We start from the raw sequence: 127,373 nt of genomic DNA, 5'->3' as shown, positions 1-127,373 counted from the left end.
GCCTGTTGAAAAAAGAAATCTGACGGTAACCTGAAGGATATGTATGTTTACTTACGGACTAACTATTGTTGATATCAGAGGAACAATATTATTTTTTTCAAGCTTTACATTTTCTTATTTTCATCTTGTCTATCAAAAACTCTTTTCATATATAAACAAGATTTGTAATCAGCAAGTAATCATATGAATGTAATCTTAAAGTTATCTAAAAGTAATCATGATTACACCTCTTTTTTGCAATGTAATTGATTACAATACGATTACTTGTAATCAGAAATGGCATGATTACTGATTACATAGGATTACACTGCAAATTATAATCGATTACAGCTGATTACGATTACTGATTACGATTACCCCATGCCTGCTTACAATTTCTTTTAACTTAAAATAAAACTGGAATATTAACATACATATTTCTGTTTAAAAAGATATTCCTGTCATAAAGTGAGGAACATCTTACAACTAAATTAAGTTCTTGATGGGTAATTGTAACAGAAAATATAACTTTTTTGACAAACGTGTTTCAATCAATACAACTTCATTTGGGTTTAAACTCCTATATGGCGGACAATTACATAATAGCTAAAATAAGAAAAAGATGCAAAGCTGATAATGTTACTTATTTGTTCAATTGATAACAGTTTGATAACTAAGCTCTTCTACATAAAATATCTAATAAAATTCTAAAAAATTAAATATTGCAAAAGCTTACCTTTACAGTCTAAAAACAAAAATGATATGTTACAAATTAATTTTTAGTATAGTATTCAAACATAATATTACAAAACTACATGTGTATACCTTTACCATAATCACATGTTTAACAAGACAATACCTCTACATATACTGGAATTTCACCTTTCATATAGTAAATAAACAAATGAGAATCTTTCGAAAATTAATTTCGAAGCCTCATTTATATAAAAACGTATATTCATATTCCATTGAATTCCTCTAAACTTTTAGGATCTTCATTGATTCACAAAATAAGATAGTTAGGAAGATAAATTCGTAATACATTATGCTAGTGATCCCGTATATATCTAATTAGGTCACATGCGCATTCTGTAACTTATATTATTCTACCTCCTTTACATTTGTAGGAATATCATGTGTTAAAGCGAACATATGGAGAAAGTGTATATTTAAACTTATGTTAGCGGTTGTGTTATATTTTGATACACGGTTAGTGTCAGTGTTGCTTTCCTTTATTAAAAAGTAGGTTCCTAATAATGAAGATTCGATTACTTTAATAACCAGATATTGCAATGAAAGTGAAATACAATTCACAGAAAGTGTGTTTGTGATCAGTATGCTAAAACTGCATTTTAAGACTGATTCATAGTTGATATATAATTTCAAATCAAGCAACAATTACATAATCTTATAACTAATATTACCTTTAATACGATATGTGACTTTAAATTTCCCAGAACATTTTTTTCTAACTATAAAGTCATTCTTCCTCTTTCTTAATCTGTAATCTTTCTTTTTACATGAACCTTCCAAAAGCTTTACTCTTACAACTCTCTTAAGATCTGATGCTTCAACTTTACAAGATTTCCACTTTTTCGTTTCAGCTGTACAGTCAACTGTTACGTCTTTTTTGCAAGATGCAGGAAGAGCTGTAAATTATCAAATGACAGCTCATTCAGCACAATGTATGAAAACATCTTGCATCTATTAAAAGAGGGACGAAAGATACCAAAGGGACAGTCAAACTCATAAATCTAAAACAAACTGACAACGCCATGGCTAAAAATGAAAAAGACAAACAGAAAAACAATAGTACACATGACACAACATAGAAAACTAAAGAAATAAACAACACGAACCCCACCAAAAACTAGGGGTGAAATCAGGTGCTCCGGAAGGGTAAGCAGATCCTGCTCCACATGCGGCACCCGTCGTGTTGCTTATGTGATTACAAATCCGGTAAATAGTCTAATTCGGTAGGTCAAATTCATGAAAGGGAAGGGGATTGTAGTTACGACGTGAGGAACATATCCGATATCATTTGTGAAATGGTTATTCCATAACGGTCAACCAACTCGTGATGGCGTCCGTAAAATTTACGAAGGTATGATTTCAACTTCACCATTTGGAACTCTTGATTTAATAGCTTCCTTGTGAGCAGTAAACCTCTATCAAGAAAATCATGATAGGAAATGCAAGCACGGGAATATCGTATCAATTGAGAGATATATACCCCGTATGCAGGTGCTGCTGGAATGTTGCTACTTAGAAATGGAAAGTTCACAATTGGACGTTTTTTCATGGTTTTCTACGGTTTAAAATGGAATTAAGAATTAAATTATAAGAAATAACTGTAATATTTTTTCTGTCTATTCGAAATAACATAAAAAAAAATGTGGTGCACACTGTTAAATAACCCGCTACGCGCGTTATTCAGTGTGCAACATTGTGTGGACAATTAAAGTTATAATTTACAAATTGTTTTGTCTATTTTCATGGTAGTTATCCAATCATATTTGTATGAGTATGTCAAATGGTTTAGTAAAACGAGTAAAACTCTTATAAATACTATTATATTAAACCCTGCATATGATAGAAATATATACATACTTTGTTCCTCTTCTTTTGGTGGTGGTGTTTTAGGTTCAATTTCAGGTTCAGGTTCTGTAAATGTTTAAATATTTATATTACTGTACATGTAGGTCAAATTTATAACGAGACAAAAATGAACGTAACCATCAACATTATTGTTAACTACGACTCCTAACAATTATTTAAGGAATGACTGTAATATTTTTTCTGTGTATGAAGAAATAACATAAAAATATGTTGCACACTGAATAACGCGCGTAGCGGGTTATTTAACAGTGTGCACCACATTTTTTTTTTATGTTATTTCGAATAGACAGAAAAAATATTACAGTTATTTCTTATAATTTAATTCTTAATTCCATTTTAAACCGTAGAAAACCATGAAAAAACGTTGATGACGTCACGGTCACATGACTAAATTATGTATATGGGCTGATAACAAAATAACGACAGCCAATCAGAAGACGCGTTACATTCAAAATTGAATTATAAGTTAACATCAGACAAAAAACTATTCGGAGTTTAGAAAAAATCAATGCTACAAAAGATGTGAATTTTTTCTTTAAGCTCGATGTCGTGGAAACCCAATAAATATTTTCGCAATTAATTTACAGTGATCTTTATGTGCAAGCTGCTTTAGTAGTACGCAACAAGGTACACATTTTAAAAAACCGTGTGTTTAGTTGCAAAAATGAATGAATGATACTTGATAAGTAGGTCACAATAAAAAAATCAAAACAGGATGGGAATGTTAACTTTACAACTATTTAAGGCAACATATTGTGTTATTTAAGAATTAAATGCTTTAAGTCGATTGGCTTGGAGTGTAAAAGCGTTGACCAAAGTACATTGTCTAAAATGGGTGCCTGGTCAATGCTTTTACATCCCTATAAATGACTAAAAGATGCATTCAATACTTATAATTACATTGTTTGATAGGATCATGAAACACAATTTGTATCAAGATTTTTTCTTTTATTTACTAAAATACTTCATTGTGGAAAGTCGTGTCATCACGTTTGTTACATTTCATTTTGAAATGAAGATTAATGTCAGAGTTACGCAAAATTGCTGTTATCCAACTGAAATATTGTCTGGTGATAGAACATACATGTAATGTACCTATAGAGTATAAATATTATTTGCAATTTAAATTGCATTGTAATTACTATGAAACTGGCATATTTACATACATATTTCCTGTTTAAAAAGATACACCTATCTGACAAAAAAGTGCACAATTGCTAAAATCTAAATGAAATCCGAAACTGATAATGTTATAATGCAGGACTTATAAAATCCATTGACAACATGTTGATTACTACTTCCTTCTCTATAAGGTCTCTTATTAAGTTCGAACAAAATCAAAAAGTGTTAAATTTATAGCTTACCTTCACAGTCTGCAAACAAAAAAGATAAGACACATGATAATTGATAAGACAAAAGTTAACCGATAAGACACATGTTAACTGATAAGAGACATGTTAACTTATAAAACACATGTTAAGACGTAGATATTATTCGAAGAAAAATGGAAGAATGTTCTGAATATTTGAGACGTGATGCCTTATATAATCGTGCCATCAGTTTAAATTCATTATGTAAAGGTATATATACGTTTACGTATAATGATCAATATAACGACATTTTAAAAATATTTATATATTATATACAACGAATAAATCCACCAATATTGATAGTCGGAAAGATTAACACGCTATAGAGTAGTCTTGTGTGAACGTTTATATCTTATAAGGTCACTGACACACTGTGTAACAAATATTATCCTACATATCATACATTTCTAAAAAATATCATCGGTAAATAGTGAACATATGGTGACAGTGTACATTAAATACTGATTTAGCTTGGCTAACACATTTTAACAGCAGAGCTGCTTTCCTTTATCAATACAAAATAAATGATTAAAAGCTAACAAGCTCTTGTTGTTGACCTTTGTTTTCAATAGACCAATGGAAGAAGTTCTTATTAGTCTCAATCCAACATGTTAAGATAGTCGGAAAAAGAGATTCGTTATACAGAGTGATAATGAACTTGTAAGATATGTAGTTTGAAAACATTAAGCTTAAGGTTTTTATAGTTCATGTGATTTGTTTTTATATCAAGCAACTTACTATTGACATTTAAAGACTTTAAACTAAACAATCTATATTTTAGTTAAACAGATTTGAATTACCGGTTATTTTTTTTAAATCAAGCAACATTTATATCATCTCATAACTAATAGTTACCTTTAACACGATATATGACTTTAAATTTTCCAGAACAGAATAGAAGCATTGCGGGCGTATAGTGCACAAAATGATGTTTCACAAATGATATCGGATATGTTCCTTACGTCGTAACTACAATCCCCTTCCCTTTCATGAATGTGACCTACCGAATTAGACTATTTACCGGATTTGTTATCACATAAGCAACATGACGGGTGCCACATGTGGAGCAGGATTTTCTTACCTTTCCAGAGCACCTGAGATCACCCCCAATTTTTGGTGGGGTTCTTGTTGCTGAAGATTAGTTTTCTATTTTGTTTCTTGTGTGCTATTATTTGTCTGTTTTTCTTTTTCGTTTTCAGCCAAGGCGTTGTCAGTTTATTTTCGATTTATGAGTTTTATCCTTCCTCTGGTATCTTTCGTCCCTCTTTTTGAGTTGAACAGATTTGAATTCAATGACGTTTTTTTTTAATTGTACCCCATACATGTGAAATAAAATCTATTATTATAGAGAAATACTAGAACGCACCAGTGATAATATCAAAATCCTAAATACACCGTTTGGTGGTGCTCCTGACAGATGCGGAACGTACAGATAAAGAAATAGGTAACAGGATAAATATACTATTGGTATTGGTATCGGATTTGACCCGGAACTTGTTAATTATTGGCAATATTAATTATGTGGAAAACAAAAGGGTCTGGAGTGGTGTAATTTTTACACCATTGTCCTATATTAGCTATATATAAAGTTGAATTATTCGATTTGTCGTTTTTACCCCATGACGGCTGACAAATTGGACCCCGTTATTTTAGTATTATAGATATCCACAGACAGATAGTTCATGGCTGCAGTGATAAAATGTTCTAAACTATGTGAATATATGACATGTATAAATATCAGTCTTTTTCTGTATTTTAAAAAGGTCTCTATCTGTGTCTCAAATCAAATCCTCCTAGATAAAACTTCACTGAGAATGTAAGATTGCTTTCATTTTAATGAAAACAAACGTGAAAGAACAAATCGAAAAGTTTACTTTGTTATTTAAATAAACATGTAATGCGAGTTTAAAAACTCAACCTAATCAAGTTTTTTTTGTATCAGCTTCGAATATACTTCAATCGGAACAGGAGGTTGCTTGATTAAACAAAACCCAAATAATAGGAAATTTGGATTTGTGGTTAATAAGTGTCTAGATTTGATACATGCATAAACATAATCTTAAAACTAATATTTACCTTTAATACTATACGTGACTTTGAATTTTCCAGAACATTTATTTTTAACTATAACGGCATTCTTCTTTTTTCTTAATTTGTATTCTTTATTATTACATGAACTCTCTAAAGGCTCAATGTCTGTAACTCTCTGAAGATCTGATGCTACGACTTTACAAGACTTCAATTTTCTCGTCTTAGCTGTGCATTCAACAATTATGTCTTTTTTGCAAGATGCAGAAACAGCTGTAAATAAAGGCGAGTATTGTTTACTAATGTTCAATAAACGCTATTCGCAAAAAAGAGAAACATCAAAGTCGCAACTAAAACACGAGTTAATGAGAGAAGCAGTGTACTTCTACACCATATATACCATCTAGATCTAATACAAAGATCATTTGAAAAAATACGGAGTCTTAAATTCAGATCAAGTCAAATATTTCGTATACACAAGTGTTTTATATAGTTGATTCATACTTAGCATGTACAGAAATATATACATACTGGGTTCCTCTTCATTTGGCAGTGTAAATTCCTCCTCTTGCTTTGGTTTTTCTGTAAAAGTTGAAATAGTTATAAAGCGTAAGGTAAATTATAACGAGACAAAAACAATTAATTATGCAATTTACTGTCAATTGGAAGAAAGATATTTTTTCTTCATAAAATCAGTTTTCATATTAAAACAAAATTGTTTATAAAAAAACAAAGATACCAGATACATAATTTGTATTTTGTTAAAAAGTCTCAGAATAAATTAAATATTCTTTAAAATATGGAACGCAAAACACAAATGCAGCATCGATGCAAGAATAATAAGGCAGATTTATTGTAATAAAATTGAGAATGGAAATGGGGAATGTGTCAAAGAAACAACAACCCGCCCAAATAAAAAACAACAGCAGAGGGTCACCAACAGGTCTTCAATGTAGCGAGAAATTCCTGCACCCGGAGACGTTCTTTAGCTGGCCCCTAAACAAATATATACTAGTCCAGTGATAATGAACGCCATACTAATTTCCAAATTGTACACAAGAAACTAAAATTAAAATAATACAAGACTAACAAAGGCCAGAGGCTCCTGACTTGGGACAGGCGCAAAAATGCGGCGGGGTTAAACATGTTTGTGAGATCTCAACCCTCCCCCTATACCTCTAACCAATGTAGTAAAGTAAACGCATAACAATACGCACATTAAAATTCAGTTCAAGAGAAATCCGAGTCTGATGTCAGAAGATGTAACCAAAGAAAATAAACAAAATGACAATAATACATAAATAACAACAGACTACTAGCAGTTAACTGACATGCCAGCTCCAGACTTCAACTAAACTGACTGAAAGATTATGATTTCATCATATGAACATCAGGCACAATCCTTCCCGTTAGGGGTTTAGTATCATACCATCATAACATATATGAGAAGAACATAACCCGTGTCATGCCAACAACTGTTTTTAGAATAATTGTGTTTAGTTCCGATGCAAAGACCTTATCAGTGACTCAATATTAACGCCAAAATATGCAATCTTTAATGACTTGACAACAGTATCGTAATTATATCCCTTCTTAATAAGTCTATTCAAAGGTTTTGTAAGTTTCTGAGGTGAATACTGACACCTTTGTGCTTTATAAAGAATATTACCATAAAAAATTGGATGTGAAATACCTGAACGTATTAGAAGTCTGCATGTTGAGCTATATTTACGAATGATGTCTTTATACCGATGATAAAATTTAGTAAATGTTTTGACTAGTTTGTGATATCGAAAACCCTGGTGTAATAATTTTTCAGTAATACATAAATTTCTCTCGTTAAAATCTAAAACATTGTTACATACACGAGCGAATCGTACAAGTTGAGATATATAAACACCGTAAGATGGTGACAAGGGAACGTCACCATCTAAAAACGGATAATTAACGATAGGAAATGAAAAATCATCCTTTTTTTCATAAATTTTAGTATTCAGCTTTCCATTAGTGATATAGATATCAAGATCGAGAAAAGGGCAGTGGTCATTGTTAGTATTAGCTTTATTTAAAGTAAGTTCAACAGGATACATTTCATTAATATACATACTGAAGTCGTCATTATTGAGAGCCAAAATATCATCCAAATATCTAAAAGTATTATTACATTTGTTTATCAGATGTTGTTTCGATGGGTCTTTGCTTATTTTTGTCATAAATTGTAACTCATAACAATACAAAAATAGGTCCGCAATAAGTGGTGCACAGTTAGTCCCCATTGGAATCCTGATAATCTGACGATATACGGAATCCCCAAAGCGAACAAAAATGTTATCTAGTAAAAATTCAAGGGCATATATAGTATCAAAGCATGTCCAATTAACATAGTTTTTTTGTTTATTGCTACTAAAAAATGACCTAAAAGAGTTTGAACATATATATTCACATTCTGATTTTTTGAAAGCCCATTTAATTAGGTGTGTGAATTTTTTCTTAATGAGAATGTGAGGTAATGTGGTATACAGGGTAGAAAAATCAAAACTTTGAACAGATTCAAAATCACCAATATAAGCATGCAATTTATCAAGTACTTCCAACGAGTTCTTGACACTCCAAAAGTAATTTATTCCACTATTTTCGAAGGCCTTATTTGAACAATTTATTATCAGGTTTTTAATTGTACCAAGTGTGATGGTAAGAAGAATAGACAATTTAGTAGTTGAACAATGGCTTGAAGACGAAATAAATCTATATTTGTAAGGGGTTTTGTGTAGCTTCGGAAGCCAATACATAGTTGGGACTTTCATTGTATTTGGCTCTGCTTGTAAAGCGGTGCCTAAAAGTTTATGTTTGTTACAGATTTCGTTTTCTGAAAATGGAGTAAGTTGGAATGTTTGTGAATTGGTGATTTCCTTTTTCAGAACCTCAATGTAAAATTTACGTCAAACAATAATAATATTATTAGCAGCTTTATCTGCCGGGACAAAAACAAATTCCTTGGCTAGTTCTTTTAGTTTATGTTTGATACGAGAAATAGGTTTATTGTTGTTATTGTTTATAGTAAAATGTTCTTTAAAATGTTGAATACGTATATCAACTATCTTCATTACTGAATTAAAAAAAGAGTCCAAAGATTTTTTGTCAGCTTTTTCCCGTTTTATCCATTTCATACAGTAAGTATGGAGTGAGTCGTGGATGATATTACGACACTCATTCCAATCAATAATTGACGGGGACGATATTTAGGTCCTTTACTGAGGAATGATTTTAACTCTCGGTCTTGAACGATGTTAAGATCTCCTGTTATAACATGGGAAATGGGTCCATAAATATATTCGGAATTACTGCAATTACATGAAGTAGGTGTATTTTCACTGATATTAACATCTTTACACAATTGACTATAATTAAACACAAATTTCCGGGTAGATTTCTTGTAAATATAACAAATAAGAGGTAGCTCAGTATTGTCAAAATATCCAGGAATTTGTTCTTTAACAGAATGGTCGTTAAATATACCGGCAATATTTACAAAATCAAAGCCTTTATTGACATACTTAATTTTAATAAAATGTTTTTTATGATCTTCAGGGCGATCAATTTTGGGAAATAATTTAGAATAACAAAATGCCATAATAATTTGAACAATTTCATACTTAGGACTGCTATATGAAATTGTGTTGCAATCCTCCAAAATTTTATTTAACTTATTAACCGGTAACGAACAGAGTTTTGTTAACAGATAATGTCTGCCGTTGTTTTTTGAAATAGAAATTAGGTCCGAAATATTGGTATGATTGGCCCGAAATTTTCTTTGATTGCGATTTGTTCTACGACCGTTAGAACGTTTTTTACGAACAGTTTTAGAAACTATATCCAAAATGTTAACGGAATTGGTTCTAGATATATTACCAATTCCCATGATATTATCATTTAGACCGAGAGGGTAAACTGTCTGTAATTTTTTAATCCAATTTAATTCAATTATTTTCCGTGATCGTACAAACTTTGAATGCGATTCACCAGGCTGCTTATTTACTACTTCTAAAGTTTGAACTGCTAAATATTTAAAAGGATGGTTGTGCTTCTTAAGGTGTTGGTAAATGATACTTTTGAATTTATTGGGTCTTTTAAAACGATACAGATGTTCTTGAGTGCGTTTAGATAAATATCGTCTGTTATCTTTAATGGTAAAATAGCAGTACACAATCAGTCTTGTTCTTCGATTAATTCTGCAAATTTTTAGACAAATTTGCAAATAATATGATAGACTAAAATAAAACTGAGAATTGCAAATAAAATGTGTGAAAAGATGACATCCCGACCAAATAGTAATTAACAGTCCTATGCAACCAATGGGTCTTCAACGAGAAAATTAAACACCCAGAGGCGTGCCTCATTTTGCCCTTAAACTAAATGTGTATTAGTTCAGCGAATGGACTCTTTAGAATGAAATTCAAAACAGTGTGGCTGTGGCCATTGATTGACACATTAAATTCATCCATTGACTGGGACAATTTATGTGAACATTTGTCTGTATCGACCACTGTTCACGACGTACCTACGATAGACATTTAAACTGTGGGGTCACTAAAGGTTTCTTAACGCCTTTAATTATAAAATAATTTGAAAATTTAAGCAGGAATAACCTTTATGTTTTGATTTATATAATTGATATAAATCAAAACCTCGTGTTATTTCTGATTAATTTTTCGAATTACTTTATTAAGGTGTTGAGAACCTTTGGTGACCCCATAGTTTAAGTGTCTTTAAAAAGTACATAGTGAGCAGTGGTCGTTACATACAAACGTTCACCTAAAGTGTCCCAGTCAATGGAAGAATTTAATGTGTCAATCAACGGCCACAGCCACACTGTTTTGAATTTCATTCTATTTTAGAAAAAAAAGAACTAAATATTGACAATGACTCCCTTTTTCTGCTTACAAACAGTGTTGTTGGCATACAACTTGAAATTGTTATGCTGTCTGTAAGACACAAATGATAACCCGTCTGACCATAGGAATTTATAAATTTTACACTCAGTATGATGATCTATGTTTTATTCTGATGTTTGCAGACTGAAAATCTAGCCAAAAGGTTTCTACTTTAACTCAATACTTGCGGCTACAACCTTTTCTTAAAGATATTACAAATTTGACAATACTAAAAACTCAAATTTTTGGCATACGAGACATTAATCTTTAGTAGAATGCTGACTAATTATATTGCAAATGAAGGCAACCAACTTACGGTTTTCATGACTGTCTTATATATATACTTTTTGGACTAACGAATGAACGGACGGACGAATGGACAAAAAACCCCGAAATGACAGACAGACAACAGGGGAAAAGTGATATGCCTCCACATTATGTCGCAGGAGCATAAAAATATGAGATGAGATGTATCGCATTGCCTACAAAAATAAGGAGATTATTTTTATCTGATTTCTAAATTAGTCTGTTTTAAGAAACAATTACTACTTGGTTGTGTTCGATTTTAATGCTCTACTAAGCTTTATAAGGAGAAAATGTATCTTTACAGATGATAGCACTACCGACATTAATATTAAACTATATTTTAACTTGTCGTTTTGTTGTAGATAAGTTTAAAAAACAAGTTTTCTAATATTAGGAACGCATAAAACGTCAGATGAAAAAGTGGTCTAAATTACACAACTTTTAAAACGTACCTATACATTTGGAAGAATCATCAATATCTTGTTCAAATCCTTCAACACACATGCATTTCCTAGTTCCGCCTTCAATTCTACACTCTTGTTTTTCCCCAGTGCATTTAACATCAGTTTTTTCGATAAGAGCTTGTTTGCCATCTTTATCAACACATTGCTTAAAATTACCACATTCGGATTGATATGGATATGTATCACCAACCTGTAACAACGAAGTAGCAATGCAGTGATTTACATTTAATTAATCATGCTCAATATTCTTTATCTTGAGAGGTATCACTGTTTGTTTTTTTGCAGCTGTTACATTAATTCTAGCAAGACAATTCTGGCTTGCTAGCTTTGTTTGTATCAATGTTTGCCATGCCAACAAAGCAAGCAAGCCAAACAAAGATTTGTCTTGCTAACATTAATGTAAAAGCTGTAAATTCAGAGATCTTAATCTTTCAATGATTTTGGAGATCTTTAACTGGATGATACGAGATAAGTTTGTGATTGGTATTGTTGGTTTGATAACCAAACCAGAGCATTTGATACCTATCGATTGGTTGGTTTTGAAGGCTGGTCGGTTGAATGAAGGATGAGAAACCCTTTGAAGAGAAAACACCGTTGACGACACGGAATATGAAGGAAGCATATATGACTTTTGTCTTTTATTTTTGTTTATATTTTACATTTAGACTGATTTAACACTTACAAACACATTATAATTGCGTGTGTCTATATCCAAGGAACAAGCCCTACATTCAGCTATATCTACACAGATGTTATCTTTTTCAACTTTTCCAGACTCGCATGTGCACCCTCTGTACGGAGCTGTGGCACATTCGGAACTTTTATCTGCCTCAGTATCCATACAATTCGGAATACAGGTAACTTTGTCAGATTCCACAAATGTTTTATCACATTTCAAAGCTGAAAAAAACATTGAATAATAATCTTGATAAATCAATCTACAATTTTTGTTTTCATTTTTTTTTAATACGATTTGTAATAATTCATCTTTATAAAAATATATCGGATCAAACGTTCTATGGAAATTCACATTCTGTACAATTGCACGATTAATAAAGGCATGTACGGTTATATGACTTGCTTTACGATTATATTGGAGTTCATGCATTTATTCTAAAACGTTTATAGTTGTTAAGTGTATTGTTTCTTTCTAATCGATCAGATATCATACTTTTTTATCACATGTAAGAGCTAAAAAAAAACATTTAGACAAAATGTAAGTGCTATTTTATTCTATAATATCATATATACGTTTGGCGCCGAGTTTTAGAGTTTGACATTTAACAAAATATTATTTTTCTATAACTATATTTATTAAAGCGTTTTACTAGTGAAATTAACATCCCGTATAAAAGTGACATCCTACATTTCTGTGCATTATAAGCTATGCATAACAACAATATTTAAAACCTTATCTGTTTGAGGATTGATTTATCAAGCTTTTGCTCAGTTTTACTTTCATGTATTCTAGCCACTTTCTTTGCAATAAATATTCTATAGAGATTCACTTAACTTGTATCACTAACAAGTCTACCCATTTTGTATATTATCATATTTATCAAATAAAACTACTTCCCTTAAAACGGTTGTGCACACAGTTGACCATCATCATTCAGCAGTTTTTAAGAATAAATCATATTAGAATGAAATTCAAAACAGTGTGGCTGTGGCCATTGATTGACACATTAGATTCATCCATTGACTGGGACAATTTAGGTGAACGTTTGTATGTAAAGACCACTGCTCACTATGTACTTTTTAAAGACACTTAAACTATGGGGTCACCAAAGGTTCTCAACACCTTAATAAAGTAATTCGAAAAATTAATCAGAAATAACACGATGTTTTTTGATTTATATCAATTATATAAATCAAAACATAACGGTTATTCCTGATTAATTTTTCGAATTATTTTATAATTAAAGGCGTTAAGAAACCTTTGGTGGCCCCACAGTTTAAATGTCTATCGTAGGTACGTCGTGAACAGTGGTCGTTACAGACAAACGTTCACGTAAATTGTCCCAGTCAATGTATGAATTTAATGTGTTAATCAATGGCCACAGCCACACTGTTTTGAATTTCATTCTATGTTAAAAATTATTCTCTAAAAGAATCAGTAATAAAAAATGCCCTGTTTGAAGTAATATACTGTTTGTTCTAGAAAAAATACTTATTTTTTTCAATAAAAAAGACCAGAATAAACAGTCAATAACAAATAAACACTTTATAAAATATTAGGCATACACTATTTGTGTTTACCTCCATAAAGAATGCTCAAAACAAATACTTAAATTTAAAACCTCAATGAAAGTATATACTACAGGAACAAATTGACAAAAAAACCGTTACTCACCGTATTGAATAATTTGTTATAATAAGTATTGCATAGATTTTCTGTTTGCCTTGGAGTTTATATTTTTTTTATTTTCCTTTTATGTAATATTCTCATAAAGGATGTTTCTTGGAAGTTATTTTTTAAATTAACTTTGCTAGATATGACAATGAGTGTTTAATAGCCATCCAGAAATATAGATCAGAATTTACAGAAATTAAAGACAAAAATGTCCATAAAACAAAGTTAAGAATAATGCAGTTAAAATCAAACTTACGACAATTTGTAACAATTCTCCACTCCGTCAGATCAATTCTTATTTCAGACTGGCTAGCAGTTTTTACAGCATACTCAAGCATTTGACAGTGTAAATTTAAGTTGAGATTTTCACAGACATCAAATACACAGCTTGCATAATATTCCGACAGGTCAAAACCTTCGACAAAAGCTTCTTTGAATAGACCATTTTTAGAATTGAGCAGTCCACACTTATTCATTTTTCCAGCTTCTTTTGTTGCTTTGTCAGAACACGTAGCCAGGGGTTGTTCATCTTGACAACTTAAAAAACATAGTTTTCACTTATATTTTGTTTAATGAATACTTTTGAATATTTTTCCTTGATTTATTTATATAAATCAATATCCATTGCAATGCGAAACAAATTAAAACTAGCAGTGTCTTAGTTATTTATTTGAGTAATTGATGTTAAAATATTCCAAAAAAAGGTCTTACAAATTCAAAAAACAACCATCCCCAATTGACCTTCATTGGTATAAAATTAAATAAAAAAGCATTTTTTTAAGCGTATTTGAGTTTGAACTCCAATTTCATTGAACATAGACAGTTGTCGCATTGGCACTCACACCACATATTCCTATATCTAATGATAGTGCAAGTTTGTCATTCATGGTCTATTGACACATTCTTGTTTGTAAATAAAAGAGAAATTTCCTGTTACTACCATGGCTTTTTTACCCTTCTAACAATGAAGTTTGGATGCTTATTTGCTAATCTTTTTAGTCTATAATGTACAGTTTCAGAAAACAAAACTCATAAAGAATGGGATGAGGCGTGAACTCAGTTTTTAACCTACACATTTCATATGTTGACTACTTTGTAGATGTTGTGAAGCTAGTCCATTTTTTGTAAAAATGTCATACTAACTAAATTGTATTGTCTCGCATATTATTATTATACTAGAAGTTCTTGAATATAATGTTTAGAGTGTTTATTGAGCAAGAAGCTAAATGAGTGCGTTCACAAAAAAAAATCAAGATATGGAGTACTTGGATAGAATTGCGATTGGAAAATCCCTTTACCTTATCCTGTTATTAAGAAATGACATGCAAATGAAAAATTTCGGAAGAAGGTTTTTAAAAAGATTTATGGCTGCTTTTTTCAAAATATTTTTTGAAATTCAGGAACTGAAAATATATAAACCTTAGATGATTTCTTAACATTTTTCGATCTCTTTTTCTGTTTTGTTTCTGTTTAATTTTAGGAAGTTAAAAGGGTCCGTACGTTTTTTTTAATCATCGAAACTAAATAGTTTTTTTTAAACTGAAACATCTTTTCACCTTTACCTTCCTTGGATCAACAAACACTCATACAAGTCTTTTTAACACATTGCGATTGATTTTGCCATGTAAAGATCAGTTGTAAATGTGATGTACCGTTTTTGATGGAACAAAAATGTATGAAAAGAGGAAACAAATATAAAACTTTACATGTCTAGTCAACACCTGAAACTGATCATAGGAGTTCTTATTCTTTCATTTTTTATTGGGATATTGTTTTTTTACCAGATGTTGATCCGAACTGTACAGTATGATGGTTGGTGTTAGAACTAAAGCAGACGTGTATAAGTGAAGATATAAGATATGAACATCGGTAAACTAATGTTGCCTATAGATTATAAACCTAAATACACATTTTTTACATTTCGTTGCGTGAAAGCTTCATTGTCATTTGAAGTACTAGTTTTTCATTTCTCTAATTTTTGAAATATGTGAAAAACTTACCTTTCACCTGGAGATTTCCATTTTTGCCCTAATCGATAGTGCAGTGCACGAGGTTTAGCAAGATTCCCGTCACCGTCCATATAGTCATCTTCTTTATCTCTGTTGCAATTTCCACACATTCCAGTAACACGACCACTGTATGTACTAAATGGAGCTTGAACCATTACTTTATGTCTACCATCATAACTAACATCAATTTCACATTTTGTATGACGTATCGCAATAGATCTTTCTTCCCTTGTAATGACTATATTCTCCGCATCAAGATTTTGTGGCACAGGAACAAGTTGTCCATTAATCTGTTAAATCAAGACATATTTTTTTTATTGTTTTATTTCTGTGAAAGTTATTTGTAATTTTGTTTCAACATTTTGTGTTTTACATTATCCGAAATACCCGTAAAAGGGTACATGTCCCATCTCCCTATTTTAAAAACGACACGTTTGCAAGATACGTAAAAATTGAGATGTGGTATAATTGCTAATGAGACAAATATCTACTACTTGTATCCATAATACTAAAATTACGAAGTCCAATTTGTCAGCCGTCATCGGGTAAAAACGACAAATCAAAGAATTCAACTCTATATAGTACTAATATAGGCCAATGGTGTAGATTAAAAATTACACCACTCCAGACCCTTTTGTTTTCCACATAATTAATATTGCCAATCATTAACAAGTTCCGGGTCGAATCCGATACCGATACCAATAGTATATTCACCTGTTAGCTATTACCTTATCTGTACGTTCCGCATTTGACAGGCGCACCACCAAACGGTGTATTTAGGATTTTGCTATATACACGGGTCATAATCAAAGGGCAGACACTACTATTGTAGTTTTATTCAGCAATTAGCAAGACTTTCTAAGATAACTAATATAGGACAATGCTGTTGATTAAAAAATACTCCATTCCTGGATAGCCAGGACCTTTTGTTTTCCAAATAATTAATATTACCAATAATTGATAAGTTCCAGGTCGACGGGTTCAAACAGAAAGATTTGAAAGCAAATAAAAAAACTGTGTATCTTATAATCGACATGACTTTATCAAATGACAATACCAATTACTAAAATAAGGCTTAGGCATAGTTATATACTTTAAGTCAGTCACGGACCCGCGATATCACGGGTGTGTTCTTGTAGTTCAAATGAAGTGATAGTAGGCAATTATAAGTAACTGTTTTGCCTTCATGAATGAGGAAAAGCAATATCGTATAGACTGCTATAAAACAGACAGACATGAAAAATGCAATAATTCAATTGAGGAAACGCACGACTTTAAATATCATCAAACAGTTAACGAAAATCATCTGACATACATAAACAAATGACAACCACTAAACTACAAATTCTTTACTTGCGACATGCACATTACACATATAGCAGGGTTATGTTTGTTTGTGGTCGCTCCGCTCTCCCTTTATATGGAAGAGGGGTGTTAGAGGACACAGTACTAACTACCTTTAAACAACAGTTAAAAAGATAACACTCAACAGATCGAAACAAAACTGAAAAACATCTTACACAAACACAGACCATACGTCAACGACATTTAAACATCTCTAACAAAAATAACAAAAGAACACAAGACTACTCGCAGTTACTGGTAAATAGTTCAAAGCCTATAACAAATAAAACATATATTCTTTACAAAGACGGAAAACATTATTCAAGATTGGAGTGGAAAGTTTCTCAAAATAGATTGGGATACCAATGAAACATTTAAACGCAGAAACCGAAAATTGACTAGTAATTACATTGCAAAACAAAAGTAATACCGACCAAATAAAAAAAACAGTTTTTAAAACACAATAGAAAAACTTAAGGAGACGGAGCGTCATGAACATAACAAAGAAAAAACCTAAAACAACAACGGAGTTGTGCCCGTGTGCTCCAGAAGGATAAACTAATCTAATTCACATATGAAATTTGTCATGTTGCTGATCTTAATTAATTACAATATGGTTATAAGTATTATAAGGTAGGTCATATTCGAGAAAGTACAATGGCAACGTATTAACAACAAGTGAAACATATCCGTTGTCATCTAAGAAACATAGAATTCCATTTAGAACTCATTTGCGATGGAATCTGAAAATATTTGGATGCATGTACATTGTGACAGACTTTTGACACATTCATTTATTTTTGGTTTCGACTAAAATATACAATAACCTATACACACTATATTTGCTTTACCTTTCTGCCATGCTAATTTCACCTGAATATTGATTTTAGTTGACTTACCATAACGTCACTTCCTTTCAAAATACTATAAACAACATTTCCAATTGTAAAATCTACCCTCTTGTTATAAGAGACAGGTCTTGAATTACGTTTTTCTGTTGTTGTTTCAACAGTGTAGGCACAAGGATCTTTGGTATCTTTCAGTGCAGACAAAATATATTTACAAACACCCATCACATGAAGCATGGCTCCATCTGTTGTTCGTATATGAGGATCTCCAGCAGATACACATGTACACATTTCTGAAAAAAGGTCGAACGAAAACATAGCTTTTTGGTAAATAAAATCAGCTATACCGGAATATAATTTTGTACGTAAGTAGCGCCTACAAAAGTCGCATCAGTGACGTTTGACTTAAAAATTAAAAGACCAAATAAGGAACGCAGATGAAGTTCAGTGAGAACAAACAATCATGGAAAATTTTGCGAAGTACAGCTAAGACTATGGAATTTATCTCATTTATTTACATCGATTCCAGAGTCGTTCGAACATACACATATATTTGAAAATTTATATAGCTTTAAAGCTGCCCGCTTGTTATTGGAACATTGGGGGGGGGGGGGGGGGGTCGGAGGGGTCCTGATCCCGAAATCCCGAGCTTAAGAACATGAAATCCAGAGGTCCAGAATATAAAGATATTTAGATCCCGACATCCCGAAATTAGGAAAAGAATTCCCGGATCCCGAAAGGATCAATTGCGAAATCCCGAGCTTAAAAACACCCGATTCCGGAGTCCCGATAGATGTCCTACCCCCCCTTTCAATATTGGGATAATTGCAAATAATTGTGTCCTCGGTCTGTTACAAATGTAAAAATGAATGTCGGTCAGCTGTGTCGTTCAGTCCTTAGCATTACCTTGTGTCAGTTGTTTCTTTCGGTATATATACATATATTACATAATGATTGCATAATAGAAATATTGCATTCATATAAAAGATTAATCTTTTATCTATCTATATATACCTCTTTTATTATTTGTTATGCATTCAAAAGAAAGTTACACCATTTTAAAGGTTAGTGATTGGAAGTAAAAAAATCTTTGTATTGTGCTACCTTAATGGGGAGGTAAATAGCTTAGTAGATATTGACTAACGAAATAATGTCTTCATGTGCTGTAATTAACGTAGCTGTATCAAATCTTCAAGAACTAAACCGATAAATATAAGGGGAACAAATAAATACTTGATTTTTCGTCATCATCTGTTTGCTTTCAGTTTTATAAAAACCGGTAATTTCAAAATGGTATTAGTTGGACACATTAAGTTTTTAAAGTGGTCTTTTTCATTTTGTTTACCTTTGTTTTCACATGTCAACGTAAAATTGTATATCGCATTACATGTAGTATACCATGAATACTATCAACCACAAAATATTTTACTTGTATATTTGTTTCATTTTTAAGTCAGTTGTTTTGTATGTGTGCTATGTATTTTTACACAATTGTGGTTACTGGATTGCCACTTAATCACGTTAAACAATTATGAATGTTTGGGGTTATATAGATAAAAGAAGATGTGATATGAGTGTCAATGAGACAACTCTTCATCAAGTAACAATTTATAAAAGTAAACCATCAAAGTTCAAAGTACCTTTTTTGTTGACATGACGCCACTATAAACAACTGTCATCAAGGTGAAAGGTGAAGCCAATTATAAAACAAGTTTTAACTCTCAATTTTTGTCAGAAAATTCTTACTACAAGTCAGGATTATCACAGTTGTTTTTCTTTTATTTCGTACGCTGGTAGAACTGAACAGCAATTACATATCTCATGTTGTTGTCTATTTCGTTAAATGTAATATTTGACTGCACACACTTTTCTAATAATGGTTCATTGATTCATGATACTGACATCAGAATATAATTACATTGTATACCATGCCTCAATTGTGCATAACTTATGTGTATGTGTCTCATGAATTATACATCGTAACTGTTTCCGGAATATTTATGTAAAAGGATAAAACTGCTATAAATTTACGTACTTGAGCATTTTTTCTTTGGATCTCCTGTATGGCCTTTTGGACATCTACATTTTCCTTTTCTGAGAACGGCATTTTCCCCGCAATCATTTTCACAGTTTCCGGCTACAAGAAATATATATGTTTATAATGATAAGAAGAGTATGTTTAAGTAAACTATCAGTACAAGAAAGTAAAAGAACACATTGCATACATTATTACTATGTACTTAAAACTAAAAACGGTAATGATACAACAGACAAGTCATAATTTTGACTAAAGTGTGTTCAATTTAAAAATTTTGCAAAGCGTTGCCAAGAGTTTTCAAAACGAATACAAAATCGCATTGTGCTTAGCAAAGAGAAAACGTGTAGCTGCAGATGTAAAATCCAATGAAATATTTCTTTCGAAAATGAAAAAAAATCCTTATACAAAAAGTAGATTAGTTTATCTCCGTTTGACAAGGATACCCTGTATAATTATTGCAATCAACTTCTTATATGTATTTACAATGGTAAACACGATTATTAACTCCTACCTCTTGATAAATATGTGACTTGAAATATTGCTCTTCTACAGTTTCCTCTGGTTAAAAACTTGTTGCTTCTTAATTTGCCGACAACTCTACATTTGTTACGGCGATTTCTTCTTCTTCTTCTCTGCTTTGCTCTTTTGCTTTTTTTACTTTCTTTTTTGTTTTTCTTTCCTTTTCCTTTCTTGTTTCTTTTATTTGCCTTTTTCTTTCTACTTTTTACAGATGAAATTACTTCGACATTCATAATTTTTTCAGCACTCCTAATTGTACATACTAAAACCCTTTTGTTCTTTCTATGACGTTTACAGCGCCTTGATCTAGGATTAACTTTCTCATTCTTTACACACGCAGCTGGGATTTCTATAAAATGTAAGAACACGTTATTATTAAGTTTTAAACTATTTTAGCAAGTCAAACATTAAACTTTGACATTAACGCCTTTTTGGTTTCCAAAAATAATCCATAATCTGAAATTTCATCAATCAACTATTAATGACAGAAGTCGATGAAAAAATTTATTAAACAATAACTATTTAGGCTAGTTAAATTCTTTAGTTAATTTTTAGACAAAACTACTGCTGTCAATAACGGACACTTAGTTTCCAGGCATTATGATAAAGGCAAAAGTCGTATAAAGCTGTTTAATAATCATTAATCGGTTAAGACAAAACAAATCCGGGCTACAAAATTAAAACCAAAGGAAACACATCAACTTTAAGAGGAAAACAACAGAGAAACAGAAACACCGAACTGCAACAAAATCAAACGCCAACATACAACATACAAAGAAACGGACTGCTTGAAAACAACTGCTACATTCCTGAAACTTTGGTACGGGTAACTAAAGGCAACAGTAGTATACCGCTGTTCAAAACTCGTCAATCCATGGACAAAAAACAAAATCGGGGTAACAAACTAAAACTGTGGGAAACGCATTAAATATAAGAGGAGAACAACAACATTAAAATGTTACACACACAAAAACGGACTTAGCATTAGACAAAATCCGATGAGAATAACAAACATAACATCAAAACCAAATACATGAATTTGGGATAGAAAGGTACAGTGACACGTCTTATAGTAATGTGAATTCACACTCAAATATAAGAGAAAACAAACGACACAACGGAAACACAACGTTAAAATGTAACACACACATAAACGGACTATAGTATAACAATGGCAATATTCCTGACTTGGTACAGGACATTTTTTAAGAAACAAAATGGTGGGTTGAACCTGGTTTTGTGGCATGCCAAATCTCGCACTTTAATGGCAATGTTAAATATAATATTTAAATGACACCATAATGTTACAGGACTACAATACAAATTAATAGGAAAACATATTAGACAAAGAAACAAATAAATAATAGCTAACAAAAGGCATCAGGTTTAAAATTCAATACGCCAGAAACGCGCCTTGGCCACACAAGACTCACCAGTGACGCCCAGATATAAAAGTTCGAAAGTCAAAACAAGTACAAAGTTGTACAGCACTGACGATCAAAAGTTCAAAACGGTTGTGCCAAATACGGCTAGGATTTTCTGCTTAGGATAAGAACATCATTATTATTTAGAACAATTTATGCTATTTGAAACAGTTAATTTTATCAAATGAATATAAAAGAGGGACAAAAGATACCAAAGGGACAGTCAAACTCATAAATCTGAAACAAACTGACAACGCCATGGCTAAAAATGAAAAAGACAAACAAACAACAGCACACACGACACAATATAGAAAACTAAAGAATAAACAACATGACCCCACCAAAAAACTAGGGGTGATCTATAAAAGATATACATAATAAAACTGAAGTATTAGCTAATTACAGAAAACAAAACCCGGATACATTACATAGACGAACACAAAAAATAGACACCTCCAATTTAGTCAAGGCCTCAACGCAAAGAGTGAAAAAAAGTGACGTCACATACGTATACGAAGTGGTGAAAAGACACAAAATTACGTCACATTTGAAATTCTGAAACAGCACAAACAAGAATGTGTCCCCAGTACACGAATGCCCCACTCGCACTATCATTTTCTATGTTCAGTGGACCGTGAAATTGGGGTAAACCCTCTAATTTGGCATTAAAATTAAAAAGATCATACCATAGGGAACAGTTTTACAAAGTTTGAAGTCGATTGGACTTCAACTTCATCAAAAACTACCTTGACCAAAAACTTTAACCTGAAGCGGGACAGACGGACGAACGAACGGACGGTACAACGAACGAACGGACGAACAGACGAACGGACGCACAGACCAGAAAACATAATGCCCCTCTACTATCGTAGGTGGGGCATAAAAATGACGTCATATTTGAATGACTAAAACTATATCTCAAAAATAAGATAGAATTAGGATTGATTTAAGATTATATTTGAACTTAATACTGATATTACATTTAATAACAATGCACATTGCAATACTTATCAATAGAAAATTGAGGTAGCAATTAACTATATTAAAAAGCTATGTCCGGTTTGTTTTGACTCTAACTTCAAACGTAAAGCATCGTACAGATTACGTTGAACAAAATCAAGTCTTATAAATGAAGGCGGTGATTAATTTTCTTTACCATAACACATGAATATAATAGAAAAAATGTTAACACATTTGACAAAATCAGATTAGAATTACAAATATAACATAGATAAGTCATTTTACCAGAAAGTTATACAAACATTTTATATTAGATTGAGAGGAAATCAACAATGATCAAACTTGCTTTTGTGCACAAAAAAAAACCCCAAAATATTATTATATTAGTTCATCCAGAAAACATTTATAAATAATATGCACATGACATTTTTCTTTAAAAGGATCAGGTATCACAGAAGTAGCAAGTTGAGAAATTCAAAAAAAGTGAAACAAGGATGAAAAATCCACTCGTTTTGTGGATTTAACTTATTGTTTTTATACTTTTGTTTTCAGATGACAACTAATCTTTACTGCTGCGTTCTTTCAAAGAAGCACATCAAAAAGGCAGTTTATAATTTTCACAACTACAAGGAGTTGCAACCTGTTTACCGAAACATGTTAAAACTTTAGCGTTTTCTGAAAAAGATCCTCGTATTTGCAGACTAAATTTGTTTTTAAAGCGACTCCTAAAAGAATAGTGTATTTTAAATTTTGTAATGATATTAAATTTCAATACATTTTTTCTTTAGAATAATTAGTTGGTTTTAAACATTAGGTATCTGATGTAGTGTCAAAATAAGAAGATCAGATATGCATGTTCTTCTCATATTCACTTTCATAAATTAAATTATTATATATAATTATGTATAAATATACTAAATAAATAAATGATTTGGAAAATACGTTGAAGGTATAAAAAGTCATGAGAATTCCGAATGCAATAAGGTTTTATCCGGGCACTCTGGTTCTAAACCTTGGTTCCATCTGGGTTGTTTTGTTCTGAACCTTGATTCTATCCGGGTTTTTTGGTTCAAAACTATGGTAACTGGTTCAACATCCGGGTTGTTTGGTTATAGCAACCCGACTTCTTGGTTCCATCTGGGTTCTATTCTAGATTATTCTAATGTTCCCGTTGAACTTGGAGAAGATAACCACAAGTATCCGAATAAAAAGATAAAGTAGGTCAAAGACGCTAAAATTGTTTTATAACATTGAACATTTCAGGATCGACGGTAAAAGAAGCTGTAAGGTATTTATCTTCTCATTCTAATAATTTTGATTAGGAAACTAGATAAAAATAAAGCGTCGTATAGATTTTAAAAATAAAACGAAATATACATGATATCGAACATCAATTTATTTTATTCAGTCGTTCTGTTTTAATTTATTTTCATTTACTCATTCCTTATTTCCGTTATTATTTCTAGAATTTTTAAAGCAACATATTTAGGACCCGGCGGTCAGTTGGTCAACGATATCTGCATCTAGCCACTTAATTGACCAGCTGACGACTTGCATATATATATTTGATTGCACATTTATTTTCAAGTTCGACTGAATTTTATTTAATAGGTTTTGTAATAATGTCAGATTTGATAGAAATACGTGTGAAGTATATGTAACAAATCGTTTTGTTCACAACGGAATGCTAAAAGATATATAGAAAGTGATGATCAATTGAAGTTTTTTAGCTTTATTTAATTGAAAAATAAGTTATCAAATATTACAAATATGTATATGTACAATGAACTTGTCAAATTTGATACTCCTTGTGATCGGCATGCATATAATCATTAGGCCCAAAATAATCAAATCAAAATTAAGATTGAATATTTTTATAATACAATTGTGTATGTGTTAATGACAGTGCTAGTGGGATGAGTATCACCAGCACAATAGTCAGAACTTCTGTGTTGGTGCCATAGTAAAGAGGCATAGTGAAGGTTCATCCGTCCCGAACGTCCAAAAAAAGGGTTCCGTTCTCTTAACTTTAGTTGCCTTAACCAAATACTACAAAACGTTTACACAAAATAAAAAGGAAAATGTGACATGAGCGCCAGTGAGAACTCTCCACAAAAGACTAGATGACACAGAAATTAACAGCTAAACGTTACCCTACGGCCTTCAACAATGAGCAAAGTCCATACCGGATAGTCAGCTATAAAAGGCACCGAAATGACAATGTAAAACAATTCAAACGAGAAAAGAAACAGACTAATTTATGTACCAAAAATTAACAAAAACAAATATGTAACACATAAACAAACGACAATTAATGAATTACAGTCTCCTGACTTGGGACAGGAACATACATACAGAATGAGGCGGGTTAAACATGCTAGCGAAATCCCCACCCTCCAGCTGATGTGGCATGAGTTCCGAAGAAGAACTCTCCACACGAGACCAGCTGACACAGAAATTAACAACTAAATGTCACCATACGACCTTCAACAGTGAGCAAATAGATATAGGAAGATGTGGTATGAGTGTCAATGAGACAACTCTCCGTCCAAATAGCAATTTATAAAAGTAAATTATTATAAGTCAATGTACGGCCTTCAACAATGAGTAAATGTTCTCTCTAATTTTTCACGGCAATAAAAGGATTTAGTTTTCATTTGATCAAAACATTTTTCAATTCAAAAATTGAGAATGGAAATGTGGAATGTGTAAAAGAAACAGTATCATGACAAATCAGCAAAAAGCAGTCGAAGGCCACCAATAAAATACAATGGGTCTTCATTAAAACGAGACAATTCCTCGCCCGGCGTTGGACTTCAGATGGCCCCTTAACAAAATGTGTACTAGTTCAAAACATAAAACTGAACTTGCAATTAAAAACATACAAGACTAACAAAAACCAGAGACTCCTGACTTTGCCAAGGTAATCATACCTAAAAAGCAGCCCTGCACGAATGTTCATCATGGTACACGTAACAATGGCTTATGTCATGATGCACTACACATGCCAAATACAGAATGCCAAATACATAAAACATGGTTCTGGGACAGAAACAGAAGACAGAAACAGAAGAAATACTAGTATATATATTTGTTTAGGGGCCAGCTGAAGGACGCCTCCGGGTGCATTGAAGACCTTTTGGTGACCTTTTGCTGTTGTCTGCTCTATGGTCGGATTGTTGTCTCTTTCACACATTTTCCATTTCCATTCTCAATTTTATACATAACTAAACTCAATTGAACGGTACTTTTATTGCAGGTCACTACAAATGCCTTCAGCATAGAACATAAAATCGCAACACTACAAAGTTAAAACCGTCTTTCACAAAAGTTTATGCAGATGATTCTTTGCAACGATTATCTTATCACTGTTAATTGAAAATCGGGTCTTGCAGTTTTGTCAATAAATTAAAACGGTAAAATTAGACATTAAAACACTTCAAACTAGGGCTAACCATTAATTTCTAACCTATACATGTGATAGTACTATGGTAAACTGATAGAAACACATGATGCAGTCATGAAATTGAATATTTGCAATAGTACGACCACAACAATACACGACAGAGTTGGAAACAAATGAAAGTAATTATGCATACGATTTTTTAATCACAATGCACAAATAAGGAACCGTAGTTTTCATTCAATTTATTCATCTAAATTGTACGCTCGCGTTAAACAATGGAAATTAACACTGTATATTTATATAAACGATCAATATTGTAATAAAAAGGAAAAAATAAAACATATAAGCATCATCTAAATGATATTTACCATCACACTTTTCCCGACCATCTCCACGATAATTAGCTTTGCATTCACATTCATAATTGCCCTTTTTGACAACACACCATCCATTTTCATGACACCCTTCATTTTTCCAATTTTCTTTCATCTCACCACCTGGCATACATTGCTCTTCAAGTGTGCAGTCGTTTTCACGTCTTATAGCACCAATCTACAGTACCAAAAATAGAAAAAAATTATAAACGAAAAGTTATTTTAAGATAGCACAACCCTCTTTATTCAGAATGTTTGAATCACCATTTAGAGATGAAGACAAAATTGGAGAACAAGCTGCGGGCGGAAAACTGGACCGAGCCTTAGTACTTGACACAGTAACATTTTTAAATATTAATTCTGTAGACCTGCTTCCCGTCATCTCTCCATCTTATAGAATTAATCTACGTTAACAATTTATTATTTAAAGTTCAATCATTAGTATGATCAAGTTGATTCTGATATCATTTTTTTATCAAAAATATTTCAATCGTGAAATTTTATATTCTTGATGATTAGGTTGAACTTTCAAAACTAACATTTTAGAAAATACTAAATTCTTTTTATGATGAGAACTGACATTTCATTTGATATTATCATTCAAAGTTTAATAAATGCAAGGATCCTCACGGCATTTCAAACAAATTAAAACTAATAACTATGTTAATAACAGTTGTGTTCTTGATTTAGACATGTTTAAGATGCCGTTTCAGTTTGAAAGAAATTTTTCATATATCATATGCAAATAAAATAAAAGCAGCTAAGCACATCTATGTAAACATATGTTTCTATTGCGGTAGAGATTATACACATAATATTGTAGCTATTGTAACAATACAAATGAATATCTGGAGGAATTTTCAATTGTTAAAGCTCAATACTGATATAATTTCATTACGTAAACATGATAATTTATATAGTTTGGAATACAATTACAATTATCAAATAGGATAGGCATTGCAGTCAGGATTCTACTTCGTCAAAATTATCTCCCAATTACGCCAGTTCATTTTCACAATTGTAGAAATGAAAGCCATTGTAGGGATGACGCGCTGACAATTTTGCTCTCGGAAACCGATAAATTTATCCACATTGCACCATTATGATCCTTATATGTCAGTTGCATTTTAAAAGACAAATGTATCAACTAGCTAATGAGCATCAGTTAATGATCTTGTCTGCATTGATTCAACTTTAAACTATTGTCTGATCGGTTGTCAGGTTGAGTTTTCGAAAATTCATAAACATTTAAAAAAAATTCGAATTAAATATTTCGTGGAAGGGCACACTAGATTTTTTTAGTGGTTGACGACTATAAACCCTGGTTATCACACACAAAAAAATAGACACGAAAATTACTGAACTAATAGATTGATATGTTTTCCGTCAGTGGTAAATTTGAAGAAAAAAATCGGAGGTTATGCATTTTCTACATCCAACTTGAAAGATACCCATGTCGACGACTTGGTATCTAATTGTTTTGCTCAACTATGTACTAGATAAATTGAAAACTTATGCAAATGGTGTTTTTAAAATAAAACACTTCTTAATTGAGAAGAAAATTGTAATTTTATTTGTTTCTATTAACTTTTAAATTTTTTGTCACAACAGTAAACATTAAAGTAAGCATTTATAGCCTTCTCTAACAAAGAGCTTCGATTCTTTTGTTCTATTTCAACCGGGTTTCCGACTGATTGCATCGGATAAATGTATGATTTTACATTACCATATCATAAATGTATGATTTTACATTACCATATCATGATAGGCTTTCACTTCTGAAGTACATAATTATGATCACCTCCATATTGCATATTTATGTAAATTATAAAGTAGTGGGATGCTTATCTTGGTCAAATACTTATTCGTTAAAAGGGCTCGTTTAATATATATAAAAACAAATTTCTTACGATTCGGCATATTATGAAATAAACGAGAATGTTTTACAGATAAATAGATGGTGTATTCGAGGGAAAAAATACGTTCTAGATTTGTTCCCTAATTCTGACATATGCTTAGGTTTCAACATCCTCAGGCAAAGTTGACCATATAGCTTTTCAACTGTTTCGGTTCGTAAACATTTTTGACATTCACATGTTCGGCAAATAGCGTTATTGATAAATGGGAATGCCGAAAAGTGCTTGGGACGAATGAAATTTATAATAAGTTATTTTCATTGTTTACACTCATATAAAACGTTACCGTCTGGTGAATATGAGATGTTCGTCAGATAACCATATATAACTACCTTATAGTACTCATTATCATCAGCAATACATCCACACTGACTTTCGAGGACACATTTCTTGTCATCTAGATAATAACCTTCGTCACATACGCAGCCTTCAACAGCTGGTAAATCACAATCTTCATCAGTTGGGTTTTTGTTTTCACATGTTGCTGGACACTTTGAGCTGAACTTATATGTTGAATGTTCATCACACGTCATTGCTACAAATATTCAATCATATAAAATAGATATATCAATGATAAATGGTTATTATGCATTGAATATGTTATTAAGAAAAAAATAAACAAGAAAACGGCATTATCTCAAAAAGTTCTTCAATCCTTCTGTTTGGTTTTGTGAATATTCATATCCTGCTGCACACTTGGAACTCGTCTGGACGTGTTTTGCTCATATTAGTACAGACCCAGTGATTAGTCTTATATGGTAGATCACATTCGGAGAAAAGAAGTCAACAATTGTAGTGTGAGTGCTTTAATTATCTTTATCTTTATTTTGACAAATCGTTGACAGATCCAAATATACAACCAACTAACCTAGCCATTTTGTATATCTTATACGTAGAAACTTTTGTCAACATTTACACTGTATTTTTAAAGGATTTTATTATTGAAATTATAGTAGTACTTACGACAAAAGTCTGGTTTTCGCCACTCATCATATTCAAAGTCATTTTTCCTACAATTCTGTGCCACTGCATCTATGGCAAGACAAAGTGCCTCCTTTTCATATGGACCTCCTAAGTTCATGCAAACATCTACAATGCAAGCATCAAACATCTCCTTTGCCATTTTTGCATCGCTTTTTAAACAATCAGCAAATGGTGTCACCCCTTCTTGTCGATCTGGATTTATTTTTCCACAATATGTATCACTTGCTAAAATTTTGTTCTGTTCTTCAGTACATTCTTTTACAGGCAGTGATACAGGACATCTTAAAAGTATAGAAATAGAACACGTGGTATAATTGTCAATGTAAAAACAGAGACGAAATAACATAGAAGTTTACATAGAAAGATTGCCTTAAAACTCTCATAATGCTTGAAATGACAATACTTTAACAACCAAAAAGTCATTTATAAATTGAAGACTATCTTATCCTACTACATATCTATTCTAAGTTCAATAAATAAGAAAAAGACATTTATAATAATTTTTGATAAATTGACAAGATGTTTCCTTTGAAAATTATTAAACAAATAATAATTATACTAATGAATACAAAATAAGGAACTCACTTCATATATAATAGTAACATCAATTATTGTTCATTCCTAAGATTCGAATAATTCAGTTTCACACGGAAAACTCTATTCCAAAAGAAGAGCCAAGTTTTTGTTACGTATTAATTTTCTTCGCAAGTTTCTTTGTTCCCTTCTTGCATTGTACTTTGTTTCCAACTTATCAGATATATACAGTGAGGTTTATCATGAATCACAGACCCGAATACTTTAACTAGAAGCTCTCAACTATAGAAAGTCCGGGTCGCTCATTTTTCTATATACATTGTCCATCCATCTTTTATAATTTTCAAGATGACAGGCAAAAACGCAAAATTATAAATGGCGAAAATTGTCATTAAAGGAGCAAGAATGGCAGTAAGGAGTCAACTGACGATTTTGAACAGTCAATTTATTTGTAGATCTTGTCTTAGTGATAATTTTTTTTATATTTCATGTGTTTTTTTACCAAGATGAAAAGCACTATAAAATAGATAAAAATCGTTCTTTAAAATCAATAGCTCCAATAGGGGAAATCCAACAATTTCGACAAGAATTTGTCCTGTTGATCATTTTTGCAGTTCATAACTTTCTGAACTAGTTTTTACGTGATATTAAAATGGTGGTCTGAAGACAATATCTTATTTTTCAATGCAAGATTCTCACAGAGCAAATTAATTTTTCAATCTTATAACTTTCATTTTTCGCATGTCATTTAGATAAAGTAAATGTTTAGGAGCCCATCATCAGTTGTTAAATTTAGTTCATTAAATCGATTGTTCAACTCTTAGTATTAAATGTTGGAAAGTGTAGGCACATTCTTCGACTTCTCAAAGTAAAACGGTATTGATATCAATTAAAAGTTAGCACTTTTAAACAAGGAAATGTGCTTTTAATAACAAATGGTATTTCAGACATAACACTACCAAGAAAACTAAGGAACTATAATCACTTGTCAAATGAGGAATATTTCATTCTCTTACTAGTGCAGTGACAGAAGTGTAAAAAGTCGTCTAGATCGCGAGTTTAATCTCCCCAAATAACACACGGCTAAAAATGGTCTTAACTTAAAGACAAATATGTCTTCTTTAGTTTTTGCCCTGTTGTCAGAATTTCGTACGGTCACTTTTTTCTAAAAAGTCGTTTTAATGACTGGTAGTATATTGGAGAGTTTCAACCCCCCTTTTTCAAAATGAAAAAATGTGTATGTTTGCTTACATTTAATTGAAATAGTTTTTCCTGAAGCTATTTTTATATGTCAAAATATTCCATTCAGTATCTTATTTTCTTGTAATCTATAAAATTTGCGAAGTTTAGACTATTTGAAATTGAGGTAATTTTAATTGCAAATTCAGACTCAAACTTTAGTTTCCTCTTCATAGTAGTAATAAAAATTATCCCATAATATTTTAAGCATATAATATTTAATAAAACTAATTAGTGATAAAAATTTCGGAACCAAAATATGAAAAAAACCTTAAGAAATCAATGGAAAAAGAATGGAGTAAATATCTTCAATTTCAACACGGAACTCAATCACTTGCCTTCCGTCACATTTTGTGTATTAGTCAATAATTTGCTCTCAAATGATATATGAAATTACTACCTTTTTCGCTATTATATACATGTACACATATTTTCAATTACAGTGCACTGATATATGCCACGTACTTTGTTTGTATATGTTTATATTCTATGTTTTTTCGTTATAAAATATCAAATATACTTTGTCAGAAAAGTCTTATTGTAAAATCAAAATAATTGACGGATAGTTTCAGTAAATACTCCGTGATATGTCAAGTCCTTTGCAACTTGCTCCATTAAGTTCAAAGAAAAGACAAAAGTCGTTGCATTTTATGCAGTGCATAATATGCCAAATAAAAAAACCTCGATTGAAATTTTGAGTCAATTTACCAGTTTAGGGAAGTCGATTTTTGTATCTGCATTACATAAAAGATTGGATGAGGTGAACATCAAGCTGTTTCATGCAAAAGCTGTTAATTTGAAAAACTCCGTGCAGGCAGTTATTCATCGTTCATGCTACAAAACTTGCACAAGTAAACATATTTGTTCCTCCTTTTAGAGCGAGAAAGCTTCTTGTCTAATATTTAATGACGACATACAATTATCTGACTGTTGTCCCTCAGTTTCGGGTATTTGTACACGTTCTAGAATGCAGTCGTTCAACTGGAGCGCTTGTATATTTTGTTGCAACAAAACATTTTAGAAAGTAGAAAATTACTCAAGTTTGAATCAGATGAGCGTATTAAAAATGTTTTATCCGTGTCAGATAAAGTTAAAGTTGAAATAGTTTCCCAAAACGTAAAAAAAAAAAAAATCCAAACCCGTGGAAGCAGATATCTCAAAACACGATACTGCTTTTAGTAATTTTATTTCGGCTATTGACAACGATTCCTCATCGGTCATTCCTCATGACACCGTTACTCGATAAATCTAGATCATTTCTTCCGGCTGATTCTAATTTAAAATATTCTACATGTAAAATTCAGTCTAAACTAATTTATTTCTATAGAAATTCAGTTGTCAAACAACTTCAACAAGTTCAAGGCAAATGTAACATAATATGTAATAGCAAAATAACTATTTAAGATGCCATATAAGCTTCTAGTCAATTGAAAACTGACCTTAAAATCTCAATGTCAACTGTAATAGACACACATAACGGACAGATATTTCATTCCGCTGTAAGTTTACTTAGAAAAGACATCGAAACTCTGAAGAAGACTACCCAATTTCGGATGAATTGTCTCTTCGTTCTTAATTCAGCCAATGCCTTCGTATTTATTGCAATTCATTCTATGGTTACTCAATGAAAATGCATACAGTCAAGACTATTCTCAGGAAATGGCACCAGAGAAATTGTGGAAAATGCTAAGCAATTGTTGAGGCAATCGTTTTTGTTTTACTCCTTTTCATTTAGGATTGTGTTTACAAATGTACCATGAGTTTGGTTCAAAACATCTTGTTGAAACATTGAATGCTAATGGATTTTATGCTTCTTGAAGTAAAGTGCGACGCTATCTAATGTGTTGCCAACCATGGAATTGAGAGAATTCAAGATAGTGCGTACGTCTCGTGTATAATGTTTCCCCAGCATCTTTGCAGACAAGCATATGGATGTCATCACACCTTCCTAACCCCCCTTTTAGATCTCTTTTAAAATCTTGGATGAATTGATAGGGATGGTTTGAAGCTGGTATTTTTTTAGGAACAAATGTGTTCGGACTTCCTACAATACCTTGTCTGTACTTGTAAAGAAAAACTCAAAATAAAGTGTTTGCTTTGAGCAGAACCTTTCATGTGCAGACCTGTGGCCATGAGTGAAATGTGTAGAAATATTAAAACATGTCTTGTGACGGTTGATGAAAATGAAGATGATGGAGATAACGGTTGGTTTGGTATAAAGCTTGTTGCACTGGTACACACGGTTCCAGTCCGAGGTTAGGGGAGTGTTGACGTGCCCTTAAAAAAGTTAAACTCCGCCAATATCTGTATGTGTCTGTTTCAAGTCACGAGACGGTAATGCAGTGTTTCTATATACTATATTTGTTTCTTTCTTATTTATTTTGTACATTAATTAGGTCGTTAGAGTTTTTGTTTGTTTTACATTATTCATTTCGGGAATTGAAGACTATGCAGTATGAATTTTACTCATTGTTGAAGCCCGTACGGGACCTATAATTGTTTTATGTCTCATTTGGTCTCATTTGGAGAGTTGTCTCATTTGCAATCATATCACATCTTCTTTTTTTATATGGAATACTTTTGAAGTTTGGGGTACGTTGCAAGGGATAAAAGGGGGGATATAGTTACAAAACCTATAATGTAATAGATATTAACCAGAGTTAAATACACAACAAAAGATAATACTATGGTAGCAGTAATAACCCAAAAGCAACGAGTAGTCTATAAAAAAAACTGAAGTATCCGCAAATTCAATTTGAGGTCATATTTTACTGTAGTGTTATATGGCTTTGTTTTGATTACTCACCCACTATGATAGTTTAAAAAATAATTTTAAAGTATTGTCCTGTATGACACTTGATTTTTACCTGAAATTGATATTTTTCATAAGGTTAAGGTGCTTTAAACATTTTATAGGTTGAAAACTTGATTTTTGAAGTTTTGTTTATAAAACGTCGTTTTAGGATTTTTTTTGATAAAAAAAATCTCAATGTTTAAGGTTTATGTATAAAAACAAACATTACTAAAGCCAAAACAGTATCATTTATATAAAGGTAGAGTTTAGAAATAGAAAAAAATTTCAAAATTGAAACCCTCCCAAACTTTCACAGATTTTTACATATGACCTTTGACCTCAATTTTAAAAAAATGTGACCACATCAAGTCCTGGCGACAGGCATATTATTATAGTACACGATTTCCTCTTTCCAATGATATATTATGTAGGTGTGTGTTCGGTGGGGAGATTAAATTCCAAAAAATCTGCCTTCAGTCACCGCACTATACAGGAAACACAAGCTTTACAAAATATGAATATCCTACAAAAATAGCACAACATTTGCTTACTCTTCAAGTTCTTCTCCGGAATCATCAATCACTTCCCATTCTTGTCCCCATAGAACATCTCTTTGTCTTTTAGGTACAGTTGAAATGTCAGTTCCGTTTCTTAGCATAAACCGGTTACCGTCTGTACAATCACCACATATGCCTTCTGCGTACTGTGAGTAGTTCTTAGGGACATCTAGTTCTATTCTTGACTTCCCATCCCATAAAACACGTATGTTACATTCTTCTGAATATATTTCTAGTTCTCTAGTTTCTTTTCGAATGTTTATTCCACAATTTTCGATGCTGTACGCTAATGATGAAACTTCCAAGTTATCCACCTAAATAGATTGAATTTGTAAAAATAAAAAAATCTATTACAACCTAAAGAGACATTTCATCTATATTGTAAAACAATTAATTAAAGAACACCTACTAACGTAAAACAATGATTTTTTCACAAAATATGAATAGACAAGAGAAACGAGATATTCTCTATTTGCTTTCGGGTATTATAAATATCACCAAGAAATTCTCTCTCTTTCTTAATGATGTTTGTAATAGGGAGCACAGCCACATACGATGCATAACATCATCAGTTAAAACTTTGGAAATTTAAAACATATAACACAATGTATTATCAACGTTAATATTGAAACTTTTAAAATTCAATTATTGCACTCCTGCCAACATAAGTATTGAATAGAACTTTCGCTTTTGATTGGTTACTGGTTTTATGCACGGTTTCCTTTGATCCCTTCGTCTATACAATTTATCTTAGAAACGCCATTAAAGTTTAGCCTGAGTGTACTCTTAAACCCTGATTTACATATCATTTATAAAGATTTTTTATTTTGGAAAGGACTCCTTTAAAGGCATCGTGAGATTAACATTTTCTTTATTCATGTTTTGACACAAGTTTGAATATCCTACATGAGTTTTGGTGAATGAAACTACGTGCAGTCATGCATATTAAATTTAATAAAGACAAAACAATTTAATGTTAAGACGCATCAAAATAGTTTTCTTCAAATCAGAGTTCCGGATTTCTATGAATTTATATAATGTAATTATCACTGTGTAAAATAAGTTGCTATTTGATGTAACAATGAAAACTGTTTAGGGGGTAAAATACTTTGACTTTTTTTAAGAGTTATCACTTGATTTAGTAGTTGATAAATGACTACAAAAGTAGCAATATTTAGCAATTGACGCAGAAAAAAAATAAGCTCAAGTACTTCGCTTGTGTATTATTGACTTGAAAAAGTAGTTCACTTGTGTATTATTGACTTGCAAGTCAATAAATAATTCACTTAACCAGATAAGTTGTGTATGTTCTAGGCCTGTACTGCTTTTAAAGGATAGTTAAACAATGGTGACCGATTTAGTTACTGATTCGATATACAAAAATATAATTTTTATACAATAGGATGGAATCTAGACTAAACTACTAAACTACAAACGAAATCTTCTACATTTAGGTAAAAAAATATACCAAAGCCAAAAGAAGTTATAAATTAATAAATACCAACCATGAATACACCATCTTTCATGATTCTAATTTTTTCACCACAGATTGTAACATCCGCCATTTTTGTGTAGGAAACCGAGGTTTTTGTTCCTCTTCGTTCATTTTTGACTTCAACGTTCCATTTACACTTTTCGTATGGAAATTCCTCCGTGGACCTAGAAAACGTGTATTTACATATACCTTGGATATCCGATTTGATTTTAATGAAATCGTAATAATGGACATCACCAGATCCAGTACATCGACAACCTGCAATAGAATTATGAATCACAATACAAATTCTAGCATACCGTGTAGTTGATATTATCTGACATACAATCTAATCTTATATGTTGTGTCGTGTGTACTATTGTTTTTCTGTTTGTCTTTTTTATTTTTAGCCATGGCGTTGTCAGTTTGTTTTAGATTTATGAGTTTGACTGTCCCTTTGGTATCTTTCGTCCCTCTTTTATCAAAGTCCCAATTAATTGAAAGACACACACAGCTAACAAGACAAGACAACTACAGGTGAGTCTTAAGGAAATGACAGATGTTTTGTTCAAATTAAAGTTGACAAGCTCGAAATCGTTCTAAATTTCTGAATCAAAACTGAATTTATTAAGGCTATAATGTAACAACAGATACGGGCATAACGAGCAAGCCAGAATACAAAGACCCTAAGATAAGACTAAAGGACTAACAGCGTAAAAAAAGGACAATCAATACAATTAGGGAACAAAATGGTAAAACAACAAACATACCGATCTCCATGGGAATATCAAAATAGAAAGTCCTTTCTAAAATGACAAAACCAAAAGCGCAAACACATCAAACGAACGGAAAGCAACGGTCATATTCTCGACTTGGAACAGGCATATCGCATCTTCTGTCGATAATAATAGTACAGTTATTTGTATGAAAGTGGAACAACTCTATCTTGAAAATGTAAGATATTGATGTTATATCAGATATATTTCAGGTACTTATTCCTCTGTAAAACATCTGACAGTGTCAATGATATCATAAAAAAAAGGTAGTTGTTGTTGAAAATCTCACAATTGGTGTATTCAGCTCATTATTTAGTACTTGAGTTATGTGATATATCTTCAGTTATCGTCGCTAACTATAGAAATCATTTAGGAACATTCTCATTCCAAGCTGAACAAAGACGGACTTTGCTTTGCTTTTATATCCTGTTGTAACAAATAAAAAGCTCTTCATATATTTAGGTGTTATATGTCAATTTGGTAGGTATGAGCGTTTCTGATGAGGGATAAAGGGATGAAAAGGGAATCGGACAAACAGAATATATTAAAAAAAAATATGCATAAGTTTATATATGAGCATAAGAAAAGGAAAAAAAATACCAAACTCTGAAGAAAATTCAAAACAAAAAATATATAGCCAAATTTCAAAGTCATGACAAATTTTTTCATTATTGTTTATTTTTTTTTATGTTAAACATTTTATTTACTTGTAACAATATGATAGAGAATATCTAGGATAATAACATTATAAGTTATATCATTCTGTATGTATCTTTCAACAATCGTAAGTACCCAAGTTCACCTTGAAGCAGACGATAACGAATTTATCTCCATTCTTTATCCAAAACGGTAACATTTCCTTTTTTAATTATTTATTTAAAGTTTTATATAATTTTAGAAATTAGTCATATCTTAAATGTGTGTAGGGTGTAGGGATTGAAAATAAAGTCAGTATAGTTTTATTGCTATATCTCGGCTCACTTTTTTTTCTTCTAATATATATATATCAGGTTTGATAAGTGTTTAAACATATTTATATCTGTTCTCGTACTATGCACACCAACATTATTTATTCTCTATATTTATAATGTACACCTTGCAACAAAATTATTTTAATTTATCTGTAAACTTTATTCTCTTTGGCGGTATTTTGTTTAAGGTAACCCCATTATAGTTGACTGCTTACATGTTTTAAGATCTCACAGCAGCATTCTACTGTTGCCTTTATTAGTTCAGCCCTTATTTTTAATGATTTTTGTATTTCCAATGTGTCATAGATCAAATTTGTTTTCGTTAAGTGTAATTTTTAATTAGTACTTGTGTAAATATGTCTTTGTTTGAGTAAGTCATTTCAATTGACATTTAATAGTGTGTCTTTCTATGTTGGAACCAGTCCCATTGGTATTTATATCACTTTTTTTTTTATATTAATTTAATGCTGAAGTAGAGAAACCAGAACAAATCGAGTTTGGCTCAATGTCGTGATAATTACGTTGACGTTAGAATAACGTTAACATGAGTCAGTTGCATATTTAGGTCAGTAACGGGATAGCCAAGTTATGGCTTTACTATGATTAAAGATCATTTTATAGAAAATATCGTTAGTGGATTACATATTTGAATGCACCTTATATGGATAAAGCATATGAAGTCCTATATAGTCTCTAGGGTAGAAGGTAGCAATATCCGGGTATTTGAAGACGGGTCATTCGCTAATTGAAATAAAAAACAAATTAATCCAGGCATATTTTTTTATAATTTCTAGCAATTTATATTTCATACCTGAACCACTTAATCTTCTCTTTCGATCTTTCCCGTTCTCTCCAACTAAAATATATCAATGCTTACAAAATCATGACTACGAAAAAATCGGTTTTAAAAAGAATAGGAAAATAATCATTTATTGGGAGCTCAGTTGGCAGAATGTCATTTATCTAAAATAGTTAAACAATGGATGCTGTGTTATTTGTATATTTTTTATCTTAATTAAAAAAGTGTCAAACACATCACCTAAGTTCAATAAATAAACTTCCACAAGGAAGAAAACGGTTGCCTCTGTGGAGTGTTTACAATAAAGTACCAAACATATCATTTACAGGAATGAAACCATTACCATTTCCAATGTGTAAATTCAATCATATTTTTCCAAAGAAAGGAAAGTTCTTTAAAGAGGGATTAACAAAATACAGAACTTCCAAAAAAAATTGAAAAGGGAAAAGACCATTACATCTGACAAAACCAAATGCTTAAGAAAGATTTAAAAGACAGACTTATAGATAGTCATATTATCAAAATACATTAGTATAAATACATTATTTTAATATATTTCTGTAATAATATCTACAAGACCTTAAAAAAATACTTACCACATGTATATTTGACCGCAAGATACTTAGATGTATTTGGACATGGATCACCAAAAAATGCTTTGTTTGCTTGTAGTCTACATCGTTTCTTCCCATCACACTTCTTCTGGACAATTGCCTCGGCATCTTCTTTGGAACAACCTGTTGTTTGAGCACTTCCGTCATTGCATGTATCTTTGTCAGCTCTACCATAAAATGAACTCAAGATTTTAATACGTCTTCTGCCTCTACACCTCAAAATCATCCTCTTGTTATAACAGGCAATTTTACTTTTTTCTGAAAAAAAATTGTTTGATTTTAACATAAAAGTTTTTAATAAACGTTGCCTTCCTAATATAATTACGTTAATAATAAAAGGCCTATTATCGTAGTGAAAAGTAATTAAGCATAATTTAACCAAAAACCATACAATGACTCTTATTTGCATCAACCTAACCGATATGATTGAATTAAACATTTTGTGAAACATATACATCTTCCCGGATAGGTTTTTAAACCTTGGAAATCAGATATCGACGAAACCGATGTTGGAACCATACTAAAATGAAAACTAAAAATCCACAAACACAAATTCAAGCATGTACATCCCTACGTATGCAAAGTTTACTTTAAAGGCAGCAAACGAGGTTTGACAAATGTATAATTTAATCCCTCTGGGGTTCGTGATGTTTATTTTTTAGTTTTCTATGTTGTGTCACATGTACTATTGTTTGTCTGATTGTCCTTTTCATTTTTAGCCATGGCATTGTCAGTTTATTTTCGATTTATGAGTTTGATTGTTCCTCTGGTATCTTTTGTCCCTCTTTTCTGATGAATAGCACCGTGCTTCCACTGTATTCCACAAGAAACCTTTATTTATGAATTTCAAACATCGGTATACTACTGCTGCCCTTATTTATTTGAAGTAAAGTCACACAGCACTTTTTTGATGGATAGAAGTGCATCAAAAAGTGTCTTAAAAATCAAATCACAAAAATACCGATAGTGAAAGTCCTAAATTAAATTAAAAAATCAAAATCTCAAACACATCAAACGAAACAATAACAACTGTCATATTCCTGGCTCGGTTCATGCTTTTCTTATGTAGAAAATGGTGGATTAAACCAGTCACTTTAGTGATGCTCAAGACCAACAAACTTGAAAATTCAAAGCTCATTAAAAGGACGAATACTAATGTAAAGCAGTCAACATTGTGTTATAATCTTAATCACTATAAAAACAAACAAATATTTAAGTAAATACACTAAAAGACATAAAGACAAAGCAGTTTCATATTTGGAAAGCAAGGTCAAACGTGTTGGTTATATCATGAAGCCAGATAAGATATCAACAGCTATTGTTTGAATACTGTCGTCCAAGAAAAAGATAAACAACTACTGAGAGGTTCCATGACGTATCGGCGTTAGTTTACGATATCATTCTTATATTCAATATTTCTCGAGTACTGGCATGAAAATAAGGACATTTAAACTATAATACTGAAGAAAATAACTGAAAATAATTCTAAGTAGTTAAGTAATGTATCTCCGTCCTACATAGCTTTGATTCCGTGTTCGATTTTCATTTTTTAGTTTTTGGTTTTACTAACCTTTCAACGTTTGTATAAGGTTTGATAATCAAAATATGTTGACCTCCTAATTCACTGAGACACTTTAATTTTCAAAAGCTGGTCAGTTAAACTGGTACAAAAAATATTTTAGTTTAATGCGCAAATATGTGATATCATCATTGCATTAAGTTCAATGTATATCCACGAAAAATTAAAATTAAAAGTCATATTCGACCGCCTTTGTAACTGTGTATGCATTCAAAATATTCGTATATGCAATTGATATACTGAGTTCTTTGGTATTTAGTCTAACAAGTATTTAATGAAGGCTAGTGTTTATGTAAAGAACTGAGAAGAAGTTCGACAGTGATATTTTACATGCAAAAATAGCACGAACGCAGCAAATTGAAGCAACATGTTGACATTTGTAATTCACCCGTGTTAAGTCATATTTGCATTATCGTCTTAAGATACATCTGATAACTTGCGTGCAACATATTGAGAGAAAAGATAGATATTAAAACATACATTAAGTATGTGAAAGTCCTTTTGATGGAGCATTTCTTAACTTAACAAAGGTTTATAAAGTCTATGTAAGAATACCTCTATTTTTTCTTGTTTTTTCATCTTTCTTTTTACCTGAAACAAACAATAAACATAAGCTTCATCGTTAAAGTTTGTTGTAGGCTATACTAATCTAAAGATCAATTTGCAAAATGTACCAGATATTTATAATTAAAAATCAAACGTTGATGAGATCTTGCTAGGTTTTCCTGCTAGTTTCAATGTATTTTCAAAGAGGGCCAATATTGCAAATTGTTTTTTTTTGTCAGTTTTCAGTTTGACAAAAACTAATTTATTGTGAATTATGGTCTTTTTATAATAAAAACTTAAATCTGTTTATCTTATAATGATATATGTTTGTTGAAAATAAATTAGTCAACAACTGTTGTGCCAAATGTAGTTAAATTTTCTTTAGCAGCAATTTGATACAAATTTCAATTGACTTTCAATCATTAAAACATCGATAGTAAATGTGGTATACGAAACATAACTCATCTCGATTTCAGTTTGAGAAATCATTTTGTCGAAAAGCAATGTACTCGATAAATATGATAATGCTGATACTGATCAAGGTCGTTTACTGAGTCTAGAACATAAAAGTTTGAAACATAAATAAGTGAAAGCAAACAAACAGAGTAATTTAAATAAATTTTAAATAATTCAATAAATCTGAAAAAAATAATTAAACGCACATCTCGATCAACCTTAACAAACAAATGTTAAAAACTGTTATATGCATGGCTTGGTACAGGAATTTTCTGAAGAAATTGATGTGTTCTTGCTGGTGGTTTTTGCAAGTTTAATTATTTATAACTCCGTTATATTGATAAAAGATAAAAACAGAACTTCATTTTAAGTATAACAACCTTAATCCTGACGGCTATTTTATAAGAAGCCCAATTGACATTTGCAACGACGTGACCTCTAACTGTCACCTTTTTGAAAAAGGATTTCTAAGTTACGTAATAACATTTGGTCAGTGTGAAAACATATTTTGTTTAGAAAAGTTTGGTCATGGATTAATACAAATTTCAATCTACAACGAGCTATTTGATAAAACAGATCAAATTTTGACTATTTTTATACAGCCAACAAAATCCATATATATATATATATTCAGTTGTACATCAGTTGTACATAGAGATTAATACATGACCTTTTCCATATCAGCCTGGGTATCATCCCGAGACCCCCATATCAGCCCGAGACGGAGTCGAGGTGCTAATATGGGTCAAGGGATGATACCCAGGCTGATATGGAAAAGGCCATGTATTAATCGCTTTATCATATACTTCCGACAATAGTTTTATGTAAGGCAAATAAACAAATGCAATAACTAAAACAGTCAAAAACTTTATAAAGAAGTTAAATTATGAATCAAATATACCAGTGGCGGATCCAGCAATTTTCATAAGTGGTGGCCCACTGACTGCCTAAGAGGGGGCCCGCTCCAGTCGCGCTTTAGTGATTCCCTATATAAGTAACCAATTTTTCCCCGAAAAGGGGGGGACGGGCCCTTGCCCCCCTAAATCCCTCTCTGTATACTATAATTGTCCAACAACAGCATCACTACCTTCATATATATTTATGGTAACATTTCCTATAGAGGCATTTTGAAACATTGAAAATTTGAAAGAGTTTTATGATTATTATTACTCCATGTTTGTTGTACTATAAAATGATTCATAATTGTCAATGGCATTTGTTAACAAGTACTAAACTATCCCTACAAAAGTTCCCGTAAATTTTGAGGTCGTCATAAAAAATATCTGACGTCACAATGGAAAAGTAAATTACCGATACCGGAAACACCGGAAGTAACTTGCACGAGAGGCACTATTATGGGTTTTGTGCACGAGATGCACCTGATATGGGTTATCAGCCCGGGTGGGAAATTATGGCTTGTGTACTTCCGCTCATTACACATATGCAAAAGCTATCATATCAATGCTAAGTATATGATAAATATATATATATATGTTTAGACGAGTTGTATATATATATATATATCTATATATACAACTCGTCTAAACATCAACCCAACAATGTTAGATCTGTAAATTTGCTTTCGCAAATTTTTGGTTCTTCCCTCGCCGGGATTCGAACCCATGCTATTGTGATATCGTGACACCAAATCGCCTGCACTGCAGCCGTCTCGCTAGACCACACGACCACCTGGGCTCTAATTATAAGCTCCTAATTATATATAGCAAGGATCTGAAAACAAACATGCTGTATAATTGTCAATGAGACAAATTTCTATAAATACGTATACAGTAACAGGCAATGGTAAAGTCTTTAACAGTTAACATCATATATCAATATAACGAGCACCTTTAAGATTTCTTGTCACTGAAAGCCAGAACGCAACTCACCTACAGGGAGCTATAGTTCTACATCTGTATTGAATGAAATTTGATTGGCGAATCCTTATATGGTCACTATTAAGCTAGCTGCTTTAGGAGTACGTAACGTAGTAAACATTTAAAACAAGGTTAAAACTATATGGAAGCAACAATTATGTTGCGGGGCCATACAAATGTGTGCAGTTGAACAATGACTGACTGAATCTTAATAAGAAGGTCATAATGAAAACATTCCTACAAGAAAGAAATCTTCACTTGTTGTAAAGGACCAGTTACCTTTCGTATAGAGTCATCAATTATATTTTTGTACTTGAAATTTCTTTTAACTTACTATGAAACAGACAAAGTAACATACATATCTCTGTTTATAAAGATATTCCTGTCATAAAGCAAGGTACATCTTTCAACGAAGTTAAGATAAATATGGCTTTATGTAACAGAAATTATAATTAAACTGACAAACGTGATTTAATCAATAAAACTTCAGGATATAAGACTGCTGTCAGACAAACAAGTACATAATGGTTAAAATCAAAAGGAACGAAAACTTTATACTTTTAGAATGACTTATTAATTACAATTGATAAAATTTTGATAACTGTTTCCATCAAATATCTTAGAAGGTTAAATAGGTTGAAAGAAAAAGCTTACCTTTACAACCTACAAACAAAAAATAATAAGTCACATTAAAACTTGTAGTATAGTATTGTAAACATTATATTGCAAAATTACGCTTTTATAGATTTCAACTTAATCTTTTCTCAAACAAGACAATACAAGAACATATGCCGGAATGTCCGCTTTCTTATTGTTAACATACAAATATAACCTTCGAAAATGTATTCTCTAAGTCGTTATTATATTCAAAACGTATATTTATATTAATCTGTCTTTCTATAAACTATTAGAAAGTGCATTGATTAAAACGTGCATGTGGAAACAGTGTATTGTTCATATTAAGTTAGTGAGCTTGGTTTAATATACACACACAGCATTAAGAAGAATAACGTTTCTAAAAAATAAAGACGAAATTTAAACAAACAAGAAAGAAGATGTGGTATGATTGATATGATTGCCAACACTACAAAAGTCTACAAATCTGAAAAGATCAGTTTTTGTCTTAATTTGCATGAACTTTTACTTGACATTCTCCAAAAGTATGACTTGTGTCTTAATTTTTCTTGACAAATTCTTATTTATATCAAATTTGTATGAAATTTACTTGACATATTCTCGACATTCTGAATATGGTCTTAAAATTTCTTGACATATTCTTGACATTTGAATACTGTCTTGAAATTTCTAGACATGTTCTCGACATTCTTAAATTTTCTCAGTATGGCTCGACATATTCTAAATATTTTGAATTGTGTCTTAAATTTACTTGACAGTTCTAAGTTTTACAAATCATGACAAATATTCATGATGTAACTTTAATCTTTATTTCTCTTTATATAATATACAGTTGTTTCAAGTTACACTTCAAAAGTAAAAGTTGGGCATGTAAAATAATTGTAAATTTGGGTATATAAATATCTTTACAAATGCATATATGGCTATGAAATCTAATGTATGAAATAATTTAAATGTGGGTGTGTTGATAGAAAACAATTTAAAATTGGGTTTTTAAATAATTACAAATTTTGATTCCTAAATCTTATAAATTAAATGATTAAAACCAATCATACTGTAGACATATTTCAATCTACATTCATAATATTCAATGTTTATATGGTAAATAATTATTGTACCAAAATGTGGCTTATATAAATAGCAAATTATGATGATATACAAATCATTCATTTTAAACAGAAGAAAAATTTGTGTAAATTAAATGTCATCTGTTGGAATATATATTAAGTATTACACATGGACAGGATGTTCCCCATAAAAATAAGGTATTCCACACCCCAGAGTACACGAAATGTATACTTTTGAGATAGTGTCAAGACATATTTAAGACTGTCAAGAATGTGTCGAGACATATTCAGACATTATTTAGAATGTCACAAATATGTCAAGACACATTCAGACATTATTAAGAATGTCAAGAATATGTCACGACAGATCGAGACATTATTAAGAATGTCAAGAATATGTCAAGACAGATCGAGACATTATTAAGAATGTCAAGAATATGTCAAGACAGATCGAGACAAATTTAAGACAGTCAAGAATTGGTCAAGACTAATCCAGACTCTTATCAGATGATACAGGATGTGTCGAGAAATTTTAAGACAATGTTCATACTGTCAAGACACTTGTCAAGAAAAATCAAGAACCTTATTAGACAAATTAATACAATGTCAAGAATTAAAAAAAAATATTCTGACAAATTAAGAATGTCGAGTAAAAATTAATGCAAATTCAGACAAAAACTGGTCTTTTAAGACTTTTTGACTTTTGTAGTGCAATGAGACAACTTTTCACAAGAGACCAAATGGCACAGAAATTAACAAATATAGGTCACCGTACGACCTTCAACAATGAGCAAAGCCCATACCGCGCATAGACAGATATAAAAGGCCTCGAAACGATGAAATGTGTAACAATTCAAACGAGAACAATATTACAACAACTGCTAATTCTTCATCATATAATGCATACGTTAATTCACCAAGTTAGATAGTCTTAAATATATATTCCTTGCAAATTTAAAAAAAATGACAATCTGACATTTGGATTTTTGTTTGAGAATGGAAATAGAGAATGTTTCAAAGAGACAATAACCTGACCAAAGAGCAGACAATAGCCGAAGGTCACCAATGGGTCTTCAATGCAGCGAGAAACTCCTGCAAATATTGGCGTGCTTCATACATACATACATTTACGCATTCTTATAACTAATACTTACCTTTAATACGATATGTGACTTTAAATTTTCCAGAACATTTATTTCTTACTAAAACGTCATTCTTCAATCTTCTTAATCTGTATTCTTTCTTTGCACATGAACCTTCCAAAAGCTCAACTTTTACAACTCTCTTAAGATCTGATGCTAGAACTTTACAAGATTTCCACTTTCTCGTTTCAGTTGTACATTTAACTGTTATGTCTTTTTCACAAGGATGAAGAGGAGCTGTAAATTAATGTGACTTCAGTTTACTGGTGGTCATATTTTGTTAATTGAATTAAACAGATAAAACTAAAAGGCCTATACAAAATCTAAGGGAATAACATTAACTCTGAAGGGAGAGAGAACATGTGCTTCTACATAATATATACGAACAAGATATAATGCAAAGAGCATTTCAAAGGACAAAGAGTTTTAGATTAAGGTCCTTGTTCAGTCTACCATTTTATATGAACAAGTATTTCTCACAAACAAAGGCATAAGTGGGCAAACATTTGTGATTTTAATCCTGAATACAGAATAATTCACAAAATAAGAATCTTAACAATGACGACAATATATTTAACTTATTTTATTATTGTTTGAGTGATTTGTGATCAGGGTTATAACATATTTTAGACTGAAAATAATTACAAGATACATTTGTAGTATTACATATATGTGTTTAAACAAACCAGAAGGTACTTCATTATAAAAAAAAACCTTGAATTTGAGTATTAATAGCGAACAACGGAAAATCTTACTTTATTACAAAAGCATTAAAAAAGCTGTATGACTTATTTTTATACAATATTTTCATTAAAACAATGCATTATCAAATCGTTTTAGTTTTCTAATACAGTATTCGCGGGTGTAAAAATTCGCAATTTTCATTGATTAAGGCATACGAACTATTTTGGCGGTAATTATTTTTGGGGATTCAAAAATAACTATAATGGTAGCTATCCCATTTGTTTCTATTAGTGTGTTGAATGATATAGCTAAAGGATTAGTACTCTAATAAACACATTTATATATATATATAATAAAAACGCTGCATATTCAAAATCATTCCTCGATATTCTTAATCTGTATTCTTTATTTTTACATGAGCCTTCCAAAAGCTCAATATCTGCAACGCTCTTAAGATCTGATGCTTCAACTTTACAAGATTTCCACTTTCTCGTTTCAGCTGTACAGTCAACTGTTACGTATTTTGTACAAGCTGCAGGACTAGCTGTAAATTAGGGTGACATTAGTTTACTGATGTTTAAATTTCGTTAATTTTTAAAATTAAAAGGCTTCTGGAATAACACGTATTTTGAAAGGAGAGATAACGTGTTTTTCTACATAACATATATGAAAAAGATAGAATGCAAAAGATCCTTCCAAAGGACATCTAGTCTTAAATTGAGATAATTGTCGAACATTTCATATGCACAAGTGTTTATTTAATTGAATTAGTAAACACCAAAGCAATTGATCAGCAAACATTTGTGGTTTTATATCATAACACATATCAAAAATTAAAACCTGGCCTGTGACACAGAGTACACATATAAATGCATCATAATAATTCTTGATTAATAAACAAATTTGATTATTATTGTTTGAGTGGTTTGTGACAAAAGCGGCATAACATATCAAAGGCTTAAAATGATTTTATATTACATTTCTAATATTACAAATGTGTGTTATACGAATTAAAATAAACTTTCAGCTACTTAAATTTGTAGCGGATGACGGAAAATCCAAACTTTTTGCAAAAGCATTAACAAAGTTGTTTGGTTTTTGCCAAGGTATTGACAAAGCTTATCGGATGTTTTTCATTAAAACAATGCATTACCAATGCGTTTTTGTTTCGTTTGATAAAGAAGACTTTCCCCTCCCCCCCCCAAAAAAAACACAATAAAAAAAACCTATTTTCTCAACTATATAAATATCAGAGAGTTAGATGAAAGGGATTTTTTTTTTAAATAACTATAATGGTAGCTATCCCATTTGTTTCTATTAGTGTGTTGAATGATATAGCTAAAGGATTAGTACTCTAATAAACACATTTATATATATATATAAAAAAAACCGCTGCATATTCAGAATGTAAAGAAATATATACATACGTGGTTTCATTATATCTGCTATTACATTATCAATTCCTGTAAAAGTTGGTAAAGTTATATAACAGTAAGTAACAATTATAACGAAACAAAAATGAAGTTAACCCTCAACACTAATACAGTATTCGCAGGTGTAAAATTTATCTATTTTCATTCATTAAGGTATGCGAAATATTTTGGCGGTAATTATTTTGGCGGATTCAAAACTTTCATCATTACATTTGCATGTACACTTTAAAATTGGCGAAATGACCTCGCGAAAATAACCATGTGTACGGTATACAAAAGAATTTTACCTTTTACAAAAAAATATAAGTTAAATAAGAATCAAGAAGCTCGAGCTCTTTGACATGAACAGAACACTATTATTTATAATTAACATATTTGAACAGCTCTTTTTGCATATTGTATGGACGCATCTATTATATATAAAGGTTGTAATTATCAGATTTTTATATCGCATATGGTAGTAATCCCATATTTTGTATTAAAGTGTTGAATGCTTTTTAAAGTATTATATTGAACCATGTATCTGGCCTTTGTTAATCTTGTATTATTTTAATTTTAGTTTCTTGTGTTCAATTTGGAGTTTAGTATGGCGATCATTATCACTGAACTAGTATATATTTGTTTAGGGGCCAACTGAAGGACGCCTCCGGGTGCATGAATTTCTCGCTACATTGAAGACCTGTTGGTGACCTTCTGCTGTTGTTTTTTTTATGAAGTCGGGTTGTCTCTTTGACACATTCCCCATTTGCATTCTCAATTTTATTTTCTATACCTGGTCTAAATCCTGATACAATAGGTTCAGGTACAGGCTTTGTTGAGGTTTCTGTAAAAGTTAAAAATTTAAAGAACAGTATGTAAAATGTATAACATGACAAAAATAGGTTTTCCTAACGTTATTGATCACTACTACTCACAACAATTGATGGTTACCATCAGACAAAAAAGCTAGTTTTTATCATAGAAGATGACTATCAATAAGAATCATTAAGAAGGTGTAAACTTTATCTAACAGCACAATATTTAAATAAATATCTCAGTTTTAATAGGGATTTCTATCATTCTATTTATTTCGACAAATATTCCTAAAAACATTAATTCTTTGCGGAAATGTTGATCAATTACTCCAATGTAAATGGTGGGTTTAACCTGGATTTATTGTTAGCCATACCTCCCGCTTATATTGCAATCTTACAAAATATTGCTAAACTGAATACGTAACAGGAATAAAGTACAAACATAAGCAAAAACAGTCAGTACAACAAAACTCATAAATAAATAATAGAATAATACCTCACAACATTTTAAAAGATGTTTTTAAGACAAAATGTTCATATATTAAAATAAATTTCAATCTACAATCCATATATATTTTAAGAACTGGATGCTCTTTATTAAATATGGGACGTATTTGAAAAGAGACATACGGTAAAATTGCTAATGAGACAACTATTCGCCAACAGTAGCAAGTAATGTTAAGGCCATGAAATAGTGCACAAAAATCAACCAATTTTGTGGTCTTGAACATTTTCGATATTTCTCGTATAGTAAATGAAGTATAATTTCTACTAATGAAACATGCAGTGAATAAATTTCTTACAACTGCGTTTTGAGAAAGCTTAATGGCGAATCCCAAAAGCAAAAAGTGTATGATAGCTAGTATAGGAGTACGAAACAAAGTAATGATTTTAACGAAATGGCGAACAGTTGCAAAAATGAATGGCTTAGCCTAGATAAGAAGGTCACAAAAAAGACAAATCACCAAAGGATAGGAATGTTAACTTTACAACTATTTAAGGACAAAATATTGTTGGTATTAGATTATAAATACTATCTGCAGTTGCAATTTCTTTTAAATACTATGAAACTGTCAAAGTAATATAAATTTTTCTGTTTTTATAGATACTTCTTTTGGCCTTTTAAACTTTATTGGATTCGAGCGTCACTGATGAGTCTTTTGTAGACGAAACGCGCGTCTGGGTTATATACAAAATTTAGTCCTGGTATCTATGATGAGTTTATTTATCTGACATATAGCGACTACATCTTCTAACTAAGTAAAGTTGGGCTTATTGTAACAGACCATATCCCTTATTTGAAAAATGTGTTTCAAGCAATATAACTTCATGTCATTTGGTGTAAAACTCCAATCAAACAAACACGTACAAATATCTTAAAATCCCCAAAAATTAATGCTGATACTGGTAAAATGCAGGACTTTTTAAACCAATTGAAAACACGTTGATAACTATTCCCTTCTTTGTAAGATATCTTATTAGTTTCTGTCAAAATAAAAAGGTGCAAAAGTTATAGCTTACCTCCACAGTCTGCAAACAAAAATGATGAGACACTTTTAAACTGATAAAACACATAAAAATAATATGTTGACTGATAAGACACATGCTAACTAATAACTACAAGTTAACTGATAAGACACATGTTAAATGAAAAGACACATGTTAACTGATAAGACACGTTTTAACTGATAAGACACTGTTAACTGATAAGACATATGAACAAAATCATAACCAGTATCGTTTGATAACATCGATAATTAAGTTGAAAATCCTTAAATCTTAATAGGAGGTTGCTTGATTTGAAAAAAAAAACCCAATATCTTGACAATTGAACTTTTACTTAATAAGTGACTAGAACAATCTTATAACTAATATTTACCTTTAATACGATATGTGACTCTAAATTTTCCAGAACATCCATTTCTAACTATAAAATCATTCCTCGATATTCTTAATCTGTATTCTGTATTTCTACATGAGCCTTCCAAAAGCTCAATATCTACAACGCTCTTAAGATCTGATGCTTCAACTTTACAAGATTTCCATTTTATTGTTTCAGCTGTACAGTCAACTGTTACGTCTTTTATACAAGTTGCAGGACGAGCTGTAAATTAAGGTGACATTAGTTTACTGATGTTTAAATTTCGTTAATTTTTAAATTTAAAAGGCTTCTGGAATAACACGTATTCTGAAAGGAGAGATAACGTGTTTTTCTACATAACATATATAAACAAGATAGAATGCAAAGATCATTTAAAAGGACATCTAGTCTTAAATTGAGATAATTGTCGAACATTTCATATGCACAAGTGTTTTAGTTAATTGATTTAGGAAAAACCAAAGCAATTGATTAGCAAACATTTGTGGTTTTATATCAAAACACATATCAAAAATTAAAATCTGACCAGTGACACAGGGTACACATATAAATGCATCATAATGTTTCTTGATAAATAAACAAATTTTATTATTATTGTTTGAGTGATTTGTGACAAAAGCGGCATAACATATCCATGGCTAAAAATGATTTCAAATTATATTTCTAATATAACAAATGTGTGTTATATGAATAGAAACGATCGTCAAGTTTTTGTTTAAAGCTACTTATTTTTTTGCCGGAAAATCCAAACTTATTGCGAAAGCATTAACAAAGTTTTCTGGTTTTTGCCAAGGTATTGACAAAGCTTAATGTTTATTTTCAAAAAATGTTTTTCATTAAAATAATGCATTACCGACGATGTTTTGTTTGTTTGATAAAGAAGAATTCAACCCTAAAAAACAAAATAAAATAATACAGAAATCCGAATTTCGAGCTATTTGAAAAGTAAATAAAACTATTTTCCCAACTAGATAATTATAATAAACATATCTAAAAAGCAGTTTCCGCACAATGTATGAAAAATGAAAAAAAATATCGATTATTGATGTTTTAATGATCCGATTGTTATGTCTATATTTATAGATTATCGTTGATCATCTCAAAGAGATTCGTTTTCTCGCTTGAGCCGGTATGGGCGAAAGTGAGAAAAGCAATTGAATTGAGATGACAAATGATAATCTATTTATCGCTATTTTATCTATGACGAGGTTGGGTTTTTTACATGTTAATTTCATTTACAACGGCACGTGCTTCCTTGATTTCTAGCGATAATTTTGATTTTACTCAACTCCGCTGAGAATGAAATAATCAGACAGTAAGATTTAAGGGAAATTTTGTAAAAATAACGATATTGGTAGCTATTCCATTTTGCTTCTATTAGTATGTTGAATGATATTGATAAAGGATTAGTACTCTAGTAAACTCATTTATATATATATAAAAAAAAACCGCTGCAAATTCAGAATGTTAAGATATATATACATACGTGGTTTCTTTTCATTTGGTGATAACGCAGATCCTTGTGAAATTCCTGGAAAAGTTGGTAAAGTTATATAACAGTAGGTAAAAGTTAAAACGAAACAAAAATGAAGATAACCCTCAACACTATTGTGTTTTACTGCTTATAAAAATGAACACGAGAGAAAATAACTTTTTTTTATTTCTACATGAACCTCATAAAAGCTTGATATCTGTAACTTTCTTAAGATCTAATGCTTCATCTTTACAAGATTTCCCCTTTCGCGTTTCAGCTGTACATTCAACTGGCATGTCTTTTTTCACATGATGCCAGAAGAGCCGTAAAATGGCTCGACATTGATTTTGAGATATTCAAATATCGTTGAACGAACCAAACAGAGAAAAATCAAGGCCTCAGCAAAAAACCAGAGGGAATTGCATGAATTTCGAAACGCACAATATCAAAATAAGAATATAAATGTAAAGTCCAGCTTAAATTAGATAACATCTAAAATTGTAACGAATAAATGCGGCGCGGCATGATATTTGGAAAGCAATGTAAAACATGATCATTATTTCAGGAAGCCAGCGAAGGACAAATATTGGTTGAATACTAATGCTCAGGAGAAAAAAAAAGATGAAAACATCCTAGCAGATTTCATAAAGTATCGTCCTAATAACATTAACGGTACCAATTTTCCTGCACCAGATGCGCATTTCGACAATACATGTCTCTTCAGTGATGCTCGTTGCCAAAATATTTGAAATCCAAAGCCTGTATAAAAGATGAAGAGCTATAATCCAAAAGGTCCAAAAAGTATAGCCAAATCCGTGAAAGAAATCAAATCTTTGCGTGAGGCAGATTCATTCCTTAATTTATAATAATTTCTAACATTTTGTAACAACAAATTTTAATAACACAAAAAATCCGTATTTTCATGCCAGTACCGAAGTACTGGCTACTGGGCTGGTGATACCCTCGGGGACTAACAGTCCACCAGCAGAGGCATCGACCTTGTGGTAGTAATAACATTAACGGTACCAATTTTCCTGCACCAGATGCGCATTTCGACAATACATGTCTCTTTAGTGATGCTCTTGGCCAAAATATTTGAAATCCAAAGCTTATATAAAAGATTAAAAGATGAAGAGCTATAAGTTAGATTGTAAAAGTAAAAAAAAAATCGCATCGGCAATTAACTAATCAAATGACAAACCCGAAAGCTCAAACAAATTAAACAAATAGAAAAAAAAACTATCGTACTCCTGACTTGGCACAAATATGTTCTTAAGTAGAAAACTAAATTGAACATGGTGTGATAGCTAAATAAACCTCTCACTTGCATGACAGTTGCATGCAATTCCATTACATTGACAAAAAGTGTGAACAAAACAATCACACATGAATTCGCGGTCTATGTGGTATAGCCTTTGCTCATTGTTGAAAGCAGTACGATGACCTTTGGTTTTTAATTAATGTGCCATTTGGTCACTTGTAAAGAATTGCTTTATTGAAAATCATACTACATCTTCTTTTATAAAAAAATTTCAAAATGTCAAAAAATAGGAGTACAGCAGTCAACATTGTGTTATAATCTTAATCATTATCAAAAACAACAATTATGTCAACGTGGAAAAAAATGTCATAAAGTGAGAATGCAATATAATATTTAAAACCCTCATATAAATTCTGTAATGAACTTATGGATATTTCAAATACTATTCTGAAACAAAAACTAAAGTCATTCTTAATAAAGTAATGTATCTACGTATGGCATAGCTTTTATTTCTGACCGATTTTTAGATTTTTGGTTTTGTATGTGTTATCAATTTTTTTCTTTTTTACCTTCTTCTTTTTCATCTGTTTTGCCATTTTCACATGAAAAAGTGTTACGACAGGATAATTTGTTCATTAAAAGTTTTCTGTTTATCTTTAGCAAATAGCGCACTTAACTAACAGAAGCAATCTAATATATGATATAGGATAAACTGATAATGGATGATCTTTTCCCAAAGATCTCTTTGACGGTAGGTGCTTACATTGATGATACTTATCTATAATAAGGTACACCCTTTTAAGTTGCAAGTTTTTCGGTCTTCAACATGTCATCAACATTCTTTCAATCATTAGTTTTTAGAAAATTTAGGTGTTATATGGTCAGTCATGTATTTGCAGCATCAATTTTGATCCCTATTGTCGTGTATTGGTAATTAAAGAATATTACGAAAAAAGCTTCTTTACAAAAGATGTATATTTCATATTTTTATTTTGTAAAACAAATCTAGCAAGAGAAAATATTTAATATGTAAATAATTAGTTTTCATATAAAAACAAACATGTGAAATATAAAATCACGTAAAGGAGAGGGTGAGAAAACACTCATATATCTTTGCAAAATAGCGATTATTGAAGTTAATTTCATAAATGTGAGATTGCTACGCCTTGACGAAATGCCCTACTTCAAATGGAAGTAAAAAAGCCTGCGACAAACAAGTATCAGTATTGTAAGAGATGGAATATCAATAATCAAAGGACAGACGGATGAATGAGTTGATACTATTAATATACCTCTTCCCTAAAACAGTGGTCAATTTAATATTCTGTTTGTTATAATAACTTTCCTTTTACCTGCGCAAAAAAATATCCAATCTCCAGTCGAATCAGTTGATATTCCTATATCAATTATGTCAAGTGGCTCTGATTGGTCCTTTCCTGACATTATCTCTCTCCCGTTCCCATTTGTTAATTTAATGACTCCATTAGTCCAGCTAATTCCAAAAGCAATACTTCTTCTCTGATTCAACAGTCTACCTTTATGGGAGTCTAATTCTTTACCGTTAGAAACAATACTTGATTCATCAGATCCTATTATAATTTCATAATGAGGGTCATTCTTACTCTTAGATGTCATTAACAAAATGTGTGCAACTTTCCCACTCTTTACCCCAATTTTGAGGGATGCAGATTTCAGTGATTTGATGTTCAAATCTGATAAAAACCTGATGTTATTTTCTCCTTCTGTATTGACACGAATATCTTTGCAATCTGAAATGCAAACACCAATATGATTAAGTTAAAGTAATGATGAAATATTCCTGTTTTGCTCTAAGCACATGTATCAAGATAGCCACACCTGCCTTCTACTAGACCAATTTCGTTTTAACTCTGTCATAAAACACAGCTAAAATAATGTAAATGGATTATTCAGATAACAATTAAATTTTTCAACAATTGGTATTTTACCTGATTGTAAGAACAAAAACAGCATGTAATAAACAAAATTGAAACATTTTCTTGATGGTTGTTTTTGGATTTGATAGTGTTTCTTTTTTAAAGTTGTCGGGTTTAGTGTTGGTGTGGTTTGAGAAAATGTCAGGGCTTTATCACTACTCCTAACTCCTTTGTATTATTCAAAACGTTAAATCCAAATGAGAACACAATCGTGTACAAAACTATCTATAAAGAATGGCAAATGAGCTCAGAAACTAAACATTCGACCTTCAGTCTTTTATACAATAACTGTTAAAACTAATAGTCTAAAACCTCTGAAGATATATAACAGGAAAGTATTAAAAAGATGAATTCGATATCAGAATCACAACTAAATTATAACTTAATAAAAAATTTCTAGATGGCATGTATATATTTAGCTTTATATAAACCTTTAAATCAGGTGTAACTGTCGAAAAAATTGAAACATTACCAAATCAAAATTACTATGAATACTTCAAGTACTAACATTTTCGTTTTAAGAATGTATTGTATTTTATAATTTATAATTCATAATAATTACTAAAGACACATTTAATAATAGTGTAAGTGAAAACTACAACAACGAGTCCCTTGAACTTACATGTAATATAATGCAAATTTAAACTGAGTTTGTTTGAAGCTTGTGCATTGTGTTTAAAAATGTTTCAACCTCAAAATTGAATTTCCACTGTGACAGTTACACAGCTTTGTTTGATAAAAAAAATAGCAATTTGGTCAGAATTTTGATTGAGTTGCCATATGTTGATAGCAACACTTACAATCAAGTCATAGTAAAGCGTTTTCTTTTTCCCCCTTTCTAATTATCAAATAAGATCTATTTGTTGCAAATGTACGTCGCTAGGTAAACTCAATGTGTAGCAGCAAAATCTACGTTTCACGAATTGTTTTAATATACAACTAATCTTATTTGCTAATTGAAAATTAAGCTGAATAAAATAATTTAAGACAGCAGAGAAGATAATTCTGTTTAATTGGTTATTACTAACCGACTTAATTAAAGAGTGAGCTATTTAGACTGTAAATTTATGCTGTCTCAAGTCTGGTCAAAGGATCAAAGTGTCCTACTTAATTAAACAATAAATGCTTGAAATTAGATAACATGTTTTCATGTGCAGATAAATTTCACTTATGACCAATGCATGATTGAATTTCATCTTTCTCATTGGTCAATGATCTTGCGGGTCAGCACGAGTTCACGTGTAAGTGCATTGTGGTCACTTCCTTTTATCATCGGCATTTGATGTGTTAACTTGTGATTCTTATCAAACAATTTGTAAAAAATTATTTGTTTGTATGTTATGGATAATTTTGGACTGGAGTGATTTCATATTAGCAATTTCAGGTAAAATCGAACTATACTTTTAATTTTTAAGCTATTTATGCTAATTTTTTAACAAACGTACAGTTAATTTTTTACCATTCTTCCATTCGGATAGAACTCACGATTTTGATTTATGCAAAACACTTCGTATAGAACTCACGATTTTGATTTATGCAAAACACTTCGGATAAAAATTAAGATTTTGATTTATGCCAAAAAACTTTGGATAGAACTCACGATTTGAGTTATGCAAAACATTTCGGATGGAACTCACGATTTTGATTTATGCAAAGCACTGTATTTGCTTTTTCAATTACGTTTTATGTAAATAGCCTAATAGCTATAATTGTTAGTATTATAATTGATGCAAGTGAACCTTGTCTGCTTTATGTTAACGGTATAAAAAGAATAATTCTCTTGCCTTTATCTATCGCAACTCAATGCTTATTTATTACTAACCAATTTACCTGGCTTTGCCTTTTTGGGTAATGTAGACGAAATTTTAATTTTTGCAAAGAGCGTGGTTGCTTGTTCTAATGTCCTCTGTAAATTGTTTTCTCAGAGGTCGTGGTAGCTTGGTCTATGACCTCTGTATATTTACTTTTGCAAATATGGTAGTATTTAGTGGGTATTGTTTTATGCTTCGTCATGAAACTCATGTTAATTTTTTTTGTAGAGGTCGTAGTAGCTTGGTCTATGATCTCTGTATTCTTTTACGCTTCGTCGTGAAACTCATGCTACTTTTGCAGATGTCGTAGTAGCTTGGTCTATAATCTCTGTGTATTTGTTGTTGTAAATTTAGTATGTAGTGGGTTTTGTTTTATGCTTCGTCATGAAACGCATGCTAATTTTTTGCAGAGGTCTTAGTAGCTTGGTCTATAATCTCTGTATTGTTTTATGCTTCGGCATAAAACTCATTCTAAACTACTTTTAATTATTATTTCGTCAAGGTGATTGGTTTGGAATAAATTATTTTTGTAATCATTTCTTTTGCTACATACAAAATTGCCAGTATTTTGAGTCATGGAGCTACATTTACATGTTTGTCAGTTTGTAATACATGGTTTTAATGTATTATTTTAATTATGTTTACTAGTATAATTCATGAACATGATATAGTTTGGGTTGCGATGAACGTAATTGATAATTTTTATGCCAATACTTATGCACTGTAAGGTCGTTTGCTTTTACTATATACATGTACTAGATGTATTATTAAAACTAACATTGGGCAAGACATATATATATATATATATATATATATATATATATATATATATATATATATATATATATATATCATCGTGCAATTACCGAGGAAGGATATCTGTTATCCGAAATATCTAACATATTGTTCGTTTTATTGTGTTTTTGGTGATGTTGTACCCTTTTAGACTTATTATATATTATAATATTTTGTAGTGTACTGAATCGTTTTTATGATCCATCGCCCCGTAAGATTTATCGTTGACTATTTATTCAGTCATTTAATATATATATACTGATGATATTTCAAAATTCATACTCTTCATTTAATACATGATATATAAATATTTTTTTCTGTTTAATGGTTGATTATTAAAGCAGAGCAACTATGATGATTAAATTATCCCGTTTTATTCCTTAACATGCGTTATGTTTGGGGTCCTTAAGTAAGATCAAGTTTGTGTTTTAATGGGAATTTAATTTTATCTATTATTTCATATTCTTATTTCATGCTTTAACTATGGACAAAGAGCGTTAGTCTGGTATTCATCTACGAAAGAACTTTCCCCATTGAAGGAATTGAAGAAAATGTGCAATAGAGCGTGATATCAACAACTTACATATACTTTCATTTATCAGCAGTACGCCATAGTTCCGATAATACAAACATACGAATTTGATGGGTTGCTGTTTCACTGACATTAATGACACATACCTAATTTCGAGATTAAAATATTGATCCAGACGTGCGAGTCTTATAAGCATTGACTAACTAAAGCCTAATTTAACTGTTTTATAAATACAAATTTAAAAAAAACGACTTCGATCAGCACTGGACCCTAGTTACAACGAAAGCTCAAAGCACCGATTGTTATTACACCATCTCTTTAAAGTTGACTATGTCGTTAATTGTCTTTGATTCTCGATACTTAAATACAACACTTAGTTTTAGAAGAAGGAAAATAAAACAAACAAAGACTTCGGCTGCAGTTCATGGATGGAATTGTCCTATCCGTGATTCAAGGATTGAAGTATAATGCGTTTATTGAATTTTACAGCATAAAAGAATTAATTGAGTATCAGAACTTTATACTTCAGCTAATTCGGGTCAGTATTACCTGACAAAACATTTTATGATCGTTATTTCATTCAAAAACAACTGTCTTGTTTTGGGTCAGCATTGCCTGCCAAAACGTTTTATGATCTTTCTTTCATATAATAACAACTGTCTTGTTTTGGGTCAGCATTGCCTGCCAAAACGTTTTATGATCTTTGTTTCATATAATTACAACCGTAACTTTGTTTTGGGTCAACATTGCCTGCCAAAACATTTTATGATTTTTTTTTCATACCATTACAACTGTCTTGTTTTGGGTCAGCATTGCCTGCCAAAAAGTGTTTTGATCTTTATTTCATATAATTACAACTGTCTTATATTTTTTGGGGCAGCATTGCCTGCCAAAACGTTTTATGATCTTTATTTCATATAATTACAACTGTCTTGTTTTGGTTCAGCATTGCCTGCCAAAACGTTTTATTATCTTTATTTCATATAATCACAACTGTCTTGTTTTGGGTCAGCATTGCCTGCCAAAACGTTTTACGATCTTTATTTCATATAATTACAACTGTTTTGTTTTGGGTCAGCATTGCCTGCGTAAACGTTTTATGATCTTTATTTCATAGAATTACCACCGTAACTTTGTTTTGGGTCAGCATTGCCTGCCAAAACGATTTTTAATATTTATTTTATATAATTACAACTTTCTTTTGGGGTCAACAGTGCCTGCCTTAACATTTTTTTTCCCACCTAATTTCAACCGTTTCTTGTTTTGGTCAGTATATTGCCTTCAAAACGTTTGATCTTTATTTCATTTGGTATCTTTATTGCCTGTTCTCCTTCCGATGCTGTCTTTACATATTGTTCAGACTGTCAATGCGATCATTTGATAGGCTACATTCAAATTGTTTTTTAATTTTATGGCTCGGTTTTACTTTCTGTATGTATACATGAATTGTTTGTAAATCATGTTATGGTTTTAAATAATGCCTATCTAATTCAAATTTGTAATTATTCAAATTACATATATAAAAGGACTTGATGGTTTATCCCAATGTTGTACTAAATGCTATGGTCTTAATAGGTAAATCCATCACAAACCAAAGTTTTTGTGTTTAACTAACCTGGTTATTAATTTTCAAATTTTTCTTTTCTCTTTTGATAAAATATTTAAGGTAAATACATGGTATACCGCCATCTTGGATTGTACAATCACAGTAAAGAGTCGGTCTAGTTATTTGCCTAAATCTGCAAATTTGGAGACAGATTTGCAATTTAAAGGTTAGACTGTTTAATGATTTAAAGAAAACTTGGTTATTTTTTGTATAATTAAAAATATTTAAACAAAAATCATTTTTTTTGTTTTTAGAATCAATTTTTCAAATGGGCCATTTAAGGGAAGATAACTCTTTTAGTAAAAAATTTATACTGGACTGATAGGGAATGACACCATTTTTTCAATATTTTACAAAAACTATCTTTTCACAATTTATTTCAAAATTCTATCTCATAGAATTTTTTTTATGCACACAAATGTGTTTTTCCATGAACAATCTAACCAAATTTAGGCAATTTTCAACGACATATAGCTTGAAAAATGGCACGGTGACCCATACTTTTTATTATATTTCTGAAAAGAGCATAGTAAAATCTTCATTTTGGCTAAGTATAAGAAAATTCTGTCTCAAAACATATTTACTTATGATCTACCTTAAAGTATGTGTCAAAAGCTATCAATATTTACTCGGTTAAAACTTACATCTTTTAACTTTCGTCGCAACTAAAGTACAGAAAAAATTATATGAAATATCACTTTAAGCAGGAATATTATTTCAAATGTGTTTTTCGTTTTACAACTTAATTTACGACCATACAATATGAACTTTTCAAGATGTATTGCATTAGAATAACAGTATGTTAATTAGGTTCTGTAGCATGCCAGGAAGAAATGAACTTATTTTTTGTAAGTTTTAAGTAAGTTTGGTGTATTCCCCCTTTTTTATGGTTTTATCGATATAAATTATTACTATTAATATTGAATGGTGATATCCACCAGTCTTTAAATTTCTAAAAAGCTGTAACAGTATATTAAAAATTATGACTAAAACTTATCTTTTTATCGACTCATGGGTTACGAAAAATATTTTTATATCATAAAATTGAGAATGGAAATGGGGAATGTGCCAAAGAGACAACAACCCGACCAAATAAAAAACAACAGCAGAGGGTCACCAACAGGTCTTCAATGTAGCGAGAAATTCCCGCACCCGGAGGCGTCCTTCAGCTGGCCCCTAATTAAATATATACTAGTCCAGTGATAATGAACGCCATACTAATTTCCAAATTGTACACTGTAAAATTAAAATAATACAAGACTAACAAAGGCCAGAGGCTCCTGACTTGGGACAGGCGCAAAAATGCGGCGGGGTTAAACATGTTTGTGAGATCTCAACCCTCCCCCTATACCTCTAACCAATGTAGAAAAGTAAACGCATAACAATACGCACATTAAAATTCAGTTCAAGAGAAGTCCGAGTCTGATGTCAGAAGATGTAACCAAAGAAAATAAACAAAATGACAATAATACATAAATAAAAACAGACTACTAGCAGTTAACTGATATGCCAGCTCCAGACTTCAATTAAACTGACTGAAAGATTATGATTTCATCATATGAACATCAGGCACAATCCTTCCCGTTAGGGGTTTAGTATCATACCATCATAACATATATGAGAAGAACATAACCCGTGTCATGCCAACAACTGTTTTTAGAATAAATGTGTTTAGTTCCGACGCAAAGACCTTATCAGTGACTCAATATTAACGCCAAAATATGAAATCTTTAATGACTTGACAATAGTATCGTAATTATATCCCTTCTTAATAAGTCTATTCAAAGGTTTTGTAAGTTTCTGAGGTGAATACTGACACCTTTATGCTTTATGAAGAATATTTCCATAAAAAATTGGATGTGAAATACCTGAACGTATTAGAAGTCTGCATGTTGAGCTATATTTACGAATGATGTCTTTACACCGATGATAAAATTTAGTAAATGTTTTGACTAGTTTGTGATATCGAAAACCCTGGTGTAATAATTTTTCAGTAATACATAAATTTCTCTCGTTAAAATCTAAAACATTGTTACATACACGAGCGAATCGTACAAGTTCAGATATATAAACACCGTAAGATGGTGACAAGGGAACGTCACCAACTAAAAACGGATAATTAACGATAGGAAATGAAAAATCATCCCTTTTATCATAATAAATTTTAGTATTCAGCTTTCCATTAGTGATATAGATATCAAGATCGAGAAAAGGGCAGTGGTCATTGTTAGTATTAGCTTTATTTAAAGTAAGTTCAACAGGATAAATTTCATTAATATACATACTGAAGTCGTCATTATTGAGAGCCAAAATATCATCCAAATATCTAAAAGTATTATTAAATTTGTTTTTCAGATGTTGTTTCGATGGGTCTTTTCTTATTTTTGTCATAAATTGTAACTCATAACAATACAAAAACGGGTCCGCAATAAGTGGTGCACAGTTAGTTCCCATTGGAATTGCGATAATCTGACGATATACGGAATCCCCAAAGCGAACAAAAATGTTATCTAGTAAAAATTCAAGGGCATATATAGTATCAAAGCATGTCCAATTAACATAGTTTTTTTGTTTATTGCTACTAAAAAATGACCGAAAAGAGTTTGAACATATATATTCACATTCTGATTTTTTGAATGCCCATTTAATTAGGTGTGTGAATTTTTTCTTAAGGAGAATGTGAGATCACAACAAAAATAACTGAGAGTAAGAAAGGTATACATAAGTTACTTATTTCAATCTAAAAAAGTCTTCCTTAAGGAATAATTATTCATCTATGATCTTTATACAATTTCGATCGATTGAAAAATGTCAAGTGTAGTATGAGAATCATTTGCTCATGATCCCACACAGTTATAGTCAGATGCAAAACTCTTATTTAGAAAGGATCCAGGGCTTCGTAAAAATGTATTTTGTTTTTCGTTCATTGTTTTTACGTAATTTCTGTGTCTTTTTGGTCTCTTTTGGACAGTTGTCTCATTAGCAATCATATCACATCTTCTTTTTTATATTTAGTTTTGTTTGAAGATTTAAGATTAAAGATACAGTTCGGGTAATTAATTTACTAATTGTCTGTACTAAAATATTTATGGAATTCTATAATTAATTGTCTGGATGTAAGACGAAATATGAATTCTAAAAAATACTGAACGACGAATCTATTTTAATTAAATTGCTGTGATCCTGACCGGAATAAGATCTACGAATACGAATTTTTAATATTTCTGCTAAATGTGGAAACGCTTTATATAATAAAGTGATATCTGTTTAGTGTACATGTAGGTGACTGTCATGCTTGTAAATTTTTCAAGTTATATATAAATTGTATTCACGTCGCCAGAGTCCTCGGGTGGGGTATCCTCTCTTTCAGCATAAGAGTGGTTTTGTGGCAGATTTTTCTCCCCGCCTTTGCTATTCTTTGTCATTTATTCAATTGATATGATATTAGTTGATGTAATTTCATATCAATTATGTATTATTATTTCATATTAAATATGAACTTTTATGTCAAATGTTTTATTTGCAAAATTTATTTTTTGCATTTTATGATGTTGAATAAATGATCTTTTTTCGTCAGTTTAGTTTTTATATCATATAGCAAATCAAGCTCAGACTCTGGCCTGTGTATACAAAGTATGTTTATGGTATCTAGCTGTCTGTCTTAAAACTAATTTTATTTGCTAATTGAAATTAAGCTGAATAAAATAATTTAAGACAGCAGAGAAGATTATTCTGTTTAATTGGTTATTACTAACCGACTTAATTAAAGAGTGAGCTATTTAGACTGTAAAGTAATGCTGTCTCTAGACTGGTCAAAGAGTCAAAGTGTCCTAGCTACTTAATTAAACAATAAATGTTTGAAATTAGATAACATGTTTTCACGTGCAGATAAATTTCACTTATGACCAATGCATGATTGAATTTCATCTTTCTCATTGGTCAATGATCTTGCGGGTCAGCACGAGTTCACGTGTAAGTGCATTGTGGTCACTTCCTTTTATCATCGGTATTTGATGTGTTAACTTGTGATTCTTATCAAACAATTTGTTAAAAATTCCCACCCACATATCTCCCTTAATGTTATCTTTTGAAGTATATATGTTTATTTATGGGGCAGATATTTCTCCCCACCTTTGCTATTCTTTGTCATCTATTCAATCGATATGATATTATTTGATGTAATTTCGTATTAATTATGTATTATTATTTCATATTTAATATGAACTTCTATGTCAAATGCTTTATTTGCAAAAATTTTTGTTGTTGCATTTTATGATTTTGAATACATGACCTTTTTTCGTCAGTGTAGTTTTTATATCATATAGCTAATCAAGCTCAGACTCTGGCCTGTGTATACAAAGATCTAGCTGTCTGTCTTAAGGTAGCACAATACAAAGATTTTATAACTCCAACTCCCAAGTTTTAAAATGCTGTAACTTTCTTAATAAAGCTTGAAAATTTATAAAAGTGGTAGTTTTTGATAGCTAACAGATTACTCTTTCAAACAAATGCAATGTTAGTATTATGCTTTAATTATGTAACCAATTATAATGTTAACTGTGTCTAAAATATTTTTCACCAAATTTCCACTTTCAAATGAAATTAGCTTCTGCATAGGTATCCCTAGAGGGTTGATTTTATTATATGTTTTTCCTATGGCCATTATCTACAAAAGGGTGTCTCAGATTTCAGATAGAATGTATAGAACAAATTTTATACCTCATTAATCATTATCTTCTTTTATGTGATTAGGATGTTTACACTAATTAGAGATTTGTGAGAGAATGGAATACCATAGAGACAATCTGAGACACCCTTTTGAAGCCCAAAATGTGTTGATTAAGATTTCTTTAAAATTTTCAGTATAGTTAAAGAGATGATAGAGTTAAATTCATTCAAGTGAACTTACCCAGATTTTGCCACTAATTACATAATAATGGATTACATAATGATTGCATAATAAAAATATTGCATTCATTTAAAAGATACATCTTTTATCTATCTATATATACCTCTTTTATTATTTTCTATGCATTCATAAGAAAGTTACAGCATTTCAAAGGTTAGTGATTGGAAGTAAAAAAATCTTTGTATTGTGCTACCTTAAATACAGTTATCTCTATCTTTATAAATATTTTGATATGAGCGTCACTGATGAGTCTTAGGTAGACGAAACGCACGTCTGGCGTACTTAATTATAATCCCGGTTCCTTTTATAACTATCTCCTAATTTTAAACACGAACAACACAAATTTATCATAACACTATCCTAGAAAAAAAATTATATTTCTGTTTAAAAGAAAACATTGAACAAACTATTGTTAAGTTAAAATAAAATTAGCAAGTATGTTTACTTTTATAAATTTTGACTTGGACGGAGAGTTGTTTAATTAGCACCCACTCCTCATCTCCTGATATCTACGAGAAGTACAGTCATTTATTTTCTCAGACCATATTGTCTATAAATATATATAAACGTCTCTTTCCACACATTTTAAAAAACATGTGCGAGAAAATAAATGCTAGTGTCTATATACTTTAATTCTCAAATTGTGATATTTAATATGGTAGTTTTTTTCTTTTGTTTTTACTACAATTTCAAATGGGCAGTTATCAAGTAGTTTATAAGACCATTTTTTAGTTTTTGTATCAAAGTTATAGTTATGAGGTAATGATTTAAATTACAAACTTCCTTATTTCTAAAGTATGTTATTTATTCCACTTTTATTTCTATTTTAGTAAAATAAGACAGTTTACAAATAGAAAGGTTTCCTGTTTTCTTGTATAACTTACTTCCGATTCTTAATAAATTACCAAATATTTCTATAATAATGTATGATAATCTATATTCAAGGGAGATAATTTCACATTTAGTACTTTTCATTTCTGTGTTCACTTTGTTGCTTTAAGGTAGCACAATACAAAGATTTTGTCACTCCCAATCATATAACTTTAAACTGATGTAATTCATTTCATCCTTCTTTATATTTTATAAATGAGGTACCAAAAGAAAGATTAATCTTTCAAATTGTGATAATTTCATTATGACATAATTATTACATTATTAATTATTATGTAATTAGATGCTATATTGTGATGTCCACACTTGAATGAATTTAGCTTCTTTGTTCTTCATAACATTCCAAAATATTTTATACATTCTTGTACAACACAGCTTGACCTCCAAAACTGTGTCTCAGATTTCCAAAAACATCAAAAGAACAAATTTTATACCCAATTGAATTTAGTGGTCTCTTATGAATTGATGTTGCAAACTTCATTGAAGATTTATGAGAGAATGAAATACAATAGGAAAAATCTGAGACACAGTTTTGGAGGTCAAACTGTGTTGTGCAAGAATCTATAAAATATTTTGGGATGCTATGAATAACAAAGAAGCTAAATTCATTCAAGTATAGACATCAAAATATGGCAACTTATTACATAACAATTAATGATGTAATAATTATGTCATAATGAAATTATCACAATTTGAAAGATTAATCCTTCTTCTTTCTTTTGGTACCTCATTTATAAAATTTAAGAAAGATGAGTGGAATTACATCAGTTTTAAGATGTCTGATTGGGGATGAAAAATCTTTGTATTGTGCTACCTTAATATAGAACTTTAATGCTAACTACAATGTTAAACCATGCTTCCAAATATATACATACCTTTTGGCTCATCATTTTGTGTTTGTTCTAAAGCAACATTTTTTTCTGTAAAAGTAAACATAATTATATTAGGGTCAATGAAAAATACAAAGAGACGAAATTGAATGTAACCCTTATATTACTATGTAATGTATCACAAAATAAACAAGAAAGTCAAATTTTGAGCATCAAATTCTTCTTTTTGTCTACTTTGAAAACAGTTTGAAGTGTACGAATGGTTTACACACAGTTTGACACCGTGAGTATACATATGACGTCACATTAATTAGATGATAAAGACGATGCAACAGTTTCACGAATTTGTTTAGTTAAGTCGCATTAGAATGGAGATTATTATATTGTATTTTAAGCTTGGACTTCGTAAAACTTGATGATTTTACTGTCGCAAATATCCGTTTACCTATCCACCACTACGCGTCGCTAGGTAAACTAAATATCTAACAGCAAAAAAACGTTTTACGAATGACAAATTTAATATATTTACAGTTATCTCCTAATTTTAGACACGAACAAAAATAAAATTTTCATAATAATATCGTAGAAAAAATATCATTTCTGTCTAGATGAAAATACCACTTCATTAATTTCATGCGATTTCCTGGTCGAGTAAAACAAAGTTTAAATAAACACATAGTTTGATAGACATTCCTGTTTTCTATTTATTCATACATATTTTCAAAAGCATTTATTCTTTTCACTAATTATAAAAAAGAAGATGTGTTATGATTACAAATGAGACAACTCTCTACAAGAGACCAAATGACACATAAATTAACAACTATAGGTCACCAGACGGCATTAAACAATGAGCAAAGCTCATACCGCATAGTCAGCCTTCAAATGCACCGAAATGACAAATATAAAACAATTCATACGAGAAAACTAATGGCGTAATTTATGTACAAACAATGAACAAAAAAAATTGTAACACATCAACACACGACAACCACTGAATTACATGCTACATTTATTAAAATGAATATTCTTCTGAGAAATAGTTTTTTTTAAAACCGATTAGAATTAAGAAATGACGCTGTAAAAACTTTCAAACGAAAAAGATAGCGGTCTTGTTGATGTACAAAACAATGAAAAAAAACCCCAAATGCAATATACAGAAACAAATGACGACCACTTTAAACCAACGATCTTAATGAAATATGAGAAACCTCAGTATTAAAGAAAGTAATAGCTTAACATTCACATGTTGGTTTAAAATATGCTCTTAGTAGACGAACGAACTTCACTTCTTACAACACACGTCGATGAAAAACTGAAATAACACATGTTTTATCAACCTACTCTCACGTTACAACTAAAAAACACAGTTATAACTCAAAACAATCAATATGTTAAATTAATAATGAATCATGGAAAACCTTGCTTTTAAATTCACAGCAAACACAAGGACAATAGGGTATAGTTAGACACTGTTTTTAACTTACCTACACAGTCAAAAAGTCGAAATTCAAGGATATTTTGTTGGTTATCAATTAGATAAAATAACAGACCGAATAACATGCTTTAAAATATATATCCGCCTCTAAAATAGTAGCGATAGATATCAGAGGGACTGTCAAACTCATAGATTAAAATTGACTGACAAAACTAAGGCTAAATTCTACGTCATTTCATTGGATGGCAACTCGCAATCTAAACATAAGTCCTTACATACAGAATTAAAATATAATTAGATTCCAATTTGCCGTTTTGTTTAAGAGTAGATTGAGGGACCCAGTTTAAAATATTTTTAAGTGAGGCTCATACAGTTTAAGGCAAAACATTTCTTTGATAACGTACCTTGACAATTTGAGGGATCATCAGTATCTGGTTTAAATCCATCAGCACATCCACATTTTCCAGTTCCATCTTGTATTTTACACTTTGTATTCTCTCCAGGACATTTTACATTAGTATTGTCCTGAACATTTAGTTCACCGTCACTTTCAACACATTTCTTGAAATTACCACATTCAGATCGAGCAGGGAATGTGTCCCCTACCTGTAAAAAAAAAATGTTTTGTACTATGACATTGATGAAAATCGGTAAACAGATGTACTTACATCTATTCCAAAATGATACCAGGAGTTAAAAAAAACAAGTTTCAAATGATACAACTCTTAAAAGATCATTTTTAAAAAATCAATATATTTTCCTTGATGTATTTTAATATTTGACATACTAGAACTGTGAATATTAAATTCGAAATGCTTTGTCTATAAATAAAAAAAAATCTCATCAGATCTCCATGTAAGATTTTTATTTTGTGAATAGTGTCTCAAACTTACAATCAAAAAAAAATTTAAAAAAAAAAAACAGTAATATTATTTTTTCATAAATCTTACTAAATTTCTTTTAATGGCTTGATTTCAAGGGGAAACATATATTTAGGTATTTCATATTATTCAAAATTATTAATCTTTATTATGTACAAGCCAGGCAAGGTTCAAATCAATCATATATTTTTATAAGCATAGTTTGTGTTATTGTTTCAACTACAGAATACACATAGGTATAATATGCATTCAAAATTATTTCATGATGTCAAAATTGTAGTCAAAACTTAGCTTTTGCAAACAGATATGCTAGTATGATTTGCTATATAAAAATGATTCTCTCTGTGTGCCAAAATAATATTGGTTGCCCACTATTAACGAAAACTCTTACCATAATACACAGTTCTTAGGATTTAACAAAATAATATGTGTCGATATTACACCCTAAATACTTTTCTGGTGTCAAAAATTATGATACTTAAAATCCATGACCACATATTGCGTTAAACGCATCGGTCGTTCTTCCTTAACACAAGACATGTCAGCTTTCAAGTTTGATTGAAATTGAAAATAAGAGTATTTGGATATTGAAATTTTAATTAAGCTGTACTATTGTATGGAAACTGCTTATATAATTTTTTATCATAGAAAAAAGAATTATAAATAGCGAACATTTATAAATATTGATTTTTTTTAGTAGATAATCATTCATGCAAGTCAAAGATGTATTGGTCTGTAACAAGTCATGAACATAAAGTTGTTATTCATTTTAAGATGTGTTTGAGGTTTTGATTTTGTCATTTGAAATGACACTTTTCGTTTTAAATTTTCCTATTAGAGGTCGTTTATTTTCAAATTGTTATTTCTGTTTGGGTCGTATACGTTTAGCTGACCCCCACCACCAAAATTTTCATGGAACTCAATTCATTTATTTAATCTCTTAATTATGTCAACTGTGAAGTTGACGGTAGATAGTAGCTAACGAAAATAATATGAATAAACATTTATCAGGACAAAACAAGTTTTTTCTTTCTAGTGGCTACTCATTCATGTATGCCAAAGATGTATTGGAAATTCCTTTTGCTTTATCTCACAAGGGTTAGAATAGAGCAGCAAAACACATGATACATGTATCTTTAATCATGGTATATGATAATTGTATCAGAAAATCAATATAATTTAAACAATCTATATGTTTTTATTTATATGGCCTGGGCCATTATCTTTATTGATTTTTCCCACACTAACACTGTGAATTAAAATATTTGTATAACTGTCCAAACAATTTGACAATTAACAACACATATATGGCTCAGACGAATTGAATTGAAATGGTAGTATAAACATGATGCACACCTATGTCTATTAAGGCTCACCTTGTGAAAAGAGCGACAGTCTCATTATACGGACATTTATATACAGTATGTGTTATTGATATTGTTTTCAATTTTTGGGCAATTTAAAGCATCGATTACTGTAAACCAACTTAACTTCGCGGATACTTTATTTCGCGTTTTACTTATTCTTGTTAACTTCGTGGCTATTTAATTTCGCGATATTCTTATTTTTTTGGTGGAGTTTAATAAGGAGAGATCCAAATTTTAAATATTCGCGACGATTTATATTCGCGTATTTTTTATACTCGCGAAATACGCGAAAATAAATCGCTCGCGAAAATAAGTTGGTTTACAGTATACTTTCTGTCTTTTTCCGACGTAGTCGGTATAGTTTCGCTTTGTGCCCTTTGAATTTAAGGACGCTTAACTATGGCAACAGAATACGCATGCTCGAAAATCCTTTCTGTGATTGGACAAAATGCTGTCATGGTGGGTGATTTGTGTTGTGTTTGAAAAAACGTCTCGTTAATTATATCGTGATGGAAAGCAAGTGAAAAAATATTTGACTAGATCTTACAAAGATTTATATTTTTATTAAAATAATTGTTTCTCCAATAGCTCTTTGCATCCATGACAGCTGCTTATTCGGGACAATTATATAATTTTTAATATAAACTTTGTTGTACGAACGTACATGACTTTTAGAACGCACCTCCGCATGTGAGATCTCCGAGGGGTTTTGGTGAATGTAAACAGAAAGATACGAGGACCGAGAATACTGAACACAAACAGAGAAAACGTTATTTAAATGGTATCTTTGTGCTTCTGAAGGTTATCGAAATGATAGTTTTAAACATATACCCATCTTTTTTAAAGATAGTTCTTGTTAGAAATAATTTTTCCATTTTGCAATTGTTTAGTCACTGACGAAACATTTATTGTCAAAAGGCGCATGATGTGCAGTAAAATTGGTACCGTTATTTAACCTTTTCCTTCAGTTAATCAGATAACAATCAAGTCTCCAAAATTAACTTATTAAGATGAATGATACAAATAGTATAAAAATAAAGGGCTTCCCTGTAAAATGAATCTTACTCTTGAACGGTGACTCTGACGTTTACATCATCTGAAAAAAATCTTTAGAAATATTCACTGTAGTTATTTCAGAACTCTTCTGACAATTGGCCTGTAGTGATTTAATACTGATCATTAAATGTTTGTTGTATAAACAGCACAATTTTGTTGTTCGTCTAACTTGTACAATAACAACTACAAATTAACTGGAAGAGAAGACATCCAAAACCTTCACAAGGAAGCTATTAAACCAAGAGTTCCAAATGGTGAAGTTGAAATCATCCCTTCGTAAATTTTACGGACGCCATCACGAGTTGGTTGACCGTTATGGAATAACCGTTTCACAAATGATATCGGATATGTTCCTTACGTCGTAACTACAATTCCCTTCCCTTTCATGAATGTGACCTACCGAATTAGACTATTTACCGGATTAAAATTTTGTAATCACATAATCAACACGACGGGTGCCACATGTGGAGCAGGATCTGCTTACCCTTCCGGAGCACCTGAGATCACCCCTAGTTTTTGGTGGGGTTCGTGTTGTTTATTCTTTAGTTTTCTATGTTGTGTCATGTTTACTATTGTTTTTCTGTTTGTCTTTTTCATTTTTAGCCATGGCGTTGTCAGTTTGTTTTAGATTTATGAGTTTGACTGTCCCTTTGGTATCTTTCGTCCCTCTTTTAAATGAATGATGGAACCCAAAAAGGTAAATAAAGGTTAAAACTCGTAAATCTATGGACAAAAAACAAAATGGGGTAACAAACTAAAACTGAGGGAAACGCATTAAATATAAATGGAGAACAACTACACAACAATAAAATGTAGCACACACAGAAACGGACTAAGCATTAGACAAAATCAGAATAACAAATATAACATCAAAAACAAATACATGAATTTGGGATAGAAAAGTACCGTGACACGTCTCAAATGCATAAGATATAGGAATTTTGACAGTTTTTATCATTTTTTTTCTCTCTTTTTTAATGTTATAGATTGTTCAGCACTTACATTAAAATTTATAGTATTTCCATTTGACTCCACAGCACATGTTTTTTTGTCACATTCAGCTATATCTACACAGAGATCATCTTTTTCAACCTTCCCAGATTCACATGTGCACCCTCTGTACGGAGCTTTCGTACATTCTGAACTTTTATCTGGCTCGGATATTATACAACTTGGTACACATGTAACTTCTGTCGATTCCACAAATGTTTTATCGCACTTCAGGGCTGAAATAAAGCATTACAACCGAATATTATTTGAAAATTTATATAAAAATTAATTCTTTTGTATGTGTTTTTTTTTTATTAAGATAAAACAGTTTATTATAATTTATCTTAATAAAGATATAACTGGTCGAACGTACTATTGAAGTTCACATTCTATACTGTTGCACTTTATGTTTTTTTTCCTTCATTTTACACAATATTCAGGTAACATTATTTGCCATGCACGGATTTATTAAGATACGTGACTTACAAGGTGGCTCAATAATTTAAATTTATTATTCGTTAACTGAACTGTCTTGTTCTCATCAATGTACGAGATTATAAGTTACACAGTGTACTATTGTCTTAATAAGATAATTTGATGGACCCAATAAATTCCGTATTAGGACAATTGTACACTGTGTAACAATTTTATCCTGATTTTGTTATATTACAAATTTATTTGTTCAAATTCAATTATTAGGATTATATCAACCAAATATATTTAGCTAATTAATCTAAAACTGCGAAAAATGAAAATTACTAGGACTATTAAGCATCTTAATTTTTTTTTTTTTTTTTTTTATCTCAATGGTATTAGGGAGATAATTCTAATTGACGTAATGAAAAATAAACTGAAATTTATTAGGACAATATCAGCCAATCAAATTACGAGAAAATACTCTAAATCAAGATAATTTAAAATATCGGTTATCAACTGTCGCCTATGTTTATCAGAAGTAATGATGAAAAGTTTAAAAAAAATGTCAGCATTGATTTTGCCAAATGTTTTTCAGTATTTGCAGGAATGTGTTTTGTTAAAGTGTTAATCTGCCTAAAAATCAGACATTTGTGATAATAGTTATCAAAGGTACCAGGATTATAATTTTGTACGACAGACACGCGTTTCGTCTACATCAAACTCATCAGTGACGCTTAGATCAAAATAGTTATTAAGCCAAACAAGTACAAAGTTGAAGAGCATTGACGATTCAAAATTTCAAAACGTTGTGCCAAATACGGCTAAGGTAATCTATGCCTGGGATAAGAAAATCCTAAGTTTTTTGAAAAATTCAAAGTTCTGTAAACAGGAAATTTATAACGATGACCACATTAATGATATTCATGTGAACACCGAAGTGTTGACTACTGGGTTGGTGATGCCCTCGGGGACGAAACGTCCACCAGCAGTGGCATTGGCCTAGTGGTGTAAATAGTTATCAAAGGTACCAGGATTATAATTTTGTACGCCAGACGCGCGTTTCGTTTACATAAGACTCATCAGTGACGCTCATATCATTATCATTTGATAACAACGACACACAAAAACCAACTCAAGTTGACATTAATTTATGTTCAATATGTATAATGATGCATGCATATAACATTGGGCTCCTTTTCCAATTATGGTTATTCAAGATATAATTTGGTGAAGCAACTGAGTGTCAAGGGGGTATAAAGATCGAAAACGCGGGAGAACTATAAACCAAAAAGGACATCAAATATAGTTAAATCCATCTAAGACCAACTTTGGCTGAGGGAGTTGAAAGCTTAGTTTCTGTATAATTCCAAAATTAATAAACGGACTATTTTAGATAGTTTGTTATACATCATGTCAGTACCGAAGTACTGACTACTGAGTCGATGATACCCTCGGGGACTAATGGTCCACCAGCAGAGTTATCGACTCGAAGTTGTAAAAAGTTGAAAACAACACATAACATATGTGCATGCGTCCGAAGCACCTTTCAGGATTTTCCTGTATCCAGAACACTCAAAGCCATATCTTTGAGAGCGAATGATGTATAAAGATCGAAAAAGTTGACGAGCTATAAACCAAAAGGATATAAAAATAGCAAAATCCAATCTAAGACCAACTTTGTCTGAGGTGAGTGAAACTTAGTTTCTATATATTCTAAGAATGTATAACAGGCAATTTGAGATATTTTATTTTAAATCATATCAATACCGACGTTATAAAGAGAAAAGAAAGAAAGGAATCTTAAAACAACTATTTTTCAATTGCCATTATTAACTGATATTAAACTTACGACAACTGGTTACATCTCTCCATGTCGTTAGATCAATTCTAATGCCAGACTGGCTAGCAAGATTCACAGCCTCCTCTAATATTGGACAGTGTGCGTCGGATTCGAGATTTTCGCAAGCATCAAATACACAGCTTCCATACATTTCCAATAGATTAATATCTCCTTCAAAAGCTTCTTTAAATAGGCCAGTTTTAGAATTGAGCAGTCCACACTTGTTATCTCTTTCAGCTTGTTTTGTTGCTTCAGCTGAACATGTAGCAAGAGGAGCTTCAGCTTCACAACTGAAATATACAATACGAACACCTTAACTACTTAAACATGTTTTTTTAATCTATATCTAATTCATTGGAAAATTTATTAATTGAAGGCGGTGCTAATTTATTTAAGGGTCCTTGATACAGCAGCAAGAGCAGATTATGATGCATTCAATATAAAGTGGTGAATCTAATGACATAATTGATTAGATACATGTATGAACAAAAAAGTAACATTTCCTTTGCAAAGGATTGGGTTTTTTTACTAGGAGGGGTTAATTTCTACATCACAAATCAGATCATCATGCATTCGGTAATTGTGGTAATTTTAGATTCTTTTGAGAATTTGCAACATAATCATGATAATATAAGCCATAAAAACGTAAATTCATTTAAATCAATTGTTTTCAATTAATTACGTTCTTTTATTTCATAGATATAAGAAGACGTGGGATGACCTTTTTGTTAATGAAATTGAATGTATGAAATTTAAATATTTGTAAATTACTGTTGCCATACATTCATTAAGTTGAATATGTACATCAAAATATTGTCGGGCTCATTTCGTAAAACCAACGATTGCTGATAATTTGAAATCCTTTTTTGTGCTATACTTATTGAAATATATGTTATTCTCACCTTTCACCTGGGGATTTCCATTTTTGCCCTAATCGATAGTGAAGTGCACGCTCTTTAGCAAGATTTCCATCACCGTCAAGATAGTCATCCTCTTTATCTCTGTTGCAATTTCCACACATTCCAGTAACTCGACCACTGTATGCACTAAATGGAGCTTGAACCATTACTTTATGTCTCCCATCATAACTAACATCAATTTCACATTTTGTATGACGTATCACAATAGATCTTTCTTCCCTTGTAATAACTATGTTCTCTGCATCAAGATTTTGTGGCACAGAAACTTGCTGTCCATTAATCTGTTTAATTGAAATTAATTTGTTTTTATTGCTTTACCACTTTACCTAACTATATTATTGAATTTCCTCTCAGACAATTTAAATTGGGTTAATTTATGTATATATATACAGGCAAGGAATGACGATTAACATTATAATTAATAATTAGAATTAATAATGTGAGGATTAGTAACCATTTTTATTAACCGGTAAAATACTCTTTGAGCCTTTTGATTTCAATATAGAAAATCTCCTATCAATGCAAAGTCCCTAATGTATGGAACAAATGTTAACGGCTAGATTTAGTTTGTGACCCAGATTTGTTTTCTGTCAATTGATTTATGACTTTTGAACAGCGGTATAGTACTGTGGCCTTTATTTAGAAGTCTGTTAATTATCGGAAATTTATCGGGCGTCTGAAAAGCTTTCACAAACGGCAGTGTTCCTGGCCATCAATATTTTACAGAAATTGACTCTGCTTTCAAAAGAGGCTTTGAAGAGACAAACAATCCTATGACGTACGTTTCAAAATGTTATTTTATTTCAAACTAATCCTTTTATTTACCGTAGACAATTTTGTATATTCATTATTTATACGAAACATAATTGTATTTGATTAAATCAATATAATAACATATGAAAAATAATTATACACTTTAATTTCGTTTTTAAGACAGGTCTCTGTAAATTTTATCCAATTTGTGTTATGCCGAATTGAAAAAAAAAGCAGAAGATATTAAGTTGATATTCAAACGCATATGTCGATGGCAAACCAATAAGCCAATTGTAAGTTTTACAAACAAAAACAAACATACGACACACACAACATAGAAGATATGATAAATCTTTCTTTCAGTTAATCATCACACCACATTTTGTAGATTCCCCTTTATACTTATTTCAAAAATCGTTCAATGTTAATGGAGAGACATAACAAAAATATGGACTTCAATAAGGAATAAATACATAAAAACTGACAAATCTACCGCATGAATGAACACAGCTGTTGTATTCCTGACTTGGTTCATACACCTTGATGAATATCGTAGTTTAAACCTGGTAGTATAAGTAGCTTAACCTTTAATTTGTATGTCAGTTGTATACAGTTCCGTTATAACAACATTCGATGAGCAACCAAACCAGACATAATATTTTGATGTGACATTGAGATTGTATACATACATCCCAACTGACTACAAGTTTGAATTCAAACAAAACTATATCCAGTACGCCAACAAAAACGATGTACAAGTTGATAGCAAATTCGACAAAGACGCCAACAAAAACGTTTTTGCAGGTGAAAGTCTATTTATACAAAAAGAAATGCCTGTACCAAGTCAAGAATATGACACTTATTTTTCATTCGTTTGATGTGTTTGAGCTTTTGATTTTGCCATTAGCTTAAGAACTTTCTTTTTGAAGAATTTTCCTTGGTGTTTGGTAAATTGTTATTTTACTTTTAACAAAACCGCTGATAAAAGTGTTTGAAAATGAAAGTTCATACCGTAAATAGTATACACTTTCTCGATAAGGTAAAGTAAATTATAAAAAAAAAAAAAAAAAAAAAAAAATGGAAATACAGTTTAAAAAATATTTTGCGTCACAGTCGCTCATCATAACATACCGGCAGCAAAAACGCAAAGTAAAAACAACACATACATGATAGCGGGGTGACTTAATAATATGAAAAACACGACGAAGCCACATTTGGAGCAAGATATGTTTACCCTTCTGAAGCACCTAGTTTGTGTCGGTGTTCGTGTTGCTCGGTCTTTAGTTTTCTATGTTGTGTTATATGTACTAGTGTTTGTTTATTTGTCTTTTCTTTTTAAGCCATGGCGTTGTCTGTTTATTTTCCACTTGTGAGTTTGGATATTCCCCTTCTGATATCTTTGGCACCTCTTTCAGTACAAATTATTGAAAAACAACGATCTCTGTAACGATTGAACTGAAATTAGGTTTGTGTGTTTTTTTTTAATTTTTTATGCATTTACATTGACGTCGATTATACATTCATTTGATCTAATTCACCCAAAATACACAATGGCAGGTTGTCTTCGCCTTTCTTTCGTGTTTATATTCACATGCATTGTGAATTGAGTTGTTAGATAACTTACCAAAACTTCATTTCCTTTCAAAATACTGTATACAACATTGCCTATTGTAAAATCTACCCTCTTGTTATAAGATACAGGTCTTGAATTGCGTTTTTCTGTTGTTGTTTCGACAGTGTATGCACACGGATCTGTGGTGTCTTCCAGTGCTGATAAAATGTATTTACAAATACCCATCACATGAAGCATGGCTCGATCAAATGTTCGTATATGAGGATCTCCAGCGGATATACACGTACAAAATTCTGAAACAATGATCAAAAGAAAACATATCTTAATTCGTTAATCTTAGCTTGACACAATTTCAAATGTTTTTCCCCATAATATAAAATTATTTTCAATACTCCTCGTTCCAACTGCTGTGTGAAAAACTTCAAGGACTCCCTTTTCTGGCTTTTACTGAAGTAAAACGTATAAACCCTGTATAGTGATTCTGCCCATGTTAGTAAATATGACAGTGGCTGTATTTGCGTTAACTACTTTTTTGTGAGAATTTTCTGCTATTTGCAGTTCTTTTATTTTGTAATAGTAATGTTAAACTGTTCTGTTCTCGGGATAATTTATAAAATGATTATTGAATAGGCAGCTACTGTATGTTGTTGAAGATGGTACTAGCATGTTTCACTTTATAATTGCATTAAGTAATTTTGTAGCTGGTGATTTCTTATTTAGGTTCTTTTTAAATATCTACATTGAAACATTTCATTGGAGCTAAGGCATTTATAAATAATTTTTTTTATAAAATTATGAATAGAAAACTACATATTTGGAGAATGACACCGACATCTATGTTTTGACACTTTATTTCAGTAATTGCGTAGGACGAATGAGTTGATAAAGTGTTTTATTTATACGATATTCGTTCTTTGTTAAAAAGGAGGCCTCGGTACTCGAGTAGTCAAAGTTACCCAACTACTGTATCACTAGCCTATCGGTACTGAGGTAGTGAGTTAAAATACCGCACTCATAAACGGCATATGCTTCTGGTCCTATTAATTTTTCCTCTGCTTTTGAATGATGACCTATTGCTTAATCATTTGTTTTATGGTTATATGTTAGTTTTTTTCCCAATTGCCATGGCATTGTATATTTCGTCAACTTCAAACGTGTTATCATCAAACCTTTTTTAAATCAGTTGTTTTGTAACATGCCTATTTAGACAAAATAAAATATTCAATCATGAAGCATATTTATACAAAATATGAAATCTCTAGTTTGTATCTTTTAAAAATTGTAAAGGATTAAACAAAGAGTCTATTGAAGATCATCACCTATTTGACATAGAAAACGTTTTTTATTATATAATGCAAAATTATAAACAAAAGTATGAGAACTATTTTTTTACTTCATGCCATAGTCTATCACTTGAAAATTATCTATATATCTGTTATCCTGCATGTAGCATGTACACAGAAAATGTAAATTATTTTTTTAATTAATAGGAAACACACATTGGAACATTTTACCGTTAAGATAAAAAAAAATATGAAATATAATAAATTTACGTACGTGCGCATTTCTTCTTTGGATCACCAGTATACCCTCTTGGACATCTACATTTACCATTTTTGAAAATGGCGTTTTCTCCGCAGTTATTTTCACAGCTTCCAGCTACAATAATATATATTTCTTATGTTAGCCAGGAGAGTGAGATTTATAAAACTAAAAGATAGATTGAAAACAATATTCCAATGTTCTTTAAGCGAAAGATAATCACGATACAAGAAAGACAGGTCGTGATTTTTACAAACAAAAGAATAGGGTTTTGCCAAGAAATAGAAAAACACGTATATTCCTGTCCTGTGCTTATGAAAAAGAGTGTTAAACTTTCAGCGTATTAATGAATTAACACGTTTTTAGAAGTTCCTTGCTTGGCAAAACGTGAATATGCCGATACAAATGCAGGTATCAAAACTGCATATCGAGATGTATCTTAGTGTATAAATCAAAATATGTGTTTGTCGTCTCTAACTTACAGATTAATTTAATCAGTACGGTTGTTGGGTCTTAATGCTTACATGTTGAACTAAGCCCGTTACACCTCATGTATTGTTATTGAATCTGATTGTTTTGTTTTAAAATGCCTGAACCTTATTTTCTTGAGATCACCCCCCCTCAAATAGTAATATCTTTATTCTAATCGGTACTTCAGTTTCCATTGTATCTTTAAAATAAGTTAAACATTTTTAAAATAAACTAGGTTGTAGTTGATTTAAAAACAAGATATTCGTAAATCCATGTAATTTGGACTCAGATGGATGGCTTTTTCGTTGGCTATCAATCCACATCAGTGAAAAATACAAAACAAAAAACAAAATCTTAAGAATATCTCCGCAATATTGCAGGAAATACAGATAATATTAAGAAAATAATATTTTGTTTGGTTTGTTTTTCTGGCTCTCTGACATTCCGTCAAAAATTTACTGACATTGAACAAAAGGAGTTTTATGCATTGTGTGCTTATAAAGCTTGATGTACGTTTTATATCATTCTCATAGTAATTCAACCTCTTCAAGTTGTTTTGTCTCGTTATATTGCTGATTGTTTGTTGACTACACGCATTTGAATTTATAGATATTGGACCAATAACAAACAACTATTTATTGCAATTAAGAACTTTCTTCAAACTGCATACATTTATAAGTTCTTACCTTTTGATAAATATGTGACTTTAAATATTGCTCGTCTACAGTTTCCTCTGGTGAAAAACCTGTTTCTTCTTAGTTTGCCGACAACTCTACATTTGTTTCGACGATTTCTTCTTCTTCTTCTCTGCTTTGCTTTTTTGCTTTTTTTACTTTCTTTTTTCTTTTTATTTCTCTTTCCCTTTCGTGTCCTGTTTCTTTTATTTACTTTTTTCCTTCTATTTGATGAAACTATGTCAACATTCATAAGTTTATCAGCACTTCTAATTGTACATATTACAAGCTTCCTGTTTTTTCTATGACGTTTGCATCGACTTGACTTCCCACTAACTCTCTCATTTTTCACACAGCCCGCTGGAATTTCTAAACAAAATAGTAAAAAAGGTATCAATAAAGCTCAAACAATATAAGCAAGTTAAACATTCCTAAAGTGCATATTCTACTTTACATTTCAAAAGGATATTTTTTATAATTCCAAATGTTAATTAAATTTTGATCTAAAAAAAAGAAATGAGCCAATCTCAAAACTCAATAAGGTAAATTCAATCTTTAGTTTATTTTATATATCCACATGATGTCATTAGAAAACGAATAAGACACTTTTCTAGTTGTTCGGTATCTTTTTAGAAAGTTGTCGATCTCCCATCCGTAAGGATAAAATAATTAATATTAAATCAAGTAAATTGATTTACTAGTGTATTCAATATAATAAATTCTAGTGATAAAAGATAAATGAGAGTGTGTCTTTTGGGTCCTATATGTCACCGCTTGTAAATAATTCATGAGTTAACTTTCATGTACAGATTCAGGATTTACGTAGTTAAGACCGTGTTATGATTATAAGCATTGTGTATACGTTTCATAACATATGATTGAGAGAAACTAAAGCAAGAGAATGGAGACAACCGATTTAGATATTTTTCCAATTTATAAAGAGGCATGAATCAAAAACGCTAAAAGTAACGTCAAATTATTTCACAATTGAACTGTGATTTTTGTTAATTAACGTACTTAGTGTATAAGTTTCCTAACATTCGGTAGAGGCAAACTAAAGTTAGATAAAGGAAACAAAAAATTCAGCAATTTTTTTTTAAAGGATCATAACTTATGACAATAAAAATGACACCAATCAAAGAGGGGTAGCAATTTTATTGACAACAAACTTTGAGTATAAAATACATAAAGTAAAAAAAGATGATCAAGGAAATTTGTTAGGAATTGATATGGAAATCGAAGGAAAGAGAATGACCCTAATAACCTTATATGGTCCAAACAAAGATACACCAGATTTTTATATAAAACTGAGTGGAATGATAGAAACTTTAAACAATCCATCAGTTGTTATAACTGGAGACTATAATTTAGTACAAAACCAAAGTCTTGATACATATAATTATCAAAATATTAATAACCCAAAAGCTAAGGAGAAAGTTCTAGACTTAAAAGATCTTTATAATTTAACAGACCCCTTTAGGGAAATTAATCCAGATTTAAAACAGTTCACATGGAGAAAAGCTAATCCCATAAAACAAGCAAGATTAGACTTCTTTTTAATATCCCAAGACCTTAATCAAAATGTAGTTGATGTACAAAATCACAACAGCTATAGATCAGATCACTCCCCAATAATATTAAATCTGAAGATGAATGATTTCATACTTGGAAAAGGATTATGGAAATTTAACAACTCACTTTTACATGATATTGAATACTCCAAAACTATAAAAGACACTATACTTAAAGTAAAAGACCAATATGCATCATTAGTATATAATAGAGAAACGTTAGAAGAAATTAATGATTTAGACATCCACTTTACAATAAATGACCAACTTTTTTTAGAAATATTACTTACAGAAATCAGAGGAAAAACTATTTCCTATGCATCTTATAAAAAGAAGGAAAGAGATAAAGAGGAAAAAATACTATCAGAAAAAATTCAGAAATTAGAGGAAAGCATCTTAACAGAGGAAATATTAAATGAAATTGAACACCATAAATCTGATCTAAGAATAATAAGGAAAGAAAAAATGAGGGGATACTATATCAGGTCAAAAATGCAATGGATTGAAGAAGGGGAAAAGCCATCTAGTTTTTTTTTGAATATGGAAACTAAACATTTTATAAATAAAACCATCCCCAAACTAGTTAATGAAAAAGGGGAGACAATTTGTAAACAAGATAAAATATTAGAAGAGGCCAAAAATTACTATAAAAAACTGTATACTAAAACAGAAAGCTTGAGTGAAGTAAATCTTAATAGTGAAATACCTGATTCTGATATTAAAAAATTAAATGATACTTTAAAAGAATCTTTAGAGGGGGAGATAACTTATAATGAATTGACAACAGCTATGCGTAGAATGAAAAATGAGAAAAGTCCAGGGTCAGATGGCTTTACAAATGAGTTCTTTAAATTCTTTTGGATAAATGTAGGAAAATTTGTTTTCAGATCTATAATTTATGGTTACAAAAGGGGGGAATTATCAATAACTCAAAAACAGGGTATTATTACTTGTTTACCAAAAGGTGATAAACCTAGACAGTTTATGAAAAATTGGCGACCAATAAGTCTTTTGAATACAACATATAAACTAGCATCAAGTTGTATAGCAGAGCGTATGAAATCTGTTCTACCCATTATTATTAGCAATGATCAGACAGGTTTTATTCCTGGAAGATATATTGGAGAAAACACTCGTCTCATATATGATATCTTATTTTATACAGAGGTAAATGATTTGCCAGGTCTTCTCCTTCTCATAGATTTTGAAAAAGCTTTTGATTCGGTATCATGGAAATTCATAAATGAAGTATTAGACTTTTTCAATTTTGGACCCTCTATAAAACTTTGGATAAAGACTTTTTACACAAATATAAGCTCATCAGTATCCCAAAACTGTTTTTTATCAGATTTCTTTCAGATTCAAAGAGGCTGTAGACAAGGGGATCCTTTATCACCTTATATTTTTCTTTTATGTGCTGAAATTCTAGGCATTTTAATCAGAAAAAACAAAGAAATTAAAGGAATTAAAATTGATGACACAGAATATCTTATCTCCCAATACGCAGATGACACATCAATAATACTTGACGGTACACCTGAATCTCTAGATGCATCTCTTCGCTTACTCCAAAAATATGCTGAAATGTCTGGTCTCCATATGAACTTGGACAAAACAAAGGTGGTGTGGATAGGCAAAAAAAAATATAGTCAAGACACAATGTGTGTAAAATGGGGATTGGAATGGGGTTCCAGTAGGTTTACATTACTAGGAATAAACTTTTCTGTCAATTTGCATGAAATGGAACTGTTGAATTATGGTCCAAGAATTAAAGAAATTGAAAATATAATAAAAATTTGGTCTAAACAAACATTAACACCAGTTGGAAAAATAACTATCATTAAGACACTAATTATTTCAAAATTGAACCATCTGTTTTTAACATTACAAGCACCATGCAAAAATACTTTAAAACAACTAACTGACAAAATTTATTCATTTATTTGGGAAAACAAACCTGACAAGATAAAAAGAGAAATATTATGTTCTGAACACAAATTAGGGGGGCTGAAAATGATAGATATTGACAAATATATAAAAGGATTGAAACTAACTTGGATAAGACGGTTGTTGAAAAACAACCCAAAACTAAATAAGCTATTAGAAAGTACTGAAAAAATTAGTATTGAAAACCTTATTTATTTAGGCCCAACAAAAAGATGTAAAAACCCTTTTTGGGAAGAAGTTTTTAAAGCTTGGACAGATTTACAAAATAAATTCATACCAAAAAATGAAGAGGAGTTTTTATCAGATTCGCTCTGGAATAATGAAAACATAAAAATAGGAACAACATCCATTTTCTATAAAGACTGGATAGATAAAGGGATCTTTTTGATAAATGATTTATTAAACGATGAGGGAAAACTAATGACTTTTCAACAATTCCAAAACATTTATAAAATTAAGTCAAACTTTCTTACTTATAATGGGGTCATTTCATCAATAAAATCATATAAAAAGGCTTTAAAAAACTATATATCCATAAACAATTGTTATAAAACACTAGGACCAATTATGCCAAATAATATAAGAATATTTTTTTTATCAAGAAAAGGCTCGAAAGATATGTATAATGTTTTATTTGAAAAAAGCAGTACTAAACTTAGATGTGAAGAAAAATGGTCCTTAACACTCAACAAAAATTTTGATTGGAAAACTGTGCATAATATGTCTTTTTACTCCACAAAAAGCTCAAAACTCCACTGGTTCCAATATAGAATAATACACAGAATATTGGGCACAAATAAATTTTTATTTAAGATAAAAATAAAACAAAGCGATAAATGTACTTTCTGCAGTGAAGTTACTGAAGATATTGAACACATATTTTGGAAATGCCATAAAATAGCAGATCTGTGGATAAGACTCATGGACTGGATTTATAACCAAACACAAATAATTATTCCATTTAACATGGATATAATTTTATTTGGAAATTTAGGAAAAACAGAAAATAATAAAATAAAAAACTTAATAATACTTTTATCAAAATTCTTTATCTATAGAACAAAACTGTGTGAAAATCAAGTAAATTTTGCAGGGCTGAAAAACTATCTAAAAGAAAATCTAATACTAGAAAAGAATATATTTTTTAAAACAAAGCCTCTTCAAATTGCCAACCTCTACTGGGACCCCTGGCTTCCATTATTAGAATAATTTACACTTAAGCAACTTAATTAGCATTACCCTATGTAATGTTATTGTGCATTTTATTTTAGCCTTTTCACACCATCATATATGTTTTTATTTAATATACTGTTATATGTTGTTTATTGTCTTTTGTTCTTGTTTTGTGCCTAAAATGCATATACATTCTCTAATATCTATTTTGTGTTTGTATGAATTATTTACAATGGAAAACCAACTTTGCCAAATCTATTTAATGTTGCCAAAAAAAATACTGCTGCCAAATTCCAAATTTCAAGGACTTTCTATTTTTTATTTTTATTTTTTTTTCTCTAGTTTTTATTTTTTGTTTTTTGTTTTGTATTTGTGTTTTAATTATTTATTATTTTCTCTTCTCTTCTCACATTCTCTCTTAAATAAAATTCTCACTTTATTGATCAATATTGAAATAATTGATACACAATAATATACTGTATATATATTTTGTATTTTTGAGTACTAACAATTACTAACAATTTTTCTAAATATACAATCTAATGTTTAACGAGGCCGGGATAAGGTACCGGTACTTTCTGTATCAAACTAACAAATGTGAAAGTTTTCAATAAAGTATGTATAATTTAAAAAAAAAAAAAAAAAAAAAAAAAAAAAAAAAAAATGACACCACCCAAACTTGATATGTGTTTCGTGGTTATAAGCATTTTGTATAAGTTCGTATAGGCAAAATTAAGTTAGAAAACGAAGACGAAAAAATCAGTATTTTTTATGTTTATAGAGGGGCATGATTCATGAACAGTTTACAATTTGGTTTGGGTTTTGTGGTAATGATCATTGTTTATATGTCTTTTTTTAACAATTTATCGAGGCAAACTATAGCTGACTATGCGGTATGGACTTTGTTCATTGTTAAAGGCCGTACGGTGACCTATAGTAGTTAATGATTGTGTCATTTTGGTCTTTTGTGGATAGTTGTCTCATTGGCAATCATGATACCACATCTTCTTTTTTATATAAAGTTAGACAACGGAAATCAATTTTTTCGGAACGTACAGACAAGAATGAAGAGACAATGGGAAGTGTTACTTTGCACAAAATAAAAATAAACATCACTAATATACTTATAATTTCATTTCCCACATTCGCGTTTTAATAAATCCTAACTGATCAAATTCTAACAAATTGGACAAACACGTTATTTCTGATAAAGATACCTATATGAAATGAATGTATTTTTTCCTTTATTTGTGCATTCTGTGAAGAGACATATCAAAATTTATTTTTATATCATTTCATTTAAAATTACAGACCTGCAATTAATGTTGATGCTCCATATAACTTTTCTTTTTATAGGGAAAAAGTTGGTTTTAAACCTTAAGTTTCTTAACTAATACCAATATAGAAGACTAGGATTGCTTGCTCTAAGCATGTTAACTATTCTATAAGAATGAAAAAAATGAAATGCGAAAAAAACATATAAGCATTATCCCAAATTATTTTTACCATCACACTTTTCCCGACCATCTCCACGATAATTAGCTTTGCATTCACATTCATAATTGCCCTTTTTGACAACACACCATCCATTTTCATGACAACCTTCATTTTTCCAAACTTCTTCCATCTCACCACCTGGCATGCATTTCTCTTCAAGTGTGCAGTCTTTTTCACGTCTTATAGCGCCAATCTACAGTACAAAAAATAGAAAAAGTATTATAAAAGAAAAGTTATTTTACAGTAGAATCAACTGTCTTTTTATCCAAAATGGTTGACTTACAACGTACAAATGATAATATTTTTTAAAAGAATACACAAATCACAAAATTAGTTAACAATATGCAGGAGGAAAACTGGACCAAATCTTTGTACTAATTACACCTTAACATTAAAAAATATAATCTGGTAGACTGGTTGAATGGTTATGTGCCCTGTGTTTTTATTGACTGTATAAGATGGAAGACATTGCATATTCCGAACAGTGTAATATAAAACTGCACGAAAAACACATCTGGTCAACTATTATGATGAAGAAGAAAACGATAGACCATAATGGATCACATATACTTTTGTAACTATGCTAAAATAGTAGTTGAAGTAGAAAAATCAGTGTAAGATAGTTTCCCGCAAAACCAAAACGAAAATCACAAACTACTCACGAAATAAAAAATGACTTCTTTTTTCTGTATTTGTACATTGTTACAATTTAGACATGAAATTTTTTTAATTGAATGTTTTATGAAGTCAACATGTTCAAAAAACAGGCTGGCTTGAATGAATGGCCAATGAAATTATTACAATACTTGACGGAGTAAGAAAGAGAGAAGAACAATTTTAAGGGAAATTTTTATTGATTTCATTCGAGATGCCAACAGTAAATTTTTGTCATTTCATATAACAATCTTAATCGGATTTCTAAAATTTTGCAAAATATTAAGCAAATCAATCGATGGTATAATGGACAATCGTTCAAATAAAAATAAGAGTATTCATTCAATGTTGTCAATAAATTATTAATAACTACCTTATAGTATTCCTCATCATCAGCAATACATCCACATTTACTTTCCTCGACACATTCCTTGTCATCTAGAAAATAACCTTCGTTACACACACAGCCTTCGAGAGCTGGCAAATCACAATCCTCGTCAGTAGGGCTTTTATTTTCACATGTTGCTGGACACTTTGAGCTGAACTCATAACGTGAGTTTTCTTTACATTTCATTTCTACAATATTAAAATTTACGTGAATGCGACTGGTAAATGAATTGTAAAGTTATATAACATTCTTTAGTTATGTGCAACAAGATGCTACTGATTCAAACTATAAAATATTTGTAACTACGTTAAGGATAAAACGTTAAAAAAATCATGACATTTTCAAGGTTTACACTTATTGCACTACCGACAAAAAAACGACGAAAAATCAAGACAAAAGACAAGAACAATACTAAACTGTTCTCATAAAACGCCGTTAGCTTCCAGGCGTAATTATATTTTGTTTGTAAAATGATATTATATTGTTTCGTATGAAAGTTGTTGATAATTGCATATATGTACATTGCCTGATTTAACAGTAATAGTACTTATAGAAATGTATCCAGAACAGTACACTCACGACAAAACTAGAATGCATGTCTCTATTACAGTTATACATGATAGTAGTAACATAATACTTACCACAAGAGTGTGATTTTCTCCATTCTTTATAATCATAGTTGTTCTTCCTACAATTCTGTGCCATTGCATCTACGGCCAGACATAATGCTTCTTGTTTATATGGGACATTTAGGAACATACAAACGTCTAATACACAAGCCAAATAGAGTTTCTTTGCCAGGTCGACATCCTTGTTAATACAATCAGCAAATGGTGACTCTCCTCCACCAGTTCTTTCTGGATTCAATATTCCACAGTATTCATCTGTTGCCAACAATTTCATCTGATCTGCAGTACATTCTGGTGTTGGTGCAGACGCAGGGCACCTATTAAAATACCATTGTTTTTTTATAAAGCTGGAAATTACTACTTTGAAGAACAATATAAGATGTTGGAGTGTAAATTTACTTTTTATTACCATTATGATCAAATTTTACCACAAAAAGCGTGTTCATACAATGAATTTATCATACACACTATTCTGTGTTTATAAACCGATATGCCATGTCAGTCTCTACGGATGAAAACAATTGACTACTTTATGTATTTTTTATATTGCTGTATAAGTGGTAGTTTTGGCTAGCTTTTCAACCCATCCTTCTTAAAATGTCCAGGACCAAGTCAGGAATAACGCGGTTGTTAACAAATGTTCGTTTTTATGTAAGTTTGCGTTTGTTTTGTAGCAGTTCAGTGTTTCTGTTGTTCGGTTGTTTTCCTCTGATAGTTTTTTTTAATTAATCGATCTAAGACTATTGGACAGCGGAATACTACTGTTGCCTTTATTGGAGGTTATTTTCCTCATTTAATGGCTCAAATTGATACGGTCAAATGTCTTAAGTTTGGTTGTTATCGCGAAAACTGCTGTCAACGCCGTCGATCGTGTAATTTGGCAGAAAACTCATGAATTTTATCAAGTTTGAAACATTTTCTCTAATATCAATGTTTTCTAATACATTGTACAAGAAAACTGACATGTCATGATGACTTATGACTTTGTAAATCTGCTTTAAAGCAAACCTTTCACATTGCTCTGATAGGTTTTTTAGTCGGTAGTAAAAGGTCTAAAGACATCCCAGAAAGATTCATGCTAAGTACGTTTTTGGGTCCAATCACATATACACAAAGCACAGCATTACTAATCAATTTAGACTATCAGATATTTCTTAAAGTTAACCGCGAATCTATTTCAACATTATAACGGCGATATAATTGTATGAACCTATGATTTCGGAAAATATTGTAATGAAAGTGTCAGCATGACACCATAAAAGATTAGCTAATCAACAAGAGGGGTAAAGGGTCTTTCGAAGATGGCCCCCATATTGAGCATTTCCTACCATTCACGAGTGACATATACATTTTACAGAGCAACTCCAAATTTCTGTATATAATTTCCGCCAGGGATATTGATTTATATTTTTGTTTGAGCCGTAGATAAAATGGTTAGTATAGATTTTATAAAAGAATTACATGTTCTTGCAGAAGTTGGGGTGGACACATATTACTGTTGCCAAATTTGTTCTATAACATCAACTTGTTTTTAAGAAGAATAAGGAAAAGCTGAACTTATGTCTTTTCAGGTTACTGGGAATACTCCTCTGATTATTGGAAGTAACCATGTATTGATTGACAACAGAATGCTTATAAATTTTCTGATGCTCTCATAAAAAAAATCATGGTTATTGGATACTTGTCAGTAGAGAAATAAATTTGAAAAATCTGTTAAAATGACTTGATAGCTCATAAAATATATACCTACCCTATAAGTTCTTCTTCGGTATCATCAATCACTTCCCATTCCTTCCCCCACTTTACATTCCTCTCTCCTACAGGTAAAGTAGAGATATCAGTTTCGTCACTGAGAATAAACTGGTTTCTATCAGTACAATCACCACATATGCCCTCTGCATATTGTGAATAGTTCTTAGGAACATCGACTACCAATTTTGACCTTCCGTCCCATAAAACTGTTATGTCACATTCACTCGAGTATATCTCTAGCTCACCAGTTTCTTTTTTAACTGTTATTCCACAGTTTTCGACATCATGTGATAAAGCTGATACTTCGAAGTCATCAACCTTTAATAATATAAGCGCATAAATTGTAAAATCACAACAACAACGTACAAGCATGTAACAGAGATGTAAGTGCTTTATACAACTGAAAATTATAAATAATATGAATAAAATCTCATATTTAAGGGGGTTCGCGGGTCTAAATCATTTATATAAGATTTCTCTATATTTTTCTATAAATGAATTTTATCTTATAGTTAATAGAAAAAAATAAAAAAGTGGGGTCACCGTTCATTTGCGCTCACAATCTGCCTTCGAAAGAAGCATACATGTTTAAAAAAGTGTTTTTTTTCTGTTGAAGTAATAGGAGAATCAAAGGTAATATCGAAAAAAAAGAAAGAAATTTATTACAGAAATCGCTCAAATTTTACAATAATTTAGTTTAAGTACAGCTTATATGGAAATTATATTAAAAAATATAGGTCACCGATCAGTTAAAAAAGATATTTCAATTTTAAAGCCAAAAAATGGCATTTTTCCACCAAAGGGAGATTATTTGGAACTTTTTCAATGATGTATACCTTTTAAAAGTCATCTGGGGCCAACAAGAGTTGTTTGTTTTGAATGATTTTTGTACCATATAATAAGTAACAACTACAAAAGGTAACAAATAAAATTTGAAATGAAAAACAAATGTTTATTTTTTTTCTGAAATTTTTATACCCTCGAGCCTCCTTAAATGAACGAGAAAGGATTCCAAATATATATCCCCAATTAAAATGCATTGATCGTAAAATTGGGGAGGGGGTGTTACAACTCCTGGAAACCTCTCGACTTCCTGGATCCGCCACTGCTTATTGCATGATAAAGTGAACCTGTTTTTTTTCAAATCTGATTATTTTCGAAGGGTTAATTATTTCGCGCTGGTGTCTTGCCATGGCTTTGTTTGGACTTGTTTGCTTTTTGGTCTTGAATGTGTGTCCCTAATATATAATTAACTGTGCATTTGCACTAGATATCGCATATCAAATTTATTCGTTCATAGTGTGTTAATTTACGTCGTGTTTTTTTATGTTGTGATGTTATGTGAAGTCAGGAATCTGATGTTCAGTAGTTGTCGTTTGTTTATGTTTATACGTGTTTCTCGTTTCTCGTTTTTTATATAGATTAGACCGTTGGGTTTCCCGTTTGAATGGTTTTACACTAGTAATTTTGGGGCCCTTTATAGCTTATTGTTCGGTGTGAGCAAAGGCTCCGTGTTGAAGGCCATACATTGACCTATAATGGTTTACTTTTATAAATCGTTATTTGGATGGAGAGTTGTCTCATTGGCACTCACATCACATTTCCTATATCCATATATTTAAATAGATCGGTTGCAAAACATTGTTTATTAAACAACGGATGATGTTGTTTAATGAACATTTACTTTTATGGCTTATTGAAGGTTCACAATGGGGTAAATATATATTTATCTCCATAATAAAGGTGTTAGACCATGTTAATTCTAAAACGGAAAAATTTAAGGAATCTGGGTTAAAAACTGTATGAAATGTTGCAAAATTAAAGCAAAACTTCTTGAAATCAATAAAACAAAACCAGGTGCAACATCTTAAACCATGTAAAGATTCAAGGATCTTGGAAAACCTGAACAAAAAGGAACCTTATTTTCACTGGTCGCGCAACCTGTCGTCTACTTGACACGACGTTCTATAAGCTATTGTATTTTGCTATTGTTGCAAGCTAGCCAAGCATTTGTCGATGATTAGGTAATAAGTCAAGATTGTGGTACTATATAAATCAAATGTCATATATTTCATGCGATGGTAGCCTTCAACTATTGTTTGATTGATAGTGCTTCGTAAAAAGGTTTAGCTACTTATTCTACTTTTACCTATTATGCGAAATACGATTTAGTGAGGTAGTCGAAATTGACATTAACACGATCGTATTGGATTTTGAGGTCCAAAAATAGACCGTTCGGATTTATTTTTACTTTATTTACTGACTTTTTGTGTTTGGGACTAATTATAGTTATGATATTATACTGTTGCGATATTTATCCATCGACACAGTTAAATTTTAATATTTAAAGCAGGAAGCTTGCTGAACTTTTAAACAATTAATATTTAACTGTTGAAAGTATAGAAATATCGTAATACACGAGTTAAAGTGGTGGAATCCGTTTCCCAAATGATTTTTATTCTTCCTTTTCAAAGATAATGAAGAAAGTTGTGTACTTTTTATGTGACGTCATCAGACATGGTCGTCTTTTTTTATGACGACACAATGGGAAAATCCAAATGAAACAAAAAGCATTAATGTCACAATTAAACTTCAACCAATCATTTGCAGAGAACAGATTTTTTACTTATGCGGAGATATATTTACCTCACACCGATTAAGAAATGTGAAAAGAGCACAAAAAATAGAGAAATAATTATTTAACCTAGCGTAGCCGTGCGTTATTATTTTTTCAGCATTTCCTTATAATTACTTGTATTATGAAATAAACAGGTCTGATTTATAAAATATCTCTTTTTTTTTCTCTCCGGAATATGCCATGAAAATATTTTTCTATCTTCTCAATATATGGACAATATTGTTATAAATAAGAAGTGACAATTCTTACTATTCAAATCTTAGTTTATTCGATTCGATAAAAAAAATATGGACTCGGTCAGTGTCCAGTTCGAGTGTTATAAGGTACTGTACACATTCATGCACGTATTGATTTAATTTATGAAACAATAAACAATTAGCAGGTAAACTAATAACAGCGTATTCCAATCAAATTGCGTAATATTCAATAACAACGACCAAAAGTTTTGCTATAATTTCAAAAAAACATACATCGTTCTGTATTGGTATAATTTTCCGATCTTTCATTTGCATATTTAAGGCAATAGAAAGTTTGGGCTTCACAAGTCTAAATATATATTTTATTTTATACAAAAAAATCGCCCTCACATATGTTATCAAACACTATAGTCATACATTCACTCGGTCCACTATGTTACATCCGACATGAATGGTAGTTTATAATAATATTTCATTTGACAATTTTTAAGATAACAAATGACATTTTCTTTGTCTTCTCAAAAAACTTTACTCAAATTTATCCAATTAGAAAATATAATGTGTATTCCTTTTTTTCACTGATAAGATGATGATTTTGTTCTCTTTTGCTTACGAATCTTTTTATAAAGGCGAAGTGTCAATTAAACCAACGGTATGCGTGTATGCATGTTATGTTTTGTGCATAGGAACTGCACTTTCATAATTTGAGAAAAAGGCTAGATTCCGTTTCAAAATGGTCATAAGGAAACCATTCAATGGGTAAGCGTTTCTATTTTGGTTTTGCTTTGAAAGGCGACAGAGTAGGAAATTTATGTTAATTCGTAAGAGTTTGTTTTGCTATATATATTTATTTTCTTTTTTGTTTTTGTTTCTCATATTTTGGGGATCATGGACTAAATATTGTGTGTTTCCTTTAATTTACAAGTTTGAAAAACTAACCCTGACTGCACCACCTTGCATTGCTGCAATCTTTGTACCACATATATAAATATCTGCCAATTTTGTGTAGGAAACAGTCGTTTTTGATCCTCTACGTTCATTCTTTACTTCAATATTCCAATTACATGTTGGATATGGAAAAGCTGCCGAAGACCTCGACAAAGTGTATTTACATATTCCTTGGATATCAACCTTGATTCCGCTAAATATGTAATAATGAACATCTCCAGATGCAGTACAACGACAACCTAAAATAGAGTTATAAAAACAATAATTTATCTCAAAGATATGATAAATCAAATGATTTTATTGACTCTCGAAAAATATCATATTTTCAATATAAACCATTCATGTTAAAAAGCTTATGTGAGCAGACTGCTTTTATAAATGTTTTACAAATTACCATAGCCGTAATTGGCACATCTTTTTGGAATTTTGGTTCCTCAATGCTCTTCAACTTGATACTTGTTTGACTTTATAATTATTTTGATCTGAGCGTCACTGATGAGTCTTAGCGGGTTGAACCATACTTAATGGCTAGCCAAATTTAACCTGCCGCTATATGACAATTTTAAACAATGACAATAGGAAGTAAACAGGAACCAAAAAGCATGCATATTAGCAGTTCTTAGGAATAAAACATAGAATCTAATTCAAAATAAGTTATACAAATTTTTCATCACAACAACTACTATATAAGGCAGTATAAGATTTGTTTCATGTTTCCCTATTAAATTAAATACCTCCTACCTGACCCACTTTGTTGTCTCTTTGCTTTCCTTTGTCTCCTTAGTTTTCTTAGATTTCTTTTCTTGTTTTTTCTATTCCGTCCCACTGAAAGTAATACGTAAACAAATTTAATGAAAAATACAATACTCTACGGAAACTTAACCACAAAATAAATGCAGAAGTTACAGATGTTGGTAAATTCTACTGTGGCTAACGGTTATTGTAATAGATATGTTTGCTAAGGGTCAATGTAACTACATTGTTATAATTGTTTATTTTAACAAGATGTTTTACAGTCAATTTTTTTTTTGATGTTTTATCAAGTGAATGAATTTTTTCAAATTCTTTAAAGCAGCCACTTGTGCTGGCATGGTCCTACTTATATTTGATCTACATTTTTCTTTATAACTATACTTTTAATGGTTAACATATCTCTCTTTTATTCTATCCAAATATGACAAAAACTGATTTGATAGCTTACTTACTGTTTTGTTAGCTTACTTTTATTATTTTTGATGGTGTTTGTCATCACAATCTTTCCTTGATTATCACTTTTATCAAAGTCAACAGATTTTATGAACAGTAACTGTTTTCTTGTAGATAATATGTCATATTTCAAATAGCTTAAAAAAATGTCAAAACACAAAAAAAAAATACCGAACTCCAAGGAAAATGAAAAACGGAAATTCCCTAAACAAATGGCAATAGAAGTAGACTGATCATTTGAGAACAACATAAATAATTACCACATTGATATTCAACAGCTAGGTATTTGGAGGTCTTTGGACAGGGATCACCAAAAATGTTTTCTTTTGCTTGAAGTTTACATCTTTTTACTCCATCGCATTTTTTCTGGACAATAGACAAGGCATTTTCTGCTGAACAACCTGTTCTTTGGCTGATTTTATCTGCACAGGTTTTTTCATCAGCTCGACCATAAAATGCAGTTAAGATTTTAATTCTTCTTCTGCCTCTACACCTTACAAAAGCTTTATCGCCACTACAAATCAGTTTACGTCCACCTGAAAGACAAATGATATTATGTTGGGATATATGGACTTGAGATAATCACCAAACTTTGAATTATATGGTTAGAGGACATCTTTAATGCAGTGCAACATGAGTATTAAAAATAATGCTAGATTTGTTTTAAATTCTTTAGGAAACACGTTTATATTCATGAAGTATTGTTGGTGTGAATAAAGAGGAATAGGTCAAAATTCAGATTACACGATTAATAGTCAATGCAATCGATGAAAGGAAGCTGTACAGTTTATTGTTAGTTTTTTTTCATATTTTGCAATAAAACGATTATGATGAAACATCTGCAACTAGGAAAGAAAAAACTAAGACATGGAAATTGTCTTCTGTCGTTTATTTCCTTTAAAGAAATAAAGTATCAAATCTATACTAGTATCTCCTTTTTTGAACAAGTTAAAAAAAAAAAGAAATGATCTGTATTTGCAAAAACAGTCGATATAAAAATGGTCCCATCATCGTCTAAATTTAAATAAACACATTCCTGCATAATGAATTGTACTTCTATTTTGATAAGGGAACGACCATTTAACTTCAAGGGATGGGTGTGATGTTTTTTTTTAAATATTCTGATCCCCAATTTGATGAAAAAAATATTCTGGTCAAGCAGACGACAAAAAAAGTATTCTGAATGATAATTCACCCATACCTTTTAGTGTAAAATCTATAAAAAAATCTGATTGACGCGTCAAAAACTAAATAAATTTCAATCTGACTAAGAAAGACAAAAATAATCCCCCCTTGCGTTAAATGCTGGCTCCCCAGGCACTTTGTTTTCTTCTGTATTAAAACATTTATTTTTCGAATCTTTACCTTTGATAACTATTTAGATACATAGATTCAAACATGATAGTCATGAATATATTAAATATATTGCTTTGTTTACCTTTATTCCTTCTGTCTCTTTTTCCTTTCCCTTTTGGTTTTATGTAAACCCTTTAAAAAGCATTTGTTGAAATGAATACCCAGACATAATTAAATTGAAATATTAACTTATTTTACATGATATCGTTTCTATCGACTATTACAGGAAATACATAAGACATACTTACTTAGCGATATGCATTCTTTGTTTGCTGATACAAAATAAAATTCAATTTTCTTACATAAGATGAAGTTGTTAAACCGGTTGCTGTTCTGATCCCTATGCTGTTTAATATTTTCATCCACAAAAAAGTTGAAAATGGAATGCTATTAATAATTGCATTTGCGACCGTCAAATCGCCAATTGACGACAATACCTCTTCAACTACAGTACTGTATCACTTAAGTTGAGATTCTGACCTATTTGAGATACTTCCTTTACTTTTATAAATAAAGGTATTTTAGTATACATCTAAGATCTCAAACGAGAATGTCGATAAGAACAAACGAGACTTCATTTAAGAAAAACAATACTGGTGATCTTAAATATTTCATTTTACATCTAAATATTATATTGTTCATGATGAAGAACTATGTATACCGTGAACTTAAAATATTGTAAAGAAAAACAAAGAACAGTTGTCAATACTTTTTTTAGTAAACCCTTATTGATAGCTTCCTCAATTACACAATTCATAACCAAGTTTTGAACATCGAAGTTTATTTGATCAAATTATACAGATACAGTATAAACTTTCATGTATATTCTGTCATGTTTGAACTTTCTTTATAGTGTGATATTATTCATACAATGTACATATTCAAAATTTGCCAATCATTTCGCAATGTTAGGACTTCGAGGAGTTACGTAATTCAGTTAGTGCCAATGAAATTCTATAGTTTATTGCACTATTTTATTGTGTATTGTTTATCATCACTTCGGTGTTGACATGAATATCAATTATATGTCTGGTAATTTTTAAATATTTCCTGTTACAAAACTTTTAATTTTTCGAATAACTAAGGATTTTCTTATGCCAGGAATAGATTACCTTAGCCATTTTTGGCATATATTTTGGAAGTTTTGGGTGCTCAATGCTCTTCAACTTTGTACTTGTTTGGCTTTATAACTATTTTGATCTAAGCGTCACTGATGAGTCTTATGTAGACGAAACGCACGTCTGGCGTATTTAATTATAATCCTGGTACCTTTGATAACTATTATTGCATATTTACTGTTTTTTTTTGTACATATATTATGAGATTTTAAACGTCAAAAAGTGTGATTTTCAATTCACCTTAGGTTAACAAAACAGCATTTAACTGTATTTGATTTTCTATTCACTTTGCATTAATATCGTCTTTCATCCCTCTAATATACATATGAATAAATGGAATGCGGGTGAAATTTAACACGATAATCCTTCAAATAGCAGATAGATGTCAAGAAGTTAATTATTTATAAAATCATTAATAAACTTGTCATAGATACCAGGATTAGAATTTTGCATTTGCCCGAGACTCGCGTTACGTCTACGAAGAAAGACTCATCAGTGATGTTCGAATAAAAAAAAGTTAAAATGGCCAAATACAGTACGATGTTGAAGAGCATTGAGGACCAAACATTCCTAACAATTTTGCCAAATACAGCTTAAGTGATCTATTCCTGAGAAAACATAGATTTTCAAAGATCTGCAAAAAATCTGTAACATAAAATACTCATAATGATTCCGGGCCAGTCAATCATTGTTTCTAGTTTTGTGCAGGCAAATGGACATATAGCGGGTTTAACTAGTTTATTAGATCATATTCTCACTAATTTTGATATAATTTCTTTACCTTCTTTCTTTTCTTGGATCCTTTCTTTCCTTCTTTTCCTGAAAATCAATAATGCCAATATTTAAATTAAATAGGCAGTTAATAAAATTCAGTTTCAATGCATAGGGCAAAACGTTCTATTAATAAACACATATACAATCTACTTTTCTCGAGATATAGATGCTTTGAAAATAAGAATAAAAACAAAATTATCACCTATTTGTTTATGTTTTGCAAAACTTAACTACCGGGGTAACGCCATTTTAAGGGGAAACAATATTTTTGTCTAATACGCTTATGGCATAAGTAAACAACTTTTTTCAAACTGAATCTGTCATTTTGATTTGAACATCCCTAAAAAGCATGGACAAATTAATAGTTCATGGCCGGTGTTTCACATATATATAAAACAAAGAAAATGTGGTATGATTGCAAAGAGACAACTCTCCCCAAGAGACCAAAAGCCTATACCGCATAGTCAGCTATAAAAGGCCCGAAATTACAATGTAAAACAATTTAAACGAGAAAATAACGGCATAATTCATGAACAAAATAATAACGAAAAAACAAATATGCAACACATAAAGAAACGACAACCACTGAATTACAGACTTTTCACTTGGGACAAGCACATACATACAGAATGTGGTGAGATTAAACATGTTAGCGGGATTTCAACCCTCCCCCTTATATGGGACAGTGGTAACAGTACAACATAAGACCGAACTATAAAAATCAGTTGAAATCGGCTAAACTCATCAGATGTATACCACTTCAAATACTACACAGAGATGATTTGGATGTTTACATGTATCTCCCCACAACAAAATTACACTAAGGACAGATCTATGAATACTCCTTAAATTCATTAATAAAAAAACAATGTATTCACTGCAGTAAATTCAGAACTGATCATACATTTCGCCTGCAGAAAATTGAGACCTATTCTGTATGTGTAACTTACTTGTATAAAATATTAACATTCTGAATAGTTTATAATGAGGCTACTGAACAGAACAGGATTTACAGAAGGAAAACGTCTGATCAGGTCCGAATCTTCAGCAAGTAAATAAATGAAAATAATATAAACTCTTAATCAACCAACGTGTTTAGGTTCAAACTAGGTACTACGACTTCAAGATGTACGTAGGTGAGGTTTAGATATTGGTGTGTCAAATGTTCTCCTTGGTTTTTTCCTTCAATACAGGGTAAATTATTTTTCCCCATAACACTTATTTTTCATAAAAGACTTCAATAGCTCATAAAAGGTCATTTACAAAGTTACAGAAGATTTTTTTTTTGGATTTGAGACCAAAATAATACCAATGCAAATATAAAGTAAATGTCCAAGTGATCCCTTTCTCGCCATTTTTTAAACCTCGAATACCTAGAAATGGAGCTCCATAACCTATCAATATGTTTAGCTTATTTTGTTTCTTAACTTATACTTATGCTCTTCGGACTAATAGTATAAATTTTAATCTCTTGATTTATCTAATTTTACCTAAGTTCATCCTTAATATAAATACATTTACTAGTGTACGCTGAAATGTTGTAGTATACACAAACTCTAAACATTTAAAAATATAGTACAGTATTCGTAAAATGTCATATTTAAAACATAGATTTTAAATGATCTACACAAATTGACTAACAAACAATAGCATGGGAAAAATACTTATTTCATCTTAATAATAACTTATAACTCACCCATCTATCTCTATTCCTTTTTCTGTCCTACAAAACAACACATAAGTCTAAGAAACAACAACTTTACACAAAAAATAACCCTCACTGGCTATTTATTTAAAATTTTAATAATTAGGATTTATACTTTTACGCAAAATAAGTCAAACCGATAACTGTGTTTTTTTATTTTATTTGGGGAACTTAAATTGGACAGTTATATTGAATAAAAAGACATATAAAGTCAATCTAACGTAAACACAATACAATTTGAAATCTTGATTAGTTAAGTAAGACACATACGTGTTATTGGCATGAATTTTGTATTGTGGAAACCTTTTTATGTCATTTGGGGTAAAATGTATGCTTATTCCACTAATATCATCACTACATAAGAATGTAACGATCGCCATATAATTTAGTTTTGAATACTAGTAGTTCTGGTCAAATGTTAGGTTAACCCTTTCTTAGTCACCAAAAGAACCGAAACTGCTAGGTATATTCTATGTATGTGTTATGCAAAAACTATCGAAAGAAGCCTTTACAATTGAAATTGCTTTATTGTTATATTGTTTTTCTCTATTTCTCCTTGATCCTTCTGATATCTATTCAGTATATTAGTTGATAATATTCATAATACGCTATAGAAGATATAGTAAATATAAAAAGGATTTCCACTTTTTATCTTTTAGACAAATTCTCGTAAGTCTATGACTTTCGTAAACAATCTTTCAGTATGGCTTAACAGACAAACTGATCCATAGTTTACAATTATCAAATGGATCAAGACTATTTTTGCATTTGTTTTATATGATAAAAATACCAATATCGCACGTCTAAATTATTTGTCTTCATTTGCCTTCATCGGGTAAGCTAAAGCATATTTCTAAAAGTCAATGATGTTTAAGACACAAACCAGTTGAAGAGCTATATGGCCAGTAAAAACTTTTAATATTATACAAATCCATCTAAGAACAATCTTGCCTGCAGGAGTTGAAATCTCAGGGTTTTATTTATAATATATAAAAAAAATAGTTATAAAATTTTAATTTGTTATTCTATTGTTTGAAAGATTATTTTAACATTTACTTTTAGAATTCTTCTTATTACTAGTATTATCATTGTGAACTACCAAATTGAACTTATATCCGGGTTAATACTAACATGAACAACACAACAATTGCAACATGTGGTGTAGGATCTGCTTATTTTCCCGTAGCACCTGGTATCACCCGAAGTTGTTTGTGGGGTTCGTGTTAATCACTCTTTTGTTGTCCATGTTGTGTTATGTAAACTATTGTTTGTATGTTCTGTTTCTTTTTAATTTATCCACGGCGTTTCTAGTTTAATTTCAATAAATGAGTTTAAATGTCCTTTTTGTATATTGCGCCTCTCTTTTATATATTTTAAAGTTTTGAGAATTATTTTGAAAATATAAGAAAACTTGAGAATGGAAATGGGGAATGTGTTTAACAGACAACAACCCGAACAAAGACAAAAAACAGCTAAGGGCCATCAATGATAGCTTGATATTGTTATTTTCCAAAGTGGAGCAAATATAAAAAAGAAGATGTGGTATGATTGCCAATGAGACAACTGTCCGCAAGAGACCAAAATGACACAGACATTAACACCTATATGTCACCGTACGGCCTTCAACAATGAGCAATGAGCAAAGCCCATACCGCATAGTCAGCTATAAAAGGCCCCGATATGACAATGTAAAACAATTCAAACGAGATAACTAACGGCCTTATTTCTATAAAAAAAAAATGAAAGTCTGTCGTCCAGAATATGAAACAGACCACAAGAATTAAATACAATTCAAAAATAAAACTGTAGGAATGCATATATTTTTTTTAAAGCCATAAGTATAATTTAATGTGAGTTGAGTTATATTTTAGAACTGCGATAATGTTTTAACGGGAAATAATTAAGAATTTGAATATCAAACAGTTGTATTATGAAAGACGACTCAGATCAAAATTTATATTTCAGCACTTGTTCCGACATCAGAGATAAGATTCACAAGAGAAACAAATGCATTAAGATTGCCGATAAGTCGCCAGCAGGATGGGATACCGTGAAGGAATATATGTCTGATGACCTGGCTTCAGATTCGGAGGACGAAAAGAAGATAAGGTCGGCGGAAACTCGAGCTATGCGTGGTAAGAAGCAGAAGGAACAAGCACGCGTTAAACGTAGGAATGGTGGAAATCCTTCAACAACTAGGACAGCACCCGAAGATCTTCCTTCTACTTCCAATTCTACTAATCGCAATTTTCGTCCCTACCAGTATGAAAAGCAAGTCGGACCCAAGTCGACAGATCGCTGCTTCAGATGTAACGGTCAAGGACATTGGAGACGTGATTGCACAAGATACAACAAGACAACAAACGGAAATTAAAGATATAAATGATAAGTATTCTTTAAATCTTATTGATACTGAAAATCTTGGTAAAAATGAACAATTAGACATTATGCAATTAGATTCATTTGAATATGAAAAATCTTTTCAGTCTGCATCTGTGAAAGGGAGATTAAAAGAACATTTAAACTATTGGCAAGAAATTGATACAAATACATTTGTTTTAGACATTATTAAAAACGGTTATTCCATCCCGTTTATAACCACTCCGCCGGTTATGTTTAACGAGAACAATAAGTCAGCTTATAATAATGCTGAATTTGTTTCAGAAGCTATTACAGATTTACTTAGAAATAATTGTATTGTACAGGTAAAATCGAGACCCCATGTTGTCAATCCACTCACTGTTTCAATTCAAAGTTCAGGGAAAAAGAGGTTAATTCTTGATATACGTTTAGTTAACGAATACGTTTGGAAGAGTAAAATTAAGTTTGAGGATTGGAGAGATGCTTTGCAGTATTTTGATAGAAATAATTACACGTTTAAGTTTGATTTAAAGTCGGGATATCATCATTTGGACATTGAACAATCTTGCCATACCTATTTAGGTTTTTCGTGGAAACAGAATTTTTATGTGTTCACGGTTTTACCTTTTGGATTATCATCCAGTCCTTATGTATTTACAAAATGCCTTAGGCCGCTAGTTAAACACTGGAGGAAATGTGGAATTCGCATTGTTTTATATCTTGATGACGGATGGGGAACGAACAGTACTTTTGATTCTTGTAATGCAGATTCAAATTTTGTTTTAAAATCTTTGACAGAAGCAGGTTTTGTAATAAATACAGAAAAATCTGTTTGGAAACCGTGTCAGGAGTTAATATGGTTATTATTATCTGGAATTCGAAAACGCACACTATTCATATTCCCGACAAACGAGTTTAAGATCTCACTCTAAGTATTGATCACGTGGTAAATAGTTTACCTTCTATTTCTGCACGAAATTTAGCTAGAATAACCGGACGTATTGTTTCTATGTCACCTGTACTAGGTAACGTAACGAGATTGATGACCAGAAATATTTATCGGTTGATTGAATCTAGAGTGTCATGGGATTATACATTTAAATTATCGGATCAAGATGTTATAAACGAGTTGTTATTTTGGAAAGTACATGTTTCTAAACTAAATGTGAAGTGTTTGTCGGAATATAAGATTCCTTCTGTAGTTATGTATTCTGGTGCAAGCAGTTTTGCCTGTGGTGCATATTCGTGTCAATTAGATGATAAAATATTTCACAAAATGTGGTCACTGGCAATTATAGTTATCAAAGTGTGGAAGACTTGTTGAAGAATTTATGTTGACTTCTGAATGTCTTTTGATCATTTTTGTCTTTCGAGTGCCGTCTCATTGACGCAGACCTCATATCTCAATATTCGTTATTCAAAGACTTAATCTTTTATGATTTATAAAGTTTTCTTTACTTGCCTAGACTAAATTTCTATATGTTGATATTTATTGATTTATTGATTTTCAAAATTAAGTTAGATATTTTTTTTTATTTATTTTGTTGTTTTTTTAAAGTTTTTTTTTATATTTGTTCTAGATTACAATGAATATGTACAAATATAAATCAGTACGAAATAAATGGACGAGAATATATTAAAGTGAAAGGGGAATGCATGCTGCTGAATAGAAGACCTTCTGAGCCGGATTGTTAAAAAATGATAGTCCACAAATTCAAAGTACGCAAAACAAAATGTCGTCCTACTTATATATATTTTTCTGACTCCGACCAATAGTTTCTCTTACTTCTTGTGCTTTTTTTGCTCGTTCTTGTTCTCGAAGTTCTTGTTCTCGACGGTAATATTCTGCTCTTCTCTTCTGCATTTGAAAAAAGAAACGATGCTTGTATCAAGTCTTGTAAAACAATTGTATAACTTACTGCCTGTTTTAAATTTGGAATCACTGGCAATTATAGATATCAAAGTGTGGAAGACTTGTTGAAGAATTTATGTTGACTTCTGAAAGTCTATTGATCATTTTTGTCTTTCGAGTGCCGTCTCATTGACGTAGACCTCATATCTCAATATTCGTTATTCAACGACTTAATCTTTTATGATTTATAAAGTTTTCTTTACTTGCCTAGTCGTTGACTAAATTTCTATATGTTGATATTTATTGATTTACTGATTTTCAAAATTAAGTTATATATTTTATTTTTTATTTATTTTGTTGTGTTTTTAAAGTTTTTTTTTATATTTGTTCTAGATTACAATGAATATGTACACATATAAATCAGTACGAAATAAATGGACGAGAATATATTAAAGTGAAAGGGGAATGCATGCTGCTAAATAGAAGACCTTCTGAGCCGGATTGTTAAAAAATGACAGTCCACAAATTCAAAGTACGCAAAACAAAATGTCGTCCTACTTATATATATTTTTCTGACTCCGACCAATAGTTTCTCTTACTTCTTGTGCTTTTTTTGCTCGTTCTTGTTCTCGAAGTTCTTGTTCTCGACGGTAATATTCTGCTCGTCTCTCCTGCATTTGAAAAAAGAAACGATGCTTGTATCAAGTCTTGTAAAACAATTGTATAACTTACTGCCTGTTTCAAATTTGGTATCACTGGCAATTATAGATATCAAAGTGTGGAAGACTTGTTGAAGAATTTATGTTGACTTCTGAAAGTCTATTGATCATTTTTGTCTTTCGAGTGCCGTCTCATTGACGTAGACCTCATATCTCAATATTCATTATTCAACGACTTAATCTTTTATGATTTATAAAGTTTTCTTTACTTGCCTAGTCGTTGACTAAATTACTATATGTTGATATTTATTGATTTATTGATTTTCAAAATTAAGTAATATATTTTATTTTTTATTTCTTTTGTTGTTTTTTTAAAGTTTTTTTTTTATATTTGTTCTAGATTACAATGAATATGTACAAATATAAATCAGTACGAAGTAATGGACGAGAATATATTAAAGTGAAAGGGGAATGCATGATGCTGAATAGAAGACCTTCTGAGTCGGATTGTTAAAAAATGATAGTCCACAAATTCAAAGTACGCAAAACAAAATGTCGTCCTTATATATATTTTTCTGACTCCGACCAATAGTTTCTCTTACTTCTTGTGCTTTTTTTGCTCGTTCTTGTTCTCGAAGTTCTTGTTCTCGACGGTAATATTCTGCACTTCTCCCCTGCATTTGAAAAAAGAAACGATGCGTGTATCAAGTCTTGTAAAACTATTGTATAACTTACTGCCTGTTTCAAATTTGGTATCGCTGGCAATTATAGTTATCAAAGTGTGGAAGACTTGTTGAAGACTTTATGTTGACTTCTGAAAGTCTTTTGATCATTTTTGTCTTTCGAGTGCCGTCTCATTGACGTAGACCTCATGTCTCAATATTCGTTATTCAACGACTTAATCTTTTATGATTTATAAAGTTTTCTTTACTTGTCTAGTCGTTGACTAAATTTCTATATGTTGATATTTATTGATTTATTGATTTTCAAAATTAAGTTATTTATTTTATTTTCTATTTATTTTGTTGGTTTTCTTTAGGTTTTTTTTTTTATATTTGTTTTAGATTACAATAAATATGTACAAATATAAATCAGTACGAAATAAACGGAAGAGAATATATTAAAGTGAAAGGGGAATGCATGCTGCTGAAGACCTTCTGAGCCGGATTGTTAAAAAATGATAGTCCACAAATTCAAAGTACGCAAAACAAAATGTCGTCCTACTTATATATATTTTTCTGACTCCGACCAATAGTTTCTCTTACTTCTACGCGGAGAGAAGGGACCTTAACTAAGTGTTTGTTTGGATCAGACAAACAACTGGCCGTATACTTCTATCCAAGAAGTCAACCTCTGTGTCGGAAGGTCGAAACATAGAAATGCTAAAAATGAACCAAACAATATAGTATATTGAAAAATCTAAAGAGAGACACAATCCTTAAATTACTTATCGGAACCGCTTAATGGTAAATTGCACAGAAAAAAGTGATAAACTGGGGGGAAAAAGAAAATATTGTGAAATAAAGCATTAATTTCCTACCAAACGTTTCAAATAAGGTTAAAGAATGAAATCAAATAATTACACACGAAATCACATATACATTATCTGTGATTGTGGTTTTTTACTTACATATTGTCCGTAGTTTCCCGTTTTTTTATTTTCTTGTACTCGACGGAAGTTTCTTGATCCACCATACTACATTTGAAAAAAGAAACTTAGCTTGTATTAAGTATAGACTAACACTTGTATAAAATACTGCCTGTTTCAGCTGTACAACAACTGGTGACATTACATTGTTGATCATAATATATGTCATGTCAAAAGTTCCATGACGAATGAGATAACACTTGGAATCAACTCCAGTTACTGAGTTTCATTTACATAACAAACGAGTATATTGCTGTTTTGATATCAATGACATAGAAAAGCGAGCGATATACAATTTTTTACCTCTTTCTCATCTGGTAAAAATATCTTTGTTTTGATGACATATTTTCTATTTGAAAATAGACAATATTGACCAATGTAAGTCTGCTAACGGTATTGAGTATATTGTTTTAGAAACATAGATTACTGTTAGCAAACGCTTTGAAGCTTTTTGATTGTATGCTTCAAAATAAAATCAGAGAGGACAAAATAAACATGAAATATGCGAGTGTTTTGTATAGAATTGAAAAAAAATCATAACTATTTCTATCTAAGGGGAAATGTGGTCTAAGAATAGCCTATGAAAATTCTAAATTTAGTAATACATTTCAGGATAAGCCGCACAAGGCAACTAATTTACGTGTCACGTTCTAGACCACAGCAATCAAAGAACCAGATTAACAACAATGCAAGTCAAATGATACACTGCAAGTACGTCCTACATCTGACAAATTTGCATATTATTGATTCAGTCAAACATCTGTGCTATTTAAGAGTATCTAATGTCCACTTTTGTGTAATTAGTATCAAACTACTATGCTATTAAAGAGTATATAATGTTTACTTTCGTATAATTACTATAACAAAATATACTATTTGACTTTTACATATAATTAGAGACATTTGTATGTACAAATATCTGTTTTGAAATTTTGTTTGAAATTCATAATTTAAAACTGTCAATTGATAAATATTTGAATTCAGTTTACCCCTCCTCTTATCTGTGTTCTAACGCCTCCATAACCTGAAATAAAATTCATTGAGCTTATTATGAAATAAATGTATTCTTGGTATTTTTTATGTATGACTTAAAAGCATTCAGTCCTAGCATTCAGTCTTGATGCTTTTTTGTTGAACAACACGTGATTCATGAAAAAATCTAAATAAATACGCTTGACTTCAAACTTTTCGAAATCTAAATTCACAAAACTTTAGGAGCATAAAACAAACCAAATAGTAAATGTCTCTTAGTAACATTTTAAGTTAACGCAGAGCTGGACATTCTGAGTTTCACGTATGGTATCGATATCTATACTACGTGTACTGGTTGGTGTTAACATACTGAAATATGAACTGTAATTTTTCTTTGAATTTCGAGTAAATTAACTCCTGCAATTTCAAGAGGAGTCAATAGAGTGTATTGTTTTCTCAAACTGACTCCAACACAATCATGTCTCACTATAACACTAATCAAACTCCTAAAGCAGGGTTATTCTTAGTTTAAGGGGTCTCACGGGTATAATTTTTTTTTTAAATATATGATTTCGCTATTTTTTCTATAAATAAAATTTATCCTACACTTATTAGAAAATATAAATAAAAATATACGGTAACCGTTCATACAATCTTTTTTTTTACTTAAGGTACTGTTTTATCTGTTGAACTTATAGGAGAAAAAAGGTTTAAAAAAAGATCTAAATTAGAGAAATCGCTCTCATTTTACAATAGTTTAGTTTAAGTACAGTTTATTTGAAAAAAATTAAAAAAAATTAAGGTCATCGATGAGTTTAAAAATTTATTTCAATTTTAAAGCAAACAAATGGCATTTGTTCACCAAAAGGAGATAATGTAGAGCTTTTTCAATAGTATAAACATTTTAAAAGTCATGTGGAGCCAAAATGGATTGCTTTTTTGGTTGCTTTTTTACCATGTGATAACGTAACAACTAATAGTGTAATAGATAAAATTAGTAATGAAGAAACAAATATTTCAATTTTAGCAGATTGTTTTGTACCTTCATGCCTCCTAAAGTATTTAATAAAATGGAAGACCTAGGGAAGCTAATAACAAAGTTTAACGAGGGATTTTAGAGATACCATGTCCTCAGTTTTCACCCTTTTTTAGCATCCCCACATAGTGCATTCAATTGCGAAACTGGTATTGTGTTTGGATACATGTCTTCGTCGAGTCATTATGAATATTCCAATAATAAATATTGCACTGAATGTCAGTCATTTCCTCCATTTCACAAAGGTATTTCCCCATAAATTGAGCATTCTCGATCTGATGCAATCAACAACCAATCAATTAATCGATCTTTTCCCTATTAATAGGAAAGGAAGAGTACCATCACAAATGGTTTTAAAACTGACTTTCTTCTTTCTTAATACAACCTTTAATTTCTCTGACACTATACCTTCTATTAGGGTTTTGAAATCTGGAATAATAGTACTTCGAAGAAGTTTTTGAATCTCTCTCCCTCGTGCATTTTTGGGTAGGGAACAATAACACATATATATCAATCTCGGCCTGTGAACCTCAATGTCAATTACACAGCCACAATTCCTTTAAATATACATGTATCTATATGTATCATAATATAAATCCTCCTGAATAGTACAGTCAGCGCGCCACTTTTTGATTGACATACACACAGTTAAGTTTCCTTGTTCAACATTTAACATTTTACGTGTGTCATCGCGCATTCATTTTATACACGTATATAGTCGCATTATACTCATTAATTAACATACTCAATGCACTCAAAGCTACGCGTATAATACGTTAGTAGATAAACGTCGGGCTTTATCTAAAAAATAAACTTGTATTGCGAAATACACTAATGAATCAGATATACAAGTTGATACGGAATGCATCTTTTATTATCGTACTTACCTCTGCATTGCGATCACGATACATGAGAAGAGATCACGAAGTAAAGCTTCAGAGATACATCCAGTATATTAAAGTAGCGCTATAGTATCAAAGAGGATGTATAGTCCTAGATCTATACGGGTTTTAAACTGGAAACCGCTTGTATTTGTGCAAAATAGTGAAGTAGTCAGTCGAGAACCATCTTATAAGTGCTTGGAAGAAGTTACATACGAGTGATTTTTCAGTTTTGTATTAGTATTAGTTATGAGGCAACCACAAACCTGTTACCATAAGTCGACAGGATACTTAACCTCTCAATCAAAACTAATTAGAAAAAAAACAACAGTCTTTTCAAGTCGTAGACAGGAAAAATTATAAGAATTGACCAAACATGTCCGTAATTAAAATGAAAGTATATGGGGTACATGTATGAATTCATGACATAAAGTTACTACGCGCACAAGAAAAGGCAGACGAACAGAGCATTTGTTACTATTTTGTATTTCAAATTCACAGCGAGGACTTCAACAGGACACACAATCCTTTCACTTACTTCAAATTCAAGACGGCATGAAGGTTACGTTGGCTATATGGGACAAAGATATGATATACTTTACAACTTATAATGGTTTAAGTTATGAATTGCTTGTTTAAACATCGAGTTTATTTAGATTTATTCCGTCTCAATTGAATATGTTCTTTATTTAATTCATTTTAAGGCTTTTATCTATTTACAGTAGACGAATTTTCAAAATAAAGAATTATACATATATATATATATATACTTACCCCGGCCGCCGCCCCGGTAGCCGCCACGCCAATTGCCGCCCCGGCGGACGCCACCCCGGCCGCCACCACGGCCGCCACCCCGGTAGCCGCCAAGGCGGACGCCACCCCGGCCTCCACGCCGGTAGCCGCCAAGGCGGACGCCACCCCGGCCGCCACCCCGGTAGCCGCTTCGGACGCCACCCCGGATGCCGCCTCGGTAGCCGCTCCGGACGCCACCCCGGCCGCCGCCCCTAGAACGCCCTCTGGCATCGGTGAAAAATGGTGATGTTACTGAAAATTTAAGACGACAGCATAACACAATGATAAAAAGGGGGTTAGTGTATCTGTGTTTCAATATAACTCCATAAATTAAACATTACGTTTATAAAACAGAAACACAAGTTATTGTATATAATATTATGTCAACATAACCCTATAATAGGGTAGAAAGACGCATATTTGTTGCCAATTAAAGTCATACTATTTGTGTTTTTTAGCAACCAGACTTAAAGCAGTAATGAACATTCAGCGATAGATGATACACGCGTTGTTTGTCCCTCAGTATAATTTAGGCTGACTGGTCGTAAGCATAATACTAATTGGAGACTATAAAACAAAGCACAGGAACATCTGATGAATGAAAAGTTATCTTATCAGTTTCTATCTTCATTTCTTATCAGACTTTTTTTCGACATGTATTTGTTTAGTTTAAACATATTTATTTTTAGTGGATTGGGAAACAAGTTATTACAACTTATATTAATCCCTTTCCACTTTGCTGGTGCAAGTGCTGCTTTGTAGTTGTGTTTGCCTGATCTTTCTCGAAATCGAAGTGCAAGTAATATTGGTCTTTTGTAACATGCAGCCATTTAGTGTCCCCTTCCGACGTACTATCATTGTGACGCAAGACCATTCTCGCAAATTATTATGATACTCCTATAGAGAAAAAGGCATATGATAATACTAACTAAACTCTTATCTGCTCCATAGCAGAAATTGCGGAGATAAATGTTAATTCTGGTATCTATGATAAGTTTAGTTTACTTTTCAAAGAAAAGGTTAGATTTTTGAACGCGTCCCTTCGATTCAAAAGTCAAACAAATATTAACGTATATTGATACAACATATGTTCCGTTCTACTCAATTTTGATTTTATAAAAGAACGGATAAAAGGTTTTCAAATTAATGTATTTCAGCTTTTTTCAGCAATTTCTAATAATTCTTATAATTGTTGTGTTTAATAACCAATATGTAGGATTTTCGAAATACCCAAAATATTTCTCAAGAAATAATGAAACTGAATTTCATGAAATGTAAGTAAAAAGAAATACCATAAGTACAAATATTTTACCTGTATACAGAACAACTAGCCAAATAAGAAGATTCCATCGTAAATGCATGTTGACTTTACGGATGCACGCTGACACAAAGCATCTACCGATGTAGTTGTTACTTTTTATAGTCAGCTTCAAAAGGAAAAGGATTAAAGCCATGTAATAAAAACAACCGATTGGGTATTATTTTCCAAGCCAAATTTTACGAAAAGAAATGGGCGTTTCAGAAATAGTTTGACACTTTGGCCTAAGAAAAAGTTTTCAGTTCTTTCAAAAGGATGAAACGAATAATTTGTTAGATTGAATTCCTATAGTGAAATTTCATAACAAAACAGCGACAACATGTTGTGATTACAAACCTGAAATACATAATTATAAGTAAATTAAAAAAATCTCTTTCTTTGTTGTATTTTTCGTATGCCTCTTTCACCCGAGCGATCACGATCGAACAGTCGATGAATAATTACAAAGTTACATGTTTCATATCATTTTTGTGCAGTTTTTTTTTTCTAGTTATCTAAAATGACAACCTTGAGAACAATTGCAACATCAAAGACTGTTTATGCATGGATGAAATATCTTGAAATCAAATTTTTACGCTGGCGCTTCGGACAAATGGAAGTTGTATGTACCTTTAAGTAAAGCTTCACACATTTTGAATGATTTGTGTGTAATTTTGATGGAATATGCAACGTTAAGCAACTTTGAATTTTTTTTTTCTATAAAAAAAACTCTAAACAGTTTTAATTCGAAGAAAACAATTGGTTAAACAAGTGTCTGTTAACCATTTAATATTACTGTATTTTTTTTGAAAAAATATGCATATTCATTGATCTACAATATGTATAGAATTGTATCTTGACATTGATTAAGGTTTTAGTTGTTATTGGCTTTGAAATAACTGTGAGTAAGTGCGAGAACTCTCAGATCTGTACGTGTTTTATTGGCAAACATACCACATTGTCTTATTTTTATGTCTAAAAAGAAAACAACAATTTTGAATAAAGTATTGGAAAAGAAACATATAACTAGTTGCTCACATCCATGGCATTAAATATTTATATGCCATGGATGTGAGCAACTAGCTATGTGTTTCTTTCCCAATATTTTATTCCGGTCTATGTAATTGGTGCATACTTTGTAAAAAGTGCCTTGAAGCAACGTGTTACTAAAATCATCATAATAGGAATGTAAACAAAATTAATGCTTAGAATCTAGATATTAAGTAAGTTTGCAACATACATGTCTGTTCTATGGTTGTTGTCACTTTTACACATTCCCCATTTCCATTCTCAATTTTATGTATCTGCTGAAATCTAGTAGTATTCAAACTGTAAGATAATGTGCTAAATGGTATACAGCATAAAGTTGGAAGTTGCACAATGTGTAATGAAGATTTAGAAAAGCACAGAAGCCCGTTGTTTCTTGAACCATCAAAGACACTAAATTGTGGTGTTCATATATGCAACCAGCACGACCTGTGTTTGGTTTCTGGTCCTAAATTGCACAACGACTAACACCAAATAATTATCTCAAATGTTATGCATTTAATTATAATGGGCTTACCTGTCATACTAATAGCCCTTAGTCATATGGGATAGTTCAGAGGTTGATATTAGCACAACAAAAAGATTAAAGTTAAAATGTTACCTTTGGCACCAAGAAAAATGCAAAAAAAAACACCATATTCCGATTTCAGAACATATGCAGCAATGTTATGATTAGGATTTCATTTCACAAATGAAACAACATTTGAAGTTAAATTATAAGTTGAAGTTCAAGTTTGTAAGATTATAGGTCTTAAAAAACCAATTTCAACTTTAAGTTAATAGCCAATTAGGAAAGATGCTAAAAAAGGTATCTGGCCTTGAATGTACATGAATCAATTACAGGGTTGATGGTATATTGTTCAAGGGCAATTATATCGATCGGGCAATAACTATGATAACATGTTTTTTTTTTATAAATGTAAGCATTACATTACCATTTTTTAGTTGGGATTAAATTAAATTTTGGTAGCTAGCTGGTAGTCTATTGTTGGACAAATAACATGTGTAGCAATCAGTTAAATTGCAGCCTCACTTTGGTCTTCTCCAAATTAGACGGTCAGGTCGACAGGTGCAAATCAGCAGAGAGAATGTTCACCACCAATCCAGTGTATAGCAAATGTTTAAGAAAGGATTCTGGTTTAATTTTTCAGCTTAAATTCTGATAGTAGTATACGGTGAATGATAATCAGAGGAAACCATAAGTACAAGCTGAGCTAATAATTCTGTAGACAACTTTGTGAGTGCATGTGGACTTAAAGTTGCGGCATTTTGCAGATTTCGTTGCACTCTATTTTTCATTATTGTATACAGTGAACAGCTATGATAGTCAGTGATGTTAAGCGTAAGACATAATTGTTAATCATATCTAAATAGGTAATAAAAGCTGTGGCCAAATACTGCCAAATTTTCATTATTCATACTTGTTATAAGTTGTGCCTCAAGGATAAGTGATTCAAGGTTGCGAAAAGTCAAAATATGTCTAACTATTCCGATAACACCGATGCACAAACATAAACTTATAACACGTTTAAGATTTAAACCAATGTAGGATAGAAAAAATGTTCAATCAGTGCAAGATAATTACTTGGAATGAACGGAGGACATCAGGACACAGTTGTCTATTAGAAACAGGATGGCTGGAATAAAATAACTGATTATGATATAAAATACGATTATCTTTATCTTTCACAGCTTGCTTTTCATAACAACATATGATATAAACATCCTACACAGTAATACGTTTTATTGTTAAGAAATACATCCCTTTCATTATATAGATCAGTCGTCATAATTAAATATTGATCACGCTTATGTACGATCTTCCACGTTTCAAAAATGATTCCGACAAATAATAAGTTATGTTAATCATATCATAAATAAGTTAAGTTTTCTCAATTGCATTTTTTGGATTTTTGTTATATTTTCTTGATATACATATAATGAGTTTCGTACATTGGGCTTCTTTTTGATCGCACGGTAATAGTAAACATATTGTTTACGTCATACGTAAGCCTGTGTCCAGCCTGTAACTGCTGTCACTGGTAAAGTATACAAAAGATAAACAAAAACTACGAGGAAAAATCTAAAAGGTGAAATCCATCAAAACTGACAAAAGCTATTTTAAAATAAACTGAACAAATGTAAAACAACTGTCATATTCCGGACTTCGTACAGGCATTTTCCGAAGAAAAATGGTGGTTTAAACCTGGTTTAATATCTAGCTAAACCTCCCACTTGTATGACAGTTGTTTATAGTGTAAAATAAAAAGTTTATTTTGCAGTAAAATTCAGAATGTTAAGGAATATAAACGTTTTTCAGGTGCTATATCTTGCTTATAAGAATCTTTGTAAAATTAAAAAAAACCTTTAACAAAGTCATTCAGGGGTTTACCTTCAACCCCAGCTACTGTCTGAATGATAATTTAAAATCAAAATAAATGAACTAAGAACAGCGTGTTCGGGCAACGTTTGCAATACCGTTACTTGCAAAGGTCAACATCTTAATTTTTGCAGAAACAAAAAAATGAAACTATTAACTTTCTTGGTATTGGTTTTCTAATATTTTTCTTAACACTTTTTGGGCTATATGTAGTGATGCCTCTTTAAGTCTATTTATCAGTGAAGTATAGTTAATAATTTAAATACAGATGCTTTCTTCTAATCACGAAGAATTACCTGTACAAGTTTCACGAAGGTTTGCCAAAAACATTAATTTCTAGATAAAACTTGAGTCATAGCCAGATCCTAAATTTGGACGACGTAGAAACGCTATGTCTCTGCCTTCCTGTTGTACATCGCAGTCGAGACGAACAAACAACTAAATTTTTCTGTGATTTCTAAATAACTTCTTGATGATTTTGAATCTCGGTCTGTTTCTGTGGTTAATTCTAACATAATTTTAGATTTTTTCACCCTGTGTGCCACTATTCCCCATGTGATTTAGTAGTTGTTTTGAATATACATTGAGCGGCAAAATTTCTTTCAATGTGACGTTTACATTTTCGGACGCCAAACACGCGACACAATGAATGAGTTTTTTAATGTGATAGAAGATTGATGTGTTTTTTTTTGTAATTGTTTGTTTGTTTTGAGATTGCAACACAATGATGACTGCTGTAACCTACTTTTGACTATTTTACCGATTATGTCCTTTTTGTTCACGCATCGTTGTAAAAATAACGGAATTTGATGCGACTTTCAAAGAAGTGAGATGTTTAGCGCTATAAAACCATGTTCAATCCACCATTTTCTACCATTTGAAAATGCCTGAACCAAGTCAGGAATATGACAGTTGTTGGATGTGGTTGAGATTTTGATTTTGCCATTTGATTAGTGACTTTCCGTTTAGAATTTTGCTAAGAGTTAAGTATTTTTGGGATTTTACTTTTTCAAGTTTTCAAATTTATAACAATACTTAAACATATCAATATCATGATACAAATAACATTAATCAATTAGCATAATAATAGTCGTGTGTCTGCGTGGAAATACTGAGGGGTGTAACATTTATACATCTTAGGGGTGAAATTTTGGGTTTTTTCATCTGACACGTACACTTATACGCAAAAATATCTGAGGGTCTTGCAGCAGGTAATTATTAAAAATAATTACATCTTAGGGGTAACAAAAAATACCTATTTCAGATCTTAGTGGTGCTTTGGAATGTAGACAGTTTCGTATCATGCATTATCTGGTATTGTATTCAAAATTCTGATGGGTACAATCCTTGCAGTAAAAAATTCTGATAGGTCAATTTTTCCCATGAAAGCCCATCCACCCAATATGAACAGAAACTCTACATCTGATAGGTCTTAATTTATAGATCTGATAGGTAGTTTTTCAAGAAGTTTTTTTCTGATAGGTATGAAAAAAAATCTCCCCATCCATCCCCACCTGTCAGAAATTAACTGGAATAGCCCAATACAACATAGTAACGTAATAGTTTGCGAAAACTTCGAAACTCCAGTCCTTGTTTATTTTTTATTCTTTCAGTTTGATTTTAAATCACACGACCACAATGTTCTTTTGAGTACTTATGTACTACTTATTGTAAGGGCACAACATGCCTGATAGAAAATAACCATGACACGATTTGTTTGATTATTTTTCATATTGTTAGCAGCGGAAGTCTTTTCGACTCATTAATCAGGTTTAACATCAACAATAGCGTGTATCATGAAAAAATTATACTTATCTAAAAAACGATTTCATTGTGGTTATCTAGTGACTAATTTCAAGGGATACTCGACCAACAGCTGTCTGTAGGTAGAGTAATTTGTCATAAAATCAAGGAAAAGTGCATAAAGATAGTTTCACGTCCAAAACAGTTTGAGACTGAAAAGAAGAGGCGAAAAATCAAAAGAAAACTATTTATGATAAATTTAATTTCAAAGTTTGATTTATTCTTGATTATGTTTTATTCTATGGATTATTTTTTTCATTTCATACAGTGAATTACAATAGCTGGAAATGTATGCAAACGATCTTCCATTGATGATTTTGTTCTAAAAAAATAAAAAATGATTTAGATTCCAATAAAACAGCGAACGCAAGCGAGACCAGTGTCACGTTGGACGTTACCATGTTACGAGGTTTTTTTTATTAGCTGAAGGTGCGCGTTTCACATACAAGTTAGAGGTTTAGTTAGCTATAAACCCAGGTTCAATCCTTCATTTTTCTACATCAGAAAATTTCTGTACTAAGTCAGGAATATAGCAGTTGTTATCTATTTGTTTGATGTGTTTGAGCTTTTGATTTTGCCATTTGATAAGGGACTTTCCGTTTTGAATTTTCCTCGTAGTTCAGTATTTTTGTGATTTTACATTTTAATTCATTCTTACACTGTGTATATTACAGAATGTCAAGTTGCCTTATGTTGGTCATGTCGTAATTGCATGGTGTCAACTTAAAGCTTTCTTTTAATAACATTGATTATTCTTTGAACATTGAGTATAAGTTAAATTGTATTTGATGCTTTGTCTTCCATAAAGATGACATCCCCGATATTTTTTTCTATACTGTTTCAATGTGATAATTATCACAAAATAATGGACTGTTGTTTGAAGGAAAGTGTGATTTAATTCGTTTTAATCCTATTCATTAATTATTTAATGTTGGAAAAATAATAACAATTTGAAGGAACATATTTCTTTTTGTTTTTTTGTTGTTGTTAAAAAACAAACCTGTTTAACTTTAATTTATTTATATCATTTTTCCTTTATTACTTCTAAATTTTACATTGTACATTCATTTCATCAACCGTTCTTCTAATTGGAGTTTGATATTTCCGTTTTTCTATTCAAGTCTGGTTTGCCCGTTGACATTGTTCTGATGCATGCTTCACCGAGTATTGTAAAATATGATATATATGATAAACATTTCAATTCAAGGGATCCATCTTTAACATTCATTATCAATTTTACCCTCGTTGCACAATGTAAGTTGATGTCAATTTGTTATTCATGATATTGTCAAGTTTGCAACAGATGGGTTTTTTCTTCCGTATATCTAGAAATTACTTAGAAATTCGTTTACGTTTTCATATTAACATATATGTTCATGTACGTTGTATATCATCTTAAAAAAAGGACAGAAATACACAGATTGTTAATTTTAAAAGATTCAAACTACCAGAATTTCACTGAGGAAATATCAAAATTATGAAAAAAATTATGAAAAAAATTATGAAAAAATTATGAAAAAAATTAAAAAATTAAAAAAATGATTTAGATTCCAATAAAACAGCGAACACAAGCGAGACCAGTGTAACGTTGGACGTTACCATGTTACGAGGTTTTTTTTATTAGCTGAAGGTGCGCGTTTCACATACAAGTGAGAGGTTTAGTTAGCTATAAACCCAGGTTCAATCCTTCATTTTTCTACATCAGAAAATTTCTGTACTAAGTCAGGAATATAGCAGTTGTTATCTATTTGTTTGATGTGTTTGAGCTTTTGATTTTGCCATTTGATAAGGGACTTTCCGTTTTGAATTTTCCTCGTAGTTCAGTATTTTTGTGATTTTACATTTTAATTCATTCTTACTCTGTGTATATTACAGAATGTCAAGTTGCCTTATGTTGGTCATGTCGTAATTGCATGGTGTCAACTTAAAGCTTTCTTTTAATACCATTGATTATTCTTTGAACATTATTATTGAGTATAAGTTAAATTGTATTTGATGCTTTGTCTTCCATAAAGATGACATCACCGATATTTTTTTCTATACTGTTTCAATGTGATAATTATCACAAAATAATGGACTGTTGTTTGAAGGAAAGTGTGATTTAATTCGTTTTAATCCTATTCATTAATTATTTAATGTTGGAAAAATAATAACAATTTGAAGGAACATATTTCTGTTTGTTTTTTTGTTGTTGTTAAAAACAAACCTGTTTAACTTTAATTTATTTATATCATTTTTCCTTTATTACTTCTAAATTTTACATTGTACATTCATTTCATCAACCGTTCTTCTAATTGGAGTTTGATATTTTCGTTATTCTATTCAAGTCTGGTGTGCCCGTTGACATTGTTCTGATGCATGCTTCACCGAGTATTGTAAAATATGATATATATAATAAACATTTCAATTCAAGGGATCCATCTTTAACATTCATTATCAATTTTACCCTCGTTGCACAATGTAAGTTGATGTCAATTTGTTATTCATGATATTGTCAAGTTTGCAACAGATGGGTTTTTTCTTCCGTATATCTCGAAATTACTTAGAAATTCGTTTACGTTTTCATATTAACATATATGTTCATGCACGTGGTATATCATCTTAAAAAAAGAACAGAAATACACAGATTGTTAATTCTAAAAGATTCAAACTACCAGAATTTCACTAAGAAAATATCAAAATTATGAAAAATAAAATTTGTTTCTGTTGAAATGAACAGTTATGATCAATCTAATGCAACAAAAAATGTACAAAAGTTGTTTTTTTAAATACCAATACGATTCTTATTTCAGAGAGCATACAGAGATTGATATTCTTCCCGTCTGTAACCTTTGTGCTTGTTGTATCTTCTAATTTTGCTAATATTACCGAAGTCGTTTTCAAAAAATCTGAAAGGGAAAATAATAAAGGAATAATTTGATTTTATAGACCTTACAATTTCATTGTATAGAAATCCTAGATGATTGAGGAAAAATATAATATTGATTTTGACATCTGTTTGAACGAGTATATTAATATAAATAATTATCCAATACAATTATTTGTGGCTTGTAAGACCATACACGTGTGTGTATTATATTAAAGGAAGCAAAAGGTAAATGTCAGGCATCAAAATAGTAAACCATTATAAAAAAAATCACAAGGGTTGACTGGTGCATATACATATTCCTGATCTTCTCCCATACTGTAATTATATTGCAAAAGAGAGTCAAAAGAGACAAATGTGATATATAAACTCAAAAGTCGAAAATAAAATGACAACGCCATGGCTACAAAAGAAAAAGATCAATAAACAAGCAATATTACACAAAACACAACATACAAACCTACGAATGAGCAACACGAACCCAACCAATAACTTTGGGTGATCTAAGGTGCGCCCAGAAGGGTACGCAAATCCTGCACCCCATGTGGCACCCGTAATGTTGCTCATGTTTAAGAAAAACAATAAAACGTCCGATCAGTAGGTCATATTCGGGAAAGGCGACGGGATTGTAGTATCGACATAAGGAACATGTCCGCTATAATCTGTGAAACGAATATTCCATAACGGTCAACCAACCCCTGATGGCGTCCGTAAAACTCACGAAGGGTTGATTTCAACTTCGATCTTTGAAATTCTTAGTTTAATAGCTGCCTTGTGAGCAGTACTCCTCTATCAAGGATATCATGATAGTAAATACAAACCCTGGAATATCTTATCAACTTGAAGATATATACTCTGTATATACAGGCGCTGCTAGAATATTGCTAGATAGAATTGAAAAGTTCACAGGTGTTTGATTGAATAGATGTATCCAACACATTCCCCAAATTTGGAATTACCTAGTGAAAGAACATTATCTATATAGCTAAAAGTTATATAGTTAAAAGATACTGCTAGCAACTTATTTTCCTCGTAAAAAGTTTATGTATGAATAAAGGAAAAAGTCAGCGAGGCACAGTTTGTTAGGGATGCCGATTGTTTGTTAAAATTTAGGCTTACGATATTAAGGGCCTTTGGATAACACATTTTCAGTGTGTAAAATGTAAAAATATTGATATATGTATATACATATACGAGAACACGTAGTATCCTGCTCTTTTCGGGAGCGGCAAGTCGTGAGTTAGACCCCTGAAGCTTGAGACAATTTATGTGTACAGGTAATTCCTGAATGATATCAAATCATCAAGTGGAGTCCCATATATCACAAACACCCTGAGTTTTCCTGAATTTATTTGAATTGTCTAAATAGGCAGACATATTTTCTTTGTACTAGGTGCCACTGAATTAACACTTGATTAAAAATTTCAGCACTGCAATCATCCTAATGAATTCCTGTGGGATTGCTGTAATTGAGAACTTTGGCTTTTATGATCGTGTCAAAAAATGCTTCTCCGAAAATAGAGAAAAAGCATCTGCGAGTATTGGAGCTCGCCCTCAATTTAATACATAGTGAGAAAAACTAGCTCTTTCGTCGATATCATTACCCATTTAAATTTGAATGTTTTTTATGTTCATAATGGTAATTGATGCTTGATTATATATTTTCAAGGCATATATCGTAAGCCAGTACAATAGGAATAAGCTTCAAACATGTTAACAAAATGTATATCCAATAACACGTTAGTGTTTGCCCAGCTACTGGTCTACTCATACTGAACCCATGGACCATGAAAATAAGCTTTGTCTGTTATTTTTGTGAATAATTCCTGAATAGTATTTGTCGACAAAAATGTATCTGGAAAATAACACTCGCCATTGAACCTGTCTAAAAACATTTAACAAACCCTTGGTTCTGCTTTGACTTCTAAATCTAACATTTGAACAAAACGCCATCAACTCTATAATTCATTCATGTTCCTTCAATGCCATTTAATTTTTTATATGACCTGAACAAACATTTACTTTAGTTTCCATGTTTTTTCAGGAGGGATTATCAACAACATCAACGCTGTGTCAATTTCTAGCCAAAAAATATAAAACATACCGGTATCATGGCACCTAATGTTTTTGGCCCTATGCAAAGAGTAGCTCTTTATTCTTTCCAAGAGGGTTCATGCTAATGGGCTGCCGTTAAGGAGCATATGTTTATGTAATATTTCTCAACAAAGAAAATATCAAGAAGATAGATATCCACTGGGTAAAAAAAATTAAAATTTTAAAAGCTTCACTGATGTCCATTTTAAAGCAAAATATGTGATTTCCTATTAATTCAGAGCTCATCCTGATACCTTATATAATGAGGAACATTTCTATTTACATTTTTTTTAGTCAATAAAATCTTTGACTCTCAAATTTGAAAGGTATAACAATTGAGTTATGAGACGCCAACCACAGTCATTTTTAGAAATTTCCACGATTAATGATATTCGTAAAGTTGAAATTGGAATTTAAGAAAAAAAGACCGACCAAGTTGTTTTTCTTTTCGTAACTTCATTTTTTGCCAAAATGATATAATTGTTTTCAAATTACATGGGCCGGTATAATTTAATCTAACTTCTAAAAATCTTTAAATCAAATTTCATGCATCTGTTTTGTTTTCATAATTTGCAAGTAATTCTAACAAACAGCTAGTTTTCTTGGGATTATGCCTTCGTCCCATATATGTTCAAGGAAAACGGAATCTGTTGTTAATTTGCATTTCTCTAGAGGCAAAAATTTTGGGTTTTTTTTCTGCGGTGCTTGATATCGTGCTGTTGTTGTTTTTTGTTCGGAGTCGCTGCTGCAGCAACTCTTTTGTTAGCCCTGCATTTTTTTGTCCTCTTTCTTTCTAAGATCTTCTATGCCTCAGCTGATATCAAACTCAAAGTATATCTGTTAAATACTTGCATTTTGTGTTACTAGTACTGATGTTTATATGCAACAAGTCATAATTCTTACTATCAATGTAATAATATATATTATATATATATATATATATCAGTCTAAAGATTTGCACAACGGTAAATCTTTAATTTAGACTGATATAATTTTTTCCTTATCTGCATAGTATCGCCTATTCTAGACGATCCGGTACATAGTAAATTTGCTGGTTGGTCGTTTTTATAGACTTTTATATATATATATATATATATAGGTTCGAATCCCGGCGAGGGAAGAACCAAAAATTTGCGAAAGCAAATTTACAGATCTAACATTGTTGGGTTGATGTTTAGACGAGTTATATATATATATATATATATATATATATATATATATATATATATATATATATATATATATAAGTGCCTATAAATAGCAAGACATGATTTTTTCTGTGACTGTATCTTGCATTAATTTGTAGAATCCTTTACTATAGATAATTGAGCTGATCTGTAACAATAACATATCCATACCTTATATATCATGTACTGTACTACGACGCTAGATTAAAACGAAATAGTCCTGTTTGTTCTAACATACAATCCAGCCTTTACTAACCTTTCACGTTTGATCCGTGCCAATTGGCAAACTATTGCCAAACACCCTAAATTATCCAAGATCTTTCCCAATCCTCCTGTCTTAGCTTTTCGGAGACCAGCAAGTCTAAAAGACTTATTTGTAAGAGCTGACGTCTCCTCAAATAAAAGCTGTTCAATTGCAGGATGGTGCAAGTCATGTGGTAACAGACGTTGTCTGACTTGTCAACAAATACTAAATACTCAAACATTTACTTGCCACTCGACTGGATCTGTGTACACTATATTTTGCAATGTAACTTGCAAAACCCAGAATGTTGTATACCTCCTTCAGTGTCAATGTGGCATGCAGTATGTTGGCGAGACAGAGCAGCCATTCAACAAACGCATGAATGGTCATCGAAGTGACTACACTTGCAAGCCCGACCTACCCGTAAGTCGTCATTTGAGATCACCTGGGCACACACAAGCTGATCTCAAAAACCTTACCATCACAATCATAGACCACAACGAGGGTTGGTCGAAGGTCGACATAGTCGCTCGTGAAAGATTTTGGATAAGAAAGTTACGGACAGTTTCCCCAGAGGGCATAAATGAAAAAACATAGAATGAGTCCCTCATTTTCCTATCATCACTTGTTTCCAGCAACTCCGGCTTTAGTACTGGCTTTACAGTTCGAATTTTTTTTTAAATACCAGTTTAAATTACAGGGCTCCATTCATTCGGGATGGATGTAGAAGTACGTAGCCACGTTCAATTATTTTACCTCATTAGATAAAACTAATTTTTCTAATCATTATTAGACTGCTATTCGTTTGGGAGGCTTAAATATGTAGTTTCTGTTGCAATTGCCCTACCGTTGTCACATTTGAAATATTATACCAACTTGGATCGGTTAGAACATTTTTTATTTTTTTGTTTGAGGACTGCCCTCAATGCAGTTATAACATCTAAACTGTCACAACCTTTGGAAATTTAGAGTTTTGCCAGTTCACATCAAAAATAACTTTTTTCATTTGGCATATCTTTGTAATCTTTGCGCCGTGTTTTGAAATTTTAAAATTGTATCAGCGTCTGTGGTGTTCGCTTAAATTGTATAAATTTCAAGATTTAGAAAAAGTTTCTCAGTTTGAATATATTTACATGATTCATTTGACATCGTGCTATTATTGAAGAAGGATATCTGTTATCCGAAATGTCTAATATTTGTTCATTTTATAGTTATCTAATGGTGATGTTGTACCCTTTTTTACTTGTTTTGTTTAAATATACTTTTTCACTTTTTTGGTCTTTTAGAAAATGTTGTTTGTGCTGTTTTTAGACCCTTCTACAAAGTTCCTGTAGAATTTCAGGAGATTTCCCAAATAATATAGCATCGTCTGCAAAAAGTATTAAGTATATCAGAACTTCATTAATATTAACTATGTCAGCTGAAGGACTAATATTCATGTCTTCAATCAAGTCATTTATAAAAAATAAAAACAGTAGAGGTGATAAGGGCTCCCCTTGTTTTACACCGAGAAAATTTTCGAATGAGCCGGACAGTAAATCGGCAGTTTTGACACGCATTTTTACAGATGAATATACTGATCTAACCATAGTTACAAACTTTGAGCTAACACCACTCCGTAATAGTTTATAAATGAGAATCCTCCTGCTAATTTTGTCGAACGCTTTACGAAAATCCACAAACGAACAATAAAGTTTTTGTTTATTTTGAAGTGTATGCGAAATTATCCCAAATAAAATAAATATAGCGTCTACAGTTGACTTGCCGGGTCTAAATCCAAATTGTTTATCGATCAATATGTCTTCTTCTTCGGACCAACTGAGTAAACGATTTGTCAGAATAGTAGTATAAAGCTTCGATAAAACACTGATCAATACAATCGGACGATAATGATTAGGATCGGATAGATCACCACTCTTTGGGACAGCAACTACTAGACATTCTGACCATGAATCTGGGTATATTCCCGAACTATAAATATAATTAAATAGAGTCTTTAATATTGGCGCAAATACGTCAGGACATGCAGAAAACATTTCACTTAATAGTCCATCGTTACCTGAACTTTTACCGGACTTCATTTTTTTTATTGATGCTACTACTTCGTCTTCAGTTATATCAGAGTCTAATTGTGTAACATTTATATCGCCAAATACCGTATTGTCTATGAGATTACGAACGTCTTCACATAGAACCTGCGAATTATCTCCTAGTATTGACTCAAAATGTTTCATCATGGTTTCGTTATCAACTTTACACTTGTTGTTCACTTTTCGTTTTAACGACGACCAGAACTTTCGCGGTTCGGTACTAGCTAAGTCGCAGAGTTCGATACCTTTTTGACGTTTGTATTTAAATTGTGCTTTTCGTTTCATTCTATTATAGTTGTTTCGTGAAATAACGTATGCCTTTCGGTTGACGTCTGACGGGTGATGTTGGAAAAAGTTTCTAGCCACATGAAAATCTTTACGTGCAATTGCACAATTGTTATCAAACCACTCGTTGTTCGGCCTAACTTTAACTTCATCTTGGTGTATTCACAAGGATCTACCAAATTTTTTATTAGCACTATCAAATAAGATGTTTGTAAATTCCTTAACAGCATGATTTAAGTTATTTGTATTGGTAATGTTATTCACTATAGACAATAAAGTATTTTGTTCTTGTTGTATAATATCTATATATTCATTAGATCTTTTTATATCCCACTTTATGTAATTGCGAATCTTTGGAAACGATAACTCCGGTCTGAAATTACGGAATTCAAGTTCAAATAATAATGGTGCGTGATCAGAAAATTCGTTGAAATTCAGCACATCAAAATTCTTAATAAGTTTATAATCGCTAGGTGAAACAAGTAGGTAGTCGTTGAAACTCCTGCCATTCATTGTACAGAATGTAAATTTTCCAACACGATTTCCGAGTCTTCCATAAGAAATAGTAAGTTCAGTATTATAACATAACTGTAAAAGTTCTCGACCAAATGCGTTAA

The 127,373-nt window shown here is 31.1% G+C and overlaps 2 protein-coding genes across 2 annotated transcripts; both read right to left on the bottom strand.

The window, feature by feature from the left end:
- Window positions 1–6,033: 6,033 nt before the first annotated feature.
- LOC139515413 (zonadhesin-like) lies at window positions 6,034–41,848 on the bottom strand. Its single transcript, XM_071304984.1, has 17 exons — window positions 41,765–41,848; window positions 39,613–39,888; window positions 39,029–39,073; window positions 36,502–36,749; window positions 34,991–35,310; window positions 29,852–30,153; window positions 29,221–29,423; window positions 26,967–27,150; window positions 20,801–21,157; window positions 20,287–20,388; window positions 18,303–18,544; window positions 16,051–16,349; window positions 14,307–14,587; window positions 12,380–12,597; window positions 11,686–11,887; window positions 6,528–6,578; window positions 6,034–6,269 (listed from the first exon to the last, which is right to left on the bottom strand). The coding sequence occupies exons 2-17, from the start codon at window positions 39,854–39,856 to the stop codon at window positions 6,034–6,036; spliced, it is 3,534 nt and encodes a 1,177-aa protein (XP_071161085.1). The 5' UTR covers window positions 39,857–39,888; window positions 41,765–41,848.
- Window positions 41,751–112,897, bottom strand: LOC139515412 (uncharacterized). The gene is made up of 34 exons (XM_071304983.1): window positions 112,776–112,897; window positions 111,446–111,715; window positions 108,772–108,806; window positions 107,765–107,830; window positions 106,737–106,808; window positions 106,075–106,146; window positions 105,410–105,481; window positions 101,254–101,280; window positions 99,565–99,602; window positions 97,748–97,797; window positions 96,570–96,845; window positions 95,845–95,928; window positions 95,095–95,342; window positions 91,319–91,638; window positions 89,581–89,885; window positions 88,925–89,127; window positions 87,907–88,090; window positions 81,722–82,078; window positions 80,580–80,681; window positions 79,074–79,315; window positions 76,679–76,977; window positions 75,786–76,066; window positions 73,532–73,755; window positions 69,630–69,831; window positions 67,833–67,877; window positions 55,811–56,227; window positions 53,210–53,254; window positions 51,724–51,948; window positions 51,366–51,374; window positions 49,823–49,873; window positions 49,045–49,080; window positions 46,946–47,170; window positions 44,743–44,751; window positions 41,751–41,800 (listed from the first exon to the last, which is right to left on the bottom strand). Exons 1-34 carry the CDS (start codon window positions 112,822–112,824, stop codon window positions 41,751–41,753), a joined length of 5,190 nt encoding a protein of 1,729 aa, XP_071161084.1. The 5' UTR covers window positions 112,825–112,897.
- Window positions 112,898–127,373: the final 14,476 nt, after the last annotated feature.

Source organism: Mytilus edulis, chromosome 3, assembly GCF_963676685.1.
Source record: "Mytilus edulis chromosome 3, xbMytEdul2.2, whole genome shotgun sequence".
NCBI lineage: Eukaryota > Metazoa > Mollusca > Bivalvia > Mytilida > Mytilidae > Mytilus > Mytilus edulis.
Note: the sequence above shows the minus strand (reverse complement) of the source record. Positions and strands in the feature narration are given on the sequence as shown.

Coding starts and splice junctions, on each gene's coding strand:
- LOC139515413 (XM_071304984.1), bottom strand. CDS start 39,856: ATGATTTTGAGGTGTAGAGGCAGAAGACGTATTAAAATCTTGAGTTCA. Junction 16,350..18,302: donor TGAAAGGAAGTGACGTTATG/GTAAGTCAACTA, acceptor TTGATTTAACAG/ATTAATGGACAACTTGTTCC. Junction 6,579..11,685: donor TGATTCTTCCAAATGTATAG/GTACGTTTTAAA, acceptor CAACTTTTACAG/AAAAACCAAAGCAAGAGGAG.
- LOC139515412 (XM_071304983.1), bottom strand. CDS start 112,824: ATGCATTTACGATGGAATCTTCTTATTTGGCTAGTTGTTCTGTATACA. Junction 80,682..81,721: donor AGTCACATATTTATCAAAAG/GTAAGAACTTAT, acceptor ATATTATTGTAG/CTGGAAGCTGTGAAAATAAC. Junction 76,978..79,073: donor TGAAAGGAAATGAAGTTTTG/GTAAGTTATCTA, acceptor TCAATTAAACAG/ATTAATGGACAGCAAGTTTC.